The sequence below is a fragment of the Sciurus carolinensis genome, chromosome 16 (assembly GCF_902686445.1).
Source record: "Sciurus carolinensis chromosome 16, mSciCar1.2, whole genome shotgun sequence".
NCBI lineage: Eukaryota > Metazoa > Chordata > Mammalia > Rodentia > Sciuridae > Sciurus > Sciurus carolinensis.
In genome coordinates, this window is record NC_062228.1 from 67455648 (window position 1) to 67590479 (window position 134832).

The 134832-nt window shown below is 43.5% G+C and overlaps 6 protein-coding genes, 1 long non-coding RNA gene, 1 other non-coding gene and 1 pseudogene across 24 annotated transcripts in view; 3 read left to right on the forward strand and 6 right to left on the reverse strand.

The window, feature by feature from the left end:
- The window catches only part of LOC124966689 (uncharacterized), an 18384-nt gene extending 13211 nt beyond the window's left edge, over positions 1-5173 (forward strand). The window contains exons 2-3 of the long non-coding RNA XR_007105394.1: positions 3885-3998; positions 5000-5173. This is a non-coding gene — a long non-coding RNA (uncharacterized LOC124966689). The remainder of the gene's footprint in view (positions 1-3884; positions 3999-4999) is intronic.
- A 31-nt stretch (positions 5174-5204) lies between these two features.
- Positions 5205-7364, reverse strand: LOC124966257 (vomeronasal type-1 receptor 1). Its single transcript, XM_047527289.1, has 2 exons — positions 7345-7364; positions 5205-6219 (listed from the first exon to the last, which is right to left on the reverse strand). Exons 1-2 carry the CDS (start codon positions 7362-7364, stop codon positions 5205-5207), a joined length of 1035 nt encoding a protein of 344 aa, XP_047383245.1.
- A 255-nt stretch (positions 7365-7619) lies between these two features.
- On the reverse strand, positions 7620-9604 carry LOC124966682 (GTP-binding protein 4-like). Its single transcript, XM_047528231.1, is given in 2 exon segments — positions 7620-8552; positions 8555-9604. Coding segments are annotated over 2 exon segments (1902 nt in total). The 5' UTR covers positions 9588-9604; the 3' UTR covers positions 7620-7683.
- An 11408-nt stretch (positions 9605-21012) lies between these two features.
- On the forward strand, positions 21013-33797 carry LOC124966681 (zinc finger protein 549-like). Of its 7 annotated transcripts, XM_047528224.1 has the most exons (7): positions 21089-21321; positions 23588-23626; positions 24124-24233; positions 27396-27423; positions 30548-30631; positions 30711-30837; positions 32069-33797. In XM_047528224.1, the coding sequence occupies exons 3-7, from the start codon at positions 24163-24165 to the stop codon at positions 33790-33792; spliced, it is 2034 nt and encodes a 677-aa protein (XP_047384180.1). In that variant the 5' UTR covers positions 21089-21321; positions 23588-23626; positions 24124-24162; the 3' UTR covers positions 33793-33797. The 7 variants fall into 7 exon arrangements, with proteins under 7 accessions (XP_047384183.1, XP_047384184.1, XP_047384180.1 ...); XM_047528226.1 differs by lacking the exon at positions 30548-30631 and having other exon boundaries at positions 21090-21321; XM_047528225.1 differs by lacking the exon at positions 24124-24233 and having other exon boundaries at positions 21090-21321.
- Positions 33798-56395: 22598 nt separating this feature from the next.
- On the reverse strand, positions 56396-82079 carry Znf550 (zinc finger protein 550). Of its 9 annotated transcripts, none has more exons than XR_007105390.1 (7): positions 81958-82079; positions 81663-81764; positions 80650-80776; positions 78948-79037; positions 74382-75976; positions 57873-58419; positions 56396-57431 (listed from the first exon to the last, which is right to left on the reverse strand). XR_007105390.1 is itself a non-coding variant. In XM_047528246.1 (5 exons), the coding sequence occupies exons 1-5, from the start codon at positions 81967-81969 to the stop codon at positions 74976-74978; spliced, it is 1332 nt and encodes a 443-aa protein (XP_047384202.1). In that variant the 5' UTR covers positions 81970-82079; the 3' UTR covers positions 71952-74975. The 9 variants fall into 9 exon arrangements, 5 of the variants coding, with proteins under 5 accessions (XP_047384202.1, XP_047384206.1, XP_047384204.1 ...); XR_007105388.1 differs by having other exon boundaries at positions 56402-57431; positions 72176-75976; XR_007105387.1 differs by lacking the exon at positions 57873-58419 and having other exon boundaries at positions 56405-57431.
- On the forward strand, positions 57712-58747 carry LOC124966258 (vomeronasal type-1 receptor 1-like; annotated as a pseudogene).
- On the reverse strand, positions 61049-61150 carry LOC124967663 (U6 spliceosomal RNA). Its single transcript, XR_007105584.1, has one exon. It is a non-coding gene; the product is annotated as a U6 spliceosomal RNA (small nuclear RNA).
- Positions 82080-92573: 10494 nt separating the features above from the next.
- LOC124966687 (serine/threonine-protein kinase WNK4-like) lies at positions 92574-95189 on the reverse strand. The gene is made up of 3 exons (XM_047528252.1): positions 94089-95189; positions 93302-93436; positions 92574-92707 (listed from the first exon to the last, which is right to left on the reverse strand). The coding sequence occupies exons 1-2, from the start codon at positions 95187-95189 to the stop codon at positions 93407-93409; spliced, it is 1131 nt and encodes a 376-aa protein (XP_047384208.1). The 3' UTR covers positions 92574-92707; positions 93302-93406.
- Positions 95190-95605: 416 nt separating this feature from the next.
- LOC124966680 (zinc finger protein 416-like) lies at positions 95606-108682 on the reverse strand. 3 transcript variants are annotated; one of them, XM_047528221.1, is made up of 5 exons: positions 108570-108682; positions 108062-108100; positions 105717-105843; positions 100613-100996; positions 95606-95669 (listed from the first exon to the last, which is right to left on the reverse strand). In XM_047528221.1, exons 2-5 carry the CDS (start codon positions 108098-108100, stop codon positions 95629-95631), a joined length of 591 nt encoding a protein of 196 aa, XP_047384177.1. In that variant the 5' UTR covers positions 108570-108682; the 3' UTR covers positions 95606-95628. The 3 variants fall into 3 exon arrangements, with proteins under 3 accessions (XP_047384177.1, XP_047384178.1, XP_047384176.1); XM_047528222.1 differs by lacking the exon at positions 95606-95669 and adding an exon at positions 98282-99005; XM_047528220.1 differs by lacking the exon at positions 95606-95669 and having other exon boundaries at positions 98293-100996.
- Positions 108683-134832: the final 26150 nt, after the last annotated feature.

Consider the following 134832-nt stretch of genomic DNA (forward strand, 5'->3'; position numbering starts at 1 on the left):
CACTGTCATCAACTCCTGAACTGCTTTCTGGGCACTTAGAGCCTCCACTGGGACCTTGGCAGCTCTCCCCACTCTCTTCCTTGCTGTGGTTGTGATGGCCATTGCTGTCCCATGCTGAACATGATCCCTGAACCTCCTGAAGGCCTGGACACATCAGCTGGGTAACCATGTGCCACCAGGCTCCTCTGTGGGCCCTGGCATCCTCCACATGGCAGCAGCCAACACAGGGCTTTTAAAAGAGTAATACAAGGAATGGGATCCAAATATCAGCAAGTATAATTAATTAGTGTACACCAGTGTCCTTGAGAGGGTCATTGCTCTGGTTGCTCCCAGGCTTGGCATTTCTTTATTCTTGTGGACAGTGACATTCTTCTGGGCAGTGAAGGACATAATAGCTTAGCCTGGAACTGGAAAAATGTTAGTCTGGTTTCCCCTATTGTGAGGGAGAGGAGTAAAGGGAAGAAGAAATGGGGAAAGAGAAAAGAAAATCTTGTCAGTTTTAAAGTAAGTCATTTGAGGTTGAGCAGCGAAGTTTACACTTGAAGCATAAAGTGGACCTCTATTACAATAGGACTAATTAGCAGGGGGGATGGCATATTTTTGTTCATTGGTGAATTGATGTTTAGAATGGTCACAACTATGCCATCTGGATTTCCCAACAGGAGAAAAATTAATTTTCAGAAATAACACAAAAATGTCCCACATTTGGATTTCTGAAGTTGCAGGTAAGTCCAACATTTTTGAAAAAAATGCAGGGAGTTTTGAAATATCTAGAGACTGACTTCATGACCTGGAGTAGAAGAAGGGTCACTCCTTTGTCTTGAGGTATGACTGGCAGTGTGGCAGCCCTTTTTAATATTTTGTTAGAGACAGGGTCTTGCTGAGTTGCTTAGGGCCTTGCTATATTGCTGAGGCTGGCTCTGAACTCAATATCCTCCTACCTCTGTGCTTCAGGGCTCCCTTTTGGAGCAGGCAGGGGCTAATTCTGGGGCGGTGCTCACTCTGTTTCAGTTTCCTCTGGAAATCTACCCCCAGTGAACCTCCTGCTGTTGAGCCTTCTGTCAGGTTCTGCTTTTGCAATACCCAACTTTCAACCGGACACATTTGGTTAAAATGTAAAATATCAGTCATGTTAAATATGTCAGACTTGTCAAAATTTCTCCCACTGGAGCATGTGCAGAAGAGATTACTCTACTTAAAAGTGTCCAGTTGTGACCCAGGATTTAACATTTTAAAGGAGAGTAAGACTGATAAGATCATAAGATCCTGAGTCATTTTTCTTTTTTCCTTTCCTTTTCTTTCTTTTTTCTTTTTCTTTTTTTTTTCTTTCTTTCTTTTTTTTTTTTTGTACCATGGTTTGAAACCAGGTTCATCCTCAGCCCTTTTTAATATTTTGTTAGAGACAGGGTCTTGCTGAGTTGCTTAGGGCCTTGCTATATTGCTGAGGCTGGCTCTGAACTCAATATCCTCCTACCTCAGTCTCTTCAGTCATTGGGATTACAGGCAGGTGCCACTGTGCCCACCTCATTTTGATTTTTGAGCTGAGTAGTGATGCACTTGTCTCCCTGACTGGTTCCTGGTCAGCATGGGACACTATGTTTTGTAATTATGTGGCTATATATCTGGGAAGGATCTCAAATCCTTAGTAAAATTAAAGCTTTTCCCTTTGTAAAAGCAAAGGATTAGGTAAGAAGAAAATACTCCATAGTTTCTAAAATCTGAATAGATGGAACACAAACTGAAAAGTTAGTACTCTCTGAAATGATACTTCATTATAGCAGATGATTTTATTATTATTATATCCACATAATTAAAATTAAGTCATTTTAAAAATAAAAATTCCAACTAAAATTACACCAAACCAGCAAAGGGCTCTTTTTGCCTTACTTTATGATATCAGATCTTGATTTCTTCTCAGTAGTAATAACTAATGAAGAGTTGAACATGTAGCTTTTTTTTTAATGTGTTGATTAGCAATTTATTTAATTATTTGCTGGCAGTTTTTTTTAATATTAAGCATTTATAGTCTTTAATGAAATACCTGTCAACTCTATATCCAGTCATCATTTAATCAAATGGGATATATATTATATAAATGTATAATATAGTCTTATAATAAAGCATTCTTTTTTTCTTTTTTTATTGTAAACAAATGGGATACGTGTTGTTTCTCTGTTTGTACATGGCGTAAAGGCATACCATTTGTGTAATCATAAATTTACATAGGGTAATGTTGTTTGATTCATTCTGTTATTTTTTCCCTTCCCCCCTACCCCTCCCACCCCTCTTTTCCCTCTATACAGTCCTTCCTTCCTCCATTCTTGTCCCCCTCCCTAACCCTAACCATAACCCTAACACTAATCCCTCCCACCCCCCATTATGTGTCATCATCCACTGAACATGTAACTTTTTAAACATATTTTTATATTTAAAGTTTTCACCTTGGTTTTAGAGCATACTTATTATTTTTAAGCCTTTAAATATTTTTGATATGTAAGTGAAATTATATTTCAAGTTATTTACAATATATAGACAGTATGTAAAAAGTGCAAATTCTTTTATGGTAATATCAATGCCGAAATGACAATTATTTCACTCATTTTTATTTAGATTATTTCATTATCTCACAACAGCATACAAGAAAATAGTTAATCCATATATATTTGAAATGTGTATGTTTTTTTTTTTTAATTTGACAAGTCATTAGGTTATTTGGTTTCAATGCTGTTCAGTCTGCTGGATGGACAGGTTTCTGCTCAAGAGCAGCTTACTCTCCTTTTGGTATTATCTTTCTTCTTAGCAGAATTACCAGATCTTAAATTGTTGTGTCTTACACTGGATATTTCCTTAATTTTGGCACTTCTTTCTATTGCATCAGAATGTTCTCAGACTTTGGAGGTGCATCAGAATCACTGGAGAAACAAGACCACCAGGGCCTCACATTACTTCAGTGGGACAGGGCCCAAGCATTTTTTTTTTTTTTTTTGTGTGTGTGTGTGTGTATGTGTGTGTGTGGCACTGGGAATCAAACCCAGGGACTCTCTACCACTGAGATACTTCCAGAGCTCTCTCTTTTTTTAAATTTTGTGATAACTTATTTTGTTTGTTTATTTTGTGAGAACTTTCTAAGTTGCTCAGGCTGACTTGAACTTGCAATCCTTCTGCCTCAGCCTCCCGAGTTGCTGGAATTACAGGTATGTGCCTCTGTATCCAGATTCTTGGGTGATTCTGAAATGATGGTTGAGTTATCATTGGTGTCAGAAATCACACAGTCAGAATAATAATTAAATGAGTGAAGATAAAAAATGGTATGTCTTAAGTAGAAACTGGATCATAGGGAAGGCTTTAAATTTGTCAGTTGTTGTTAGTGCAGTAGTGTGAGGCCATGATTCTGGTTAGAAGTAGAAGAGCATTCTGCATATTAGAAACATGCTGCTGCTTCCTGGGAGGATCCTTGAAACCCACAATAGGGAGGAAAAACCCTCCCATTGAGGAACCCAGAGGAAAAAAAATCTTATTTTCAAGCAGCAGGACTTGAATCTAAACAGATGCCTCATGTGAATGGGGAAATTCTTGTATATGGTGAAGTTCCAAACAAGCAGGATGAATCCACATCTAGTCATAACCTCCTAGACAGTGATTAACTCCATTTGATATGTGAGATCTCAGCATTAGGTAATGTGCCAAATGGGAGAGAACTGGGTTTCCCAGGCTTGACAAGGACCTCCAAGGTCAGAATAAAATGATTTCAATCAGCCGAATCAAGTATGCATTGCCAATATCTCTTTGCTGAATGGATACCCGATTACAGTCTTCAATTGTGAAGCACTAGAAATGAACCTCAGCTCTGACTGTATGATCCCTTCCTCCTCCTTCCCACATAGTTCTCCATCTGCTGCTTTCCCTTCTGAATGGTCCAGCACCATGTTCAAGAAGCACAATAATTCCCAAACTCATGATCCCATGGAGGCCACAACACAATATGCAGATATCTGAAGGTAACTAATTTCACAATCTGAAGTGAGTTAGTTATGATCAGGCTAAAATGTTCCAACTGAATGTTATAAGAACAAAAAAATAATGATTGATACTATTTCACCCTTTTAGGTGCTAATAGGTACAATTACATGTGTCAAAGCTAATATAAATTCTGATGACTATGTAAACACATGCAAAGGTCACAGTAATGTGAGTGCTATGAGATTATTGGGGTGCCATTCTAATATTCAAAAGAAAATATGGCAAACTAAGTGATAAAGAGAGATGAGATCCCTTCTGGAATATCAACTAAGGCTCCAAGAAATTTTTTTTAAAAATAAGAGAAAGGTCAATGTGAAAAGATAGGTCAATATCAATAACCCACCAGACTAATTTTTAATGTAGATATTTGTTTAGTTTTTAGATGGAATGTGCAAAGAACCCATTGCTGGAAATTAATAGAACTAAAGACCATTATGTTAAGCCAAATATGTCAAACTCAGAAGATCAGGGTCACATGTTTTCTCTCATATGTGGAAGCTAAAGAGGAAAAGTGAAAGAAACATGGTTGTCCTAAGGGTTCACCTGGAACTTTCTATCACCTTCCTTGTTCTGTTCTTAACTCTGATGCTCTCCCCATTGCTATAAACTCTGAGCATAAAGGATTTCACTCAACTACTTGAGCCAATGTTGGATAACTAAAAGTAATTTCCCCTCTGTAAGAAAGAACTGGACCCAAGTTGGGCATGGTAGTGCAAACCGTTATTCCAGTGACTAAAGAGGTAGAGACAGGAGAACCACAAGTTCAAGGCTAGCCTCAGTAACTTAGTGTGGCCCTGTTTCAAACAAAAAAAAAATAAAGAAGGAATGTAGCTCAGTAGTAGAGAGCCCCTGGGATCAATCCCCAGTACCACAGAAAATGAAAAAAAAATTGAATCAAATTATGACTCAAAAATATTTTTAAAAAACATCTTCCATCTATCTTAAGACACAAATTGAGAGATTTTTATTCTATTCACAGTGTTTAAGAATTTCCTGAACATCTCCTCTGAAGATCCTCACAGAGGTATATTTACTAATCTTGGTAAAATTCACTGTGTGACAGGTTCACTTGAACGGGAACAATACTGCTCTTATTTGTTCCGGTATCACAAATTCTAGCATGTTGCAAGATGTTAAAAAATATTTAAATGAATGATTTACCAAGAAAACAGATTCATACCTCACTAACCAGAACACAAAAAACAATTTGTCCTCACCCTACAGCAAAACTGAGAGACACGTGTGTCACTGACGAGGAGCACAAAGGGGCTGAGTGCTGGGAAACATGAGGCCACCAGCACAGAACTGCTCACGATCCACTGGCCTCTGTTTGCAGCTAGGGTCATCCACATGGTCAGTACAGTGTAGACTGAGTAAAAGGAAACAAAGGAGCTCACCAGGATCAGGATGGTGCGTGTGGCCCTGACTTCATGGGAAGGTCTGGGGCTGCGGACATGGCTGTGAATGTGCTGGACTCGTTGCTTGTGCCTGTGCAGGACCAGGACCATGGAGCCACTGGCCCAGGCCATGAGGACCAGACTCATCAAGTCAGGGGAAAAGTATAAGACAGTATATAATGGGCTACCACTTTCTTGCATTGTCCAGGAACAATACCCATGATTCCTATCTGTACTGAGATTTTCCTTATTCAATGGTCCATTTACTACTAAAGGTAAAAATGAATTTATCAAGATATGCATGGTCCAAGAGAGGAAACAGCAGAAGCTGATGAACTTTGGGGATTGAATCTTGAGCGTGATCCACCTACAAAGATGTGAGTTGAGCTTAATGGCCTGGAAGCCATTGAGGAGGCAGAGAGTGCTGAAGGACACCCCTGTGGACATTCTGTGAAAATAGAAGACAACTTTACATCCAGCATCACCCAGGAAATATTTCCATCCAAAAGCCACTATTGTTTGAGGGATCCCTTTGAATAACAGGACCAAGCAGTTGGCTATGGCCAGTTGACTGAGAATTAGGTCTGTGGGTCTTGCCTTGTTTCCAGTGAGCAAGGAGAAGCTGTATAAACAAAGGAGGGAGGAATTTCCAAGGATCCCAACTCCAGTCTGAGTGAGGAAGATAAATCCCAGTTCCAAATTTCCAGCATCCATTTTTATATCAGCATCTAGAGGGTGTTGATTTTGACAGAAGTCAGAGGAATCAGTGAGAAAGAAGCAGAATGTCTCACACAGTGCTTTTCTGTGTCTTCACTCACACATCCTTACTTTAAGTGGGCATAGACTCTGCATGCTTATTTGTGCAGACGTGACTCACTGAAGAACTGCAGTGGAAATCGCTTGGGCTCTGCCTGCAAGGGGAGAAGGACTGAGAGCATGAGGTGGCCACAGACCTCTGCAGTGGCTGAGGGGAGTGGAGCTCTCTGCACAGATCCATCAGTGTGGCCTCAGAATCCTTCCACCATGACTGAGGAGTCAGGAAAGTCTTTGAGTGTATCGCAAATTTTGTTCATTGATGAGTATTTTGTCTGCAAGAAAGACCAGATGAGTGCCGAAAACTTCACTCAGCAGAAACAAGTTGGATGGGTATAAAAGTTGTCACACAGGACATAATTTAAATCCCTACTGTTCACCTTTACCTTATGGTATGAGCCAGACTCCTCTGTATTAGTGTTACAACTCCCGATCTGATTTTATGTAACCCTCTCTTCACGATTTCTCAGTAATTCATAAGCTACAACTCTCTGACACTTGCTTCTGGAGGTATATTCCAGGAACTTAAAGGTAAGTGCTATATTTGTTTATTACATATTTATTAAATATTCCATATGGGGCTGGGGATATAGCTCAGTTGGTAGAGTGCTTGCCTTGCAAGCACAAGGCCCTGGATTCAATCCCCAGCACTGCAAAAAAAAAAAAAAATGATATGCACAAGATTCATTTATTTTTTGTCTTTATCTTCTTTTTTTGTTTCACTGATTTTTTTTAATTTTCTTCTGAAGGTTTATTATTTTAGGTAAAATAGTTGAAGACAGACTACAATGATATATTGTACAAAAAGACTAGAAAATAATTTAAGAGAGTATTTTAAGCACAGGGTTCTAACACACTTGTAAGTGGATCTGCTTCCCATCTTGCAGGGGAAGGCTGGTAGCCCTGTCTATGCCCACCAAGTGGAGGCCTTTCTTCAAAAAAGGGCACCTCAGGAATGGTGATCCAAATCTCCCTCTTGCAAAAAAGTGTTTTCTTCATCAAAACAACCTAATGACACCAGTAAATCCTTCCACTTCTGCAAATCTTTCCCAGCAGTTTGTTTAAAGTCTATTATCTACTAAGTCGGCTATGAGGGATGGCTTTATCAATTTACTTTTTTACTTTAATGGCCATGCTGTGTTACTTTGTATGTCTTGTGATTTTTTGTTGTTGAAAACTTGACATCTGAAGTTTATGTGGTGACTCTGAAGCAGACACTCCATTAAATGCAAAAACACCATCCACTCAAAAACTTTATAGTATTACAAAGTGATAAAAATTTCCCACACCTCTATATAGTTATCCAGTTTTCAGGAAAGAAACAACCACTTTAGTTATTTCCACTGTCTTTTCAGTTACTAGATCATGATTTCAATTTCATGAAAACCAACCCATCCTAAACCAAGAAATAAACAGCAGCATTCTAGCCAAACCACATCAACTGAAAAGGATGCTATCTCCTGTCCTTTTTACCAGCTTTCCTCTTTCCAGAGAGTAAGTGCTTAGGTTTCATATCAAACACATGCCTATCCGCCTCCCCTTTCTTCCCCAAGCGATTCATCTTCTTCTGAGCATTCTTCATCATGGTCTTGGCTTTCTTCACCATCTTGACATCCCGGAGCCCAGAAACATCACGTGGAGTTCGAGAGCAACTCCGACTCCGGGCTATAGAAGAGGGAGGAACAGATTCTTCCCGCTTTCTCTTCCTAGTAACACTCCGAGATCTTCTTGCCTGGACTGCATAGTGGGCGTTGTCTTTATCGTCCATGTCAACACCAAGGCTACGCATCTCATTCTCCAAATCTGTCCGCTGAACCTTCTTAGCAGTTCGAGGCATCCTGGGTCCCTGTGTATCCTTTTCCTTGGATTGTAGGATTTTCAACTTCTTTTTCTCTCTAATTTGTTTTGCCAGCTGTCTGATTTCCACCATTTCCTCATCTTCACTTTCAGATTCACTATCATATTCCCCAGCAGTTGTTCTTAGCTCTTCTTCTTTTTCTAATTCTTCCAATTTCTTCATCTTGGCAGGATCAATATAATCAGCTACATTATGGCCTTCCCAGATCTCTGGTATCTTATCATATTTTTCAGATGAATTCATTAAATCCCAGTATTTTTGAAGATCCAAAATATAATCATCTCCCATTTCCAGTTCAAGATCTCGTTCCCTTTTTTTCCTGGGCTCCCCAATTTCCATTCTCTTCCTGCGTGCCACTACTCCTTCTGGGATGAAAGGGGGCCTCTCCTTATCATCTATCTTGTTTGGTACAGCTAAATGCAATCTGTTCAGCACCTCATTCACTTTATTTCCTTTCATTTTTTTTCCACTCGGTGAGCCAAAAGCCTATCACAAGCCTCTGTTTTAACTTTAATAACACCTTCCTCAGTCAGGGTGCTGGTCTTTATTACAGGGAATCCTTTGGCCTGCAGGTCTACAAATATTTTCTGATCATCTTCAGGAAGTTCAGCTATGCGTTTCACATCACATTTGTTTGCTACAATTATAAGAGGCTTATTGATAAAGAGAGGTCTGATATTCTGGAAGAGTTATAATTGTTCTTTCAGCCCGTGTCCACACTGTTCAGACAAGTCCATGACATATAGAACCGCAGCTCGAAGGTGGGCCAGGGCTGTGATAGCCTGCATCTCGATGGTGTTCCGATCCTCCAAAGGATGATCCAAGATCCCTGGAGTATCTACAACCTGCCAACGCAGATACTTATAATCCATGTGCCCAACAAACAGAGACTTGGTGGTAAATGCATAGGGCTGAACATCCACATCTGCTCTTGTCACCTTATTGATGAAGCTGGATTTCCCAACATTTGGGTACCCACAGAAAAGCAGAGTCCTTGTATTTGGGTCAATGGTTGGCAAACGGGATAAATGTTGACGCACTTGTTCCAAATACTCCAAACTCTGCCTCTGTCGCTTGATAATGGTGCACATGCGCCCGAGGGCAGCACGCTTCAGCTGCTTACAGCGGTAGAGAGAATCGCCGTATTTCATAAGCCGTACGTAATCTTTAGCAACATTGTCCACTAGATTTTTGGCTATATTAATCTGTCCTAGAGCCAACTTGTAATGATCCTTGTCATAGAGAATATTCATCAAATCTGCATAAAATGGATGGATATCATCCAATTTGGGAAAATCTGTTACAATCTGTGAGAGTCTGTCATGGTAATTCTGCTGAGTAAATTTGACTTTTCTCATATAAAAATGTCTAATGCGATGAATTTGGTAATGTTTATGAATCACTGTTGGAGTCTTTCGCTGAGTCTTCGATAATGTCAGGTCAATGAAGTCCTTGGCGGACGGCACCACCGTAATCTTCTTGAAGTTATAGTGCGCCATGCTGACCGCGAGTTGCACGAGGAGACCCGGCGAGACAGACCGGACTTCCGCCGTCGGGAGCAGGCGGGACTTCCGCCATCATCTGCGCACTGCATTTCCGCCCTCACTGATATTTTTAGTGTGTCAGTAAGCTCTGTGATTCAAGTTTGCATTGTTCAGAGTTTTTCAGAAATGCATATGTTTCTAAATATCAGAACCGATTTCTATGGATTTTTCTTCAGGATAGATTCCTAATTGAAAAATTCAAGTCCAGAGCAGTATACAAAGCATGCCATATATTTTTAATCAAATAGAAAACATATAAGTAAACAGATAGAATGTTATCACAGTAGGAAAGGGGTGAAAGTTTGTGAATTTTTGTTATAGTTTTGTAATTTTTTTGTTATAGCTTTGTCTTTGTACGAGTGTAAATATTTTATATATTTTTAAACTGTTAAAATAAGATCTTAAAAATCCATAAAATGAAATATGAAGTGAACAAAAAGTGAGATTATTGTGTGTCAGTCTGGTGGTTTATTCAGACCAAAAAATAAAACTAAAATCCTGCCTGTGTCTTTAACACACACACACACACACACACACACACACACACACACAGCTGAACATAAGTAAAAGTAGTTAAGTCTGAATAACAGAACAACATCATTGTCACCATCCGTTTTTAATATTATAGTGTAGTCTTGGAAAACGTTACCACTGGGTAAAACACACATGAGATCTATCTGTGTTATTTCTTACAAAGCATGTGGATTGCTAATTATGTGTATAAAAGTTTCAATTAGAAATATCCAATGAGGGAAGTGGTAGAGCACTTGGTTAGCATGCACAATGCCCTGGTTTCCATCTCGACAACCAAATGTACATTTGCCAAAAAAAAAAAAAAAAAAAAAAAAAAATCTGAGGAGTACGTTTAAAGCAGAAATACTTGAGAAAATATCTAAAGTTCTCTCCATTATCAAGTATCGGCAAAATATCTCTTGGTCAGATATTTGGAAAAAAAAAGTATTACTTAAAATCTGGCAATACTACACTAAAATTAGGTGATTGAAGGAAAAATAAAAGCGAAATTTAAAACTTTTAAAATGTGAGAATCAGAACTAAGTAATAGCAGTGATAATCTTTAGTCCAAGACAAAAGTCATAAAGATATTTTTACAATGTAGGTATATTATTTAGTGAGTAAATGGTAACATGTCTAATCTAAATGGTAACATTTCTAACATTTCTCAATTGTATATAAAAATTATATGAATAAATGACAAATTGGAATCAAGAAAATGGATATTGCCTGATAATTTATGCCAAAAAGGGAAAGGAAGCAGAGAAGCAGTGACACAGAACAAGAAACAAGCACACACACTGTGTATACATACCTATGTTCTTCTGGGTAAATATGCATCTCTCGAGAAATTATCTATTTACGACATTATTGGAGGCCAAAATCGAGTCACCTATTATAGAAATGTCATGTTTCAGTTCTTAATAGGAATGCCTCTATTTTCATCTCACAATTAGAATAAATAACACAGTGGATTTTGAATATAAAGAATGACAAATCTCAGGGCTGTTGTGACTCAGTGGTGGAGTGCTTGCCTAGCACCTGTGAGGCACCTGATTCAATCCTCAGCACCACATAAAAATAATAAAAAAAAAATAAAGGTATTGTTTTCATCTAAACTAAAAAAAAAAAAAAGAAAAAAAATGACAAATCTCCTGGGGAATATATTGGACTGTATTTTTAAAATTTTGGCTCTGGAAGTTATCATTATCCATGATCCAAACTAGCAGCCTTGTAATTTTATGGCTATTAAATAGAAATGAACAAAGACATCATATTAAAGAAATTAAAATTAAATGATAAAATATTAAATCAGAACATAGAAGAGGATGCTGTCAACAATAACCACAGGAGTGATATTCATTAGATGATTAAAAGACCAAAAGCAAAAACTGTCAAGGAACATGAATGGGTAGTACTTAAGCAACACATTCATGCACTTGAAAGAAAGTCTGCTTCGCAAATGAGCATAAAAAGATGAATAAAATCAAAAGCACATTCTATCATTTTCAACACTCAAATATATTAATTTGAAAAAATATCATGGGTCATATTTCTGATACAAAATTTAATTTTTCATGTGCTATCACCAACCACAATTAATCAAATATGATCTAAAAATTCATTAGAGTGGCATGATTTTAGAAGGCCTTCTGAACGTTTTTGGGTGTGGGAATGCACGAATTGACACATCATTTCTGACTCTGTTTACTCACACCTTATACCTGAATAGCATTTAAAGTATGATCCAGAAGCTGGGATTTCTATAGAACTGTTTATTTTGGATTAAGAGAAGATGTATGTCTGGGTGTGGTGGCACACACCCATAATATCAGCAGCTTGGGAGGCTGAGGCAGGAGGATGGAGAGTTCAAAGCCAGTCTCAGCAACAGTGAGATGCTAAGCACTCACTGAGAACCTGATTCCAAATAAAATGCAAAATAGGGCTGGGGACATGACTCAGTCACTGAGTGTCCCTGAATTCAATCCCCCATACCAAGAAAAAATGGGAAAGAGGGAAAGAGAAGATGTGTTCTTTTTTGCAACCGAGAGACCAATGAAGATTTCACTGATCTAAACAAGGGATGTGGTTAATGGTATCCCTTGGATGATAGAAAATTAGAGGCCCTGCATAGAAACAATCACAAATCATTATAGATACATTGTATATTTCAGGTCATTAATGTTCAGTGGAAGAAAATTGAACCAACATTTACATCCCTAGCTAGAGGGATTGAGTGTGGGGAGTACTGGACTCACTGTGACCCTGTGCACGTGGTGGACTGGCAGGACCTTGGACAGACGTGCACAGCAGGGTGTCACTGAGCCCTGGGCTAAGCAGAGGGAATCTCAGAGCTCCTACTGGACACATGCAAGGAAGGGAGATCTCTCTGGAGATATCCTCACCAATTGCCAGCAGTGTTTTTTTCTGAAGGCTGGGAAGCAGGAGAGGAAAGAGGAAGGGAGTGTGTCCAAGTGAACACTGACCTTGGCTTTATACATCGTGGGCTCAAAGGTTTCTATAACACAATTTAAAATTGAAATAGGAAAATAGGAAACCAGTATTTTATTGAAAAATGGGACACAAAAGAAAGATGATGAAGCAAAATAAGATAAAGGATAAAGGAAAGGACTCAGCATCAACTTCAAGAGGATTCATAAATTTAAGTGAAGCAACAGAGAGATGCATCAATATAATTTACCTGGGAATTTATAACATTTCCACAAACCATGGGTCAGAGAGACTTGCTCCTGCTGAGGGTGTTGACCTGGCCCCCGAGACCTGCAGTGAGTCACAGGAAATGGGGACTCATCATGCCTCTGATCTGGGGTTCTGCAGAGACACTGGAGGAGCCACATTTAGAACCTCATATTCTCAGAGTGGAGGGTGGACCTGATTCTCTAACGAGTAACTGGTAAGAACTTTCATTTTCTCATTTGAAAAATAATTATCATTTTACATTCTGGACATGAGGTTGGGATGGGGGATGTGGGTGAGAGACAAGAGGGAGATGAAGATGCAGAGAGACAGAGGCACTTGATGCAGGAGAGGGTCAACCCAGAAGGGCAGAGCCCTTGCCGGGCAGACACAAATGCTCAGATTAGGGTGAGAGTAAAATAAACAGGGGGCTTAAAAATCTTGCTAGATATCTGAGTGACCTTTGTATTTTGAGATTTATGGTCCTCATCATTCTTTTTTCCTTATGTCCACAATATTTTCCCATTCTGTATTTACATAAGGTTTTCACTTTACAAGTGAGAGACCAATGAGGCTTTCACTGGTCTAAACAGGGGATGTGGTTAATGGCATCCCATGGATGATAGAAATTTAGAGGCCCTGCACAGAAACAATCACAAAACAGAAAAGAGCACAGGCACATCCACACCTGCAGCTGCTCCATGTCTGCCCTAGTGGGAGCTCAGCCTCCTTATCTCCTTGTTTGAAGCATGCCTGTATCCTGAGGTCTTCAGCCTGAGCCCTGTTGTGGGCCATGTGTTTAGTGAGAGAAAAGTGAGGAGTTTCTGAAAGAACCTAACTGAGAGGAGAGAGGAGAGCTCGCCAGAGTGGCCACATGCCTCTGCTTCCCCTAGTGTTTGCTCCTTGAATGTGTTTGGGTATTTGTCAATCCTTTATCTACAAATCTGTGTGTCATCTATCATCTGTGTGTCATCTATCAATCATCTGTGTGTCATCTATCATGTGTGTCATCTATGATCATCTATGTATCATTTATCACCTATCATCTATCATCCGTCATTTATGTAATAACATCTATCATCTATGTATCATCCACCACCCGTGTATCACCTACCACTTACCTGTCACCTGTCTTCCTATTATCTACCTAAGGTTTTTGTTTCCAATCCCAGAAAGCCAAAACATTTTTAAGACTACTTAATCTTGGGTTTCCTGAGGTAAATACTTCCTAAGAACCTCATACTTCCCCAAAGAGAAAAGCTACTTACCATGTGTGGATTTCCTCCCAGGACAGGGATGCAGAGGTGGCATGTGTCCGGAGTGTGGGTGAGACACTGGAGCCTCAGATAAAGGTCTGGGAATGCATGACCTCACCTCCTTGCTGGGAGTGATCACCATGTCACCTGGAAGTGCAGTGACAGTGTCCTCAAAGGGGCCTGCAGATGATCTCTGAGGAGAATTTTGGATTGTGCAGAGCACTGACAGATATTAAAAGCAATTAAAAAAGATATCCAATAGGAATTTTAAAAACAATTAAGGAAAGCATACTTTTTTATAATGCATTTTTTTTTGTAAACCAATGGGATACATCTTGTTTCTCTGTACATGAAGCAGAGGCATTCCATTTGTGTGATCATACATTTACCTAGGTAATAGTTTTTGATTCATTCTGTTATTTTTTCTCCCCCCCACCCCTCCCACCCCTCTTATCCCTCTATACAGTCCCTCCTTCCTCTATTCTAGCCCCTCTCCCACCCCCCATTATGTGTCATCATCCCCTTATCAGCAAAATCATTCATACTTTTAAATCAACAAAATCCACTTTGAAGGTGAGAAGAGAGCCCTGAAATCTAGTAAGTGAGAGATGGATGCCAAAAACAGGTTTATCATGGTTTCTTAGCTGATCTGAAGGCTGTATTTCCATGGAAATTCTTCCTTGAGGGCAGGGAAAGACAATGGGATTAGAGTTATTCTGCATCCAAAGTTGTATAAATGAACAGGATACCCATGCTATCATATTTGTTCAATATTTTGACTAATATTTATTGGGTAGTTTATGGATTTCAGGCTTGTTTCTAGGCACATGGATTATACCAATATACAAAATATAAATATTAGTCTACTCTTCTGGAAGTCACTGTGCAGCTGTGGAAAAGGCAATAAACAGTGCACTGTTCAAACAAATCCATTGTAGATTGGAAGGCGATCTGTCCTAAGGGAATTTGAGGAGCAAGGTACAAGTGCTGCAAAGTCCAGGCCTTCAGATGGGCTGAAGTTGCAATGGCTGTCCATGTTTGGACTCAAAACAAAAATAGTTTTAAGGAAATATTTCATATGGTGCAGGAGGACATACCTCCTTCTTTCTTTGCAATTCTTGTATGCTTATTTTCTTTCGTTAATATCTCAAGTACCATCTCAGGTTTAGCCCTGAGTATAGCACCATGTGCAGCCACCCTATGTTCACTTTGATCTTATGGGGATATTTTAACCATGTACTGTGGGTTATGATACCTGCCAAAGCACCTCTGTAGATGTTATTTACAAGATTACAGAATATACCTTCTCTTGTATCCTTAGATGCATACATGTTTTTGTGCATTTATGTTTTTGTCTTTCTGCAAGTTATTAATTTCATATATAGTATGATGAGTATGTCTTATTTTCATAACAGGCCAACTTTTTTCTATTATGTATGCATAGAATATATTATTTTTGATCATTTGTACTATCTTTTGAGCATCTTTATGGTATGTTGGGAACATTGTACACTTTGGCAATGAATAACTTGTTATACATTTTAAAAATGAATGGGCATTCTTCTACATGTCCTGAGTATGGTATTCAAATTTAGGAAATTCAACATTGATACAATAGAATTAATTTACAGACTATATTCACATTTAAAAATTATTTTTATCAATGTCTTTCATAGTTATTTTAGCCAGAAGCAAAAACACAGGATTGGGAATTGCATCAATTTCTCATTTATGTCCATTCTTCAGTGATGGGAAGCAGTTTCTTACTCTTTCCTGGAGTCCGATTTTTTCTTGCTGTTATTTAGAAACACGGACCAATAGTTCGTAAAAATTTCCCCTCAGTTGGTGTGTCATGGGATTCCCTCATGATGAGTTAATGTTTTACATTTTGTTTTTGGCAAAACACTGCAGAAGGCACTGACCAGCATGTGGACAGCCAGAGAGATGGAGGTAGACCTGGGGACTGAGGCCTTTACTTTGGTCCAGGGTGTAACCTGAGCGGACCTCCTGTGGAGGGCTTTAGCTGGAGACTTAGAGCCAGCAGACGTGAGTCCTGTGGGGTCAGACTGTGGCTGAGTGGCCATCAGTGCTGTGAGTGCTCTGTATGTGTGTCAGCAGGGCGAATTGAGGAAGTCACACCATGTGTTCCATAATGTGGGGGTAACCAAGTGATTCACCAATTTTTCAGATGATGCACTTGTTACGGTTTGGATTTGAGGTGTCCCCCAAAAGTTCCTAAATTAACAGAGAAATTTTAAGAGGTAAAAGTATTGGATTCTGTGAGCTGTAACCTAATCAGTCCATCTACTTTGAATGGAGTGACTGAGTGATAATGAAGCGGGTGGGCTGAAGTTGGGTCACTGTGGGCGTGCTCCGGAAGTGTTGGTTGTCCCTGCAGCCTCCTCCACCTTTCTTCTTCTGCTTGGCACGCCCTTTCTGTGGCAGTTTGCCTTACCTTGGGCAATGGAGTAATGGAGTTGACCCACCATAGACTAAACGTTTAAAACTGTTGGCCAAAATAAACTTTTCCTCCTCTATGTTGTTCTTGTCAGGTATTTTGGTCACAGTGACCAAAAGCTGAATAAAGCACTAAAACTAAGTTTTGATCATTTATTTTCTTCTATTACGATTCTTTAATTTTATATGTATTTTAAATGAACACCTTCTTTCAATTAATACTTCTTCCTCATTGATACCAGTTCAAAATTGCCTCTAACATATTGACATCTGTGACATATTGACATCATCTCAACTTTCTATATCAGTAATATGAGACACCATTAAAAAGTGTCTATATACTATAATGGCGATATTCTTCCAAAATTATTTTTGTAAAGTTTTGCTCAAATTGGCATTAGATTTTTAACAATATTTTGTCATTAAATTACCATAAAGCCTTTAAATTATTATAATTACAAAGCATCATGCTTTTTTGTCTTCCTGTTGTTTAGTCTTCATTTCATGTATAACATGATGAGTATATCTTCCTTATTTTCATAATAGACCAACTTCTTATGTCTATTTTTATTATTTATTTACCCCTAAATTTTGAAAAATGACATGTATACAGAGAACAATACAAAAATTACCTGGCCAGCTTAATAACTATTTCTAAAATTAGCATCTGTTTAACTTTTTTTAAATTTTTAAAATTATTTTTTAACGTTTTACAGACTACATTTTGATTCATTGTACACAAATGGGGTACATAATTTCATTTCCATGGTTGTACATGATGTAGATTCACACCATTTGTGTAATCACACATGTACACAGGGTAATGATGTCTGTCTCATTCCACCATTTTTCATACTCCTCTCCCTCTCGTTTTCTTCTATATAATCTAAAGTTCCTCCATTCTTTTCTCACTCTCCACAGCCCCCCTTGCTCAGGTGCATAAGTACAATATTCATAGCATGCTAGAGTCTTTTGTGCATTTTTTTCAATTCATTTACACAAACCAAAATTGATTTTATGATATTCCAAGTAAGCATTTTCTTGTTATTATTGTGAGTTTTAACATTAATGTATTAAATCTGTATCTATGTGGTTTAGTTTTCTCTGTTTGGAAACTTCATACAAATGTAATCAAATAATAAGGATTATTACATGTCTATATCATTTGCCCAACATGTTAGTAACTTCACCTTTGTTTCTGTATGTTTGAGTTAACTTTTCAGTTTAGTATAACATTCAGATATAAATACCCAAATAAAATACATTTCTGTATTCTCCTTTTGGAGACTTTTGTTTGTCTGCTTTCCATGTTTTTGGCAGTTAGGTATCATTACTATACAAACACCTGCCATGTGTATTTGAATGCACTTGTGTATCTGGAGTATGCAATGATGACAATAAATTTGTTTTGCACAAGGCTGAGTTTAAATTATTACATAATGCCATTTACTTTGGGCTGCCATTAAAAAGCACCAGAGGGCTGGGGATACAGCTCAGTTGGTAGAGTGCTTGCCTTACGTGCCCAAGGCCCTGGGTTTAATCCCCAGCACCACAAAACAAAAAAACAAAACAAAAACAAACAAACAAAAAAAGACATCAGAGACAGGGAGCCTTAAATGACAAAATTTTATTTTCTCATAGCTGCAGACCTAGGATGTCTAAGATCAGCCTGCCCACAGACATGGTTTCTCTTGAGGCCTCTCTCCTTGCCTGCTAGGAGGCTACTTTCTTGTTGTGTCCTCATACAGCCTTCCCTCTGTGTGGGTGCATGCGGAGGGTCTCGTATGCTGAGGAGGTTGGTGGTTGTGTTGGGACTCATGCTCATGGCCCCACTTAACCTTCAGTGCCTCCTTACACGTTCCTTATCACCCAACAGAGTCACATTGTGGATTATGACTTCAACATCTGAATTTTGTGGAGACATAACAAGTGCCAAACTACTCCAGAATACTTTTGCCAGTCTTCACACCCACTGGAATTTTTTACTATTTAGTAATTTCTTCAGTGTTAACCACACTGAAAATATCAGACTTTCACCAAATTTTCAAGTTTATTTTAATCTGCAGTTTTCTTATTGCTCAAAGATTAAGTGGGTTTTTTTTTTCTTTTCATCTTTGTCATTTATCTTCTACAATTCAAATCTAAAGTGAGTATATACAAGAGCTTTATCAACTTTTGATAGGAACTCTTTCCTTAATTTGCAGAAGCCCTTAAATTCATCGTCTACGTTCTCACTCACAGCAGCCCCAGCATCTCGCACACATGCCATCTTTCGGGACGTGAGTGCCAGCAGAAGCCCGCCGTGACATCGCTGGTGCACGGACGGGATGCTCAGTGCTGGCTCAGAAGCCTCGCTCTGTGCTGTGGCAGACACGTAGTATCCACTGCCTCCTGACTCTTCCTCCCACACAGGCACCACACACTGGACTCCGGCCTTCCTGCACCTTTAGGAGAGGTGCGGACGGACGCCGGCTAACTGAGAGGTGCGGGTGGACGCCGGCTAGCTGAGAGGTGCAGATGGACGCCGGCTAACAGAGAGCTGTGGGTGGACGCTGGCTAACAGAGGTGTGGATGGACGCCGACTGACTGAGAGGTGCGGGTGGACGCCGGCTAGCTGAGAGGTGCAGATGGATGCCGGCTAACAGAGGTGCGGGTGGACGCCGGCTAACTGAGAGGTGGGGATGGACGCCGGCTAACAGAGGTGCAGATGGACTCCGGCTAACTGAGAGGTGCGGATGGAGACCGGCTAGCTGAGAGGTGCGGGTGGACGTGGGCTAGCTAAGAGGTGCAGATGGATGCCAGCTAACAGAGGGGCAGATGGACGCAGGCTAACTGAGAGGTGCGGATAGACGCCGGCTAACTGAGAGGTGCGGATGGACGCCGGCTAACTGAGAGGTGCGGATGGACGTCGGCTGACTGAGAGGTGCAGATGGACGCGGCTGACTGAGAGGTGCTGGTGGACGCCGGCTGACTGAGAGGTGCGGGTGGACGCCAGCTGACTGAGAGGTGCGGATGGACGTCGGCTGACTGAGAGGTGCAGATGGACGCCGGCTGACTGAGAGGTGCGGGTGGACGCCGGGCTAGCTGAGAGGTGCGGGTGGACGCCGGCTAGTTGAGAGGTGCAGATGGACGCCGGCTGACTGAGAGGTGCGGGTGGACACCGCCTAGCTGAGAGGTGCAGGTGGACGCCCGCTAACTGAGAGGTGCAGGTGGACGCCCGCTGACTGAGAGGTGCAGGTGGACGCCGGCTGACTGAGAGGTGCGGGTGGACACCGGCTGACTGAGAGGTGCGGGTGGACGTCGGCTGACTGAGAGGTGCGGGTGGACGCCGGCTAGTTGAGAGGTGCAGATGGACGCCGGCTGACTGAGAGGTGCGGGTGGACGCCGGGCTAGCTGAGAGGTGCGGGTGGACGCCGGCTGACTGAGAGGTGCGGGTGGACGCCGGCTAGTTGAGAGGTGCAGATGGACGCCGGCTGACTGAGAGGTGCGGGTGGACACCTGCTAGCTGAGAGGTGCAGGTGGACGCCCGCTAACTGAGAGGTGCAGGTGGACGCCCGCTAACTGAGAGGTGCAGGTGGACGCCGGCTGACTGAGAGGTGCAGATGGACGCCGGCTGACTGATTGCCCATTGGCCCGGGCCTTGTTCCGCGTTCCAGTGGAGGCCACCGAGCCCACGGCCACACACCAGGAACCAATGGAGCAGGGCCGCTCACGGAGTTCGGTCCCGTCTCGGAGGCGTCGCGAGACCACCCCAGGCCAGAGTAGGGGAAGGTCATTCTGCGGACAGAGAAAGGGAGCAGGCTGCGCGTAGGCCCAGTACTCCGGCGGGGCAGCGGCCGGGTCCGCGGCCAGCCGGTGTCTAACGCGAAACTGCCGGGCGTTGACGACGGGGCCTCCTCCTTCCTCGCCCAGGGAGGCGGGCGCCGGATCGCGCGTGTCAGAATGCGGGCCGCGGACGGGAACCGGCGAGGCACACGGCCCACCCCGGCGACTCCGTCCCCGGACCGACCTCGCTCCGCACAACTCGGAGGCCTTGCTGCGCCCAGGCTGGTTTGTTCAGGCTTCTCGGACGGAGGCCGCCCGCTCACGGGCGCTTCCGGCCTCACTGGGCTGGGACCGCGGGTGCCACCCGGCGGGTGCCAGCGCGCAGCTCCAGCGTCTCCCTCTCATTTAAGCCAAGAGTGAAGCGAAGCTCTTCCACCAAGATTTCTCATCTTCATTCTGAGATCTTATTAAGTGGTTTCTCATTTGAAAATCGCCTCCGAGGTTTTCCTCTCGGTCGCCTCTGCACAGATAAGAAACCGCCGGGAAGCAAATCAGGGGGCCTGGCGACCCGAGGCACGGCCGACGTCTCGCCGGGATCTGCGCGGCTTCCAAGCAGACGCCCCTCCCACGCCCGCCGGCCGGTGCTCCGGGTCCTGCCGGGATCTCCGTCCGGCCCTGCCCGGTTCCTCGGGTTCCGCCCTGCGCTCCGCCCGGGCCGGTCGGCCTGGGCACTGACTACCCAGAACACCGCGCGCGGCTGGGCCAGTCCGCCTGGGAGGCGCTTCCGCCAGCGCGCAGGAGCCGGGAGGGACTTCCGGCGCCGCGGCGGAGCTCTGGGGCGTTCTCCGCCCGCGCTCGCAGCCTTCCCGGTGACCGGGGGGGCGCGGAGGAGGCGTCCCCGGCGGGGGGCCGCGGCCCGGACCTCAGCGACGCTCCGCCGCGCGCTTGGCCGTCCCGTCCGCCGCGGGCCCATGTCGGCGGCCGAGCGGACGCGCCCCGCGGTGAGTGTGCGACGCCGCCGCCCGCGCCCCGGAGCCCGGCGGGTCGCCGCGCAGGCCTGCAGCCCGAGCGGCCCGGCCCTGGGGGTGGCGAACGGGAGGCTGCGACCCGTGTGAGGCTGTCGCGCTCCTCGGAGGCCGCGCGGAGGCCGCAGCCCCGGAGAGCCGGCGAAGGTGGGCGGAGGGGCCGGGCAGAGTCTCCGTAGACCTGGACGGGAGCGCGGGACTCGGTGCAGCGGGTGCGCGGCCGTCGCAGCAGGCGGGCGGGCGGGCGGTGCGGGGGCTTCTCTAGAAAAGGTGGTCCTAGTTGAAGACGGACGCGCCCTTGTGTCTGTTTTAACTCGGGCTGAGGGCAGAACCCAGCGCCTCGCACCTGCCGGGCAGGGCAGGGCAGGCGCTCTGCCCCCGAGTCCCGGCCCCTGCCCAGACCCGGCCCTTGCCCCAGACCCAGCCCCTGCCCAGCACCCGGCCCCTGCCCGGCCCCGGCCCCGGCCCCAGACCCAGACCCAGACCCAGCCCCAGCCCAGCCCCAGCCCAGCCCCAGCCCCTGCCCGGCCCCAGCTCGGCCCCAGCTCGGCCCCAGCCCGGCCCCGGCCCCTGCCCCTGCCCAGCCTCGAGACTGCCTTTCGTCCAAACACCGGGGAGAGTTGAGGGAGGAGAAGGTTTCAGGGAGGACTCAGGAACTGGACTTCGGATGCGGTGGCTCTGGAACGCCCGGGGTGTGTGCTGCGTGGACAGCGGGAATCCCAAGTCGGGAGGGCGGCAGCGGGAACTGCTTTGTGAAGTCCAAGTGGTGACCGTCCGGAGTGACTCAGGCCTGGGGTCAAGTTTAGAGGGGAAATCTAGGGATTGCACGTTGAGGTGAACCCTAAGGTGAAGAGAGAGCTTGTGCTGGAGGGGGGGAGGCCTGGGTGGACCGTGCTGGCAGCCTCCAGAGCGGGGTCCCCGGTTCCAGGGGCTGTGGCAGGACCAAGGAGCCCTGCCGAGGATGATGGGTTTAAGGAAGGAAGTCTGTGGTTCGCGGTTCTGAAGACTCGGCTCACTCTTGTGCAGCCAGAGAAAAGTCAGCCTGGCTAGTGGAGCAGGACAGGCCCAACAAGTGCAGAGGTGTCTCTGCCTCTCCTCGGAAACGCAAACCAGCTGTCCAGACTTAAGAAATCCTTTCAAGCAACTTGAAATTTATTGAAATGACATGTCGCTCTGCTCTTACAAACATCTGGTCTGTGTGATCCATTGGTAGGAAGGAACCACCCTTCTAGTTTCTTCAGTGAAGTGTCTTGTTACTCGTTACAAGTCCCTTCTCTTAATACCTAAGTTTTATGAAATGGCTTAGGGTGACAGACTTACAGTGAGGTCCCTAAAGAGCCTTGAAGTGGGGCTGGTCACCCCGCAGTGATCATAGGATTTGAATTTTCACTCCCTCCTCAGGCTTCCAGGGAGGAAAGGTGAACTGGGAATTAGGTTATGTAAAATCTTGAACAGTGTGATTAGAAAGCTCTCAAGTTGTGAACGCTTGGAAGTGCTGGGCGTGTCTCACATGTGGAGGGGACCTGGAAGCACACCCTCCCCCCAGTACCTTGACATAGGAACCTATACATTTCATTGTTTCTGTGATACATCTTTAATTATAAACCAGTAAATTGTGTTTTCCTGAATTCTGTGAGTGGTTCTAACTAATTGTCAAACTTAAGGAACGGGTAATGTTACTCCCAAATTTGTACCCAAACTGAATAGAATTAAGGGTGGCCTGAGCATAAAAGTAATAGCATCCGAAGTAAGGGCAGTTTGGTATGCCTGAGTCTTTAAACCTGTGGTGCAGGTGCTAATTCCAGCTAGTTAGCTGCAGAATGAAATTGAGGAGTAGAACACCCAATTGGTATCAACTAGAGAACTGGTATTGGAAAAGAAACCACATATTTGGTACCAGACAACACAAACTCCTAATTATTTGATAAAATATCACATTTGTATGAGATCTTAAGTGGTAAAAACACCCAAATTTTCAAAAACATTTATAGAAGTGTTGTGGTCACTAACAACTAAACTTCAGCACTGGACATGCACAACAGTACTAGGAGGTAGCCACTATGAATGTTGTCATGTTATCTGTGAGGGCAGCCTCAGGGAGGTTAGGTCTTTGTTCAGTGGGCTGAGATCTGATGTCATAGGTCAGCCTGAGAAAACTCTTCGGAGCAAGGCAGGGAGGGAGTAACTCAGCCTCTGTAAATTCCACCATGATCACCTTCTCATAGATCCCCTCTGTCCACAGAGTCCCATGGCAGCAGCAGGGCCCATGGAACCATCACAGGTGGGTAAAGAAGTCCCAGACCCTCACTGACCCTGGTCCCCACACCTGTGGTCCTAGTACACAGATTCAGGTGATAGTGGTGTCCTGGGACATCATGTCCTGAATCCTTGGAACCTGGGGTCTCCTCAGGTCCAGGATTCTTAATCATGGTCAGAAATTATAGGGGTTCTGGAAGGTTTCCTGGGCAAAGGAACCAACGGCATGTCCAAATGTTTGGAGATGAGAATGGCTTGGGTGTGTTGAAGTTACAAGTCTGTATTGTGTCTTCTGGGAACAGAGGAGGGGTAGAAGTTAGGCCTCCACCAAGGGTGGCGGGAAACATGGAAGATTTGGAGCTAAGGAGGGAATTTTATTACTCTGATTTAAGGGGAACAGTATATAGGGGTGGGTGCTAGGGCTGTTTTAACACACCAGGTGAGGGCCAATAGGAGCCTAACATACCTGTGAAGCTGAAGTTGGGAGAGGAGGAGATGGTTTTCTCAGTCTTTTGTCAACAGAATTGATTTTCTGCTGGATATGGTAAGAGAGCAATCGGAATGACCTCAGGATTCTTGGCATCAACAAATGAAAGTGTGGAAGTGCCAGTTACTGAGGTGGAACATAAATGGTAGGATCATGTAACAAGTACTATCATGATATTTCTCTTTTTACTTAGATATTTTTAGTAAAGTCTATTTTTGTTTTTACAGCACTTTTAAACTCATAGTAAAATTGACAGTAAAGTACAGAGATTTCCCAAATACCCCTGTTGCTGCACATGAATGCTGTTTTTAGTCAGCTTTTTATTGCTGTGACCAAAAGACCTGACAGGAACAATTTTAGAGGAGAAAAAGTATATTTAAGCATCATGGTTTCAAAGGTCTTAGTCCATAGACAGCTGACTCCATTGCTTTGGGCCCAAGGTGAAGCAGCATGGTGGAAGAATGAAAGAGGAAAGTGGACCAGGATATGACAGGAATCAGAGAGAGCTCTTGCTCACCAGGGACAAAATATAAACCCAAAGGCATGCCCCAGTGACCTACCTCCAGCCATACCCTACCTACCTACAGTTATCACCCAATTAATACCTATTGGAATTAATGCAGTTATTAGGTTAAAACTGATAATCCAGTCATTTTGCCTCTGAATTTTTTTGCATTGTCTCACACATTAACTTTTGGGGGGACACCTAACAGCTGAAGTATAATACATGTTCTCCCTCATTATCAATATTTCTCACCAAAGGGGTATGATTACTGCCAATAAATTTATATTTGCACATGATAATTTCCCCAAATCCACAGTTTATCTTAGTGTTTACTCTTGGTGTTGTACATAACAGACTGGACAAACATATAGTGACACGTATTCATCAAGAGAATATTGTGCAGAGTGTTTCTGTTGCTGTAAAAGTCCTCTACTTGTCCTTTCCACTCCCAGCCCCTAAAGACCACTGATCTTTTCACTGTTTTCATGATTTTGTTCTTTCCAAAGTGTCACATAGTTGGAATCATTCAATGTGCAGCACATTGGATGTGCCACAGCGTGTGCATTCACCTACTTAAGGATCTCTTGGTTGCTTTCCAAGCTTTTGCAGTTTTGACTGTAGCTGCTGTAAACACCCATGTCCAGGGTTTTGTTTGAACAGGTGTTGATGCCTTTGGGTAAGTACTAAGGATCTGTATTATTAGTTCCTATGACAGGCATATTTGACTTTGTAAGAAACTGCCAAACTGCCATCCATGGTGTCCATGTCATTTTTTATTCTCACCAGCAGGGAGTCCTCTTTTGCTCCACATTTTCACGAGCATGTGGTGGTGTCTGTTCTGTGCAGAAGCGTCTTGTTTCAATTTACATTTCCCTAATGACAGAATACAAAGCATCTTTTCATGTGTTTATTTTCCATCTGTATATCTTGAGTGTTCTATCTTTGACCCCGTTTTAAATTATGTTGGTTGTTTACTTCTTGACTTTTAAGAGTTCTTGTATATTTTAGACAGCAGTTCTTCATCAGTTGTTTCTTTTGCATATATTCTGGTCTGTGGCTTTTCATTCTTAGGACAATGTCTTTGAGCAGAAATTTTTAAATTTTAAGTAAGTTCAGCTTATCATTTATTTCATGGATTTCATTTTTTGATGTTCTATATAAAAAGTCAGCAAACCCAAAGTCATCCATATTTTCTCCTGTGTTATCTTCTAGGAATTCTATAGTTTTGTGTTTGACATTTAGGTCTTTGGTACATTTTCAGTTAATTTATGTGAAAGGTATAAGATTTCTATCTTGCTTTGTTTTAGTGTGCAGATATCCAGATGTTCATTTCTGTTGAAAAAATTGTTTTAACTCCATTGCCTTCACTGCTTTTTCAAAGATAGCTTGACTTTTTTGACTTTTTCTTCTTCCTCCTCTTCTTCTTCTTTCTTCTTCTTCTTTTTTTTTTCTTCTTTTTTTCTGGTACTGGGGATTGAACCCAGGGGTGTTTAACTACTGAGTCACATCCACAACCTTTTTTTTTTTCATTTTGAGATGGGATCTCTGTAAATTGCTAAGGGCCTTGCTAAGGTGATACTGGCCTCAAATTTGTGATCCTCCTGCCTCAGCCTTCCAAGTTGCTGGGAACACACCTGGCAGATCAGTTGACTTCTATGTGAGTCTTTTTATGTACTTGTCTTCTGTTCCCCTGATCTGTTTATTCATTCTTTCACCAACTCCTCATTGTCTTCATTACTGTAGCTTAATAGTGAATCTTGAGTTGTTCAGTGTGAGGGTCTGCGGCCCTTGTTATGCTTCAGTAGTGTTCGGGCTGTTGTCAGTCTTGTGCTTCTCCATACAAGCTGTGAAATCAGCTGGTTCTTTTCTGCAAAGTAACTTGCTGGGGTTTTGACTGGGATTGCTTTGAATCTATAGGTCACGTGGGGAAGAACTGGCATTTAAAAACACCAGCTCTTCCTGTTGAGGAACATAGAATGTCTCTCTTTTTTAAGTTTTCTATTTCTTTTATCAGAGTTTTGTACTGTTCCTCATATAGATCTTGCACATCATTTAGGATTATCCTAAGTATTTAATTGTTTGTGCCAATGTAAATGGTATCGTGTTGTAACTTCAAGTTGTTTGTTGTTGATACATAGGAAAGTAATTGACTTTATATAGTAACCTTTTATCCTGTAACCTTTCTATAATTTTTAAATTAGTTTTACAGTTTTTTTGGTCATTTCTTTCAGGTTTTTCTATGTAGATGGTCATGTCATTCATGAAAAAATACAATTTTCTTTCCTTCTCAATATGGATACCTTTTTTCATTTTCTTGTCTTACTGTATTAGCGAGGAATTTCAGTGTGGTGTTGAAATGCAGTGGTGGAGGGGACATCCTTGCCTTGTTGTTCCTGGTTTTGGTGGGAAGCTTTGAATTTCTCATCATTAAATATATCTTCTGCAGGTTTTTTATAGATAACTTCTATCAAGTTGAGGAAGTTCTCTTCCTGGTTTATTACATTTTTATCATGAACAAGTATCAGATTTTGTCAAATGCTTTTTCTGTATCAGTTGATATGATCATGTGTTGTTTCTTATTTAACCTATTTATGTCATGGGTTACATTAATTGATTTTTGAATATTGAATCAACCTTACACACCTGAGATGAGTCCTACTTGATTGTAGTGTATAATTCTTTTTTTTTTTACATTATTGAATTCCATTTGCTAATATTTTATTGAGTATTTTGCATCTGTGGTAATGAGAGATATTGTCTGTAGTTTTCTTTCTTATATTGTCTTTTTGATTTTGATACTAGGACAATGCTGGCCAGAAAGAATGAACTGGTAAGTATTTCCTCTAATTTTATCCTCTGAAAGAGATTGTAGAGAGTTGGTATAATTTGTTTTGTGTAAATTGTGTCAGATTGTATTTCAAGGAGTTGGTCCATTTCATTGGGTCAGGAACTTTATGGGCATAGAGTTGTTGGTAGTATTTCTATTACTATCCTTGTAATTTGCATGGGATCCTTAGTGGTGTCTCCTCTTTCATATCTGATATTAGTAATTTGTGTTCTCTTAAATTCTTAGCCTGGCTAAATAGAAGCTTATCAATATATTGAGTTCCCCCACCAAAGAACCAGTTATTAGTTTCATTGATTTCCTCTTTTCATTTTTGACTTGTGTTCAAGTTCTTTCTTTCTAATTACTTCAGATTTAAACTGCTGTTACTTTTTTCTAGTTTTTTTTTTTTCCAAGTTTAGATGATGGATTTAAGGTCTTTTCTCCTTTTTAATGTTAGCATTGAGTCCTATAAATGTCCCGCTAAGCACCCCTTTCACTTTAACACATAGGTTTGGTACGTTCTGTTTTCATTTTCATTTAAATTTCTCCTGAATATTTCTACTTTGATCCATGTGTCATTTAGAAGTGTTGTTTAATCTACATCTTTGGGGGATTTTTCCATCTCTTTCTGTTATTGCTTTCTAGGTTAATTCCATTGTGATGTGGTAATGGACTTTGTATAATCTCTGGCTTTGTGATCTGGATGGGGGAGTAAGTGCTCTGTGGTTTTCAGTACACCTTTGCAACTAATTCAAGTCTACATCCAAATAGCACTGTCCTGTTTTGTTGGCACTTAAAATAGTCCTTAAATTAATAATTTTGCCTTCCTGTCCCTCATATGATTTCTGTCATTTTGCCTTGTTCTCTCGTATCATTCTGTCATTCACTTTATTTATACATAAACATACACACAAGCATATTTTTGTTGGGATCATAATTTTGAATAAACTACGATCTGTTAGGTTATGAATAATAACAGTACAATTTTTTATTTTACTTTCACCCATTTCTTCTTTAATGTTCTTTCTTTACGGAGATTTATGTTTCTGGCCTATATCATTTTTCTGATCTCTGAAGAGTTGTTCTAAGCTGGACCTGGTGGTATACACCTGTAATCCCAGCTATTAGTGAGGCTGAGGCAGGTTGATTCCAAGTTTGAGGCTAGCCTGGGGAATTTAGTGAACATGTCTCAAAAAAATAAAAAAGAACTGGGAATGTAACTTAGCTATAAAGCTCAATTTGGGTTTACTCCCCAGTACCCGCCTTCCCACTACACACATGCACACACATACAATTTCTTTTAGTATTTTTTAAAGTCAGTTTTACTAGCTACAAAAACCTTTGATTTAGGTTTATTCAAGAAAGTCTCTGATTTTTTTCTTTACTTCTCAAGGATACTTTCACAGGGTATGCAATTTTAGGTTGGTGGATTTTTTTTTTATTACACTTTCTTACTTTCCTCATGTTTGCATGATTTGTGAGGAGAAGTCAGATATAGTTCTTATCTTTGCTCTTACGTAAAATGTTTTTCCTTGCAGCTTTTTTTTAGGACTCTATCTTTGATCATCTATAGTTGAAGCTTGATAACGCTTAGCTGTAGTTTTTTGGGGGTCCTACTTAGTGATCACTGAACTTTCTGGATCTGTGGTTTGGTGTCTGACATGAATTTGGAAAAAAATTCTAGTGATTATTATTTCAAATATTTCTTCTATTCCTCTTTTTCTTCTTGTGTCCTAGTATGTTACACATTTTCTCATCGTCATAGGATATCCTGGTTTTTTTGTTCTATTTTGTTTGTTGGAGGTTTTGTATCTATGCACTTTTCTTTTCAAAACTTTTTTTCTTTTTTTTTTTTTTCTTTTCAAAACTTTTCTGTTTTGAAGTTTATATTTATCCTCAAGCTTGTGGGCTCTCCTCTAAGCCTTGTCTAGACTGCTTGTAAGCCCATCAGAGGTTGTCTTCATCTCTGATGTGGAGTTTTTTAATCTAGCATTTCTTTCTGGTTCTTTCTTAAGGTTTCTGTCTCTGCTTAACATTGCCCATTCTTACATATTCTCTCCTTTATTCATTAGAGCCCTCAGCATCATAATTACAGGGTTCATAATTCTGACATTCATGTCTGGCTTTGATGTTTGCTCTTGTTCTGATTGTGGGTTTTTTTTGTTGTTGTTGTTTTGGTTTTGTTTTGTTTTTGCCTTTTGATATGCTTTATAATTTTTTTCTTGTTAGCCAGATGTGATATATCTGGTAAAAGGATCTGTCATAAATAGGCCTTTAGTAATGTGGTAATGTGTTGGGGGAGAGGAAGCATTCTAATTCTTGCTATTAGGTTTCAGTTTCTTAGTGAGCCTGTGCCTCTGGACTGTGAAATTCACAAATGTTTCTCAGGTTTACAAGGTTATAATTCGAGATAATTACCAGAGTGAGGTGTAGTTGTATTTTTCCCTTCCCCTCACTCTGTTAAACCTTGCAGATTAAGTTCAGGTTGACTCATGGATCCTGAGGGAGTGCTTTGTTTAGAAGAATGAATGCTGTGGGACTCCATATCACTTCCTCCAGTTCTCCTAGAGATTTTAGCTTTCAAAATTCTTCACCTCGAACCTCCGGAAGATCATAGTTAGCTTTCCTAACCCAGCTTCTGTGGGGGTTTCCTTTCATGAATCAACTCCTGAAGACTCTACTCCTTTTATTTGTTAGTCTGTTTTTCTAGTTAGGGGGACAGCAGTTTGTCCTGCGTCTTCCAACTGCAAGAGTTGTTTTTTTTCCAAACTGTTAACTATTTGCTGTTGTGATAGTGGTGATAGGTTTTCACAATGTGGAGTCCCATTTTGGGGCTGGAGAGTGCAAGTGTCAAGGGTGCAGCAGGTGGCAGAGCTCAGGAAAGACCTTCTAGTGGAGGCTCCCGTTGACTAGTTGCTGGCATCTGCAGATGAAGGAACTTCAGTCCCCAGAGCAATGAGCAGATGGAGAGGGAGTGTGAATGGATATATTCAGGGTTTAAACCCAGGAGATTGGCACAGGTCCATGCATATGGTATGGTCTGAGATTCCAGGGAAATGGGCAGGAGCATGACCAGGATTCTACATGCCAGGCCCAGAGCTCAAATGGTGCTCCATTTCACCTTCAGGTCATGACAGCTGGAGATGGTGATCCCTGGGCATGTGGGGTGGCAAGGAACGGTAGCATCAGGGCCTATATCTCCTCTATATTGGTGAGCTAGGGTGGAGGGTGAGGTACCAGGGACCCAGGTGTTGAGGCTGCTCATGAACTCACCTGCCCCATCGTGACAGGGCCATGTGACCTTTGAGGATATCGCTGTGTACTTCTCCCAGGAGGAGTGGGGGCTCCTCGATGACGCTCAGAGGCACCTGTATCATGATGTGATGCTGGAGAACTTTGAACTCATGGCCTCAGTGGGTAAGGTCCCTCACAGCCACATTGCTGGCTCTTTACTTCCCCTTCCTTCAAGGCTTGCCCTGTCCTTCCCAGAGCAGGACCATGACTTCTGCCCACTCCCAGATCTCCTGACACTGGTCATCCATCCTGGGCTTTTTGCAGCACCAGCCTCTGCCGTTCTGAAGCCTTGTAGTTAGTATTTGGGTTCGTAGACTTGCAGCCTGTCCAACCAGTGCCACTTGGCTTTGTCACTCTGCTAAGGTGACTAGCCAGGCTTCCCTGGACTTTAGTGGGCTTTTCTTTGGGCCTGCCTATCTAGGAATCACAGGCAGTCATGTGCCACCATATGTTGGGAACACTAGGCTGTGACAGTAAGACCCCTCACCCCCTTCAAGTTTTTTTATAGTAAGTTTATCTCCTGTCATCTGTCTTGGGTTAGGATGATCTGCACCAGTGTTAGTCACTCAGCTGCCTGTTTTTCCCTTAGGGCTTTACCTTCAGGCCCCAGATGTTCTCCCAACTTGAGCTGGAAGTAGAGGAGAACAGTATTCCTGACAGGGTGGAGACATTTCCAGTCTTAGCAAGAGGGGTTTATGGGTCCTGGGGCTGTGAGTTGGAACAGTGGGAGGGTTTACATTCAGAGCTGAGCTCAAATCATACCAGGCACGTGTTTTGTGCTCACCACTGTTTTGATGCCAAGGCTTAAGGCCAAATCTTGTTCCTATATTTTCTCCACCTACTTGCTATTTTGCCTACTTGTCATTTCTGCTGACGTTGATCCCTGGCTGTCCCCTATGTACACTGCATCTCTCCAGTTCTTCTGCTTCTCTAGTTTCTCCAACATTAGCCCACACCTCACGTGCTGTGAGATGTTTCAGTATTTAAGTAGTCCTAGAACACCAGCTGCCTTGTTGCCGCTGTGCTTTCCTGGGATAGAACACACATTCTATGCACTTCTCACCTGTCTCCAGCAGACAGGTCACCTGAGAACCACTGACATGGGAAGGAGGGGTAGACCCTGCCTGCCTTCCCACAACTACACCTATTCCTTGTTTTCTTGATGGTCATAGGGCCTCTCCCACATTGTAACCCCTGGAGGCCCACTGCCAAGCCACCTTGTCTTCCTTGACCTGACCTATCTTTTTGTCCTAGAAACAAACCTAGGGATTCTCCTGCTAGTTCATGCAAATATTGATAATGGGTTGTCCCCTCCTACTAGAGTTACCCTTCACCTGCATTCTTGTACTTTCAGGTTGTTGGCATGGAGTAGATAAAGAGGCCCATTCTGAACAGAGACTTTCCATAGGAGTGTCACAGGCCAGGACTCCAGCACCAAGTCCATGCATCTCAAATGCTCATCCCTGTGAGATGTGTATGCAGTCCATAAAAGACAATTTGCACCTGATTGGACACCAGGGAATACTTCCCGGGAAGAAACCATACCTGTGTGTGACATGTGGGAAACAGTTCTCATTAAGTTTGAAACTACAACAGAAGCAGCAGCATAGTGGAGAGAAACACATCATAAAGGGAGAGAATAGAGCCTTGCTTAGTTGCAGAGTCTCTGTGTCAGGAAGCCTTTTCATATGCAAAGATGTAGAGAAGGACTTCCCAGCCAGTCTAGACCTTCTGCAGCATCAGACTGCCCTTGGCAGAGGATGTTCTCTGTTGAGAAGCAGGGAGACCTTTCATACTCATTCAAAACATTACAAACATAGTAGATGTGAGCAGATTTTTAATGAGAGGGTTCACACCATTGAACTTCAGAGAGTTCACACTGGAGAAAAAGCTAATGAACATAGTGAATGTGGAAAATCTCTGAGCTCCAAACACTTACTTGTAGAGCAACAGAGAACCCATGATGGAGAAAAGCCTTATGTGTGCAACACATGTGGGAAATCATTTCGCCACAAACAAACCCTCATTGGGCATCAGCAGAGAATCCATACTGGAGAAAGGTCTTACGTGTGTGTGGAATGTGGGAAATCCCTGAGCTCCAAATACTCACTTGTTGAGCATCAGAGAACCCATAATGGAGAAAAGCCATATGTGTGCAACACATGTGGGAAATCATTCCGTCACAAACAAACATTTGTTGGGCACCAGCAGAGAATCCATGCTGGAAAAAGACCTTATGTGTGCAGTGAGTGTGGAAAATCTTTTATTCAGTCTTCTGACCACATTCGACATCAGAGAATTCATAGTGGAGAAAGGGCTTATGAGTGTAGTGAATGTGGGAAATCCTTCATCTACAAACAGTCACTTCTTGATCATCAGAGAATCCACACTGGAGAAAGGCCCTATGGGTGCAGTGAATGTGGGAAGGCCTTCATCCACAAGAAAAGACTTCTTGAGCATCAGAGAATTCACACTGGAGAAAAGCCTTATGTGTGCATTAAGTGTGGGAAGTCCTTTATTCGGTCTTCTGACTACATTCGGCATCAGAGAATTCACACAGGAGAACGGGCTTATGAGTGCAGTGAGTGTGGGAAAGCCTTCATCTGCAAACAAACACTTCTTAAGCACCATAGAATCCACACTAGAGAAAAGCCTTACCAATGCAGAGAATGTGGGAAAGGCTTCTACACTGAAGATAAACTTCTTCAGCACCAGAGAATCCACACCAGAGAACAAACATACAAGTGCAGTGAGTGTGGGAAAACCTTCAGCCACAAAAAAAGGCTTCTTGAGCACCAGAGGACCCACGCTGGAGAGAAACCCTGTGAGTGCTGTGAATGTGGGAAATGCTTTCGACATCGCACCAGCCTCATTCAGCATCAGAAAGTTCACAGTGGAGAGAGGCCTTTCATCTGTACTGCTTGTGAAAAGTCCTTCATCTACAAAAACAAACTCATTGAGCACCAGAGAATACACACTGGAGAAAAACCCTATGAGTGCACTGAATGTGGGAAAGCCTTCAACAAGAGATACTCCCTTGTCAGGCACCAAAATATTCATGCAAGAGAAAGGCCCTAGCCTTTCACGGATTGAACCCAGGGGTACTTAACTACTGATCCATATTCCCAGTCCCTGCCCCTTTTTTTATATTTTAGAGACAGGGTCTTGCTAAGTTGCTTAGGGCCTCGCTAAATTGCTGAAGCTGGCTTTGAACTCAGGATCTTACTGCCTCATCCTCCAGAGTTGCTGGGATTACAGGTACACGCCACTGTGCCCAGCTATTCCTGTAATCTTGACATGCTTTTATCAAGTATTATAAACACATGCCTGTGTCTTCTCCCAGTTTCTTTCCATTCACTTTATTTCATTTGGTTTTCCAAAAAGAAAAAAAAAAAAGTTCTTAATTATGATGAGATCTAATTTGTCCATTTTTTCCTTTACTCATTATTCTTTTGGTGAAGAGATGTACACCTGATTTAATATTAGGCAACTCTGGAAGTGCAGTACCCCCTTGGATCAAAGCCTCAAATACCAGAGCATTTGGTAATATAGAAAATAAGAAAATGTAATCAATACAGAAACATCAGATATAGAAAATTCTTGGGTATGAGATTTGCAAGACATATACACAGAAAATTAAAATACCCCAGACAAAAATTAAGACTTAAATAAGGAGAAATACGTGCAGGGATTGAGCACTCATTGTGTCCTAAATTGATCATAGGTTGAATGTAATACCAGTCAAAATCCTATGTCCCAACCCGCAGGACTACAACGGGAACCTGGAAGGGGGAGCGGGGATTGGGAGAGACAAGAGACATGAGAAATAGAGACAAGACAAAAGTCTGATCAAGTCTCATTTATTAAGGAAGTGAGTCCAGTTTATATTAAGTACAAAAGGCAATCACAGGAAAGTAAGGAAGCTTACTTGGCCAATCATAAAGCACCACGCAATCTAGCTTGATACACACATAATATTGTCTGAGAGTTACATGTGCAGGAGAGGCATGCCCCGCCAGTGTTTGGCAGGCGCCATCTTAGCTCAACATGTGGCAAGGCGGGGGCATGGCCTGCCGGCTCCGGACAGGTCCCCCTTTTTTATTTTATAGAGCTGGAGTGACAATCCCTCGGGAACTGCGCCTGTCTTAGGTTGTCCGTGACAGAACAACATCCTTACCCGTCATTGGATAATGAGGCTCTAGCCCTCATTTCCTGTCTTAGGTATGAGCTCTCATGAATCTTACCTGTCATTGGCTGTTCAGTTCAGCTCACAGTGGTGATGGTTTATTAAGATCTAATATTGATCAGATGTTGCACCATCACGATCCATCATCTCCAGTCGATGGTAATGAACCTGAATAGGTTTTGCCTGCATAGCCTCAATTTGAGCTTTAATGAAAGCCATGATCTTGTTGAATATCACAGGACCTATAGATACGATGAGCAGCAAGCAAAGAAGGGGACCTAAGAAGGGAAGGAGATAGGGAAGGAGTCCACTGAATCCAGTCCATAGTGGATTATCAGCCAATGCTCGTCGGCGTTTTTCTAGGTCTTCTTGCAGCTGCTTGATCTTGTTCTTAATGATTCCTGACTTGTTAGCATAGAAACAGCATTTCTCCTGTAAAGCCAAACAAATGCCTCCCTGTTCAGCAGTTAGAAGGTCTAAACCTCTCCTATTTTGTAGGACCACTTCTGCTAAGGAATCTACCTGATCTTGAAGATCTTGTATGGTGCTTGAGAGTATCTGTACGTCAGAAATCAATTGTCTGGATAATTTAGTATATTGAGTAAGAGAGACCCCCAAACCAGCAGTACCTGAGGCCACTGCTATAGTTATTCCAAGTCCTGCAAGTAGAGGAATGAAAGTGACAGTGCGTTTAGCTCGCCCTGCAATGTGATCAATTGTTGGTATAGGGACAGGCTCATCTCCTGGAATGATGTCTACATCTGGGAGCAAGGCAGCTAAGACACATAGTCCAGTCCAGTTGATAGGCAATTGAGTAAAATCCTTATTACCTCCACAAACAAATACAGTGCAATTAGGGGGGCACAAAGGCTGTGAAAAATTGAATGTCTTGAAGCAATCACTAAGTGTTATAGTCCCTACATCTAAATCCCAGGTATTATTATAGCCAGGTGAGAAAAAGCAAGTAGTATTGGAAAACATGAATGGTTGTACCAAAAATGGTGGAGTCGGTAGACAATTTTTACTGGTGAAATTGGACCACAGTGTATTAGGATAGGTTATATTTTCAGCAATTTTTCTAGTGCGGTTAGTAGCTGAGCCATTTCTATAATCAATTGGAATAGCTAGTGGAACGGAATATCCTAGCTGCAGGCAAAGCCAACAATCTGCAGTCAAGGGAGAATTGGACCGATTAAGCAAGGCGTAAGTGGCCTCAAGAATATTGTTAGTGGCAGGGTCTATTTCAGAAGGCCTGTGTTTAGGTAATGCTAGTAGGTTATATAAGAGACTGGGATGGAGTTCTTCGTACATTCATTGAATTTTTTTATGGACTTGTTTGGCTCTATTAGAGTCTTGGGGACCTCCTCTGTCAGATACATGTAGAGGGGCCATAGTAAACCAGCAAACTGCTTTCCCTACTAAGTCTGCAGGACATGAGGCAACACTTAATTTTCCAGGGTTATTAGACCAATCTCCTCCAGCTGATCCTGGATGGGACCTTAATAAGGTGGTAGTAAAATAGATTTTATTCCCTGAGGAACAAGTTTGAGCTAAGGAATAATAGGAGCTATGGAAGGAAGTGTAAAAGGTTGTGCAAGGACAGGGTACAGGTTTGCCATTAACTGCGGGATTAATTTGTGGTTTTTCTTATACAGTACCACAGAGTATGTTTCTCCCAAAACGCGATGTAACTGCCACAATCTACGCATAAGCGTTGCGGGTGATTGGGGCCTGCTGGCTTGTTATTTAACATATATCCTCCCTCACACTTACATGGTTTGTTTTTGAGCTCCAGTAAATACAAGCCTTAGCATGGTCCCCAAACCCTGCATGGCTGTAGGAGAGCAGTGAACAAGCAGCCGTTATCCAGAGAAGCAATGTTTTGTTCATACCTGTGGAAGGAGAAGAAAAGACTCTCAGGGATGATTTTTATCCCTGGAGGAGGTAACTTCATTAACTTGGCACACAAGGCACTCTGGCAGCCATCTGGCTGCATCAGCTTTTTGAGAGAAGATGCAGACTGAGCCTCGACCCCAGATCAAGACTGGGTCTGGACCATGCCATGAACCATCCAATGGATCTTTCCATTTTACCATGGCAAAATGCTTTTGAGATTCCGGGTGCCAGAAACAATCAGCAGCAGATTTCCCATGATCATCCATTTTTAAAAAATTGAGAATGAGTAAAGCATGACTGAGTATATTACGGGGAGAATGCTTGATTGGGTACCATTCCCCCTTTTTAATTTTATCAATAGTAGTTTTAAGGGAAAGATGTGCTCTTTTGACTATTCCTTGGCCTTGAGGACTATAAGGAATTCTGGTGACATGTTGAATTTGTAATTTGTCACAAAATTTGTGGAGGGTTTTGGCTGTATATCCAGGTCCGTTATCTGTTTTAATTTGTTTAGGTATGCCCAAGACTGAGAAGCAATGTAATAAATGGGCAATTACGTGTTTTGTTGTTTCTCCAGCCTGAAGAGTAGCCATTATAAATCCACTAAACGTATCTATGCAAACATGAATATACTTTAGATTGCCAAATTTTGAGAAGTGAGTAACATCCATTTGCCATATCATGTTAGGAACAGGCTTTTAGGATTAACTCCTAGATGTGGAACTGTAGATGAGTAGCACACGTGGTACAGCCTTTTACTATTTGCCTTGCTTGTTCCCTAGTGATCTTATAGAGTAACCTAAGAGAGCGGGCATTTAAATGATGAAGGTTATGAGTGTCTTGAGCTTGTCTAATATTATCTGAGAAGGCTACTGCAACCACTTTGGTGGCTGTGTCAGCAATTTTATTGCCTTTGACCAATGGCCCTGGAAGGCCAGAGTGAGCTCTGATGTGTCCAATAAATAAAGGCTCCCCTCTGTTATGGATTAGGGTCTGGCATTGAAGGAATAGTGATGCTGTTTTAGAAACATGTCCGATCTGAGGGACAGTTTCAAGGAGTGGCACCGAGTGTGCTAGGTAGGTACTGTCTGTGTAGATATTAAGGGGTTGATTGTGAAAAGCAGATAAAGCTGCAATAATAGCCTGTAATTCGACAAGTTGGGCAGATGTGCATTTTGTCTGGAAAGTGACAGTTTTATCAAGGAAAGTGTAAGCAGCTGTTCCTGTGGATGACCCATCAGTGAAGACTACAAGAGCATTGTATAAGGGCTCCCTTCTGATAATACAAGGGAACACAAAAGGATGTAGTTTGCAAAATTGAACCAATTTATTTGGTGGATAATGATTATATCACCTGTGAATGAGGCACAAGCTATAGGCCACCTGTCAGTATTTTGTAGTAGCCAATTGACCTGAGGTCGGGTGTAGGGTTGAATAATTTTATATGGTTCTATTCCAAAATACTTTCTAGAATCTTTTCTCCCCATGATAATCAGGTCAGCTAGTGCATCATAATAAGGCAATAGCATCTTTTTGGGTGAGGAAGGAAGATGGATTCACATAATAGGGTTATCTTGCCAGAAAAGACCCGTTGGGGTGATAAAAGTATTAAATATGATGAGTGTTAAGGGGTGAGAATAATCAATATTGGTAACAAATTGACCTGCAATAGTGTCCTCCACCTTTTTAAGAGCGACTAATGCATCAGGAGATATAGTCCTGGATGATTGTGGGTTAGGGTCCCCTTTTAATATCTCGAACAATGGTTTTAACTCCCCTGTGGTTAATTTAAGATATGGTCGAAGCCAATTTACATCACCAAGAAGTTTTTGAAAGTCATTAAGGGTCTTTAAATGATATCTCCTGATGGTTGCCTTTTGATTAATGATCCTAGGACCATTGAGCAAAAAGCCTAGGTAAGTATAAGGGTCTTGTAGCTGAACATTTTCTGGAGCAATTTGTAACCCTGCTGCAGTCAACTGCTGTTTAAGCTCTGTGAGACATAGCAATACCTGTTTTCCTGATTGTCCTGCTATGAGTATATCATCCATATGATGAATAATATACATCTGTTTCCAAGAATCTCTAATAGGTTGTAAGGCACGAGCAACAAATTTTTGGCACAAGGTCAGACTGTTAGCCATCCCTTGTGGCAATACTTTCCACTGATATCTTTTCACAGGTTCCCTAAAATTTATTGATGGTCGACTAAAAGCAAATCTTTTTTGATCATCTACATGTAGAGGGATGGTGTAAAAACAATCTTTGAGGTCAATAACTGCCTTAAAATATCCTTGAGGGATGGCTACTGCAGATGGCAGCCCTGGTTGTAGGGCTCCCATGAGCACCATAGTGACATTGACAGCCCTTAAGTCCTGTAGTAATCTCCATTTACCAGATTTTTTCTTAATTACAAATATAGGAGTATTCCAAGGAGTTACTCTCTATGATATGTCCAGCTGTTAGTTGTTCCCGTACTAACATTCGAGCAACTTCAAGTTTTTCAGAAGTTAGCGGCCACTGATCAACCCAAACTGGTTCATTTGATATCCAAGTTATTGGATCTGCACACAGTTGGGGTACAGGCATGTCAATGGCCGAAATCAAAGATTTCCCAAGCTTTTTCTTTCTATCTGTCCCACATTGGGAATGGGATGTAAAATACCATTTTCGGCCTTTCCTAACCCTTTGCCTGGTGTATATCCCTGAGATAGCATTTGAACAGCAACTGTTTCATTGGGGTTGCACATGATTACTTTCATCTGAGAGAGTAGGTCTCTTCCTCACAAATTAACTGGTAAATGAGGTATGATATAAGGCTTAATGAGACCTGTATTATTTTCTTTGTCTCTCCAAGTGAGGTATTTAGAACTTTGCTTGGGATTTGTACTTTGGCCAATACCCGAAGATTGGTCATAGTTTCTGTGGTAGGCCAAGAAGAAGGCCAATCCTCTTGTTTTAAATTATAGTTACATCTGCTCCAGTATCTATCAGACCTTTAAATGATTTGCCATCTAGCCATAAGGTCAAAGAAGGTTTTTGATCAGTTATGTGTTGTACCCAATATACATTAGAGGATCCAAAACCTTTATTTCCCCTCCTAGGATTTTGAACTGGGTGTTTAGTTGGAACTAAAGGTAACAATATCAATTGTGCTATTCTTTCTCCCTGAGTAACAGTAACAATGTTGTTCTCTGTTTTATCCATGATCATAATTTCTCCCAGAAAATCTTGATCTACAACTCCTGGGAGTACTTGCAAACCTTTCATAGTGGAACTACTTCTTCCTAAAATTAGGCCAAAATAACCTGGGGCAATGGGCCAAGAATTCCAGTACTTAAGACTCAAGGGCCCATTTCAGGGGTTAATATGACATAGGAGGTGGAACTGAGCTCCAATCCTGCGCTTCCTGGGGTTGCTCTACTGAGGTCTGAAATGGATTGCTTTTGTTGCTATTGCTGCTGGCTGGAACAAAGCTGATTACCCCACATGCTTGTTTCGGGGCCTGAGGCTGGCCCCTCCTCCCATTTCCCTGCTGTGGTGGGAGGGGATTTCCCTGATTGTCTCTTTTGGACTTGCACTCATTAGCCCAATGTTTTCCTCTTTTGCATCTAGGGCAGAGACCAGGTGTCTTGGTCTTAAGAGTTTTTTGTAAGTCCGATCTGCAATCTTTGGCAAAGTGCCCCTCCTTACCACATTTAAAGCAGGCCCTCTTGTCTTTATCTTCATTATTAAGAAAGTCTCTCACTGTTTGCCCACTAAAAGCAGCCACCATTGCTAAGCCCTGTTGGTATGAAGGTCCTATATCTGAACACAAATGAATATATCTGGTTAAATCAGTTTTCTTTCTGTATGGTCTTATAGCGGCTTGGCATGCGGGATTGGCATTTTCATAAGCAAGTTGCTGCTATATCAGAATCATTTGTTGTGTGCTCTAAAAGATCCTTTATGAGGCTCCAGTAAGCAAAAATTGTAACAGGAATCTTATCTGGACCGAATGTTCTATGAAAGTCCTTCAAGGCAGCTCCCACTCTATCCCAGCTTCTTAGATTAATGTTTCCTTCTTGTGGGAACCATGGGCAGGTGTCCTTGATAAGTTCAAAAAACTTAAAAAGCTCATTACTTTTAACCCTTACTCCCTGTGTCTTTAAGGCTTCTTTTAATTGCTTAACAAAAACTTTATGCTTGTCCCATAATTTGGCGTTACTGTACCTTTTAAGAGTGATGCGGCAGGTTCACGCGGCGATCTTTGTTGAACTGACTTCTGCTGTGTTCGACCGAACTATCAAATGCCTCTTCCCTTGCGATTTCCCCCGTGTCCACACCCCACATTGGGCGCCAATTTGTCCTGAACCGCAGGACTACAACGGGAACCTGGAAGGGGGAGCGGGGATTGGGAGAGACAAGAGACACAAGAAGTGGAGACAAGACAAAAGTCTGATCAAGTCTCATTTATTAAGGAGTGAGTCCAGTTTATATTAAGTACAAAAGCCAATCAGAGGAAAGTAAGGAAGCATACTTGGCCAATCATAAAGCACCACGCAATCTAGCCTGATACACACATAGTATTGTCTGACAGTTACATGTGCAGGAGAGGCACGCCCTGCCAGTATTTGGCAGGCGCCATCTTAGCTCAACATGTGGCAAGGCGGGGGCATGGCCTGCCGGCTCCAGACAATCCTAGTAGTCTCTTTGTGTAGAAATTAACAACTGGATCTCAAATTGGTAAGGAAATGCAGAGAACTAAGGATAGTTCAAACAACTTTGGGGAAAAAGGAAGTTGGAGTGTATGACTTTAACTCAAGACTTGCTATGAATACATCACTCAGGACATGAAGATGCTGGCAAAAACACAGAAATATAAATGTAGTGGTTAGAAAGTACAGGTGGGGTTGTACATAAATGATCAGGTGCTGTTAATGAAGGCACAAAGGCAACTCAGTGAAAAGAATAATCCTAAGTCAGTGTTCCTGCAGCAGATTGGTATCTGTATTTTTTAAAACTTAGACTACAATCCTGGACATAAGTAGAAAACCTAAAGTGTAAAACAAGGACCCATCTGATATTTGGATCAATTTAGGACATATTGAATGTTCAGTTCATAATGCGATACCTCTTCTCATATTTTCTGCAAAGGTTTAGTTATCAGTGTTAACTCCCTGTACAATAAATTATTATGTCTCTCCATGGAAGCACCTCCACTTGAACTAAGACCTCTAAACCAGGAGTACACAAAACTAAAGGGACAAGAAGGAAACATTTTACTTGTGGATCAGTAGGGAAAACGGTGAGTGATGGCACTCACATTTCCACCCCTTGATTCCTGGACCATTGAGTCCTGGCTTTGGAACAAATATCCCCATTTCTCAGACACCAATTCAGGGCATTACATACATCCACTGATGGTAGTTTTGGCAGATGCATTATGTTGGAGGAAAGTAAATCTATATCCACAGTGCTTATTCCAGTAAGACTGAAATATCCCTTCCATGACAGAGGTAGTCCAACATAATCACCTGCCAAGTGCTGACTGATCACCCCAGGGAACATCTGATCTGCATAAGCCCCCATCTAACTGGGAATCAGTTCAGGACCATTGTCTGGTAGTCCCAAGAGTCTCATGGTGAAAGACCATGAGACTGGGGGACATGTTAACTGTACATTTTTGGCAATGAAGTGAGTCCTTTATTAAGGGACTATGTCTCATTCAAGAGATTCCAGTTCTGTAGAGTGACTTGATTGGGGAATTGACAGAGGAGCTGTATTTTTGATTCAGGTTTGGCTGTTCACTTGAGAATTCATCTGCTTACACAGATCTGGTAAGAATTTAGTAGACTTCTGATCTTTTTTATGTCTTGGAATACCACGATTAACTGCCAACCATAGTCTCCAGGAATCAGAGCATTCTGGTTTCCTCTTTGACTCTGCTGTCCACTAATGTCACTAACTGCATCTTGCCTTTGACAGTTAAGTGCCACCAGCTGGTCCTTGCCAGCCTGCTTCCAGTTTCCTACATTGCATGTGGATTTCCCAGTCTGGAGGCAGGAGTTGCTGCTGTGAGTTTTGAACTATCAAGGACAAGCTCAAAGCTCTTCAAGAATGCTACTCCCTCTCACAGATTTATTTCTCACAGACTTGGTGAAAGGCATGTTCTCTTACCTCCCAGGGTGAGGGGAAGATCTGAAATGGTAAGTCCACTCTTAACATCCCCACAGTCATCATGCCCTGTTCTCCACAGTGCACACAAAGCAGACCTCACTTATTGTAGGCCCCCTGTGCTCCATGTTCCTGCCAGCTAACCAAATGGATCATGAGAGCCTTTTTTGGTCCCCCAAGCTGCAACATCAAATGTATCATCTTTGCTTAGTGGGAAAAGATAAAAGAATTCAGCCTGATTCATGTTCTACCCATCACTGTTCCATCCTTAAATATCTATCCCCATACATGTTCTCAGGATTTACATCTGTACAAATGAGGAAAATCTTTCTTTAGAATGTGATTCAACCCTCCACTGACACATTTGTCCCTCACCTTTCAAAGCCAGCTGGGACTTGCATCTAATTATAGATCTAGAAGTACAAAGGAATGTTGTGACTGAGATTGAGACAAACCAGTTGAATCTTGCAAGGTAGCTGCCTCAGTGGACACTACCACCATTTCCTCAGACACTTCTGTGGAAAATACCTTCATATCAACTAAGAAGACCCTATATAAAATTGATCAGCATCCTTCTGTAGTCTTTAGACCTCACGGTTCTCTTCTCAAGTGCCCCTAGTTTTCTGATTGTTTATTTCAAAAACCAGTTCTCCCCCATCCATTTCTGCCACTCCCAGTGGATAGTAAGCACTCTTAATATCTGTCAGTGCTCTGCACAATCCAAAATTCTGAGAGATCATCTGCAGTCCCCTTGAGGACACTCACTGCACTTCCAGGTGACATGGTGATCACTCCCAGCAAGGAGGTGAGGTCATGCATTCCCAGACCTTTATCTGAGGCTCCAGTGTCTCACCCACACTCCGGACACATGCCACCTCTGCATCCCTGTCCTGGGAGGAAATCCACACATGGTAAGTAGCTTTTCTCTTTGGGGAAGTATGAAGTTCTTAGGAAGTATTTACCTCAGGAAACCCAAGATTAAGTAGTCTTAAAAATGTTTTGGCTTTCTGGGATTAGAAACAAAAACCTTAGGTAGATAATAGGAAGACAGGTGACAGGTAAGTGGTAGGTGATACACGGGTGGTGGATGATACATAGATGATAGATGTTATTACATAAATGACGGATGATAGATGATAGGTGATAAATGATACATAGATGATCATAGATGACACACGATAGATGACACACAGATGATTGATAGATGACACACAGATGATAGATGACACACAGATTTGTAGATAAAGGATTGACAGATGCCCAAACACATTCAAGGAGCAAACACTAAGGGAAGCAGAGGCATGTGGCCACTCTGGCAAGCTCTCCTCTCTCCTCTCAGTTAGGTTCTTTCAGAAACTCCTCACTTTTCTCTCACTAAACACATGGCCCACAACAGGGCTCAGGCTGAAGACCTCAGGATACAGGCATGCTTCAAACAAGGAGATAAGGAGGCTGAACTCCCACTCGGGCAGACATGGAGCAGCTGCAGGTGTGGATGTGCCTGTGCTCTTTTCTGTTTTGTGATTGTTTCTGTGCAGGGCCTCTAAATTTCTATCATCCATGGGATGCCATTAACCACATCCCCTGTTTAGACCAGTGAAAGCCTCATTGGTCTCTCACTTGTAAAGAGAAAACCTTATGTAAATACAGAATGGGAAAATATTGTGGGCATAAGGAAAAAAGAATGATGAGGACCTTCAACATGAAAATATAAAATACCCTGGCATTTAGCTACATTCTAAAGGGGCCAAGCTCTTCTCATTCTCACACTAATCCACACTCTCTACCCTCCAAGGGCCTCCACTGCTACAAGAACCGATCCATTCCTGTCATCTATTTGTCAAATGTCTCAACTGTCCAGTGGTTTCACCTCAACAATGCATCCCATTTAGAAGATGGCTCTTTTATACAAAAAACAAAATCTGAGTGGAAATCCTGTTGAGGACCAGGTCTAGTCTCCACTGTGAGACAGGAAGCTCTGAATGTGGCTCCTGTTGTGTCTGCACAGAACCCCAAATCAGAGACATGAAGAGTTCCTATGTCCCGTGATTCAGTGCAGGTCTCAGGGTCCAGAGCAATCAGCACCCTTAGCAGTGCCAAGACTGCCGGTCTCCGGGCTCACAGACGCAAAGTTCCCATCACAAGTCTGCAGACCTGCATTTCTCTTACTTCACTTCACTTTGTAAGGCTTCTTGATGATGCTGCCCCATACTTTCTTTGATCCCATCTCCTATTTTGTTGGTGGTTGTAGTTCTCTAACTATTTTCATTATACTAGTGATTTTCTATTTTCTCACTTCATCCTTAAATAGTGTTGTAAAATTATGATTGTTTTATGGGTATTTTGAAAGAGCTGACAGGCGTACACAGATGAGTAATCATACTGGTGAGGTGCTCCTTTTTTCCCTTAACAAGTCCCCTGTTCAGAGAAGGGACACTTCACAGCCTTGAAGTGTTCTTCCGGGCTGATTTTCTTCCCTGCACAAGTAGTTTGTGAACTCTGAGCCTCGCTCTGCAGGACCCATTGTGAGTGACTCTGTGATTCACCTGCTGCCCGAGGTCCTGCTGGACATCCACCAGCTGCATGAGCTCCAGTTGGACCAGCTCTTCCCCACCAGGACTCCTGTGCCCCAGACTGATCTGTGTTCCTCCTAGTCCTGTTTTCTTCCTTCAGATTTTAATGACATGAGTTATGTAACCTATCACAATGAAAATAACTAAGATTGCAGAAAACTGTGGATATTATTTGTCCTATTCCATAATTAACTACCTTGAAAAAATCATATTTAAATTATTTTAAAAAATGACTTATTTTAGAATAAAGAGTGTGAATCAAACCAGTTAAGTTTAAAGACAAATATGATACAGGCTTGTGTATATTCTGTACTCAAAAAAGAACAGAATATTTTCTAGTTTTAAGACCATCTTAATGAACCCTATCTTCTCAATAATATTAATTGTGGTTTGTGATTAGAAAGAAAAAAAGTATGAGAGTATTGTGATCCACAATAATATTTTGCCAAGTAAATATATTAGAGTTGCAACAGTACAACTCTATTTTCAATTTTAGTGGAATTTTTATGTTAATTTCTGAGACAACCATAAAATTCTAAGCACACAAGCCTGTGTCAGGTCCTTGGTCATATATGTCCATCCCCCTCCTTTGTGACTGAGTTAGCATTGTGGCTGAGGTTATGGATCCTCTTACATGCCTCATCTGGTGAAATCTCAGAGGTTTAGTTTTAACTTGTGCAGTAAAATTTCTGCATGTAATTCTGTTTCATTGTTATAAAATAACATGGCCTCTGGTTTGTTCCACATGTAGTGGTGGTTTTCTCAACCCCAAATGAAGAAAACACACTCCATTATTTTCAATTAGGAGATCTGATGTCTTTCACGTTTTAGATAGCATTTCTTGTTTAGTTCTAATCATCCAATGAAATTTATCTCCACTTTATGGAACTATATATCCCAATAAACTGAGCACTCACAGATGTCCATGTGCATGTGCAAGATGGTTGTGGGTGCTTCCTGTTCTATGCTCTTGACCTTACTTTTTCCTTCTTTTTTGGTATAAAACACTTGTACTCATTGTCTTCATTTTCTTTGTTTTGTTTGAGTTCTATAATTTTGTATTATATAATTATTTGGGGAATTTTAGAAATACTACTATATGGATTGTAATTATATAAAATACTTCTATTGGAAAAACATATCTACATATACTATCTTGAGATACTGTTTGCCTCTACTATTATTTATTTCTGACCTTTGCTTTCTTTTTTGACATGGGGTTTTGCTTTGTTAGTTGCTGAGACTGGCCTTGAATGCAGGATCTTCCTGTCTCAGCCTACTGAGTAACTTGTATTACAGGTGTGTTCTACCACACCTAGCCCCTGATCTTCATATGGTAATAGTAATAGTTTTAAAGCTTGCTTTTAGTTTCCCTAAAATGATCTAATTTAGTGTCACTTTTGCCAAATTTTAATTAATAACTTTTAGTTTTTATTCTTTCTAGATATACATGAAAATAGAGTATATATTGACATACAGATATAGAATAAATATAACTTATTCAAATTAGGATCCCATTATTGTGCTTGTATATGATGTGGAGTTACATTGGTAGTATGTATATATAAGGATAGGAAAGATAAGTCTAATCCATTTTACTGTCTTTCTATTCCCGTCTCCCCATCCTTTCCTTTCATTCCCCATTGTCTAATCCAGTGAACTTTTAATCTCCTCTTTTGTTGTGGGATAGCATCCACATATCAGAGAGAACATTCTGCCTTTGGTTTCTTGGGATTGGCTTATTTCACTTAGCCTGATATTCTCTAGTTCCATCCATTTACTTGCAAATGCCATAATTTCATTCTTCTTTGTGACTGAGTAATATTCTATGTGTATCTGTGCCACATTTTCTTTATCCATTTATTTGTTGTAGGGCACATAGGTTGGTTCCACATCTTGGCTTTGTGAATTGAGCTGCTGTAAACATTGAAGTGACTGCATCACTGTCATATGCTGATTTTAAGTCCTTTGGGTATAAACTGAGGAATGGGATAACTGGGTTAAATGGTGATTCCATTCCAAATTTTCTTAGAAATCTCCATACTGCTTTCCAGAGTGGTTGCACCAATTTGCAGTCCCATCAAAAATGTATGAGTGTACCTTTTACTCACATCCTCATCAACACTTATTGTTACTTGTATTTTTGATAATTGCCATTCTGACTGGAGCAAGATGGAATCTCAGTGTAGTTTTGATTTGCATTTCTCTAATTGCTAGAGATGCTGAATTTATTTTTCATATATTTTTTGACTATTCATTTCTCTTCTTTGAAATACCTGCTAAGTTCCTTTGCCCATTTATTGATTGGGATTTGGGGGATTTTTTGGTGGTTTTTATTGTTTTCTTTGCATATCCTGGATATTAATGCTCATCTGAGGTGCTGATGGTAAAGATTTTTTCCCATTCTGTGGGCTCTCTCATCACATTCTTGTTTCCCTTGCTGTGAAGAAGCTTTTTTAGTTTGATACCAACCCATTTATTGATTCTTGATTTTACTTCTTGCGCTTTAGGAATCTTATTGAGGAAGTCAGTTCCTAAGCCAAAATGGTAGAGATTTGGACCTACTTTTTCTTCTAGTAGGTGCAGAGTCTAGTCTAATGCCTAGGTCATTGATCCACTTTAAGTTGATTTTTGTGCAGGGTGAGAGACAGAGGTTCAATTTCATTCTACTACATAAGGATTTATGGTTTTCCCAGCACCGTAATTTGAAGAAGCTCTTTTTTCTTCAATGTATGTTTGTGGTGCCTTTGTCTAGTATGAGATAACTGAATTTATGTGGCTTTGTCTCTGTGTCTTCTCTTCTGTTCCTTTGGTCTTCATGTCTGTTTTTGTGCCAATGCCATTTTTGTTACTGTAGCTCTGTAATATAATTTAAGGTCTGGTATTGTAATGCCTCTGGAACCACTTTTCTATTTTTCTAAATGAATTTCATGACTGATTTTTCTATTTCTATGAAGAACATCATTGCAATTTTAGTAGGAATTGCATTAAATCTTCATAATGCTTTTAGTAGTGTGGTCATTTTTACAATATTAATTCTGCCTATCCAAGAATATGGGAGATCTTTCTTCTAAGATCTTTTTTGATTTCTTTCTTTAGTGTTCTCGTGCAACACATTGTTTTGTTAGATTGATTCCCAAATATTTTATTTTTTGAGGCTATTGTGAATGGGATAGTTTCCCTGATTTCTCTCAGTTGATCCATAATTTGCCGTATAAGAGCACAATGGATTTATGGATGTTAATTCCATATCCTGTTACTTTGCTGAATTCATTTGAGGTTTAGAAGCTTTCTGGTGGAGTTTTTTGGGTCTTTTAAGTATAGAATCATGTCAACAGCAAATAAGGATAGTTTGTGCTCTTTTCATATTTTTTACCTTTAATTTCTTTCTTTTGCCTAATTACTCTGGCTAGGGTTTCAAAGAACTACGTTGAATAGGAGTGATGAAAGAGGGCATCCCTGTCTTATTCCAGTATTTAGAGGGAATGCTTTCAATTTTTCTCCATTTAGAATGATGTTGGTCTTGGTTTTAACATATATAACTATTACAATGTTGAGTTATTTTCCTACTATCCCTAGTTTTTCTAGTGCTTTGAGCATGAGTGGATGCTGTATTTTTGTGAAATGCTTTTCCTGCATGTATTGAGATAATCATGTGATTCCTTAAGTCTATTGATGTGATGAATTACATGTATACATTTCTTTATATTGAACCAGCCTTGCATCCCTGGAATGAACCCCACTTGATCATGGTGCACTATCTTTTTAATATGTTTTTGTATGTGATTTGCCAGAATTTTATTAAGAATTTTTGAGTCTATGTTCATCAGGGATATTGGTCTGAAGTTTTCTTTGTCTATTTCATTGTTTGAAATTGATCTGTTTAAATTTTCTATGTCACCCTGATTCAATTTGGATAGGTCATATGTCTCTAGAAATTTGTCAATGTCTTCATGATTTTCTATTTTATTGGATTGTGGATTTTCAAAGTAGTTTCTAATTATCATTTGTATGTAAGTGGTGTCTGTGGTGATAATTTCTTTTTCATCGTGAATTTTAGTAATTTGAGATTTCACTTTCTCTTCATTAGCCTGGGTAAGGGTAAGTCAATTTTATTTTTTTTCCAACAACTTTTTGTTTCATCTATTTTTTGTTTCAATTTCATTAATTTCAGCTCTGATTTTAATTATATCCTGTATTCTGCTTTTGGTATTGACTTTGTTATTTTTCTAGGGCTTTGAGATGTATAGTTAGGTTATTTGGTGACTTTCTATTCCTTTAGTGAATGAACTCAAATGCAATGAACTTTCCTGCCATTATAGTGTCCCAGTGATTTTGGTAAGTTGTGTCACTGTTCTCATTTACCTTTAAGAATTTTTTTACTTCAGCCCTGAGTTCTTCCACTATCCATTGGTCATTCAGTAGGTATTATTTAGTCTCCAGGTGTTAGAGTAGCTTCTATTTTTAATTTTATCATTGATTTATAATTTCATTCCATTATGATGTGATAAAATGCAAAGTATTATCTCTTTTTTTTTATATTTGCTAAGAGTTGCTTTGTGGCCTAAGATATGGTCTGTTTTAGAGAAGGATCCATGTACTGCTGAGTATAAAGTATATTTAGTTATTGATGGATGAAATATTCTATATATATCTGTTAAGTCTAAATTACTAAATGTATTTTTTAGTTCTGTAGCTTCTTCATTTAGTTTTTATTTTGAAGATCTACTGAGTGGTGAGAGAGGTATGTTAAAGTCACTGAGTATTATTGTGTTGTGGTCTGTTTGATTCTTGAATTTGTAAACAGTTTGTTTGATGTATGTAGATGTTCCATTGTTTGGGGCATAAGTACTTAAGATTGTTATGTCTTGTTCATGTATAGTTCCCTTCAGAAGTATGAAATTGCCTTCTTTGTCCCTTCTGATTAATTCTGACTTGAAGTCCACTTTATCTGATATGAGGATAGAAACCCCTGCATGTTTATGTGATCCATGTGAGTGATACTTTTTTTTCCCGTCTTTTTACCTTCAGTCTGTGGATGTCTTTGCTTATGAGGTGAGGATCTTGTAGACAGCATATTGTTGGGTCTTTTTTTTTTTTTTAATTCATCTGCCAGTCTATGTCTTTTGATTGAGGAGTCCAGGCCATTTACATTCAATGTTATTGTGGAATGGTTTTTATTTCCTGTTATTTTGGTTTATTTCCAGTTTTTAATTTGAATTATTTTCTCCATTGACTGACTATTCCTTGAATGTCGTTCCTCATTTTGCTGGCTTTCTCTTTTAGTTTTCATTTTTTCTTCATGAAATATTTTTGCTGAGAATGTTCTGTAGTGCAGGCTTTCTAGTTGTGCATTCTTTTAACTTGTTTATCATGGAAGGTTTTTATTTCATCATCAGACCTGAAGCTTATTTTTGCAGGGTATAGTATTCTTGGTGGCATCCATTTTCTTGCAGAGTTGGTATATATTATCTCATGATCTCCTAGTTTTAAGGGTCTAGGTTGAGAAATCAAGTGAGATCTGGATTGCTTTCTCTCTAAAAGTAACCTGCCAAATTTTCTATGGCAACCTTTAAAATTCTCTATGTTTCCCTGTTTCATAACAGTATCCTTGGTGTGGGTCTGTTGTAATTTTGTAATTTGGGGTCCTGTATGTCTCCTGTAGTTGATTTTCAATTTCATTCTTAAGGTTTAGGAAATTTTCATATATTATTTCATTGAAAATATGCATTCCTTTGGTTTGTGTCTTCAAGCCTTAGATATCTCCAAGCCTTAGATATTAAGTTTGGTCTTTTCGTGTTATCCCATATTTCTTGGAAGGTTTGTTCATGGTCTCTTAAGATCTTTTCTCCATGGTCAGTTTATTTTTTTATAGTATATAGTTTGTCTTCATTGCCTGAAACTCTGTTTTCCAAGTGGTCTAGTGTTCTGGTTATGACTTCCAATGAATTTTTAATTTGGTTTATTGATTCCTTCATTTTGATGATTTCTGATCTTTTTTTACAGAATCTCTCTTTATTGAAGTGATCCTTTGCCTCCAGTATTTTCTCCCTTTCATCGTCTTTTACCTCACAGACCAATTTAACCATAAACATTATAAACTCCTTCTCTGCCAAATCTTCCATTGTGGTGTCGCTGGATTGTTATTGAATTATATTGATTTGTTTGAGGCAATTTGTTCCCTTTTTCATGTTGTGTGTTTACCCATTTGACCCTATGGTTTTGAGGCAGTAGAGATTCTACCCTGTGGACTTATAGGGACTCTGAAGTTTTCCAGTACATCACAGTTTATGGGGAGACAGTAACAACAATCAATGCAAACAGTTTACAGCATCAAATCAACAGTTCCTGCTTTGGTATCTACTATATTAATTATCACAATAAACAGAGATGATATGATTAGTTATTGCCCACAGTCAAAACAATAAGTTTACATGTGGATATACAATTTTAAGGTGTGCACAGAGGTAGAAAAGAAATAGTGTAGGATGTGATGTTTATGTGGGAAGAGGAGAGAACATAGAATAAAAAATAAAGGGTGAGTAATAGAGATCAATAAATGTTGGTTGTTTGCAGAGGATCTAGGGAAAGAGATAAGTGAGAGAAAAAAGTGTATAGAATAAAAATTTAAAAATTAATAGTAAAAGTAAAAGTAACAGTAACAGAGTAAAAGTATAAAACATATTCTAATCAAACATCTTAGTTCTCAAATTACTGATCAATGAGAAATAACTCCCATAAGAATGCTAGAGATGATAAACAGAAAGCAAAACAAAACAAAACAAACCAAGTATAAATATTTATAAATGTTCATGAACAATTCAGGTCACAATTGAATAGTGAGTAGAAAAAAAAAACTAAAATAGAGAATATTGATGAAAAGTTCCAGAAGTGTTTGCATTGGAGTTCCAAATATTCTTCTCAGGTTTGTGAGGTGGAGTTACTGAAGTGATGGGAGGACTCCTGAGGGTGTGGGTTGGGCTTAGTTAATCTCCAACTCTTCCCTGAATTGGTGTGAAGATTTTAAATCAGTGCATCTCCCAGGTGGGGCAGTTGCTGGGCCATGCTGGGAGACTCTCCCCTAGGAAAACCTCATGGGCTTCATGCCTTCAGTGGAGGGGTCAATTCTTGTTCCCCTTAGACACATGAGAACTTCATGTGTTTTGGTCTCTTGGATTTAGTCTCTGAACTCACTCAATTCCTCCCCTGCCCTTTCAAGTTCTCATCCACGTCTGACATTCCCAGACAAACTTTCAAGCAGCCAATCTTACCAGTGGGTGCTCTGGAGGTGGAGGAGGGAAGCCAGGTGTTTTCCTGATGGGTTTCCCCCTGTATAAAACCTGCTCCATCTCTTGCTTTTTCTCTCCTACTCACTTGCTTTCTTTCTCCTCCTCGCTTTCCACTCTCTCTAGCCTGCGCCCTTTCTCTTTCCCTTTCTTTTCCTCTCATTTTCTCTCTTACCCTCTAGAATAGAAGACACTCTATTTGCTTAATAAACCCTCTTATGTGATTTCCTGTGTCCGGTGTGGTTTTCGTGGGATCTCTTACATTGGTGATGTGATTCAGATGAGTTCTTCCACTGTCTCTTAAGCAAATGGAACCCCATCTGTGCCCCAGTGCCCCCCGGACACAGCCTCACCTTCCATTCTGCCTGGATGCTCTGCTCTGCATCCATCACTGGACTTCAGATCGGTGAATCCTCTAGGCGAATCCCCCTAGGCCAGTTTATCCGGGACCCTCGAGGCGGCTGAGAGGTGGGGGTACCCCCAGCCACAACTTTTATAGATATGGCTGGCTCCTATAGTCCGTCTTAACTGCCGGGTGGATTCCTGATTTTATGGTGGGGATTCTCTCTCAGGGTTGAGGCTCATCTCACGCTCGCACACTCGCACTTGAAAACCCTGATATCAGGTCCTCAAGTCTTCTCGGCTTTTGCCTGGCCCCACATTGATGTTTGTATGATGACACCATCTATGTGCTGCCTTCTCATCTCCAGTCGACTACTCTGTGGCCTCGGGACGCCGGGGCACAGACTCGGCTGTATCAGTCTCCACCATGGGTTCTAGATCCTCCATTCTGGCAGATTCAACTCTTTGCCTGACTCCCTGCTTATATTTGGCCACAGCACCCTTTAGATAATCAATCCAAAATGGCTGCATATGCCCTGGCCACAGACTCGGCTGTATCAGTCTCCTCCATGGGACCTGGGTCCTCCAATCTGGCAGATTCAACCCTGGGAACCCTTTGCCTGACCCCTGGCTTAGAGTCATCAAAATTCCTTTGTGTAATGGCACACAGCTTCCGTGAGTGAGTGGGCAGATGGAAAGGGATTCCTTGTCTTCAAGTCTCTTCTTTCTTGTTTCTTGGCTCTTCCTGCAGGCTTGGGTGCCTCTGGCCCCTGCTTCTCCATCTCCTTTACCCCGTTCTGTTTCTGCTTCCATTCCCCGACCCAGCCCACCTAGTCCTCCTGCCACGAGGTCCCACATACGCCAGTGTGGAGGGAGTAACCAGCCCAACCATCAGTGGCATGTCCCAGTAAGGAGTATGATGTAGCCGCCCCATTCCCCACAAGTAGTGAGAGATAATGTTTCACAATTTTCTGCGTCCAAACCTGAATTGATTACTAACCAGGAAAAAGGGTTATCATTAAAATTAACACAAAATGTTCTTTCTCTTTTATTTCATATTTATGGGATATTGAGTGTTTCAAAATTATGGTTAATTTATTTTCTCACTCCTTAAAGTCACTACACCTTGATATAGTCTTACTAGTCACCATGATTCAACAGTCTACAAATCCCTTACAAATAAAATGTTGAGAGGCTTTATTACATTTTTTAGGGTACAAAAGAGGTGATATATTAAGTTGTAATTATTAGATTTATTTAGCCTGGTGATGAATGAATTAGCTATTCATGGAAGTCTAAGCAACATTTCACCTGTTAGTAACATGGATATTTATCAGGAGCATAATATATATTATAAGATTGAGGGACATCATAGTTTCAGCTTTCTTTTAGGTAAAAATTGAGTATATTTTCCTATTTTATATCAGGTAACTAAATTATGCTAGCTGTGGAAATTTTTGCAAAGATGCTTTGACAGATGCAATTCTTTTGGTGCTCCATCTAATCAAAGTTGAAAAGTTGATTTTTTTTCAAGAGACAAGCTTTATCATTGTCTCTAATTTCAGTAGAATAATGGTTTAATGTTAGTGATGTTTCTGCTTGGGTAAATCAAAAATAAAAAGTTACCATTACATGGTTAGATGCAGTTTCTGTCATCTAAACTTTATTATAGTTTCTACATAACTATAAGCCTGGCAGATGAATAGTTTTGGTTTGATTTTTGTTTAAAACTGAAGAGTATATCTTATTCTCTGTGTTCTAGACAAATAAGTAAAATGTAATTCTAGTGAGGTCCAAAGTAGAAATTAGTAGGGCAAAGATACCATGAATGAAAAAGTATTTTTAAGTGTCAAATGTTCTGCTTTGTGAATAATGTAGTATAGTATAAAGATTTCTTTCATCCAATTTATCCCCTTCCTTTAAAATAAACCATAGTTTACAATTGGTGAAAAAAAAACCAAAAAACCTGCTGCACTGGATTTTCTTCTGTTCTCTTAGACACACACAGTGCCAGCAGGCTTGGCACATTTGTCGTTGTTCAGATGCCCCAGCTGCTCTGCTTCCATGCTGGAGCTGCAGAATGGTTCCTTCCTCTGATTCCCCTGGTAGCTGGGAGAGAGGCAGTTTTTTTTTCTATCCCTCTGCACAATACTGTTGTGCAAGACACCTTTCAGGTTAGTTGTGCAGTGTTTTTGATCTCTGGTCTCTCTGTATCCACACACACTTCAGACCTCCTAAAACTGGGGATTCCTTCAATCGGCATATCACTCCACTATTTTGGCACAGGGGAGCTCCTACCTACTAGCACCACAAGTGACCCCAGCAGCACTAGGGATTTCTTAATTTTGTTATATCCAGTGTCCTGATTCCCTGATCTGTATTGAATATCCAGAGTTAATTCCCAGAAATGTTCCCCTCTTTCACCTTGCTCAGAAGCTGTGTGTCTAAATTCTTGGCTTCATGTCATGGAGTGACCAGGAAAGCAACCTTCTCTAATCCACCATTTTGAACGGTCCCTTCAAGCTTTTAAAATGTATCAATATCAGTGGACTTTGCCAAATTAGGATTACAGAAAGGACTTGAAGGCACATTTGCAGGGGTTTTTGTTTAGTGTGACTACTCTAAATGAAATGTCTATTGTGAAAATTGGTGACACACATTCATTTGTAAGAAGTATTACAGACAGATCCCGGGTAAGCATTAGCCACATTCTCCTACGGAAACATTTCTAAGATGACTGCATTTCACAAAAGGGTGGTTGATTGTGATGTTGTCCAGACCTCACTCAGATTCTCTAGGTTGTATTGCGGGAACATGTGTGGGCACAATTACCCTGCTTGGTGTTTTTTTTTTTTTTTTTTTTTTGTACTGGGGATTGGACTCAGGGGCACTTGACCACTGTGCCACATCCCCAGCGCTATTTTGTATTTTATTTAGAGACAGGGTCTCACTAAGTTGCTTATTAATACCTTGGTTTTTGCTGAGGCTGGTTTTGAACTCATAATCCTCCTGCCTCAGCCTCCGGATCTGCTGGGATTACAGGCATGTGCCACCATGCCCAGCTCCCCACTTGGTTGTAAAACCACTGAAGGGGTCTTTTTTTTTTTTTTTTTTTGCATAGGTCAGCAGGCTGACATCCAATTATTTTTACATTTTCACTTTGCGTTTGATTTTAGGACTTTAAAATAACATTGTGATTTAACATTGTTTAAACTTTATATAAAATGCTTAAATTTGTATCAAGCTAAAACTACCACACAAGGAAATTCTATAAAATTTCATTCTTGTCCTACCATCTTATCAGATTTCTGCCCCTATAAGTGTACTCCTCTACTTGCCCTAGAACAGCATATTTAGTAAGTGAGGACTATGGTTGTTCACTTAAGAATCTACCCCAAAGGAAATACCATAAAGCCAGTCATGCTATGCATCCTGAAACCTCAGAAGTAGGCGAAACTTCCACAAACAAACCACAGGGTTTACTGGGAAACTGCGGAATTTCATCAGTGAATTTATTTTAAAGTAGAGAGAAGTCTACTAAATACTGTAACATAGTTTCACATGTTTCATATTGGAGAAACACCTAAAAACTACCATTGAAAGTCTCATTTGCTTTTGGCAGTGGGTGTTGAAAGGGCTGTAGTTTGTGAGCTCATGTGAAGTGGTGACAGAGCCCACCTAAAACCAGACAGGAGCTGGTAACACAGATGTGAATGGCTTTAGACCATACCACTTGGTGAACTGGGATGGCCTGTAATGTCTGAGTTCTCTCCTCATATGCATTTTATACCCCAACATGACATTTCAGCTGAGTGCAGTTGTAAGCATTCATCTGGTCTCTCTTGCAAAACATCCACCAGCAAACAACATTTGCTATGCCCAAACCCTTTCCTGACTCCTCAGTCATGGTGGAAGGATTCTGAGCCCACACTGATGGATCTGTGCAGAGAGCTCCACTCCCCTCAGCCACTGCAGAGGTCTGTGGCCACCTCATGCTCTCAGTCCTTCTCCCCTTGCAAGCAGAGCCCAAGTGATTTCCACTGCAGTTCTTCAGTGAGTCACCTCTGCACAAATAAGCATGCAGAGTCTATGCCCACTTAAAGTAAGGATGTGTGAGTGAAGACACAGAAAAGCACTGTGTGAGACATTCTGCTTCTTTCTCACTGATTCCTCTGACTTCTGTCAAAATCAACACCCTCTAGATGCTGATATAAAAATGGATGCTGGAAATTTGGAATTGGGATTTATCTTCCTTGTGGGGGTCCTCTCTGCCATGTCCTGCAAGGATGAGAAAAGGGTTAACTTCAGGAGGAGGATGCTGGTGGTTTTATTTTTTTTATTTTTTATTTTTTTATCTATTACTCAAAAAACTTATCTATTCAATAAACAAGAGCCAATACTCTTTTTAAATGAGAGGGGGAATGACAGGTTTGGCCATACCAACTCTGGCCTCTTACTACATGGAGTAGCCCAACTCTTTTTTTATTTATAATATACAGGTAAATGTGGCAAGGACTGGGAGGAGCTTCTGTGATGGACAGAATAGGGTGGAGTTAAGGGAGCCATTCTCTTAGGAGGAAAATTCCAGAAGGAGACAGGGAACCACTCCCACGCAGGGCCACATGCTTCCCAGCAGATTCTAGAAGCCAGGCCTCTCCATCCTATGGCTCAATCTAGTCTAATTCTGCTAAATAAGGATGGCTTCCCACACTTCCTCACTCAGACTGGAGTTGGGATCCTTGGAAATTCCCCCCTCCTTTGTTTCTACAGCTTCTCCTTGCTCACTGGAAACAAGGTGAGACCCATAGACTTAAGTCTCAGTCAATTGGCCATAGCCAACTGCTTGGTCCTATTCTCCAAAGGATCCCTCAAACAATATATTTCCTGGATGATGCTTGATGTAAAGTTGTCTTCTGTTTTCACAGAGTGTCCACAGGGGTGTCCTTCAGCACTCTCTGCCTCCTCAATGGCTTCCAGGCCATTAAGCTCAACCCACATCTTGGTAGGTCATGCTCAAAATTCAATCCCAAAGTTCATCAGCTTCTGCAATTTCATTTGCTGGATCCTGCAGCTCTTGATAAATTCATGTTGCTGTATTAGTGAATGGCCAATTGAATAGCAAAATCTTTACTCTGAAAAACAATTATGGACACTGTTCCTGGTCAATGCCAGGGGAACACAGCTCATTATATTCAACTTATATTTTCCTCCTGAGTAGATGAGTCTGGTCCTCATGGCCTGGGCCAGTGGCTCCATGATCCTTGTTCTGCACAGGCACAAGCAGCAAGTTCAGCACATTCACAGTCACATCCTCTACCCCAGACCTTCCCACAAGGCCAGAACTACATGCACCATCCTGATCCTGGTGAGCTCCTTCATTTCCTTTTATTCAGTCTACACTGTTTTGACCATGTGGGTGACTCTAGCTGCAAACAGAGGCCACTGGGTTGTGAGCAGCTCTGTCCTGGTGGCCTCATGTTTCTCAGCACTCAGCCCCCTTGTGCTCCTCGTCAGTGACACCCGTGTCTCTCAGTTATGCTGTTACTATGAGCAAAGACATTGTTTTTTTTTTTAATATAGTCCAAGCACTGTGAGTTCATTTTCCTCCTCACATGCAGTTATTTCAATCTTTGATAACATTTCATTAACTATCCCATGGTAGGAATGTGTGAAATCAGGACACATAAAGACATCAACATCCCTTCCATGTGAATTTTCTAAGAGAACTGAAAACTAAACTAAAAACTAAACTAAAAACTGAACATTATATATTCAATTGCAGAAAGATTACTCAGTCTGTGTTGGGCTCAATGCAGATATTCAAGGAAATATCAGAGTGTACTAGAAGGAAATTCCAAAGTGTAGACAATTAAGGGAAATCTACCCCTAATTGGGTGTTATGAAGATTCTTGGAGGCATTTTGAGTTTAGAAATGTATCACTTAAGCATAACGGGGTCTTCCTCTTTTTGACAGAAATCCACCCAGAAAAACACTGTGTTAAGAAGACATGCAGCTCCTCATGGCTGGGAGAAATTGCTTCTGTTCAGAGTGTACAGAAATGGGAGAGCAGCAGAGTAAGAACAGAGCCAGGCAGGTGATGGAAAGTTGTGGGTGAGCTCTTAGGACAGGCCAAGAAATATGAACTTCTGATTGAAGAAAATGACAGGCCAGCGAAGGGTCCAAACTTCAGGGGAAATGTTTTTGTTTTAAATTATTTACGAAGTATTTAATTCAAATTTTACCTGCTTAATAATTTTATTTTCATACTTTAATTTTTATAGATGAATCTTAATCCAAAAGGAAAATACATTATCAATTTGTAATGTTTAGTATTGAGTCTAATATTCACAAAATATATTTTGTTTTCACCTAAATAACAATTTTTGAATGAAAAAAGCTGAGTTTTAAAAGATTCAAGTGTTTCCTTGTAGTAAATAAAGCCTACTTTGGGATTTTTCTTTAATGTTAATATCTAAGAAATTCCACATATTTTGTGCAAATTCCTTTTTCTGCATAAGCTCTGTAATTATATTCTTTTTCTTTTCTTTTCTTTTCTTTTTTTTTTTTTTTTTTTTTTTTTTTTTTTTTTTTTGTGGTGCTGGGGATCAAACCCAGGGCCTTGTGCATGCAAGGCAAGCACTCTACCAACTGAGCTACCCCTCCAGCCCTGTAATTATATTCTGAATCTCACATTGCCAAGTGTGGTTATTTATACCTTTATGAACTTTTTAATTGTTTTTGATTCCAAATTTGTTACTTCCTTGTATGTCTTTTCTTTCTTAGAAAATAATTCCACATACTCCATAAATATTTACAGCATTCATTAAAAATGTAGTCTGTGACTCAGCCTTTCCTTCACATTACTTTAATTCACACCACATTAAAAACCAATAGTCAAGGATATTTTGCATTTTTAAAGTATATTAAATATTAGTCTGAAGGGATATTGATGTTGAACTATTTTCCTGTCTTTAATTCTTACTCCGAGTTCCTTGTTTTTGTGGTGGTGCTGGGAATTGAACCCAGGGCTTTGTGCATGCTAGACAAGCTTGCACCAACTGAGCTACATCCCCAGCTTACTCAGAGTTCCTTCAAGTGTGTGCTCTTTCCAGATTCCACTGCTCTTGGTTCCTTGGTTTGCAGTGGTATTTTCCATGAGTATTTCGAGGGCCACCCTGAGGGCTGCATGTCAACAGTGTGACATCTCCTGCAGGTGGATCTGCAGCCATCGGAGTTCTAGGAGCTCACAGTGGCCTTGACATGTCATCATTCATGCCTGCATCTGGAGCAGTTCCACAGCCCACGGTGTTTTTGTTCATTTGGTCTTTGCCCTCCCTATACCATTTAATGGGCAAATTGTAGCCTGACCATAGATGTCACCTCAGACCCTGGAATCAACTGCCCTGGTCACATCCATATTGCAGTGCATGTGGCCACCACAAGGCTTTCTTGGTTACCCACCTCACTGAGGTCCAGCTCAGGAGATTGCTTCCTAAGTTGAGCAGTTGGGTCACCCAGGAGCCATCCCCAACTCTGCCCTGAATCCCCTCTTCTTTTTACTGCAGGAAGCAAAAGTCACTTCCTGCCATGGCCAGAAGGCAAGAGCTTCCAAGATTGGTTCCCACCTTTGGGCTGCTCACCAGGCACCTCCCAGGGCTCTCTGCCCCCAGAGCTCCTAGCTCACCTGAAGCTGGGAAGAGGCTCCCCCATTCTTCCACTGTTCCATGTCTCATAATTTGAGGAATTTTGTTGTCTCAAAATACATATGTGGAAATTTTAACCTAAAGGATCTCAGTATGTGGCTACATTTAGAGATAGACCTTTAAAAAGGTAAAGTAAAATTGAGGTGAAATGGGTGGACCCTAATTCAATCTAACTGGTGTCTTTTTTTAAAAAAAATATGGAATGCTTCACAAATTTGTGTGTAATCTTTGCACAGGGGCCATGCTAATCTTTCCTTTATCATTCCAATTTAATATATGCTGCCAAAGCAAGCACTAATTGGTATCTTTATAAGAAAAGATTACGATACAGAGAAGACACAAGGAAGGTGCCATCTACAAACCAAGGAGAGAGGTCTCCACAGAGCCGACCATGTTCACACCTGATTTGGCTTCCACCTTCAGACCTGGGAAAGAGTGCTTCTTTGTTATGGTGCCCTTGCTCTTCCAAGAGCCTTTTGTGAGCCTCTGAACTATTGGCCCCAGGAATGAAGGAAGGGGACACAACCAGGGGAAGGTCTCTGCTCTGCCAGAACTGCGGGTGCCAGCAGCTACACCTGCAGAAGCATCCTCAGGGTGGGCTGAGTGCCCCTTGATCTTTCCTGAAGAGCTGCCTGGTGATGATTTCTGGGCCTCAGGGGACCTGAGGAGGAGAGAGGAAACCCAATCCAGTCTAGCACAGTCTCCTGTGCAAGCCCAAGGAATAAGGAGAACGCCGAAGAAAAACATTTTCCATTCCCTGCGTCCAAATTGGGACCAGTGGCTATTCCACCACAGGTCTGCTGTTGCTCTTCCATTTGTTTCAAAGACATTTGGAAACGCCATCCTGGTCTCCATGTTTCCTTCCCTCCCCCCATGCACGCCAATGCTTAATTTGCTTGGCCCTTTCTAATTGCCCTTGGTGCCTGCTACCTCTGGCAGGTATTCCTTGGTGGTTTCAATATGAATTCGAGTCATATTTTGGAGCTGAAACTCAGAGGGCCGCCAAGTTCCTCACAGCCATGTGTTGGCTTCATTCTTACTGCTCGGTTTTCACCACAAACATGGTTTCACTTCACATTACAGATGCTTCCAGAGCTGCTTCCTGAGCTAGCTTTTAATAACAACATGCCCCTTGTTAGTAGCTTTCAGTGATATCCACACTCCACAGGTTTTAATCTTAACTCCTGGGGAGACCCTGCCCCTGCAACTATGGCTCCAGAAGGAAACACAGCCATGGAGTCCCAAACTTGCGCCTCAGGTCCAGGAGCCCCTTCTGCACCAGAGGGCTACCTGCACCCACTGTTCCAGCAGCAAATGACAACTGGGTAAGTGTAGTTACCACAGGGAAATTTCTTGTCATCCCAGGAATTCCAGCACACATGTCCTCTGTAACATATTAATGCTTTCTGGGCTTGGACACAAAGTATATTTACAGACATGGGAAGTTAGTTGCTCGGGAAACAGGCAGGTTGCAATCCTCATCCACCTGTGTGGGACCACCCACACCTCCTGTTCACCTCTGCCTGCAAGGGACAATGCACACATGCCTCCCTGTCATCCCCCCATTTGCCTGAGCCTCACAGCATCCACTCTGAGGCTTCAGGCTGCAGATGAGTTGGAATGTAAGACACTGAACCGGGTACCAGGTGCCTGGTGTGTGACCTTGCGTCTTTCCTGGGGAACATACCTTATGAAAGGGGATCTTTGATTTCTGCATTTGTTACAAGAGAATAGCACTCCTGGCCAGAGAGAGAAACAAGTCCTTTCCTCTCCCATGTAGAGACACTCAAATATGATGCAAAAATAAATACTCTTAAAAGACTGTAAGAGAAATTAAATAGTGGCTTTCAATTTCTCAAGATATACATGAACACTGGGCAAAGCACTCTACCACTGAGCTACACTGGATTTTTAAATCTGCAGCTAGATTCTTAAATGCCTTGTTCTCATTCCCTGTCCACCCAGGGTTAAATCTCTCATCTCCCTCCTGCCCCTCCAGCCACTTTGAGGCCCTCTGTGAGGGACAAGTTCACTTTTCCCTTTCTGGGAGCAGGAAGCATTTTAGATCCCCCCACTTCTACACAAAACTCATGTGCTCAGTTGAAACTGTGGTTATTGCCTGTGAGTCTCAGAACTCGTCTCCCACTGTCAGACAGATTGAGAGGCACACGCTAGCCCTGCTAGATCTTTGTTTTTTAAAACAGCATCTTTCCTACCCAGGGAATCTGTTATTTATGATGATCTGTCTAGCACTTTTCTGTATCCTGACAAGTCTAATATTTATGTGGTCATGTAGCACTTCTCAAGTAAACCACCATGTTGGTTTTTGAGCATGAACACAGAACATCTTAAATTATGCTGGACTGAACCAGGGAGAATCTAGTGGACCAATGTGGTGGTGTCTGCTGTGGCTGTCTTGCTCCTAATCAGGTTGGAAATGTCCCCATATTTCACCATCAAATATTGAGCATTTACTTCATTTCTGAAGGAAAAGTTCTTCTGTTGAGGGCTGTCTTAGAGAAGATGGTGCCTGGCAATGAGCCAAAGGGCACTGGATACCAAAATAAGGAAGTACCCATAAAGGTTGCTTGCCTACTAGTTCCTTGGAGACTTATGACGTGTTGATGCCAGGCTCAAGGATTGGCTATCTAATATCATGCCGCGTGTGGACAGCTTGTGATTCATATAGTGCTATGCTGACATTCCTCTGCATGCTCTCCTGTGTGAGAGAAAGCTTTGCTATAATTGGATGATAAGCTAGGAGCCTGGGGGAGGAGAGAGAGAGAGGGAAGAAGAAGGGAGATAGTAGCAGAACAAAGGAGACAGAAAAACAGGGAGGACGCAATAAATCTGGTCAACTAAAGATTGGTGGTGTCTCCTTTCTCCGCGCTGGTTCCGCTGGACGGAACAAGTGGTGGCCCGGACGGGGAGCTTCTTCCTCCTTCTGCGTCCTCCCACATAAGTAACTTAAGGTAAGCTATAGGAAAACTAAGTAACTTTAGGTAAGCTATAGGAAAACTAAGTAACTTTAGGTAAGCTATAGGAAAACTGCAGCATAGCCCCGGTAAAGGGAGGCCACATAACCCCGGTGAAGGGAGTCTGTAACACCCCGGTAAAGGGAGGCCACATAACCCCGGTAAAGGGAGGCCACATAACCCTGGTGAAGGGAGTCAGTATCACCCCGGTAAAGGGAGGCCACATAACCCCGGTAAAGGGAGTCAGTATAACCCCGGTAAAGGGAGGCCACATAACCCCAGTGAAGGGAGTCTGCACAGCCCCGGTAAAGGGAGGTCTCGTAACTCCAGGATGGGGTCACAAGTGTCTAGAAGTCAAATGATAGGAATCATACAAGATGTACTTAAGGCTAATGGAACTGCCATAAAACAATCTACTATAACAGTATATGTAACTACACTGGCCAAGGTTAGTCCTTGGTTTTTGGAAGAGGGAGTCCTAAATATTCCACAATGGGAACATGATAAAGAGGATCTTATTAAAGCAGAAAAGCAATCCCCATTACCTAGAGGTACTTTTCCCATGTGGCAGCTCATTAAGAAATGTCTAACATCTAAAAAAGGTAAAATAATAACTTTAGTTAAAAAAAGGAAATATGTGTCTGGAAAAGATAAAGAAACAACAAAGTGTAACTTCTCCTGAAGAGGAAGAAGAGGAGGAGGGGCTTACTGGGGAGGAATTAGAAAGAGCATCAAGGACACGGTCGCCCCCATTAGTTATATCGGGAAGGAATACCAATCCCTTCCTGGAGGCAGTCACTCCCCCTCAAGCAGCCTGCCCCCTATATCCTCCAAAGTATCCTTGGGAGGAGTAATCTCATGCTATAAATCAGATGGGTTTTTCACTGTGGGGAGAAGAAACCCCCCTTAAGGAAACCTCAGCAGTCTCACAATTCTTCCCTGTACTAGAGGACCAAAATAGACAAAGATTCCACCAACCTCTGGATTTCAAAACAGTAAAAAATTTTAAGGAGGCAGTGGCTACATACGGTCCACAGGCCCCATTTACAATTAGCATGTTGGAATCAGTAGTGGGGCTGAATCTAGTGCCGGAAGATTGGAAAAGGCTATGTAAAGCTGTGCTATCAGGGGGGCAGTACTTAGTGTGGAAAACTGCATGGCAGGAAGCCTCATTAGAAACGGCACGGCATAATGCTGCCGCAGACTTTCCCCAAAGAAATATAGAAATGCTAACAGGAGAAGGAAACTATGAAGGTATTCAACAGCAGATTATTTACGATCCTGGGGTGTATGCACAAATTGCTGCTGCTGCCACTAAAGCCTGGAAGTTAATTCAAGGGTCAGGAGATTTACAGGAACAGTTGTCTAAGGTGATTCAGGGGAGTAATGAACCATTTGCAGATTTTGTTGATAGACTAATCCAAACGGTTGCTAGAGTGTTTGGGGATTCAGAACAAGCTATGCCCTTAATAAAACAATTAGCTTATGAGCAAGCAAATAGATGGTGTAAAGAAGCTATAAGACCATGGAAAAATAAAGGTTTAAGTACATATATAAAGGTCTGCAAGGATATCAATGATGCAGTCATTACAGGATAAGTAATAGCTGCTGCTCTTCATGGGCCAAATCAGGGGCAATCAAGAGCTAAAGGAATAATATGCTTTAAGTGTGGGCAAGAAGGGCACTTCAGAAGAGACTGCCCTGAAGGACCCACAGGGTTAAAGCCCAGGGGAACACCTAAGACTAGAGAACAGCAAGGGACAAATCAACCTGCCCCAGGTCTATGTCCCCGGTGCCGGAAAGGAAGGCACTGGGCGAGATTTTGTACATCAAAATTTGACATAGAGAGAAATCCTCTTCCTACCCAGTCAAAAAATGGCCAGGGGGGCCCAACCCAGGGCCCTCAAATATACGGGGCCTTTCAGAATCCCATAGTCCAGATCCCCACTCACAATCCTTTCCGACTATCTCCTCGTTGTCCCGAGGAACATCAGGGAGCAGGAGATTGGACCTCTGTGCCTCCGCCCGACTTGTTCTAACCCCAGAGATGGGAGTACAAGTGGTCCCCACAGGCATACATGGACCACTCCCTGAGGGCACAGTAGGATTATTGTTGGGGCGGAGTTCCACAACTCTGTCAGGATTACAAGTATTTCCAGGAGTCATTGATTCTGATTATACTGGGGAAACAAAGATTATGTTATCCTCCCCTCAAGGGGTATCTGTTGTTTCTCCAGGAGACAAAATAGCCCAAATATTGATATTGCCTGGCACTTTTCCCAGTTCACAAAGGACTGGAGGAGACAATGGGTTTGGATCTGCAGGATCGGGTATCTTTTGGGCACAATCAACAAAAAATAGACCCATACTTAAATTGAAAGTTAATGGTACTCCCATAGAGGGTCTAATAGACACAGGTGCTGACATCTCTATTATAAGACAGAGGACTGGAACTAATCATGGCCTGTTACAGCATTCAGTACTACCTTACGGGGATTTGGATTTGCTCAAACCCCATTACAAAGTTCAGCTGTGTTATCTTGGGAGGACCCTGATGGGAAAAGGGGGACATTCCAACCTTATGTATTAGTTCACCTAACTGTCACTCTTTGGGGAAGAGACATTTTAACACAGATGGATGTTGTCATTTCTTCCTCAGTTGAACAAAATATTTCCTGTCTAAACCCAACCGTTTTACCAGTCATGGTGGGACAAGGTTATATCCCTGGAAAAGGACTAGGCAAAAATCTACAAGGTATGACCTGCCCCATTCAAGCCAAAGGACAAACAGGGACTAAAGGGCTGGGTTTTCTGGAGGGGCCACTGAACCATTAAAGATAACATGGAAATCCAATAATCCTATCTGGGTCCCCCAGTGGCCCCTTTCTAAAGAAAAAATAGAGGCGGCCCAGGAAATAGTTAATCAACAATTGAAGGAAAATCATATCATTCCTTCCACTTCCCCTTGGTATACACCCATTTTGTCATAAAAAAAAAAAATGGGGATTACATGTGGCCCCAGAAAAGGTGCAAACCCGCAGCCCTATTACCTTTCTAGGACATCAACTATTAGATACCTATGTTAGGCCACAAAAAATTAAATTAGCCACAGGAAAGCTTAAGACTCTATATGATTTCCAAAAATTATTAGGTGATATAAATTGGGTAATACCAAATTTGGGAATCACCACTGGTCAACTTAAGCCTCTGTTTGATATTCTCCAAGGATATTCAGACCCTACATCCCCCAGAATTTTAACTCCTGAAGATAGAAAAGCCTTAAGGTTAGTAAAATAAGCTTTAGAAAATGCTCATAGTGATAGAGTTGATCTATCCTTGCCTTTTAGCCTCATAGTGTTAGATTCTGAATATACTCCTACAGGTCTGGTATGGCAAACTGGACCCCTGATATGGATCCATTTGCCAGTATCCCCCAAATATGTTGTTTCCCCATATCCTGTGATGGTAGCAAATCTAGTTACATTAGGACTTAAGACAGCCCTTCGAGTTTTTGGAGTTCATCCTCAGACAGTTATTGTCCCGTTCTCGGCAAAACAGATTGAAATACTAGTTAACAGTAATGAAAATTGGGCAATTTATTGTTCCACCATGACCACCTTTGATAATCACTTGCCAAGTTCACCTATTGTCAGTTTCTTCAAAAAATATCCTGTTATTTTCCCTCAGGTTGTTAAGGCTCAACCTATCCCAGCAGCAAATACAATCTTTACAGATGGCTCCTCCTCCGGCACAGCTACAGTAGTTTCTGACATAATACAGACTATTATTACTTCTCATAAGTCTGCTCAAAAAACTGAACTAGAAGCAATTATATCTACCTTACAACAATGCTTTCATCAAGCATAAACTCTTCTGTGGGCTTGCAAAGAACCTTTATATAAAGGCCATATCAGAGCACATTCAGGCTTACCTGGTCCTTTAGCTCAAGGAAATTCTACTGCAGACTCAGCTACTCGAGATCCTCATGTGTTTAACATTGTACAAAAATCAATTAATTTCCATAAAGATTTTCATGTCTATGCTACTATTCTCAAAATAAAATATAACATTACAAAAGAGCAAGCCAGAAATATAGTAAAACAGTGTCCTGCCTGTGTGCCTCATTTATCTGTTCCTCATTTTGGAGTCAATCCTAGAGGACTCCTTCCAAATCATCTATGGCAGATGGATGTCACCCATATCCCTGAATTTGGTACTTTAAGATTTGTACTTATAACTGTAGATACCTACTCAGGATATATATTTGCTACCACCCATACAGGGGAAAAGACAAAAGATGTAATCAGTCATTGCCTTCAAGCCTTTGCTGCTATGGGAAGGCCAAAATCATTTAAAACAGATAATGGGCCTGCATATACTCCTTCTTCATTTCAACAGTTTTGCTCAAAGTTTAATATCTATCATTCTATAGGATTGCCCTACAATCCACAAGGGCAAGCTATTGTGGAAAGGGCTAATCAAACATTTGAAAGTCTGCTTAACTAAACAAAAAGGGGGAATAGGGGCATTAGCCCCTCCCAAGAACAGACTTAACCTTGCTTTATTCATCCTCAACTTTTTAACTTAACCTTGCTTTATTCATCCTCAACTTTTTAACTTTGGATGCTATGGGCTGTACTGCGGCTGATAGACATTTTAGTGAAAATTCTGGTGGCCATCCACAAGCAATGTGGAAAGACATCTTGACTGGGTCCTGGAAAGGACCTGACCCAATAGTAATTTGGGGGAGAGGATCTGTTTGTGTTTTTCCTCAGGACCAACAACAACCTATCTGTGTCCTGGGCGCTTGGTAAGAACTATCCATAAGAAAGAAAATGGCACCGAAACACAAAATGATGGTGGTGGTGGTAAGCCTGCTGTTGTTAGCTCTTCCTAAATCTTTTGGGGATATATCACTCATGGCACACAAATTTTCCCTCAATTATTTCCTAGTACAGAACTTCTAGGTATTCCTTACCTACCAGCTGGTTCCACTGTAGTCACTTATTACTAGTCTAAACTTCAAGTTAAGAGGTAGTCTTTGCTTCCTCTGGTTAGCCACCTCAGAAACTGCCATGATAGAGGGAGGCAATCTCTCTCTCATTCATTAAAGGTACAGTCTAAAGCAAACCTATATAAAGGGAAGTAATACACCTGTTTATAGTTATACAGGGTGCAAGGCCAATTACTCTTCCTTTTATCAGGTTTTCCCCCCTACTCCCGTATGTGTCACGTCTCCGTTTGTGTTCATTCTAAGAGTTCTAAGTTTGATATTAACATTACTAATAACAATGATAATGATACTGAGGTCCTTAACTGTGTTATGTGTTAAGAGTGTTATGTGTTATGTGTTAAGAGTATTATGTGTCTAGTTGTTGGGATGCTTCAATATTTCCTCTGGCTGTGATTGCCGGGATTCCAAAATTCATTCCAGTCCCAGTGACCTTAATACATGGTGAGTGGAATTTCCTACCCGTGAAAGCAAAAAGAGATTTTGGTATCTCAACCATTATAGCCATCACTGTTGCTGTGGCGGTTACTGTAGCTGCTGCCACTGCTGCTGGACTTGCCCTAGGAACTGCTATTCCTACTACTCACCGCTCAACAATCTGTCACAAGCCACTGCCGAAGCATTGACAGCGCAGGAAAACATCAATGTGCATCTCGCCACAGGAATCCTGATTCTAACCAAAGAGTGAACTTACTACAAGAACAAGTGGACATGTTGACTGTTACCACACAGATGGGCTGTCTAGTGCACGCCCAAGCACTATGCATTACCTGATACCCTATTCTAATGTTACTGCTGCTGCCAATCTGTCCAAACAGCTTGGTAGCATGCTTAATGGGACATGGACTAAAGAGTTTACTAATTTGACTACCGTATTGAGAAATTCTATATTTGTGGTAAATAGTACTCAGGTCAAGGTCCCGGGTATGCCAGAAGCCATTAGTTTCTTACAGTCAGCGTTACAATTTGGCAACAATGGATGGAAAGTTTTGCTATGATGGGATTGTTGTTCTTGCTGTTATTATTGCTGCTCAGATATCTGTTGTCTCTAAGAAGTCATCAAAGACAGCAAGCCTTAGTGGTGCAGCAAGCCCTTATGGCCATGGACCAAGGCTCTGATCCTCAGATTGGCTCTCCCAATTACAGGACTGGTAGTCAATGACAGGTAAGCACAGGGTGGACTTTATACCAACCTAAGACAGGGATCAAAGCATGCCAACAGCTCTTTGACTCCCAATGACGGGTAAGGATAAAGTCTGACTCTGGCACCTAAGACAGGCACAGTCACTGTCCTTTTCTAACAAAAAGGGGGAGCTGTTGAGGGCCGTCTTGGACAAGATGGTGCCTGGCAATGAGCCAAAGGGCACTGGGTACCAAAATAAGGAAGTACCCATAAAGGTTGCTTGCCTACTAGTTCCTTGGAGACTTATGACATGTTGATGCCAGGCTCAAGGATTGGCTATCTAATATCATGCCGCGCGTGGACAGCTCGTGATTCATATAGTGCTATGCTGACATTACTCTGCATGCTCTCCTGTGTGAGAGAAAGCTTTGCTATAATTGGCTGATAAGCTAGGAGCCTGGGGGAGGAGAGAGGGAGAGGGAAGAAGAAGGGAGATAGTAGCAGAACAAAGGAGGCAGAAAAACAGGAGGACGCAATAAATCTGGTCAACTAAAGATTGGTGGTGTCTCCTTTCTCCGCGCCGGTTCCGCTGGACAGAACATTCTTCCGAGCCTAAAAAGCTACTGGGTTTAATTGTTTCTGATTATTTTAGTTTGGATTTCTGCATCTGCATCCATGATTGAAAATGCTTATAAATATTGTAACACACTTAGAAATGCTCAGTTCTCATCTAATACAGGCCAATTCTGTGTGTTTGAATGAATTTTATTATACATTTTCCACATTTAAATATTGGGAGGTGTAATAGATTTCTGTTGCTCCTGCACAAAAATTTAGTGGCTTAAAACACCACCAGTTTACCACCGTACGGTGCTGTGGTCGGGTCTCCCTGGTCCGAGAGCGGAGCTAACAGGGCTGTGCTGGCTCTCGGTGTGCAAGGCTGCTTAAACCAACAGTAGCACCTGACCTGTGCTGGAGGTGACCAACACCCACACTTGCTTGACCCTTCCACACCCACTTGGGGACCTGGCCTAAGCAGTGAGCCACAGCTGCACCCACAGAACCAAAGTCAAATGTCCACCCAGAGGGTCTGCCTGTGGCCATTCTCCCCACAGGTGGGAGACAGATGCACCTCACCCCCACTCTTCCCTCTGGTTGGACCCTCCAGAGCAAGAGGCCCACATCAGAAGACGACTCTGCAGCCATGTTTTTCTAGTGGACTTAGGTGTTAGCAAACTTAACATTGAAAAAGGAAGGAAATATCATGTATATTTGTTTAAAGCAATGGAATCCACTAGAGGAGGTTACAGGAGGCCAGGCCTCCCAGCTTCTATTCCATCCAAGCCCTGAACAGAAAAACCATGCCCTGCACCAGATTTTTCATTCTTCTACTCTTCTACAGAAGAAAGGTTTCTGCAGAGAAACCATGCCGCCACTTTTCCCAGCTCCTGGAGCTTCCCAAATGCCTTCGCTGGTGTCCCCTCCTCCATCTTTTTTTTTTTTTTTTTTTTTTTTATGGTACTGGGGATTGAACCCAGGGGCACTTAAACACTCAGCCACACTCCCAGCCCTTTAATTTTTTTGAGATGGGGTCTTAATAAATTGCTTAGTGCCTCACTAAGTTGCTGAGGGTTGGTCTCAAACTTGTGATCCTCCTGCCTCAGCCTCCTAAACTGCTGGGATTACAGATTAGTACCACCATGCCCAGCTCCTCCTCATCTTCACACCACAGTGCAGATTCTCTTTTCTCATCTCCCAACACACCTCTATGAGCACACCTACCCATTCAGAATGTTCTGGACAATCCCCCAGTCCAAGATCTTAAGACCTGAACATTTCTGAAAGTCCCTTTTGCAGGTATAAACACATTCACAGGTTCTGGGGGTCAGATATGGACATGCTTGGATATCAGCAGTCTGTTGCTAGTATTTTACAATGGTCTTGATTCTTTGGTGGTTTTTAAAAAAGCACAATTGAATAAATAAGACATTTAAATACTGGTTTAGATTAGAAGAATCTATATATTAGGCAGTTTTTATCTTCTCCTGGCTTTTCTGGAGACAGAATTAATCTGGGGTTCCTGATGGCAAGACAACTGTAAGTAGTGTTTTAGGAATAAAAGATTTTTTTTAAAATGAATTACAAAGAGTTCAACAGATATTATCTTAAACTAAAACAAAAAAATATCAGATCAATGAAACAATCTCACAAAATGATGGAGAAGTTTTGAGAAGCTGCTATGTAATGGAAAATGTCCAGAATGTACAAAACTGAGAGAAGAACCTGGAGAGTGTGATGAAGGCCTGATGCTCTGGCTGCATCCTCCACACCACTCCCACCGCTCTGCAGCCTTCCTTCACTGTTCCAGCTCCATGACACGCCGTGCTCCTCAGTGATTTCTTAAAATTTTCAACATGAAGTCCACATGGTCAGTCTCCAGGGAAGAACACTGACAGCCCCAACCCTCTTTGCACCTCACACCCAGGGGCCAGCGGCTAGCTGCAGGAGGAGCCTTCGAGCACTTTCTCCTTCACCCACGAACAGTACCATTTCCAGTGTGTCTCTGCAGGCTTGCTAGGCTGGTTCCTCCTCTGCCTCTCTTTGTGGAGTCTACCAACTGGAGAGCAGTCAGGATGGCTGCCCGGAGGATGGTCACTGGTGGTGCCTCTCCCACCCCTCTCTTCCCACTGACTGCTCTGCAAGAGCAGCATTTGTGACCTGACCTGTCCATTAATGCAACACAATAAAAAGATTGAATTATAAGCATGAAAATGTATTTTAGCTAGATGCAGAACTGAATGCTCTGGAAAGCAGGCCTTAAAATTTTTGCTGAGTTAAAAATAGCTAATAAAACAAGATCAGGCTAACTTTTGGGAACTGTTTTTATCATGTGTTTCCTACACTAGACAGTAAGCTCCTTCCCTACTCAGGGGCAGGATCCGTGATGCAGTCACATGGGGATGCTTCTCTGGGGACCCACCAGTGAGTGGCTGTGATGCAAGATAATGTCTTCTGAGCCTCCTGCCCTCACCACAGCAAGCTTATGGGAGGTCTGTGTGCTGAACACACAGGAAGAGTCTATGGAGAGTTGGAATGTGAGAGAACAAACTCCAGGGTTTTCTTCATCCAGGGAAACACATCACTCCTGTTTAGGGGCAAACTGACGCCACGTCCCCAGGCCCGCAAAGACCCTTCCTCAAGCACCAAGATGTTTTTAGAGGGCTTTCCACAACTTGCTTGAACCCAGAAGCTCAGTGCATGCACAGACATGGCACAACACCTACAGCCTCCTAGAGCGAAGGGGGAGCTGTGGTCTGCCAGCATCAACTCTCTTCCCCAAAGAACAGAAAGTGATGCAACAGCCCCAAAAACAGAAACAGCTGTTAATTCACCGAACATGTGCATACAGCACCACGTGAAAGAATGTGCCCGCTATGGAAACGTGAAGCACTGATGTGCCTCTGAAAAGGCTGAGAGGCTCAAGGGAGGACATGAAGACCTTGTGCTTTTCATACAACACACTTAATAATCTAACACTGATTGTCTCATGTAGCTTGAAAACTAACTCAAAGAAAGTACCACAGGAGTGGTTTCAGGTTGTCATGCTTGGTGGTTAACTGTGGAACCCAGGAAAACCTGTGGGAAATGTCCTAGCTCACCTGCTAAAACACCAGGCATGTTATCCTGCGGCAAACTTCTCTGAGCATGTACAACAGGACAAGTCCCCTCTACAGGTGTACTCTCCTGGATGCACTGTGAAGTGCCTTAGCTGTGTTTTAGCTACGATTCAACCTCTAGACAACTGCTGGGTGGCCTGGCAAGTACCCACCCCCTGCACAGGGCTGAAAAGTCCCAGAAACAGCAGTGGGAAGAGTACGGCTGAACAGGTGCAAGGTGACCATCCTGCCACCCAGAAAATACAGAAAACCAGCGAGTTAAAACCACATGGATAAGGAGCTTGTTTTTAAGAGCCAAGGCCTCACAGTCTTTGGTGGTGGACATCATACTGTGGCTATCCACAACTCAAACCTTCCTATCACAAAGAACCAGTCACCAGTAGGGGCTGGAACAAGGGTTTCCAGTGAATGAAGGGCTGCCCTTACCACACAGCTCCCCTGCCACAGGACGGCTGTGAACAGTATAGAAAGCAAAGTGCAGAGCCTAAACCTCTAAACATTCCTGTACTGAGAAGAAAACTGAAGAAAACTCTGAGAGGCCTGGCAGGGAGTCTGAAGGAGGCTATGATGACACTCGCTTTTCCTCTCTCACCCTGTTCCCACCTGCTCCTATTTGTTCTTTTTTTTTCTTTTTTCTTTTTTCAGTGCTGGGGCTGGAACCCAGGGCCTTGGGCATGCTAGGCAAGTGCTCCACCACTGAGCTGTGTCCCAGTCCTTTTTATTTATTTACTTACTTACTTTTACTTTGAGACAGGGTCTACGTTGCTAAGGCTGGCCTCAAACTTGCATCCTCCTGCCTCGGCCTCCCAAGTAGCTGGGATCACAGGTGTGGGCCATTGTATCCAGCTTCATTTTTGAACCATACTAAGACATCTTCCTGGGGTTAAACATGGAGGCTTGAGACTGAAGCCTTTAATAGGTTCACAGAGCTAATCCCAAAGCAAGTCTGACTCCAGCATGACTTCACAGCACAAGCAAGTGATGCTCTGCCACGAGTCTCCTCACAGTGACCATTACATGGTCAGGGGCAATTCCTCACGAAGAACTCCAGGATGGCAATATGTTCCTTCTGGTTTGGGTCAACCTGAGCATGAGGTCCCAGGGTCCAGCCTCTGGTGAAGACCTTCCCCGCTTCTCTTTGGTTGGCATCTCTAACAAGGGGGGCTTCTCTCCAGGGCCACCGCTCACATGTTTAGTTAAGCAAGTGCTGGCCAAAGAACCAGGAGCAGCTTCCCACCCCCTTGCCACTGGAGGGGTTTTCGCTGCCTTGTGGGTCCACTATGAAAGGCAGGAGGCCCTGCACCAGGGCTCCTGACTGGGCCCCTGCGTCTCTCAGGAGTGGACCCGCTGGTGCTGTAGGAGGTGTGACCTGCGCTTGAAGGCCTTCCCGCACTCGAGGCACCTGTGGGGCAGCTCCCTGGAGTGGACGACCGCATGCTGCGCCAGGTACACGCTGCGGTGGAAGGCCTTGCCGCACTGTGCACACTCGTAGGGCCTCTCCCCGGTGTGCACCCGACGGTGCTGCGAGAGCTCCGAGCTGCAGCGGAAGGCCTTGCCGCACTGTGCGCACGCGTAGGGCTTCTCCCCGGTGTGCACGATGAAGTGCTGGACCAGGTACGCCTTGCTGCTGAAGGCCCGCTCACACTCTCTGCACTCAAAGGGTCTCTCCCCCGTGTGGGTCCTGCTATGGCGAATGAAGGTGGAGCGGTGGGCGAAGGCCCGCTGACACCGAGTGCACTCGTAGGGCCTCTCACCGGTGTGGACGGGGCGGTGCTGCGCCAGGTAGGCCCTGCGCTTGAAGGCCTTCCCACACTCCGCGCAGGTGTATGGCTTCTCCCCGGTGTGGATGAAGTAGTGGCGAATGAGGGTCGAGCTGTGACCGAAAGCCTTTCCACAAGCGCTGCATTCGTAGGGCTTCAGCCCCGTGTGCACCCGCTGGTGTCGAGCCAGGTACCACTTCCTGGTGAAGCCCTTCCCGCACTGCGTGCATTGGTGCAGCTTTGACCCGGCGTCAAGGGAGGCTTCCCTCCCCAGCTGCTGAGAGGCTCCCCCGTGGAGGACGTGTGCAGACGTGTGTTCGTGGGATGCCCTGGGGTGCAAGCCGCCCTCTAGGTCTTCAGGAGAGTCCTTCCCTGGCTGCGCTTGATCTTTCTGCAGTTCCAAGAGCCCTTCTGGATCCCAGGGGTGCCCTAATCTGGAGTCCCTTGGAGGTCCCCGAGTCCGGCCTTCCTGGAGCAAGGTTTCCTCCAAGACTGGCAGACGAGCAGCTGACACTCTGGTCTGCAACTGTGCTCTGCCAACGGAGGGGAACTGGGTACACAAAGGGGAGATGCCTGGTGAAACAGCAGAGGAGGAAAAAGACCAGCGTGAGTGGGAAAGTGAGAACCCGATGGCACAAACGCCGCTCTTCACAGCTCCACAACCCAGGTCTCCGATTGTTCTCCACGTGTCTTTGTACCTGTGAGATCATTGAAGGGAAGCCTGCAGGGCAGAATAGGCCAGGGACAGAGGGTCTGAGTGGAGACCCCTCTTACCTGCTCAGGGAGGGAAGGGAAGGCAGGGTCCTGATGCAGTCTGGGGCACATTTGGTCCACGACTTGATGTCTTGGTGTCATGACTGAACAGGAGAGTGGCACCTGACAAGACTGGGAAGACTCAGAGAAGTGGGCAGCAGGTGCCTTGGGAAGCCAACACAGAAGGAGAGGCCAGGGGCTGGAGTTGTGGCTCAGTGGTCCATGTGTTAGGCACTGGGTTCGATTCTCAGCACCATGTAATTAATAAATAAATAAAGACATTAAAAAAAAAAAAAAAGGAGAGGCCAGCATTAGAAGGAATGAAGAGCCCAGATTGGACAGAGGACACATGAGAACAAATGATAAAAATGACAGGGACAGTAACACTCCTGTTGTGCCAGCCACAATCATAGCATGGGGAAGGGTGCTGTGTTCAGACCTGCCCCTGCAGTGGGCTGACGGGTCTCCACCCAGACGGACGTCCTCCCCTAGAGGTCAGAGGTACCAGCCTCAGGTGGCCCTGAGGGACGAAGAGGAAAGGCAACAGAGCACTCAGCATACTCTGGATGCTGAACTGTGTGGGCTCTTGGTGCACTGGCAGGATGAGCAGCATCCTTGTTGTGGTCTGAGGAACCCAAGCACTGTGCCCGAGGAGTGAAGTGGCTGGTACCATGTTCAGGAGGACCCGGTGCGATGGTCCCTCTATAACTCCCCACAGAAACACGAAGAGTGCAGCAGTTCCAGGGAGACTTGGCAGTTCAGCTTAAGCCAGCACAGACCTCAGGACTCAGTTACTCCTCTCCTGGGTATATACGAAGGCAAAGGGAGCACTGCATCCACTGAATATTATGAAAAAGGGTATTTGTGGCCACATTCTCCACAAGGTCCTGACAAGGTTAACTTCACACAGGTCAGCAGAACTCCCTCTGATGCTTGTAGTGTCACGCACACAGGGTCAACACTGATCACAAAGGTGAAGATGAGAATAAAAGTTTTAATTTCCATTCACAGCCACTCAGAACTAATCCACAGGGGGAGCTGCTGATGGGAGGAGCAACAGGAGCCTACGAGGCACAGCAAGGGATCGAGCTCTCCAGCCAGGAGGGAGCATGCCAGTCTACGTGCACAGGAAAACTAAAACTGAACCCTTAAGACCTGTGCTCGTCATTGGCTACAACAGATTTTTAAAAACTGAAGAAATTTCAAACAAAAAATATGGAAGCCAAGTGTATACATATATCCCCCAAATGAGCCAACTCTTTGAAGGACCATGGTTTTGTATGTAGAATCACATTTTTTCCCTGATGGACAACACATTTTAAAGGATGAAGAAGTGTCTTGTGTTCATTTCCTCCATCTGTAAGCAACCTAGTGAACAGAGGAGGAAGACTAAGGCCCAGTGGGAGGCAGGAAGGAAGGTGAGTCCCCAAAGAGGACATGGAGGAGGAGGGAGACACAGAAGCAGCAGACAGCGAGGTGGGAAGCGAGTTCTTGAGAACACAGGTCTGATGTAGCATGGAGGACAGGGAATGAGGTGAGAGCGCACAGATGAATCCTGAAAAGGTCAAGAGTGGGAAATATAAGCATTAACTTACTTCTAACACGAAAGGGGATGTGCTGAGACACCATCTGCTGGGGAAGTGGTGCAGATCTGAACCTGAGCAGCTGTAGGAGCAGAGTAGGAAAGAGATGGTCAAGGCAGAGCAGATGTGGTGACCATAGCAGCCTCTCCACCACCAGGCAAAAGGCCATGAGACACGGGCTGGGTGCTGACCATGCAGCTGACAAAGGAGACGGAGGGGAATGTGGATGATGCAGGATGGTGTTGGATCTGCAGTGAGGAGGTGGGGCCTGTCTGGGTGTCAGGACCTCCTCACAGCAGGGGGGAGAGGGATGGGCATGATGTTGAGGGTCATGATGGGCTTGGGGTGACTTTGAGATTGAGATGGGGGAGAGGAAGGCCTCTGAACCACAACCAGGGAGACCACAACTTGGTGCTGATGCCAATCCACCAGGTGGCTGGCTCCAGCTACTTTCTTCAGCACAGATGTGGGCAGAAAAGGCCAAATGCCACCCCAGTATTTTTCAGGGCAAGAAAGGAAGAAAGAACGATGGTTTCAAGGGCTGCTTTTGTGTCTGATGGACAAATAGGAAGATGGATGGACGGGTGAAGGAGGAAGAGAGGGATGTAGTACAGTGTGGACAGTACCACCAAGGGAGGGAGGTCCTTTTCTCAGCAGTGCCATGCACTACCCACTTGTATCCTCAAGCAGTTCAATGACACAGAAGTAACTTTCACTATGGCTTTTTTTAAAAAAAAAAAACTTGTGAATGGTGCAGGGTATAGAACTCGGGCTCATAATGCCGAGCACACTGCCACTGGGCCACATCACCAGCACTTGCCCCCTCTGGTTTTTTTTTTTTTTTTTTAGCACAGCCTGAGGTAGTGCAAACCAGCCCATTCACTCTTCTCTGAGGATACAAAATCAAACCTATTTTGTGGCCTGAATACCCTGGTGTGGCCAAGTGCACAGTCAAGAGTGTGCAAGTGAGGCAGGTGTACCCCAGCATTACTTCTCCCTTTCCTCACACCTCCCCTCCCAGCTGGGTAACGTCAGAGCAAGCTGAAGCTGCCAGGTCACACTGGAAGGCACCTGGATCTCTTAACGACTGTGTGCTGCAGAGCTCACCTGCCGATGCGCAGGATCCCAGGAGGCCACAACATGTTCTACCCGGCAGCTCAGGGGCAGTGGTCCCTGCAACCCCTCCTGGCCAGCTCTTGGCTGCCTACCTGCACAGGGGCTACAGGAGAGGCCTCTCTTCACTGCCCACAGCTCCTGCCCGAGCTCCAGCAGGTAGAGCATCTCTGGAACCTGATGCCCTGTTGGTTGCAGAAGGAAGTGGGACAGGGTGATCCGATGAGAAGAATAAACCTCAACCTTCCTGACACGACGGGGGGAGACCTTGAGTGTAGCACCAAGGTAAGCAGAATGCTGCTTTGAAAACCAAGGGTCCTGCTGTGGAGTGAACCGTGCTCCCCGAAACGACACACTGCAGCCCTCACCCTTAGCATGACTGCAGCTGGAGACCAAGTCTTCTGAAGGTAACTAAGGTTAAAGGAGGTCATGAGGGTGGGCCCTGAGCTCACAGGACTGTGACCTATGAGGAGAACCTCTTTCTGCCATGTAAGGATACATGAGAAGGCAGCCATTTTTCAACTCAAAAGAGCTGTTGGCAGGAACCAAGGTGACTGGCAACTTGATTTCAGATTTTGGTCTCCATAACTGTGAGAAAACAAATTCTTGTCTTTAAGCCACTTCAGTATTTTATAACAACCAAGATGACAACAGGTGCAAACCCCAACCCTGGGCTACACTGCTCAAGGGGGCACTGCCGCCCACCCACACAATGCCCACTGCCCTGGGCCTCCACCTACAACAGTGAACACTGTCCAGCTGCACACGGCTCACCCTGCTCTCATACAGCCGTGCTGCTGAGCAGAGCCCTTGCCTCCCAAAGGTATTTTCCAATTGACCTTGCCATTGGTTTTCATATATCCTCTTCAGAATCAGCTGGGAATGCCCAACTCCAAACGGTAACCAACGGAAACAAAACTTCAGAGTGAAGCCTGGCAGCAATACTTCTGACACACCCCCAGAAGAACATGGGGTCCAGAGAGAGCTGAAAACCTCTGGCTGAAATACATGGGCAAATGCCATCCCTGATCATTAGCAATCTGAGGCCCACAGGCACCTAAGCTGGGCCCTCAGGGTAGAGAGCGCCTGTATTCCAATGTGGGAAGGGAGGGCTGAAGCAGGGGCTTGCTGCAGCACCTTGTATCCCTACAAGGACCTGGTCTGATGCAGGATAGAGATGGCCACCACACAAGAAAGAGAACAGGGACCCTGATACCCCTGAGGGCACCACAGTGCACACAGCCTGGAGTCAGCCATGCCACAGCATCACATAAGTGAGGTGGTAAATCATCCTCCAAGAGAAGCTGGTTTGATCCATTTTGTTACAAACAGTCAAATGCATTTAATAGCTCAGCTCAATCCAAAATAAAGTAAGATCTCCTGGACCCATGGAGGACTGAGGCCCAGCCTCAGGAGACCAGGACTACGCAGGTGTAGAGAGGACACCTGAGGACTGTCTGACTCACAGCCACCCTTAGGACACCTTGTCATCCACCACTGTGCCAACAGAACTGTGGGCACAGCTGACTCCTCCCAACTGGGTCAGGCAGCTTTCTTGGAATGAGGACCCTGGGCTAAGGACAGAGTGTGCCAGGCAGTGGGGTGAGTGTTTGTGTTTAGAAACTCATGTTTCTATCCCAACAATCCTTGATGCAGACACATGGAGACTAGGGCAGGAGGAAATGGACCCAAAAGTTGCAAGGGATGGGGGAGCGAGCAGGGGAGCACCTGTGACCTTCCTGCCCGGTGGAGAATCAAGGAGGCTAGAGTCCCAGGGGGTGAGCAGTGAGTCATTACCCAATGAGACCAGGATTGCAGAGGTCTCCAGCATCACCTCCCGGTACAGGGTCCTCTGGGCCAGGTCCAGCTGCCCCCACTCCTCTGGGGTGAAGGTCACAGCCACATCCTTGAAGGTCACCAACACCTGGAAAGTCAAACAGGAGAGTCATTAGCTTTGTGCTGGTAGATAGGATCAGAGTGAAGGTAGAGACCCAGGCCTGAATGCCAAGGCCTCCTGAGGGCTGAGCTCTGGCAGGGCTCAAGGTGGAAGTAGATGTAGCCTTTGGACATAATGCAATTGTGGCTGAGAGAGAAGCTTCCCATGAGAAAGCAATGGAAATGAGACAAGGGCAATCCTGTGAGGATGGTAGGAGGCAGACAGTAAGGGCTCTGGGACAACAGGAATGTAATAACAATTCCCCCAGTAATAGCAGCTGCAGAGTTGAGTCCTACTGGTCCTCACTGTGTGCCTGCCGGGGCTAAGAGCTTTACACACTGATAAAGCAAACAGAGGTTCCCAGCTCTGGAACCAGACTCAGGCCTCAAATCTGACATTTTCCAGCTGTGTGACCAATGAGGATGTCTTATTTTTTCTCTAAGCCTCAATTTCCAAGTCAATACAACAAACACCTCTATGCTACCAGGTTGTTCTGATCTAACGGGGAAAGTGGAATGTGCACCCTATGTAAGTACTTGATGTGTTGTGCCACTTTTATTAATTTTCCCACTACCCCAATAAATTCCATCACTTCCATGTCACTGCCAGCATGGTGGGGCTAAGGCAGCTTTGGACTCACCCCCAGACCCACATTTGAGAAGCAGAAGCAGGATTTTAACATCTGGCAAAAGACTTCGCAAAGTTGCCGGAAGATGGGCAAGTGGTGGAGGTGGTAGGGCAGCTCAGCTCGGCCAGAACTGAAACAGAACCGCGGAACCTCCCGGTGCTGAGAACACACCCACCCTCCACCTGGTCCTGGCGCGGCGCCGTGCTCTGCGCCGAGCACAGCCTCGCTGAGTCTGTATGTCTGTACCCTTTCTAGGTGCCTCGGATCCACGGAGTAGTTAAGACTTCTACTTTCCGCGCGAGGAACCGGGAGTCCAGGCCGGCGGGAGGATCTGCTCCAGGCGCGCCCCTAGAAGAGGCAGGCGGACGGCGGTGGGCGGTGTCCCGAGGCCGCTGCATCCCCGGCCCGCGGTGCCCGGCAAGGACAGCCCTGCCAGCCCCGCCCGCAGGCGGCCTTGGCGCGACGCACCTCAGGCCAGGACCCCCGGGCGAACGACGCAGCGAGGGTCGCCAGGGCCGCGGGCCAGGCCGCAGCCACTCACCCGCGCCGCCATCCGGCAGCAGGGCTCAGCTCCTGCGGCTCCGCTCCGCCAGGTTTCGGGGCCACCGCTCCCGTCCCACTGTCGCGCCAGAGCGGAGGCCGTCCCGCGACCCGGAACCCCGCCCCCAGCCTCGCGCTCGCTGCCTTCTGGGTAGTTCGGTACTGCTTCCGGCGGGGCGGGGCTCCCTTCCGGTTCCTCTGACGCGTAGTTCCCAGGGGCCGGGCGCCCGGGCCTTGGGTAATCTTAAAGGGGATGCGCCGAGTTTCGGCTCCACCCTTTCCTCCCGCCCTCTTCTGAGCCTTGCGCCGGTGGGAAGCTGGATTTATAGGCTGACGTTTCTGCTCCCAGTTGGGCGGAGAGACTCCCACACAGACGGCAGAGGATATTCGGCACTACTGTCTAGTGACAGAAAAGCTAAAACAAGGGGATGGTTGAGATTGCATATGAGATCAAATATAGAATAAAGTAATACTTTAAAAAGGGTGGTCAAACCCAGATTTCCTGGTTGTGTTTTCTGTATTGTTTTTTCCTTTTCTTTCCGGGTATTGGGGATTATACCCAGGGGTACTTTACTACTGAGTCATATCCCCAGCCCTCTTTATTTTGTTTTTTAAGTTTTAAGACAGGGTCTCAGTTGCTTACGGCCTCACTTAGTTGCTGAGGCCGGCATCAACTGTACTATTTCTCTCCCACAGTCTCCTGAGTCACTGGGATTACAGGCATGTGCCACCAAACCAGGCATCAGATGCTGTCGATGGAACAAGTGGGTAAATCACATTATAAACATTTAAAAGTTCATATTATTTGGACACCACAACATCCCCCACAAACAGTAGCTAAAAAATAAAAAAATATATTATGTTTTTGTTCTCCAACCACACATGGAACAAAACCGTGGAGTCTATTTAGTGGGTTTGGGGATATGCCATCAGGACACAAGGAAGGAAAGAGTTCATCCAGCACCAAGACGGGGGAGATAGGTGAGGGCTGTCAGGAGGCCCTGCAGCTGGTAAACTGGTGGCATTCTGCCTCTGCCCCCACCCCACAAATTCTTCCCTGCACAGATACATCTCATTTGTGTTCCAAACACAGTAAGCCCAACTATTTGTCCATGTAATACTTTGAGCAATTCCTTGATAGAGGTACTATTCATGTTGAAATATTTGGTTTCTCTGAAGAGGAGTGCATACCAAGTGATTTCTCCTGCCATGACGGTAGCTGCCCTGACCAGTCTGAGTGTATGTGCAAACAGCATCTTGTTCTTCTAAGGTAAGTATTTGAGATGCTGTGTGGCTTCCTTCTGGCTGGAAAGTGACAATCATTTCACCTGTGGGTGCAGTAATAGCATATTCAAGGGGAATTGGGACTACCACTGGGGGGAAACATTCATGAAAGGTGGAAATTACTAAAAAATACTAAAAATTAAGAGAGTGGAAAGGCATGTAGCATGCATTCAGGCTGGGACCTTGGCCACCAAGGATTTTGTCTTCAAAATGTGATTTTTAAATTTTTTTGAAATACCGGATGACATTTCTGGAAGAAAGAGGATGTTGAGAAACAGTTGCCAACAGGGCAGAAAGGAACAAGGAATTAGGACCTTCATGTCCATGCACTGCTCCAACAAATGTTTCTTAAGCACTCCCCAGATTTCAAGCACTGTTTCAGGTGCCTGGGACACACCAGAAAACAAGAAACACAAAGACTCCTGCTCTCACAGGGCTTTGCTTTGTCTTAGTTCAAGCTGATAAAACAAAAAGTCACAGACTGGATGGCTTAAAAAACAAGAACTTATTTTTCATGGTCTAGATGTTGGGAAGTTCAAGAATAAACACCAGCCATTTTGGTTCCTGGTGAGGTCCGTTAGGTAGTCAGCTCTCTGTTATTGAACCAAAATTCCTGAGATCATCAACTTATGAAGAGGAAATGTTTATTTTGAGTCATTTGCAGTTCCATTGCTTTTGCAAGGGACGTGATAGAGTGAAGCTGCTAAAGCAATATAGTGTGTGTGTGTGTGTGTGTGTGTGTGTGTGTGTGTTCCATAAAACAGGCCCTGGGGCATCCCTATCACATCTGTCACACTAACCTCTGTCCTGTTTTCGTGTGTTTGTGTGTCAAAATTGCTATGGTCTGTCAGCACCTCATCTGCCTCACATGGCAGGTGTGTATCCCATATCTGTCACTTTTGTTTCCTATTGTGGATGCATGTGCAAGTCCAGGCTATGTTAAGGTTTGTTGGTTTCACACACTGTCACACCCTGTGTCACACAGGGTCTCTGACACTGTATCTATAAGCTGTGCTGTGGCAAAATTATCACAAGCAGAACAGATACTTCAACTCTATTTGGAACCCTTGGATCATAGAGAACCTAAAGCATTTCTGTATTTCCATATGCGATATAGTGCACTGGCAAGACTCGTTCACACTGAGCGGCTGCTTGCTGGGTCATTGCCATACACCTACCACTAGGCCAGACTTCAGTGGTCCATTTCATTAACGTCTAGCATACAGGAAAACTGGAAGAAGGGTCAGGGTGTTAAAAAGCTTCATAGATGCAACAAACAAACCCAGAAAGTGGCAAATTTTGATGGACAAGTGCCTCAGCAACTTCAATGAATATAATAGTGTGGTACCTGTGGTACCTGGTAGAAATTGACCAGACATGACTGCTAAGTCACAGAGGTATATTTTGTATCTAAATGTCTTGAAAATCACCCTTTTTGTTTTGGTACCAGGGATTAAACCAGGGGCACTTAAAAACTGAGTCACATCCCTGGCCCTTATTATTTTTTTTTTTATTTTGAGACAGGTTCTTGCTAATTTGTTTAGGGCATTGCTAAGTTGTTGGGGCTGCCTTTGGACTTGTGATCCTTCTGCCTCAGACTACCAAGCCATGGAGATTACAGGCATGTCCCACCATGTTGGGCAAAAACACACTTTTGATAAAATTGAGAAAACTGAGCACTGGGTACATAATTTATGATACATAAAATATTTGTTGAAAAGTCATTAGGAAAAAAGGAGAATTATGTGTTAGAAATACTTTCTGAATTGAGTTAGGCATTGGGTCACAACATGTTGGGAGTATAATAATGCAGTAATGTTCATGGTGATAAGCAAAACAATAATAGGCATGAAATAATCAGTAATGATGGAATTTGGGAGAAGAGTTTCTGGACTGTATGACACATTCCTTTCCATTTGTGTACATACTTGAAAATATCCATTTTAAAGCATGGAATGTGTCATTGAATCAAATTTGTACAAAGAGGGAATGGATTCAAAAGAACAGGGAAGGTTAAGCAGGATGGCACACGTCTATAATCCCAATGACTGGGAGGCTGAGGTGGGAGATCACAAGGTCAAAGCCGACCTCAGTAACTTAGTGTTACTATGCTGCAAAGTAAAAAATAAAAAGGTTTGGAGATGTGGCTTACTTGTTAAGTGCCCCTGGGTTAAATCCCTGGTCCCAATAAATAATTAGGGAAGAACTTTTGGTTTTAAGTGTGTATCAAAACACCAATTACATACTTTGAATATGCAAAATTTGGGGCTACATTTAAGACTCAGTGGTAGAGCACTTGCCTGGCATGTGTGAGGCACTGGGTTCCATCCTCAGCACCACATAAAAATACATGAATAAATAAAGATATTGAGTCCATCTAAAACAAAATAAATAAATATGCAGAATTTACTGTAAAAATTAAACTTCAATACAGCTATTTTAAAGTTTACTTAATTTTGAGATGGAGTATCACAATAGTGCCATAGCTGCTCAAACTCCTGGGTTGGAGTGATCCTCCTGCTTAAGCCTTCTATGTGCTGGAACTAGAGGCATGTGCCAGCATGCCTGACAGTATTACCTTAAAAAGCAAAGGGAACACATACCAAAAACTCTTACTTTATAATTGTTTTGTTATATGCCGTTGACACCATTCTTGAGTATCCTATCAGTGTGGTGTAAATACAACCCAGTGATGCGCTCCTGCACATCTCTTCCCCATTTCATGTTCAGTGACCTCATCTTAGCAACTTGGAGTTGGGAATGGTGGGGATATTCACAGGGAAATGGATAAACAATAAAACAGAGGTTTATTTGTTTTATTGAATAAGTAGACTTAAGAACATTCTGAGAATATGTTAATAATAATGCAGATTAAGCTTGAAAATATAGAGTTCAGACTGTTACAGTATGAATAGTGTGGAAGAGTTGAAAAAATATTCTCCCAGGATTTAACGATAACCTTCATGCAGCAAAAAGTCACTCATATGACTGACTGGAGACCAAGTGAAGCTACAAAATATCTTTGTTATACATATTTATTTTTAATGAAAAGGAGAATATAATCAATATCCATTAAAAGTAGACTAAGGGCATTAACAAAGATTTTATGAAAAAAGGATATATAGGTGGCAAATAGCCAATGAAAAAAATGTCCAACATTACAAAATATTAGAGAAATGCAAACAACCAGAGAAATAACATTACATACTTATTAGCATGGCTAAAATTTAAAACATTGACCATATCAAGAAGGAGAAACTGTTGAGAATGAGGAATGCTCATACACTGCTATTGGGATCACAATGGATACACACAGTTTAGGTTAAAGTTTGGCAGGTATTTTTTTTTGTGTGTGTATGAGACTTTCACCTAATCTATTAGCAAAAGAGAATTAAAATGTTTTTCCTTATTAAAACTTGTATACCTATGTTGTCTGCAACTTTGTGAATTCCCCAAATTGGAAACAAATCACCTACCCACTGACAGATCAGTAAGCAAATAGTGGCATGTCCATAGAACAGAATACTATGTAGCAATAGAAAGGGTACCAATATTAATAAAACTAAAAGTAATTACACAGTATAAAAAATACCAGAAAAAGCCAATACTTTGATTCCTTTCATGTAAAATTGTAAAAAATGCAAACTGATTCATAGCTAATGAAAGTAAATCATTGAACAACTGAACGCCTGAGGAAGGTAGGGAGATTATACAAGAGTATGAGACAATTCTGGAAATGTTCATTATTCAGATCATGGGCTTATGTGTGTGATAAACCAGTTAAAAATTATGTCTCAAATGTATGCTGGTTATTGCATGTCAACTATACCTCAGTATGTATGTATTTGGGTGTGTAGACAGACAGATAAAGAGAGTAAACAGTTTTGATCGCCCACATTTTTAGAAACCTGGCTTGGCAACTGTACACTCATTCCAGTACCTCCTTCCTTCTGCCTAGGGAAGGGTAGCATTGTACTGCGCAGGAAAAAAAGGTGAGCAAGAAGGCTATTTTGAGACAGCAGCAGTTGCCTGAACCCCAAAAAAGACAAAAAAATCTCTACCTCTCCACTCACAGGAACTTCCTCCCGCCTCCCCTGCACATTCAGAAACTTCCCAACTCTGCCACATGTTTGGGACCTTCCTCTCCTCTCCCCCGCCTATTCAGGAACTTCCTCCATGATCCCTGGCATGTTCAGGAACTTCCTGCTTTCTCCCCTGCACATTTAGGACCTTCCTCCTCTCTCTCTCTCAACTCTCGCTGCATATAGGAACTTCCTCCTGCCTCCCCACATGTTCAGGACCTTCCTCCTGCCTCCCCACAGTTCAGGATCTTCCTCCTGCCTCCCCACGTGTCCAGGACCTTCCTCCTGCCTCCCCGATGAAAGACCCTCTGTCCCCCTGTCCAAGGAAGATCACGCAAAGACACTGGCTGCAAGAGCAAGAGGCTGTTTATCGATACACAGGCGCCTGCGGGTGCTCAGCAAAACCTCAGCCGGAGCTTCGGTGAACTGGCACACCGGGCTTTGGGGTACAAGTTTTTTATAGGGTAAAGGGGCAGGTTTCGCGTGCGCGGTAAGCAACAGGTTTCTTATTGGCTATTTTGAATCCAGCACATAGGTCACCTAAAGGGTAAGGTTGTTTTTCATACTATGTTCCCGGAAATTTTTGCTTGACATCTTCATGGTTCCTGCTTATCAGTTCCTGTTTGTTCAGACGATGATCTGTGCTTTCCCAACCGCCCTGTTCTTTCTCAACCTGTTTATCAGTTTAACGACCTCCGGGTAGGTCGTGCAACCTTCCCAGGGGGGTTGGGTGGAGTGACCTAGGTCATGGGTTTAAGACATGGAGCTGGGGCCTTTCATTCCCCCCTTTTTCTTTATCATGGATAGAATCCTATATCCATTTGTCCATCCTGCCTCGGTTATGGAGAGTATTTATCAGTTTGCTTAATCATTTGGTACTGTTGAGTAAGGACCATAGTTTGGATTGTGGAAAGTCGGTCCTTCATAAACTGTACTAGTCTGTTCAAGATCCAGGGCTCAAAGGTGAAAATTAGTATTAAAATTGTCAGAGGGCCAGCTATAGTAGATAGCAAGGTAGTCAACCAGGGGGACTTACTAAACCATTGTTCAAACCATCCTTGTTGTGCCTCAAATTCTTTCTGCCGTTTGGCTAATCTTTCTGTTACATTTTCCATGGTTTCTCTGACTACTCCTGTACGGTCAGCATAGAAACAGCACTGTTCCTTTAGGGCCACACAAAGACCACCTTCCTGTAGGAACAGTAGGTCTAATCCCCTTCGATTCTGCAACACAACTTCAGAAAGGGAAGTAAGAGATTTTTCTAGGGCTGTAATAGATTTTGCCATAGCAGCTAGGTCCTCATTCATGGTGGCCTGTAGATATAAGTATTGATTTCCCTGTACTATTGCAGCTGTTCCTGTACCGATTCCTGCAGCAATTCCCCCTACTCCTAGTAACAGAGCTATGGTCAGGCTAATGGGTTCCCGGGGGTACCTCTTTTTGCCTTCTAGGTGACCCAGAACATACTCTGATCTTAGGTAGGATATCCTAGGCTATAGCTGGACCAATACACAGAAATCGGTTGTGACATTTAGAATGGCAGTGGACACACAAGGGGTCAGTCCTGTGTTACATGCCCAGTAGGTCCCATTAGGTCCCCAGATATATTGGTGGCCGTCCTGAGTTGGGAGGGTCTGATTACAAAGGGAGTGATGTGACCTAGGTACCTTGCCTATACATAGGCCTTGCCCGCTGACTTCAGGGATTGTAAGTTTAGAGCTAGGTAGGGAGGAACACTTGCTATTAGGGGTACTACTATTTGTCCAACTAGCTGTAGTGGCAATTCCCTCACAATAAGGTGGGCTAGAGGCTAGACATAACCAACAGTCTAGGGTTTTGTCTGGACTAGTGGAATTAAGGGCTTGGAAAGCTCCTTGGACTAGGCGCAACAGCAGATCCCCAGTGCCTGGAGGAGGAGATTCAACAAAGGGGCTTCTAGGAAGGACGCTATCTGTTGGTGTGGATGCAGGGCTAGTAGGTGGGGGTACGGCCTTGGAGGGTTCTTTCTGTTCGGGGACTGAGGGAACCGCTGGTCTCCAAGAACCAAATTGGGGCCTACTGTTTCTTTTGCCTCTACCTGAATTCGGAATAGGAGCCCTGGATCGCCTTGCCGAGTGTATAGACGAACCCCCCATAAGTACCCTTGGAGCCATGCTATCTGTTTCCTTCCTTCCTGGGTAAATCTGATAGTTACATTAGATTCACCTGGGGTTGTCTCTGAAAATTGCATGTAGTCATTTCTAGGTTTTCCCTTGAGCCAATACCCATTTGAACTAGTCTCACAACCCCATGAGGCACAATAGTAGGCCTCTGGCCCCCCACATTGATAGGTACGGGTGCGCCCGGGGCAAAAATACCAAGATCGGAATCTGCAGGGTGGATAGGAGTCCCCTTTGGTTTTCTGAGTGTGTTCCCAAGATCCTTCAGCTAATTTACAAAGATCAAAAGTCAAGTCCGGCCACCAGGTATTTAGGGCATGATGCCCTTGAGCCAGGACCAGTTTCTTTCCAGTTTCAATATTATGAATAAACCAAACTAGATTTCTGGATACATGTGGACTGCCATAGGACATCATGGGAAACAAAGCTAAGATAATTAACAGTGTGAAAGTCTTATCTTTAGTGGGTTTTGGGTGCGTTGTAATCTCCATGTTGATTTCTGGGGTGCAGGGGTGGAGTCTTGTGGATGTGCAGCTTTTGCATGGGATGCGTGGACCCAAGCTGCAATGCCGTCTACCTTGATGGCGGTAGGGGTGGTCAGCAAGACGGTGTAAGGTCCTTTCCAGCGAGGTTCAAGGTTTTTGTTCTGATGCCTGCGGACCCAGACGGTGTCCCCTATCTTGAAGGAGTGTGGCACTGTTGGTTTCTCCAGTTGTTCCTTGTAGGCTGCCGCTAGGGGCTTCCAGACTTCATTTTGGACTAACTGTAATGCGCGTAAGTGGGTCTGCAGGGTAGGGGTAAATAGAGCAGAAATCTCAGTTTCATAGAAATTTACAGCAGGTGGTGGTGCGCCATACAGGATTTCAAAGGGGGTTAATCCCTGAGGACCAGGTGTGTTCCTGGCCTTGTACAAATGGCAGGAGTTGTACCCAGTCTCTAGTGCCAGTTTCAAGCGTTAATTTAGTTAAAGTCTCCTTAATGGTTCTATTCATTCTTTCTACCTGTCCTGAACTTTGGGGTCGATAAGCACAATGTAATTTCCAATTAATCCCCAATGTACTGGCCACTAATTGACTTACCTGAGAGGTGAAGGCAGGCCCGTTGTCTGATCCAATGGTCCCTGGGATACCATACCTCGGAAAAATTTCTTCCAACAGCTTCTTTGCCACAACTTTGGCCGTTTCATGTCAGGTAGGGTACGCTTCTACCCATCCAGAGAAGGTATCAACAAAAACCAAGAGGTACTTGTATCCATACATACCAGGCTTGATCTCCATAAAGTCCACTTCCCAATTGGTCCCAGGTTTATGTCCTTTGGCCCGTACCCTGGCTCCTGTGTTGATCTTGCCTGCATTCACCTGGGCACAGGCTTGGCAATTTTCTACTGCTTGCTTAATAAGAGAGTCTCTATGGGGCAAGTATAGATTTCCTTCCCCTCGATCCAAGAGGTTTTTCATTTTCTTTGTCCCTAAGTGTGTGAGCCTGTGCAGGGACTTAATCAATTCCTTGGCATTCCTGAGTGGCATTATTGTCTTCCCTTGGTATTCCCAGGTGTTCTCTGCTGAGTTATAGTTAGCCCCTAGGTTTTGTACAATGTCTAGGTCCTTGTCCTCGTACACCCATTGTTCATCAGGGTCAATGGAAATCTTTGTGGCCTTTTGGGGCAATAGAGTAGTCACCAGGAGCTGGGGGCCTAAAGCTGCATTCCTAGCAGTTTCGTCTGCCAGTCTGTTTCCTTTTGCCTCTAGATGGTCTCCCTTTTGGTGACCAGGGCAATGTATTATACTTAGTCTCTTTGGCAGAAAGAGGGCCTTTAATAAGGCTAAGATTTCAGTCTTATTCTTGATCTCTCTTCCCTCTGAGGTTAATAACCCTTGCCGCCGATATATTTCTCCATGGATATGGGCAGTAGCAAAGGCATACCGACTGTCTGTGTATACATTGAGTTTCTTCCCCTCAGCCGGTTTTAATGCTTGCGTCAGAGCTATCAGCTCTGCTCGCTGGGCTGATGTTCCTCCCGGTAACGCGCTCGCCCAGATTACCTGATTCAGTGGTGACGGCTGCTCCTGCTCGTCGTTCCCCATCTAGCAAATAGCTACTCCCGTCAGTGAACCAGACCAACTCCGCGTCTGTCATGGGTCGGTCTGACAGATCTGGTCGAGTTCCTTGGGTCTCTGCAAGAATCTGTTGGCAATTGAGGGGGACGGGTCCCCCGGGGAGGGGCAGAAGCATGGCTGGGTTTAGAGTTACTAAAGGACCGAACCGGATTCGGTCCGTGTCCAGCAATAAAGATTGGTAGTGGGCAAGCCGGGCATTGGAGATCCAGCGGTCAGGAGGTTGCCGGATTACTGCTTCAATGGCATGTGGAGTTAACAAGGTTAGTCGTTGTCCCAGAGTCAGTTTAGTAGCATCCTTAATCAAGATTGCTACTGCCGCTATCATCCGGAGGCAGGGAGGCCATCCTGAAGCCACAGGGTCCAACTTCTTTGACAAGTAGGCGATTGGGCGTCTCCATGGTCCCAATTTCTGGGTTAGGACCCCCTTTGCATATCCCTGCTTTTCGTCAACAAAGAGGTCAAAAGGCTTGGTGACGTCCGGTAAACCCAGGGCAGGGGCAGATAGGAGGGCCTGTTTGATGTGGTCAAATGCCCTCTGATGTTCATTTGTCCATGTGAAAGGGCTGTTCTGCTTTGTCAATAGGTACAGAGGGGCTGCTATCTCTGCAAACCCAGGAATCCATAGTCTACAAAAACCTGCTGTCCCCAGGAATTCCCGTAGTTGTTTGGGATTCTGGGGAGTGGGAATACTCGAGATAGTCTCTTTCCGGGCTGTGGTGAGCCATCTCTGACCATTATGAAGCTCATACCCGAGGTAAGTAACTTTCGTCTGACAGATTTGTGCCTTCTTTGCAGAGGCCAGGTACCCCAATTGCCCTAGAGCCTGCAGTAATGCTTTGGTCCCTTCAGTACATTCTTCTTTGGTAGGGGCCGCCATTAGAATGTCATCTATGTATTGGAGCATTATTAGGGAGGGGTTTCTTACCTGGAAATCAGCTAAGTCCTGATGTATGGCTTCACAAAAAGTGTTGGACTGTTCTTAAATCCTTGTGGTAACCGGGTCCAGGTCAATTGTCCTGAGAGTCCTTCCTCAGGATCCTTCCATTCAAATGCAAATAGGGCCTGGCTCTGGGGACTCAACCTCAAGCAGAAGAATGCATCCTTCAAATCTAGGACAGTATACCAGGTATGGGTGGGAGGCAAGGTACTGAGGAGGTTGTAAGGGTTGGGTACCGTGGGGTGGATGTCTTCCACTCTCTTGTTTATTTCCCTTAAGTCTTGGACCGGGCAATAGTCTTGAGTCCCTGGCTTTTTGACTGGGAGTAAGGGGGTGTTCCAGGGTGACCGGCAAGGTGTCAGTATGCCTTGATCTAGGAGCCGCTTGATATGCGGTTTAATGCATAGGTAAGCTTCCCTGGACATGGGGTATTGTTTAATATTGATAGGTATTGCAGTGGTCTTGAGTGAGATCACTATGGGGGCTTGGTGTATTGCCATTCCCATTCCCCCAGTTTCAGCCCAGGCCTCTGGGTAGGAGCTGAGCCAATAGTCCATATCTTTGCCAAGTTTGGGGAGTTTGTCAAATAGTCTATATTCATCTTCCAAGTTAAAAGTCAATATGTGGAGAGGCACCCCGTTGGGCCCACTTATAGAGGCCCTTCCATTCTCAAAACAAATCTGGGCTTTTAGTTTGGTTAGTAAGTCTCTTCCTAGTAATGGGTATGGACAGTCGGGCACATGCAGGAATGAGTGGGAGACCTTACCTGAGGCAAGGTGGACTTCTCTTTTAGTGGTCCATTGATACGGTTTGCATCCGGTGGCCCCCTGGACCCATGTTGTCCTTCCACTTAGGAGTCCGGGGTCCTGCGTCAGCACTGAATGTTGGGCTCCTGTGTCCACTAGGAAGGTTACCGGTTGCTCCCCCACTTGTAGAGTTATCCGGGGCTCAGGGGGGAGCTCCTGGCCCTGACATCCCTAATCTTCATCATCCAAAGTTAGTAGTTGAGGGGTTTTGTTGGGGTACCTCCTTGAGTCAGGGAGCCTTTTGGGATTTTTTGGACAGTCTTTTACCCAATGTCCTTTTTCCTTACAGTAGGCGCAGCATTGGTCGCGTTCCACTTGGGGCCTGCTTCGTCCCCTTTCTTTCCCTGGCCTAGTCTCTTGTGGCCCTGTCTGAGCTATTGCGGCCAGTACTTTACTCATTTCTTTATTACGCTTTCAATCCCTCTTATCTAATTCCTCTCGGTATCTCAAATCCCTTTCCTCCTGCACTTTCCTAATCCTCTCTTCTTTTTCTTCTGGAGTTTCCCTCTTATTGTAAATCTTTTCTGCTTCCTTTAACAAATCTGCTAGGGAGAAATCCTGCAGATTATCCAACCTTTGTAGCTTGCTTCTAATGTCAGGGGCAGATTGCCAAATGAATGCCATAGAGACATTGCCTTTCTGTTCCTCACTATCTGGATCGAAAGGAGTAAACCTTCGAAATGCCTCCTTCAATCTTTCTAGAAATGCAGTAGGGGTTTCGTCCGCCCTCTGAACAGTTTGTCTTACCTGAGCCAAATTGGTGGGCCTTCGTCCAGCCCCATGGAGACCTGCTATGAGTAACTGGCGATAGAGACGTAGGTGGTTCCTACCTTCATCAGTGTTGTAATCCCAGTCAGGCCGCGTCAAGGGAAAAGCCTCATTAATCAGATTGGGGAGCTGTGTGGGACGCCCATTGTCCCCAGGAACATTTTTACGGGCTTCTAATAAGACTTTTTGTCTCTCCTCGGAGGTGAGGAGAGTCTGGAGAAGCTGCTGGCAGTCATCCCAGGTCGGTTGGTGGGTCACTAGAATGGACTCAATCAAAGAGGTTAAGGCTACAGGGTCACTTGAGAAGGAAGGGTTATGGGTTTTCCAGTTATAAAGGTCGGAGGCAGAGAAAGGCCAGTACTGATATTGACCGTTGGGGCCTCCAGTCTGTCTCAAGGGGAAAGCCTTTGAGGTTTCCCCAGAAGTTGTAGGCTCCTTGCGCCCCCGGAGTCTTCCCACCATCGGAGAGGGGTCTGGGAGGGTCCCGGCAGTTGGGGGTTCCTCATCCTCCTCGGAGGAATCCGGATGAGGGTTGGGGTTGGGGAGAGGTTGAGGATGGTAAGGTGGGGGTTCCTCTGTTAGTAGGTCTATCAAAGTATTCTCCTCGGGCCGAAGGACAGTCCGAGGTTTTGACTTAGGAGGAACTGAGGGCTTGGATTTATCCAGTATAGGGTATAGTCTAGAGGTTTGGGTGGTCTGAGAAGGGACTGGAATAAGAGGAGCGGAAGGGGGAAGGGAGGGCTCATTAGGAAGGGAAGAGAGGAGGGGTTTTGGGGTAGAGAAGGGGGTGACCCATGGTGGTGGGTCAAAAACCAGGTCTTCCCAAGTCACGATGTATGGAACTTGGTCAGGATGTCCTCTAGGGCCTGGAATGAAGATGTGGGATTTGACCTGTGAAACAAGATCGGGATTAAAGGACCCTTCTTTGGGCCAGCCTACGTTGAAGGTTGGCCATTCAGAGGTGCAGAGGGTTACCCACTTCTTCTTTTTGACCTTGACCGACAAGTTGCTGGCACAGTTTCGGACGTCTTGCCAATGGTCGAGGGTGAGACTCAGGGGGGTTACCATGGATTGCCCCATTTCAGTCTCACTAGCGGAAAGGAAGTTAAGGAACAGGCACAAGAGAATAAAGACAAGATAACAGATCACAAACGCTGCACGTCTTCGGCACAAACCGAAAGTACCAAGTGGTGTCGGAGAGCGTAAGTCCCTCCGGCCAAAAAAACAAGGTGACGTATCCCTCGGATACGTGTGGAATCCCAAAGAATCGGGCACTTAGGTCCCCTGGGACCCCAGGGTGGCAGGGGAGAAGTCTGAGTTCGTCAACTCCTTCTCGGGCTGCCCAAAGTACAAAGTGACCACGCGTGATCAGACTAATGCTGCGCTCAAGAGTCGTGGAAACAGACATGCAGAGATTCAAGAAATATGACAACACGACAACGAGCTCGAGCTGGCCAGCTTACCTCCCAGTAGGTCTTCCAGAAGTTCCTCAGGCAGGGATCTGGGGCAGCAAGAACACCTATCTCGGTGGGACCTCCAGATGAAAGACCCTCCGTCCCCCTGTCCAAGGAAGATCACGCGAAGACACTGGCTGCAAGAGCAAGAGGCTGTTTATCGATACACAGGCGCCTGCGGGTGCTCAGCAAAACCTCAGCCGGAGCTTCGGTGAACTGGCACACCGGGCTTTGGGGTACAAGTTTTTTATAGGGTAAAGGGGCAGGTTTCACGCGCGCGGTAAGCAACAGGTTTCTTATTGGCTATTTTGAATCCAGCACATAGGTCACCTAAAGGGTAAGGTTGTTTTTCGTACTATGTTCCCGAAAATTTTTGCTTGACATCTTCATGGTTCCTGCTTATCAGTTCCTGTTTGTTCAGACGATGATCTGTGCTTTCCCAACCGCCCTGTTCTTTCTCAACCTGTTTATCAGTTTAACGACCTCCAGGTAGGTCGTGCAACCTTCCCAGGGGGGTTGGGTGGAGTGACCTAGGTCATGGGTTTAAGACATGGAGCTGAGGCCTTTCACCACGTGTCCAGGACCTTCCTCCTGCCTCCCCACGTGTCCAGGACCTTCCTCCTGCCTCCCCACGTGTCCAGGACCTTCCTCCTGCCTCCCCACATGTTGAGGACCTTCCTCTTGCCTCCCCACATATTCAGGACCTGCCTTGCCTCCCCACATGTTCAGGACCTTCCTCCTGCCTCCCCACATATTCAGGACCTGCCTTGCCTCCCCACGTGTCCAGGACCTTCCTCCTGCCTCCCCACGTGTTCAGGGTCTTCCTCCTGCCTCCTCACGTGTCCAGGACCTTCCTCCTGCCTCCCCACGTGTCCAGGACCTTCCTCCTGCCTCCCCACGTGTTCAGGGTCTTCCTCCTGCCTCCCCACATATTCAGGACCTGCCTTGCCTCCCCACATGTTCAGGACCTTCCTCCTGCCTCCCCACATATTCAGGACCCTCCTTGCCTCCCCACATGTTCAGGACCTTCCTCCTGCCTCCCCACATATTCAGGACCTGCCTTGCCTCCCCACATGTTCAGGACCTTCCTCCTGTCTCTCCCCACACATTCAGCCACTTTCGCCTGTCTTCCTTGAGTTCAGAACCTTCCTCCTCTCTCCCTGGCAATTTCAGGCACTTCCTCCTTTCTCACCCCCACCCCACTGCATACAGGAACTTTCTCCTCTCTCCTGTCCACCCCTGCTGCATACAGGAACATCCTCTTGTCTCCCCTGAGCATTCATGACTTTTTATCTCCCTGTATGTTCAGGACCTTCCTCCTGTCTCCCCTGCTTGATCAGTAACTTCCTCCAATTTCCCCCAACATATTCAGAAATTCCTAATGTCTCCACCCCTACGCCCACTGCATACAGGAACTTCCTCCTGTCTACCCTGCATATTCAGGACCTCCCTCCAGTCTGGCCACACATTCAAATACCTGCTGTCTTTTCTGCAAATTCAGGTCCTTCCTCCTGTCTCCTTCTCATTGCTGCCACATACAGGAACTTCCTCCTCTCTCCCATGAGTGTTCATATTCTTTGCATATTCAGACACACTTCCTCCTGTCTCACCCAGCATTCAGGAACTTCCTTATGTCTTCCCCATGCATCCAGAAACTTCTGTTTCCCCTGAACATCCAGGGACTTCCTCCTGTCTCTCTGAGGCTTTCAGAAACATCCTCTGTCTCCTCACATTTCCAGATATTTCTTCCTGTCTCCCCACCAGCCCCACTGCTTATAGGAACTTCCTCTCTTCTCCCCCCGTGTACTCAGGACCTTCCTCCTCTCTCGTCACACGGTCAGGACCATTCTCCTGTCTCCCCCCCGCCCCCTGACTGCATACAGGACCTTCCTCCTGTATCCCTGCACATTCAAGACATTCCTCCTGTGTCCCTGCACATTCAAGACATTTCTCCCTCCTCCTCTTCACCCCCATTGTACAAAGGAACTTCCTCCTGTCTCCCTGTGTATTCAGGACCTTCTTCCTGTCTCCCCACACATTCAGGACCTTCTTCCTGTCTCCCCTGCATATTCTGGAGCTTCCTCCCGTCTCTCCACAGGTTCAGGACCTTCCTTCTCTCCACCCCTGACCCCTGCTGCATACAGGAACTTGCTAATGTTTCCCCTGTGTGTTCAGGAACTTCCTGTCTCCCCATCACCCTCACCGCATATAGAAACTTCCTCCTCTCCCTGACATCACCATAGGTACAGGAACATTCTACTTTGTCCCAACTCCACTGCATTTCAAGGAACCTATTCCTTGTTGTTTTTGCCTCCCATTGCATTTGGACTTAAGTGAACACCCCAGAAAAGCGATGGTAACTTAACAAGGGTCTGAGTATCTCTTGAGAGTGGTCCTGACCACAGTGGGACATAATTTGGTAGTGTGATCTCTGCCTCTAGGATTCAAGGTGCACTTTTACAAGTAGCACATTCTGTCTGCCAGTCCCTCCGCTCCACTAATCACACTGTGTTTTTCTGTATCAGGTGGTGTTCATACCTGGTTCCTGTATTCTTATTAGTGACACCAACCTAAGGAATTATGGATATCAGACCACATGACTGTAGAACCCAATGATAAGTTTCCCCTCAACAATATTGAGTTTTATGGGAAGTCATGGGAATAATTAAATAAATTCAAAGTATTTCAGCAAGCATTGAACGTGGCCATGACAACTGACCCCCCTTCAAGGTGATCTCTGGTCTAAAACAAACTCAGGAGCATTGAGGCCTCAAACTAAGACACAAAGCCTTGACTGTTCCAATGGGGGTCTTGGGTAGTAATGCAAGTTAAACAAAATGGAATGAGAACTCTCTGCCATTAATTTCTTTACTGATTAAAAAAATGCAAGGGTCCCATAAAAGCTGTCCAACTTTTAATACAAACAGGACACATCCATATTCTATCCACCAAGGCTGTGAACAGAACCCAATTAAAAGTAGAACAAACAGTAAGGCCTTTATTAGTCCACAGATCAGAGCAATGCTCAACAGGAAGTTACTGGTTAGTAATTTGAAATTAGCAAACATCAACTGCTAGTTTCACATGAGATCAATAATTTAATGAAGGGGAAGCAAGTCTGCAGTTTGGGTCCTCTTAACCAAAACACAGAAACACAACAGTGAGGGGTCAGGTTATTGGAGATTCCTCTAGGAAATGGGGAGAACACAGGCATCTGGGTCTGTATGCAAAGGTGCCTGGGGCACACTGTGCAAGGGCTAGATGGGAGATAGCTTCTGTGAGAACGTGGCAATGATTTAACTTTGGTGAGGGCAGCAGCAATCTAAAATGTTCAGAGCAGCTCCTGTCCTCATGTGCTTGAACTCACAGGGTACTTCACCCCTCTGGATGCTTGCAAATACAAATGGTCCTTCTTTAAGTAGGTGGCCTCTTCATAAAAATTCTGTTACAGTGAGCAAAGACAGCACATTTATTTGCAGGTCTAAGGCCTTGTGTGGGCTTTCAGAAACTAAGCAACAGAAGACCTGGGGATGAGGGATTTCCCACATCTGCTGCCTCTGTGAAGCATTCCCATGGTGTGACATTTTTGGTGTTGAAAGAAGCTTGAGCGTTGGCTAAAAGATTTCCCACACTTGCTGCATTCATAAGGCCTTTCTCCAGTGTGAACTACCTGATGTTGAATTAGGACAGACTTCTGCCTAAAAGATTTCCCACACTGATCACACTCATATGGCCTTTCTCCAGTGTGGATTCTGCAGTGTTGAATAAGGCTAGTGCTCCGACTAAAGGTTTTCCCACATTCACCACACTTATACGGCCTTTCCCCAGTATGAACTCTCTGATGTTTTACCAGGGCAGCTCTTCGACTAAAAGATTTTGCACACTGGCCACACTCATAAGGTCTTGCTCTAGTGTGAACTCTCTGGTGTTCAACGAGGCTGTAGCTTTGCCTAAAGAACTTCCCACATTCAGCACACTCATAAGGTCTTTCTCCAGTGTGAGTTCTCTGGTGTCGATCAAGTTTGGATTTATACCCAAAAGACTTCCCACATTCCCCACATTCATAAGGCCTTTCTCCAGTGTGAACTCTTTGATGTCTAATAAGGGTGGCCCTTTGGCTAAAAGATTTCCCACACTGGCCACACTCATAGATCTTTGTTGTAGTGTGAATTCTACGGTGTTCAATGAGGCTAAAATTCTGTCTAAAGAATTTGCCACATTCCCTACACTCATAAGGCCTTTCTCCAGTGTGAATTCTCTGGTGTCTAATGAGGGTGGCTCTTTGACTAAAGGATTTTCCACATTCCCCACATTCATAAGGCCTCTCTCCAGTGTGAATTCTGCAGTGTTCAATAAGGTTGGAGCTTTGACTAAAGGATTTTCCACATTCCCCACACTTATATGGCCTTTCTCCAGTGTGAACTCTCTGATGTATAATGAGAGTAGCTTTCTGACTAAAGGATTTTTCACACTGGCTACACTCATAAGGCCTCGCTGCAGTATGAATGCTCTGATGTTCAACAAGGCTAAAGCTCTGTCTAAAGAATTTCCCACATTGGCCACATTCATATGGTTTTTCTCCTGTATGAGTTCTCTGATGTCGAACAAGGTTAGATTTGCACCCAAAGGCTTTCCCACATTCCTCACACTCATAAGGCCTTTCTCCAGTGTGAACTCTGCAGTGTTCAATGAGGTTTGAGCTTTGACTAAAAGATTTTCCACATTCGCCACACTTGTATGGTTTTTCTCCAGTATGAACTCTCTGATGTGTAATAAGAGTGGCTTTTTGGCTAAAAGATTTTCCACATTCACTGCATTCATAAGGCCTTTCTCCAGCATGGACTCTCTGGAATGGAACAAGTGAGTACTTCTCTTGGAAGGTTGCTCCACATTTGCTAGCATCATAAACCCCTTTTCCGGTACAAACTCCTGGGTGGTGAACAAGTGTGTGTTTGTGGCTGGAAGTTTGTCTGCATGCTCCTGACTTACAATGATTTTCTCCACAGTGAAAGGCCTCCTCACACTTTCTGACTGTGTTTGGCTTCTCACCTTTGGAAATGGCCTGGGATTGAAGAATACTCCACTTAGCAGGTAAGTTCTCTCCAGTCTTCCTACCGAGGAAGGGATTCCCTGACACATGGAATATGCATCTCTTCACAAATGAGGCACTATTCACTTCTCTTTTTAATGTATTCTCTGTACTGTGATACTTCTGGTCCTTGTGAAGGTTTTCACAGGTCCCAGTAAAGTATGGTTTCTGTCCAGGTAGATCATCCAGATGCAAAATGTTCTTGAGGACTAGAATGCAGATGTCACAGGGGTGAGTCTTTTGGGAGGACAGACTTGGTTTTGGAGTGCTGATGTATGATGCTGCTTCTACAGAAACCCTTGGCACAGGAGGTGTCTCTTCATCCTCTGTTTCATGCCAACACACTGAAAAGAGACATGCAGATGAAATGCATGTGGACTGTGGTGAGAGTACATTAACCATGATTTAATTTTTTATTTTTCTGTAGGATTTTTTGACATCGTATAGTGTTGCTGGCCAGGGATATTGCTCCCTCTCTATATGGCTATCTATTTCTCAGTAGACAGCAAAGGGCTCAACTGAAAGCATGCAGTTAATACACTAGCTATGCAATCCAGAGCCCATCCTGCAGACCACGTTTCCCTGGCTTGTACACTCCAGGAGGACACTCCTCAGTCCTAACTCCCCTGGAACCAAGTAGTGGATGACTAAGGCCAGTTCCCTTTCCCAAAGCCCACTGAAATTATTCCAACCCACCCATATGAGTCATTTACCTTTTGCTGAAAAACCAAGTAAAGGCTGTGACCTAATATTTCCCCTCTTGCTTCTGCCTCCTGACCACCTGCTGCTTACCCACTTCACCCTGCACAATGTAGTGCACCTCTCTCTCAGAAATGTTATAAATTCCCCTTTCAATGGCATTTACATCTCCCTGCTGGTCCTCAGTCACCTCTACTAATTAAAATTCACAGGTACACGTTAAGAAAATGGGTGCAGCAAGCAGGGTGGCCTGGGCCCCACAGCAGAGGCTCTTCTGTGCTTACTGCATGATTAGGCCACTGACCATGTGCTGCCTGAGTGGACACTGCTGACCACTGCTGTGCTTATGCTTTGACTGGAACATGCTAGGGCTAGGTCTTCCTTTTCTTGCTTCAGTTTTTTCAACCTAAATTGTTGCACTGACCCCACATCTTAGCACAGGGGCAGTTTTTGTGTTCCCAGAGTATCTCTGAGCCTAAGTGCTTTAAGGCAACCAGTGTCTCCAGGCCAGTGTGCTTCTGGGCATCTCATGGTAAGAACAGAATGAGCTCCCAGTGTAGTTCCAGGAAATCAGAGTCCACTGACTAGCCTACAGGGTGAGACGCCTCCAATAGAACAGGAAGAGGCTTCTCTAGAAATCACCAAAAACGATTGGATGAGTCTGATCCACTGTGCAGGCAGCAGATAACAGGGGAACCATGGAGGGCTGATGGCAGGAATGAGGCCAAGGGGATTCCACATTGACTGTACATCCTATTGTCTACCTTCACGAGAGGTCACTCTGGTCAAGTAAGTTCCTAGCTGATAGCCCACTGGAATCATGACTGAATGTCCAGGGCCTGGGACACTGCGTTCTTAGGGGGAAATGTGTTGATTTGGTTCTGAACAAATTAGAGGCCCATCCCTACATATCACCCACTGGGTGCAGGTGCAGGGCACCCTTCCCTTGGGAACCACATGACCCAGGAAGTGCAAATGTTCCAAAGGCAAATCTTGGCGGTTGCTTTAACCTGGTGCTATTACACCTTATGGAAGGACAGAGGGGTCCCATGCTTGGAAACATGCAGCTCAGTATCTAATGACAACATGGCAAAGGATAAGTGTCCTCCTAAGACACTTGATCAGACTGTAAATCTTCTGGTTAGTGTGCTTGGGCACAGGCTACCTACTTACATGCTAAGAATTTTCCTTCAAACTAAACTGTCACAAACAAAGAATTTGGAAAATAATCTGAGGATACCATTGTCAACCCAAGGTACTGTAAGGTTGACTGGAACACCCTAAGAAGGGAGACCTCCACTTGTAAGGTGCCATTCATGCCAACAGGAGATTTTCAGATAAGTATCCCACCTAACTATGGCAGGGTAGTGGGGGGTGTTGATTATGCTGCAGGCAGAGGCCATCCCAGGGAGAGGCTGCTGTTTATAGCCCCATTCTACCTATTTATCAAAAATGGAAACTATAAACCAAAGTTTCAGGGATCTAAAAGATCAAAGAAGAAAATGAATAAAGTATAAAAAGAGAGAAAAGAAAAAGTTTGCAACAAGAAGAAAAATCCAATCCTGTAGGGGTAGGGGAGAAGATAATTAAATAAATATGATAATGTACAAGTTTATATTTTAAATATAAATTGATAGCAGATAAATTGCATTTGTCACAAAATTAAAAACTAAGTTCCATAATTTTAACAAAACTATAAAGTCAAAACTTGCATACAAAAGAATGTAAACAAAAAGATTAGAAGGTTGAAGGTATACCCTCAGTGGTAGAGTGTTTGTATAGGATGCATAAGGTTCTGGGTTTAACCCCCAGCACTTGGCTGGGTGGGGTAAAGATTAGAAGGGTGTTGATGGGCTTTTGTGCTCTACAAATGATTCTGTATTAACTTCAATATTTACTAAAGGGTATCAATTTGACAAATTTCACAAACTCAATCATTACTGGGGTTCATATTGTACTTGGGAATTCCCCTTAATTTAAACACTGTATCCCCTACAATCTTAACAAAGTAACTAAATAAAAATAGGAAGATAGGTATACTTCACTTCAATTTTAATATTGTATAAAATTTCCTGATTTAGTATCCACTACTTGAAAATATCCCAAGTTGGACACAGATACTCTAACATATAAATAATAAATTTAAAGTAAATTTTTGACACAATCTAGCTTAGCAAAATGGTATCCAAATGGCTCTCCACTTAAAACAGTGAATATAGACTGGGGATGCAGCTCAGTGGCAGAGTGACTGTTTAACATGTGCAAAGCTCTGGGCTCAATCCTCAGCACCCTCCCACCAAAAATAGCCCAAAGTCCAAAGTAAGTTAAAACAAGTTTTTCAAGGACTAAAAATGTACTATATAAAATCTAACAAAAGGTGATTATCCAAACTGCTTCTGTATTTGACAGTCCAGTGTGTCTGTTCCTAAACCTGAAACTTCAGAATGATGAGTATCTTTTGTATGCTAATGAGATAACAAGTTGCAAGCGTCCCTGACAGCTTCAGATTGTGGGTCTCCCAAAAAACCAAGGCCTGACTCGAGGCTTGGAACTTCCAGCCTCATCTTTATTCACTAGGATAGGGAGAGGGGCTGGAGATTAAGCTAATCATCAATGGGCAATGAATTAATCAACCAGGCTAGGTAACAAGACCTAAATAACGAACCTCCACAGTTCAGAGAATCTCTGGGCCGAATGGATAGTAGCATGCCAGAAAGGGCATGAATATTCCCTCTGCTCATACCTTTTCCTGTGCATTTATTCCATTTAGCTATTCCTGAGTTGTATTCTTACAAATAATACTTTGCTATGTGAGTTATTGTAGGAACTTATCAAATCTGAGAGACTATGTGGGAACCCTTGAATTTATAGTGGATCAGCAGAAATGGAGTAGCTTGGGCACCACATTTGTGACTGGCATATGAAGGGGACAGTCTTTTGGGACTGCACCCTTAACTGTTACTCACTCCCTGTAGACAAAGTCAGAATTGAATTGAAATGCAGACCCCCAGCTGGTGCCTGGAGAGTTGAAATGCTGGTTGTAGGTGTAGTAAAAATAAAAATACCAGACTCTAAAACCATTCTCTGTTCTTGGTTAGACACAATGCCACCAGTCTTTATAAATACTCTACAAACAGATCAGTTCATGACCTCCAACAACACACCTGTTGCACCTGCCCCTGGACCAGAGCACATTTTCAACAAACTTTACATTTCCAGCAAGACACTACTGGAGAGCCCCACAAAAAATTCAGATTTTTGGCTAATGCCACATACAAAGAACAATTAGTTAAGCCCTCAGGCTCTGTATCCTTCTACCTGTACTCCTCCTTTCTTACTCCCATAATTAAGTATTTCTATTCAGGGAAATTTATGCCCTGCCACCAAGAATTCTCTACTACCATTACCCCCAGGTTTACTTAATGTCAAAATATCAGAGGACTAATTGATAATGTGCACAATATACATTAGGTGTGGGCCAGTTATGGAAAACATGGCAGAGGGGACCTTGCAGAGGCACAAGTAATACCCCAGTTATTCCCTAGATTGTACTTCCCACAGAGAACAGGAAGATTGGGGTGGCCATGGTCCAGAAATCACAGGTGAAATGGCAGGTGAGAAAAGTGGGGAAGAAAAGAGAAATGAGGCAATGGCCATAAGCACACGTAACAGAATACTACTAGACGCACTGCAGGTTCCTGGCATAATGTGGACCCAACTCTGACGTCATGCCCCACCCCAGCTGCCACTTATCAGGCCAAAAACCTTTCTGAGGCCATTTTGCCATGTCCACCTTGTAGAACAACTGGGACTCTCCCCAACCCCTGGCTATACAACTACATGGAAAGTGCATGATCTAAATGTTAATGAAAGAGGGACAGGAAAGTGATCAGAAGTGGCCTACAGCAGCTCAATATACAAAAGATCATAAGAAAAAAAAGATCAGTATCACAAAAAGTCTGGAAGGAGGCTCTGAGGACACAGTGCATGGTCCATATAAATAATGGTCATGACAAGGCCTACAAATCCTGAGACAGCTAAGAGGAAATATTGGCTAGAAGGGGACAGAACTAGAGCAAAAGGTCTCACGGATATGGACACAGTCATCTGGCCAAGGAAAGGGCAAGGTAAGTGAGATCCATGAAGCTGACGGCAGGGTGCCTGCCACTCAGCGCTCCCATGAATGCTTTGGGGCAGCAGGTAGTAGGCTACTCAGGTAGTGCAAATGGCTTGGCACTAGCACCCACAGCACACGTGCCAAGACACTGGGGAAGTCAGCAGAGCCTATGGTCTGGCAGAGCTGTCTCTGTAGGGAAAGAGGAGAGACAGAAACCTGGACAATGCGGGGTAGTACAAGGGTCTTACCCAGAGAGGTTACAAGTGCAAAGTTCTCCAGCATCACGTGAAGGTACAGCAGCCTCTGAGCCTCATCGAGGAGCCCCCACTCCTCCTGGGAGAAGTAAACGGCCACGTCCTCAAAGGTGACACAGCCCTGTCATGACAGGACAGATCATGCCATGATCAACTTCTCTCCTAGGAGTCCAAGATCGTCCGCCCACACACCTTCCCTGCTCATTCTCCTCCCTCTTGCACCTCTGCAGAGATGCCACACCAAGCACCACTCACTCTCACCTCATGGTCCCTCTGTCACTGTGTCTTGCCACAAGACCAACAGGCAGGTGAGCCAGGAGAAGCCATGTAACTCGACCTGGTAATTTGGAGTAGCACTCATTTTGCCAGGCAGTTGCCCCAGTCATTCCCTAGACTGTACTTCCCACAAGCACACATGGGCATACCTTCACCCTTGTGTCCTCCATGCCAGTGCCCATAGGTCACTCTCTGCATTCTCGTTCTCTCTCTCTCTCACTCACAGGTCACACTCCCTCTCCAAGTGCACATTCTCTCTCTCTCTCTCTCTCTCTCTCTCTCTCTCTCTCTCTCACACACACACACACACACACACACACACACACGCACAGTCTCAGCCCCAAGGCACCTCCACCCCAGTATCACACCAAAGGCCTCTCCTTGGTCTCCCCATGTGCTTGGCATCCAGAGACCTTGGCAAACTGAGACAGGATCCAGGACTACGTCAGAGGCAGTTCCACCTGCTTTGTGCTTCCCTGCCTGCCTATTGCTTGCTTCAGCCTCAGTCACCAGGAACCACCTGGACAGTTACCAGACACTGATGGCCTTCTCCCACTTGTGCTGCACTTGATGCCCCTCATTAGTCACAACCTTCTTCTCTCCTCAAACCATAATTCAAGACCTGACTCCAGAGGCCCTCTACTACAGGCCTGGTGATCTCCCAGATGACCACCTGTGGCCCTAAGCTAATCCACCAGTCTTACTGAAACCCCCAAGCACATCAAGGGTCACTCCTAAATCCCAGTGAGCCCAAAGCCTGATGAACAAACACAGTTATTGGCTACACCATCGTGTCACCTCAATTACTTTGAGTTTCTGCACGACTCATGTCTACTCTTTCCATGGGAGCCTAGACATCTGCCAGATCAGTCACCTCCTCACACAATTCCCTCAGTCACTTCATGTCCTCAGCTGTGTCTGTGATGACCACCAACTGTATTCAGATGCTCAAGCCTGAGAGCCAATCCTGGACCCTCACTTTCCAGGGCTGCTTCTGGCATTACCATCAAGCCCAGGATTCCCCTTTCTAATTGTAAGTCAAGGTATGCATCCCACAACAAACACACATCACCACTTTTTGGAATTATTCTTTCTTTTTTGCAGTACTACAGATTGAACTTAGGACCTCACACATGCTAGGCAAGTGCTCCACCTTAGAGCCACATAACCAGCCCGGTATATTTCCATTCTGAATCCTCCTAAGAGTTCCAGATTTATGCAGCCAGCTACTAACTAGACATCTCCACCATTGCTCTTTTAAACATCTCACTCTTAAGATAGCCCAAAACCAAACTTCTAATATCACACAATGAAAATCAACCCAACTATCAACTTTAACATTCTGGTTAGTGGAGATTCCATCCTTCCACCTGCTAAAACCAAAAACATTGAAATCACTCTTCTTCTACCTTTTTCTCACTCTTAAATATGAAACCCATGGAGATGCAGCTTAGTGATAAAGCATTTGCCCAGCATGTTTGAAGCCCGTGGTTCAAGACTCAGCACCACAAAACACAAAAGGAAACACCCCAGTGAAAACCCAGTCCAGAATCCAGACACGCCTTCTGCCTCTCTGGCCACCACAATGATCCAGCCACATCAATTCTCAGCCTCTTTCTTGGACTATCAGCTGGTTCACAGCCACAGCCTGTTCGTGCTGCAGCCACAGTAAGCCTCATATCCGGCCAAACGACCTTCTTCCTCTGCTGCACCCCACTGCTCCCATCACCCAGAGAGACACCGAACATTCCAGATTGACTCCTGCTCCTCTGCTCTGATTTTCCATAAAAATGAAAGGAGACCTATGGTCCCTGAACAAGCTCAGTCTCACATGCCAACACTTCCACACTCTGGGGCCTATTCCTGGGGTGCCCCTTCACCTTCCATCCCACTTCCACAGAAACCATTCCACAGAGCCCTTAACCTAGGTTTATGACCCTTGGTTTGGGGTTTCTTCAGAGCTCCCGGCCCCGGAGTGCGAGCGTGGCAGGCAGGACCTAGGACAGAGGGCCACGGACTAAGCGCGGGGTCACCAACCAACCCCTGGAGCATAGTCCACTTACCTGCGTACGGTCCATAAGCGCTTCTGTGGTCGTGGGCATCTGTGGGAAGAGAGTGGTGAGAGGCCAGTGACCGCGGCAGGGGCGGCGGGGTTCGGGGCTCCCGGTATCCCCGCGCAGCCCAGGAGTTTGGACGTCGGACTGCCCTGGCTCCGGGCCTCGGCGCTGCCTCGTCCTGGCGGCGGACACTGCACGAGGGCGCCTCGCTGGGCTGCAGGGCTGGCCCTCCCCGGCCGTGCTCGCCCTGCGCATCTCCCGGGCAGCTGACCTGACCGTCCCCTAATCGCGGCCTCCCGAGCTCCGCTAGCGCTGGCGACCCCGCGGCCCGGGCGCCAACGCCCGCGAGCCCCGCACTCCGCAGCCGCGCGCGTCACGCTCTCGGCTCCCGCACCCGCCGTCGGGGGCTCGGCCCGCCGCGCAGCCCCTTCGGGCAGGGACCGCGGGGCCGCGCCTCGAGCCGGCCACCGGGCACCGCGGGGTCGCCCTCCCCGTGCCTTCGCCACCGCCTCACCTCGATCCCGACTCCACGCCCCAAAAGTTCCGACGGCGACCGGCTCCGGGGCGCACCCACGACCACCGGGCGGCGGCGCCGGAAGTCGGCCGACTCCGCGGGAAACCGGAAGCGGCCTCCTCCGAGCGCTCATTGGCTCAGCTTTCCGCCACTCGGCGCCGGGCATTGTGGGTAACGTAGTCCCCTAGCTCCGCGGCCGCGCTCAGAGGTCTGTGCACCGGGTGGCCAGAGACCGTTAGTCCTGCCCACCGGGGTCCCCAGGTTGTCCCCGCAGGTGGCCGGGACCGGCGGGCGGCTCGATGTGCACAGGGGGCGCTGCCAGCCCCCCGGGTGCGGTCACGCGGCGTCGGGGCGGCCGCAGGGCGAGTCCCTCCTGCACCCCGTGGAGCAGAAAGTGTCACTGCGCGCAGCGCCGCGGGCCCTGGCTGAACTTGCACCCGGCCCAACTGTGCTTGAGTCTGAGGGCACCTGCGCAGGGGCGCGTGCTGAAACCTGGGCCATGTGAGAAGCTGCCAGAGCGGACGCCAACCTCCGCTCCCGAAATGAGAGACGCGAACGCCCTCCCCTCACCAGCCTCCCTCTCCCCGTTCCCACCCAGCCTCCGCGCGCCCCACGGGCGGGAGGCGCTTCTGCAAGCTGACCGCCCACTTCTTCTCCCCGCGCCTCGCCCCTTTCCTCCCCTTCCTCCCCTGCAGGGGATGAGAAGCCTAATGGTTTTCTCCCGCTTCCATATATTCTCTCTCTCTCTCTCTCACACACACACACACACACACACACAGAAAGACTCAAGGGAAGCTTCTCCAGGTTTAGTGGACATTAAAGATGGTGTTTGCTGGTAAATGGATGGAGCTGGAAAATATCATACTAAGCAAAATAAGCCAATCTCAAAACACCAAATGCTGAATGTTTTCTCTCTCATACGCGGATGCTAATTCACAGTGGAGGCGGCTAGGGAAGAATAGAGGTTCTTTAGATTAGGTGGAGGGGAGTGAAGGGAGGGCATGGCGGCAGGAAGGAGAGTAAAATGAATCAGACCTTATTACCCATTACATATATAACTATATGACTGGTGGGACTCTACATCATGTATAACCAGAAGAAGGAGAAATCATACTTCATTGTCTATGATGTCTCAAAGGGCATTCTACTCTCATGTATAACTAATTAAAACAAAATTTAAAAAAAATTTAAATGCTGTTTGCCCTACTCCCCTTGAACTGCATACTACATCTAATTAAAAAACAAATTTGATTAAAAGGGCTTATCAACCAGACGGTTTTCCAAAGTATAACTTCCTGATCCATTGTGCCAGGAATTTTCATTTATAAGACCATTTTCCTGTCCTGAGTGAGCTGTCATTAACATAAAAGAAGCATGTTTGTGTCTTTCCACAAAGTCATAATTTATCAAATAACAAAGTCACTGGCCACACCATTTTCATTGGTTAGTTCACAGAATAACTGTGGGTCACCTAGTAGTCATAAGCAATCACAGGCTCTTTTATTTCATCCAATCTTAATTTCTAATATCTGTAACACTCAAGTCACACACTATACTTTAAACAAATACACACAAAGACTAAGAAAGGGTTAAGCCAGTCACGGGAGTTCAGAAAGCTGAACTGGGAGCAAAGGCCTTAGCAGATACCAATGCAAAGAGTCACTGTGGTCATGAATAGATAGGACAGACAGGCAGGTAGGGCAGTGGGCACCATAAAGGCTTGGCTAAGACCAGTCACTAATGCCAGAGGGCAACCCCTGCTGTGAGTAGCTGCCACTGCGCACCAGCAACTACAGCAGCAGATGTGGAGAATTCAGTTTCAATCTGATGAAATTATGAACAAGCCCAAGAACCTCTGTTCTGAGCACAGATCTGCCAAAGCACAGAAGCTTATTCCAGACCCAGGTCTGGACGTGCGTAGTTTCAGTGTCAGCTTGCAGTGGGCAGTGTGTGGTGGTCATGAGCAGCAGGAACTTCACTCTGCTAACATCCAAGGATCTGCATTGTGGCAATTTTCCTGGGCAAGGCTTGTGACAAACAACCAGTTAACAGGTCAACGCTGCCCTGTCCAGTCTTGAGGGACTCCTCCTTTTATGGATGCCAAGTGAGGGGCTGCTTCATTCAGTGGTCTGGTGTACTTGATAAGCTTGGACTTGGTCTTTCTGATGTGGTTTGATGTGCTTCTGATTCATTCACTTAGTTCGTAGGTGGTCATTTTCATTGGCACAGTTTATCAATTTGGGCCTTCTGGTTGTGCCAGGCAGATGGTGGTTGTTTACTTGTACCAACAAGGCATACAGTCATCCACCTTGGCTTATGGAAAACCAGTGCTTTACAAAATGGAGTAACTCAGATTTAGGCACAGCCTGAAAACTTCAGGCTTTATGCATTATACATTATAATGTATAATACATTACACAGGTTTTACACTTTGTGGAGTACCTCAGAGCAGGCCTGCTGAACTAGAAAAATAGGGAAAGGTCTTAAAACCACATAACACACATCACATTTAAACCTATTGCTTTCCCTGGGCCTTCACCTACACCTTCTCAGTGATGTTTCCAGTTAACTTCTGTGTCTCTGAGATGTAAGTTTTGTACTTTGCTTCAAACAAAGTCACTTTTGGAAATGCAGATTTGGGATTTGAGGACTGTTCAGACTGTAGACTAACTCTTAAGCAATAATGCAAAGAATTTAAGCTATATTTTGATGAGAAAACTAAAAAGTCTGAAGTATTTTATCCTATTAAGAAAAAGAGTAATTTAGGGTTGGGGTGTAGCTCAGTAGTAAAGCCCTTATCTCATATGTACAAGACCCTGGGTTCAATCCCTAGTACCACAAAAAAGTAATTTTTTTGAATTCATAAATGTTGTAAGGATTGTTTCAAAATGCAAATTTTTAAAATGTTAACACAAACAGATACTAAATAAAAAGAGATGTAACAGCTGAGTGTGGTGGCACATGGCTGTAATCCCAGAGGCTCAGGAGGCTGAGGCAGGAGGATCACAAGTCTAAAGCCAGCCTCTGCAACAGCAAGGTGCTAAGCAACTCAGTGAGACCCTGTCTCTCAGTAAAATACAAATCCCTGGTACCCACCAATTCCCCCCAAAAAGATGTAACAAAGTTATAGGCATGATATATTTTGGTGAAAAAAGCTAAAAGGGAAAGGGAATATTTTTGGCTGAAAAAGGATTTTGTATGGTGAAATGAGGTTTTTGTCCTATAATAAAATGATTGGATTGTAACAAGATGGGAAAAATAAAGATAGGAAAAAACTAAGAATTTAAACAAGTTGTCTAAGTAAGTCATAGAAGGTTTGTAGAGGAGAAATCCTATACCTGTTTTTTTTTCTTTTTTTTAAATTGTAAACAAATGGGATACATGTTCTTTATGTTGTTTCTCTGTACATGGCATAAAGGCATACCATTTGTGTAATCATAAATTTACATAGGGTAATGTTGTTTGATTCATTCTGTTATTTTTTCCCTTCCCCCCCCACCCCTCCCACCACTCTTTTCCCTCTATACAGTCCTTCCTTCCTCCATTCTTGCCCCCCTCCCTAACCCTAACTCTAACCTTAACACTAACCCCTCCCACCCCCCATTACGTGTCATCATCTGCTTATCAGTGAGATCATTCGTCCTTTGGTTTTTTGAGATTGGCTTATCTCACTTAGCATGATATTCTCTAATTTCATCCATTTGTCTGCAAATGCCATAATTTTATCATTCTTTATGGTGGAGTAATATTCCATTGTATATATATACCACAGTTTCTTTATCCATTCATCAATTGAAGGACATCTAGGTTGGTTCCACAATCTGGCTACTGTGAATTGAGCAGCTATGAACATTGATGTGGCTGTATCTCTGTAGGATGCTGATTTTAAGTCCTTTGGGTATAGGCCAAGGAGTGGGATAGCTGGGTCAAATGCCTATACCTTTTTTGTATGTGTTTGTTACCAAAGCTTGAGTCAGCTGTGGAATGATTCTGTTACAGAGTGTCATACATCCATGTAGTCAAAGCAATCACAGTGCACTGTGACAATTGGTTTTTGCAGTCTTGCATGAAGAATTTCAAGTGAATCGTACATATTACTAGGCAGGAGTTTATCAGAAGGGAAAGGAAAAGGGAAAGGGGGACTCTCCAAGGATAAAGGGAGATGGTGGGTCCTCTCAGAAAAAAGGGGGACCATTTGCCCCTCCTGCTTTCCAGTCTTATTGGGAGTCCCAGGGAAGTTTCCACAGAGTCCTGTTCAGGTCTACCTTTTGACTTTTGATTGACAGTAGGATTTAAGTCTCCATTGTGCATGGTCTTGCCACACAGAGGGGAGATTTTGCTATTAAAATGACATGCGAAAGATTCAAAGGCAATTCTGGGTCAACTTGGCCCATGATGACCAGTTCTAATTGGAACATCTTACAGATTTATTTGTAAATAAATAAATAATTTATTTATTTATGCTGAAGATTGAACCCAGAGGTGCTTAACCACTGAGCCACATTCCCAACTCCCTCTTTTAAAATATATATTTTATTTAAAGACAGGGCCTTGCTGAGTTGCTTAGGGCCTTGCAAAGTTGCTGAGGCTGGCTTTGAACTCATGGTCCTCCTGTCTCAGCCTCCAAAGTCACTGGGATTACAGGCATGCAGCACCATGCTCAACTTCTTACAGATTTTATGATTGAGGGATTTCCTTCTAATTATCCTGTCTTCCTAGAACTGGGCTGTGTAAAAGTCACAAAAGTCCCCCTTTTAGGTTAACTTGGGTTCTTCTTATGAACAGAGAGAAATCTTTTGACCTGCCTTTAATCTGCAGATAACAGATTTTTTTCTGAAGAATATAGTTTATCAACTTAAACCAGGCAGGACCAGAGTGGCTTCAAGTAAATTTCTTTTTAAAATAAAGTATGGGATTTGCTTATTTCATTTAGTATGATACTCTCCACCTCCATCCATTTATTTGCAAATGCCATAATATTATTATTCTTTATGGCTGATTAATATTCCATTGTGTATATATACCATGGTTTCTTTATTCATTCATCTGTTTAAGGGCATCTATGTTGGTTACACAATCTACCTATTGTGAATTGAGCTGCTATAAACATTGATGTGGCCGCATTATTTTCCTGAGAAGTGGATGATGATATATAATGGGAGTGGGGGGGTGAGGAGTGACATAAGACTGGAGGAACTTTAGATTATGTAGAAGGAAATGAGGGGGGTATGAAAAATGGTGGAATGAGACCATGTCTATCATTACCCTTTGTACATGTATGATTACATGAATGGTATGAATCTACATTGTGTACAACCATAGAAATTAAATAATGTACACCATTTGTGTACAATGAATCAAAAAACAGTCTATAAAAAATAAAAAAATAAAAAAATAATGTAAAAAAATAAAATAAAGTATGTGTGTTGGGGGATCAGCCCAGTAGAGCAGTCTAAAGAATTACCTTCATAGCCTCATGTTCCCACTACTCATGTCCATTTGCTACCTGTCAGCCCTAGGTCCCTGGATGTCCTGACTACGACCAGGGCCATTGCCCCAGTGCAGAACAGAAGTACAGCCATGCAGTGATGATAATCAGAGCAGGTTTATTGCAAGGTAAGAGAAAGCAAGACACAATTTCAAAAGAGGAAGAGGCACATCAACTAGGGGCTGAAAATTGCTGAAGTGATTGAAGTTTAGAGGACTGGAGCTTGTCATGGAGCCAAACATTGGCATGACAGGTAGCCACACCCTTTTGGGCCTGGCACTCATGCAGCTGCCACCCATTTGGGGCAAGTCGTATACCTGCCCTGAAAGCTGAGGGCTTGTGCCAGTGTAATTGATACACCTTTCAGAGGCAGAGCACGTAGTCATAGTTATCCGAGGGAGCCATGGATCATGAATTTCACTTCTGTTCAACTCCAGGGCTGCAAACACCCAAAGCATACTGTTCACCAATCCCAAAGAAAGAACTTAGAGGACTCAATCAAGTTGTTTTGGGCATTTTATTACTGACTCCTTAGCAGCCAGGATACAAAAGAAAGTGACCCGTGCCTAAAGGCAGGGGTGTATATAGGGTAGGGTGCATGCCCACTGCATAGGTGACTGTCTTCAGGTGTTTCATGAGTACATTCCTAATTTACAACCAGAGTCACTCTGTTTAAATCCTCCCCCAAGGAATAGAGATAAGGGAAGTGGCCAGTTGCCCTCTCCTTTTCTTTTATTATTACATTCATTAGAGACCTTCTTATCTCACTGCAAGATTTCCTAGGCATTGATAGTGTTTAACTGAACAACTTCACAATAAAAAGCTAAGTTAATATATACAAGGGACTTCTGTGAAGCTGTGACCCTAATGTTACTGGCTTTTTTCTAACCATATGTATCTATGTTTCCCAAGTATACATGCTTTCTACCTTAGGAAGACACTTTACCAAGATGTTGTCCTCCAGATTTTTTTGTAAGGATAACCCTTTTCAGGTTTATGCTATGTGCTCCTAATTGTATCATGCCTATCATCTTTGAGCAAAGATAATTAGATGTACCCAAACACTTGGCATTCCAAACCATGCTACTCTGATAATTAAGAGGGTGGGCATTGGCCACCTAGTGAGTACATCTATAAACAAGTACATTTTCCCTGGAGAACTACATCAAAAATTTTTAAAAGTATTACATTTATTTTAACACATGAAAGTAAGATAAACCCAGAAATTTTAGATGGATATTTATTTGTCTTTTAATATTTTATAATTATGTAAAAGAAACATATTTTTTGGGGGTACTTGGGATTGAAATCAGGGGCACTCCACTACTGAGCCATCTCCCCAACCCTATTTTGTGTTTTAGTTAGAGACAGGGTCTCACTGAGTTGCTTAGCACCTCCCCACTGAAGATGCTGGCTTTGAACTTGCGATATCCCTGCTATAGCCTCCAGAATCACTGGGATTAGAGGCATGCACTACTGCACCTGGCTAGGTAAAAGAAACATAGTACTGTTAATTTATGTTAAAGTGTTACCCTTCATATTGGGATGGGAAATTGAATGTATTTATGGGAAGATAATAGAGTCTAAATGGTTTTTAAGTTGGTTAACTAATCCTCAAAAGTAGACTCATGAAACAATATATGAAAACTTTATTTTCTTATACTTCTAAATAGAATGGTTTTTAGAAAGGGGGCAAAGATAAGCTTCACATGTAAAAACTTTATTTATTTTGTACTGGGGGTTGAACGCAGGGGCACTTTATCACTGAGCTACATTCCTAGCCCTTTTTATTTTATTTTTAATTTTGATACAGGAACTCACTAAGTTTCCCAGACTGGGCTTGAACTTGTGATCCTCCTGCCTCAGCCTCCTGAGTTGCCAGGATTATAAATGTGTACCACTGCACCAAGCTCAAATGTAAAAACATTAACTAGGATTTATCAAAAGGCTGGTCTCCCCTGGGATAAGACTTTGCCTCTCGCCCTGATACATGAGAGGGATGATACCCAAAGTGGGCTAAAATTAAGCCCATTTAAAATTTTGTCAAAAGGATAAATTTTTGTCCTAAGCATTACTGTGGTCCCGAAATAGAAAGAGAGATATAGTACAAATTAAGGGTTTAGACAAATTGTAGTAGGTTTTAAAAAATAATAAAGGGTTTTCAAAGGAATGAATTCAATATAAGGAACTACTGACATCCAGTCTCAATTTATTTCTCAATGTTCCCCAATAACCAAAGAAAATTAGACATTAGAATTGAGACCAACTACTTCCACTTCAACATTGATGAAACTGGCCTTCTGGGTGTTCAACTACTAAGACTTTGAGACCAAAGCCAAGTAAGATTTAAGGGCTAAGAGGACAGCGCTTTCTCCCCAAGGTCAGCCAGGACCTGGGGGATGACAGGACCTCTCTAAAAGGGCCCCAAAACCTTAGTGAATCACCCTACCTCCACTCAGATGGACCATGAGAACTCTAGAGGCAGGAGCCAAACAATACAGTTTTCAAATATGAGGGTCATCAGAAAGGGAAATGTCCCCAGTACTTCCAAGGAAAGCCGTGTGGTCAGAAATATCCTGATCTATTCTAACAACTGGCACAACTAACACAGCAAAAGACTGAGAAGACTTGGATGACCTTAACAGTTCCAAGAAAAGGGGTTAGTTTTGGGCCAACATGGGGTCACCTACTTTGTCTCGAACCCCCAGCAGGGAATTATAACCAAAAACATATATACTAAAATAGGGATAGAAAGTAAAAATCAACAGTCATGCCTAGACAATTAAGGAAAAGACAGTAACCCTTTTAAAAGCAGTTTGTAAAGAAAGTGTCCAAAGAACGAGTCCTTATACACGATTGCCTGATCATGACCATCAAAAAGGACTGTGCCAGGTCACAAATTTGCAAAGAGGCCACCATGATTTTATATGCAAAGGATTTCTGTAAGGACATCTGTATGGTAACTGTTCAACCTCAGGCTGAGGCCACCTTTATTTTTAATCACTGTGGCTACGGATCATTGTTATTTTGATAACTTGGAAGATTAAAAAATATTTTTCATTATATCTTATTACTATTCTTATTTAATGGTCTTAATTAACAGGTAATATATGTCTTGTTTTTAAGTCTCATTCCTTTCCACACCGTTCATCATTTTCAGGAAAGAACCCCCTCTCAAAGGATGGAGGAGTTGATGGTAATAAAAAGCAGAGAAAAAGAAAGGTAGAGATTTTAGGATCTTCAGTGAGAAGGAAACAGAGCTAGACCAGATCTGAGAAGGTGCTCTGAATATTGCACCACACATGCAGGAAAAGTCACCAGGAGCCACAATGTTCAAGGATAAAAACAGATTAGATCTAGCAGTCTCCAGTCATGCCTGTGGTGTCTGAGTCTGCAGAGTACAGCAAGTCTGTCAGAGTGGCACGGGCTCCTCTGGGTCAGGCCCTTCTGTGCCTTCAGGACCCACTAGGCACTGTGGGTATAATGTGACTCCCAGAAGATCCTTGTCTTCAGTGAGAGAAGGCATTAAATATACTCATGTAGACTTATTAATTAAAAGGCTTACTATCAATAAAGTGAGTTCCCTGGTCCACTCCTCTATGCCACATTTGGAAACTTAATAAAATGATTGCTATCTGTCTTGCCCTATTTGTAGAGAAACAGAGCAGAGTCATACAAAATGAGAGGGGCTTTGAGGCACCATGCAATGTGGGCACTGACTCTTCCAGGAATGTCTCATTTGGCCGGTTCTTTGAATACTGCCAATCTGCCCATGGGCGCAGTCCACCATCAAGCCAGGAGGCTCTAGATGATAGAATTAGCTGAACCTCAATCCTCAATGCTCTTACTGTGTATGATGTTCTGCAAGAATTCAACTTCCTAGTGCCTAGTCTGGGTTTTAGGCTGTTTTGTGAGTAACTTTTGGAAAACTTTGAAAAAACTTAGATCATGGACCTCCTCTGTCCACAACACACAGTGGTTCATGGTGCCCTGAAAATAAACAGAAAATGCCTCACTGGTGTGCACACTCCAAACTCAGTCAACAAGACGTCACACACTGGTCTCTACCTGTCACACTGCAACACCTCATTAGACTTGGGCTCAAAGGAGTCCTGAAACATGAGGTCCTCGCTGTTTTGAACACAGGTACCTGAAACAGGATGACATGCAGAGTCCCTCTTGGGCTCGAGTACTTGGTGTGGAGGAGGATGGCAGCTGCAACAGCCACTGTGGCAGGGCCTCCTGCTTTCCTCACTTCTGACTGGACAAAGCACTCCTGAAGACCTATCTTGTGGACCCACCACATGACTGCTGATATGATGCCAACCGCATGCAGCTGAAGTTCCAAGCAGAGCAAGCTTTCAGAAAAGAAGTCCTCCTGCTGAATGCACACTGGATCAGCAGTGTCCCAAATGGGTAGAGAATTCAGGGTGTGGGTGGCACAGACAAAACCACAACGAGGTCCTGGGCTTTAGACATTGTGGTCAAGAGAAAGGGGGTGGTTCTTAGTGGGGCTGAGATGGGATTCCTGGGTGGGGTCTCTGCTGAGCACTCAAGCATTTAGAGATACAGCATCCCTACTCAGCAAGACCCCAGAAGCAAAATCTATTTTTTGCCTCTTCAGAGGCTGTTGGTCCAAACAGTCACACTAGGCAGACTCCAGAGACACAGTGCAAGAAGTGGGCAACATCTGTGCTCTCTATGCTGGGGTGGAGCATCTGAGTGACCTTGTCATCTCTGGGTGGGTTCAGAACAGGCAAGAAGGCCCCTCCAGGTGACCATGTGTTCCAGGCCACCTTGAGATGTCCGTTGGGCCACAGTTGCTGGGATCCACAGTTGCCATTCTCACCTTGAGACTCTTCAACTTGAAAGGGAGGGAAGGGGTCATCATTGCAGCAACTACCATACTGCCCTGTGTAGACCAGGTCATGGAAACCGGGGTCTGCTGCCTAACATGTCTGAGTCACCTCCACTTGCTGGCCCTCCCATGGCTGCCTTGTTTGGATTTCTCGTGGTTGCTTGGAGAGATGAGTTAGCCTGTAAGAAAAGCCAAGAGCCTGCCTGGATGCAGCATGTGGGGAATCTCTTTGGGCAGGAAGGTGCAAGATTTCTTCTCTAGAGTGAAAGACAAGGACTTAAATTGTGTGTTTGAAATATAGTACCACGGAGCTAGGTGTATTAACCACGTTTTCTTATTATCTTTATTCTTGATGCTTTAGTGTCGATGGCCTCACTGACTCGGGGCAGACAGCCATTTCAAGGGTATTAAAGTGCCCCCCAAAGCTCTTGTTAATGTAGGAATGTTTGAAGATGAAATGATTAGATCATGAGAGCTATAACCTAGTTTGAATGGACTGATTAGGTGGTTACTGTAGGCAAGTGTGACATGGTTGGAGGAGGTAGGTCACTGCGGGTGTGCCACCCCCTTCCACTTTCTCTCTCTTTGCTTTCCAACTGCCATGAGATGAGTAGTTTTCTCTGCTGTATCCTTCAGCCATGATGCTCAGTCTCACCTCTGGCCCAGAGCTGTGGATGTGGCTAACACACAGGGCTAGTCCAGGAGCATACCTGTGTTAGTCAGCTTTTTGTTGCTGTGACCAAAAATACCTGACAAGAAAAAGTTAGATGAGGAAAAGTTCAATTTGTGATCATAGTTTCAGAGGTTCAGTTCATGGTTAGCTGGTTCTATCACTCTGGACTAAAGGTGAAGCAGAACATCATGGCAGAAAGGCATAGCAGAGGAAAGCTACTCAGTTCCTGGCTGCCATGAAGCAGAGAGCAATCAAAGGCACCAGGAACAAAATATAAACTCCATTGTCATTCCCCCAATGACCTACTTCCTTCAGTCACATCCTACATGCCTCTACTTACCACTCAGTCCATTCAAATTATTAATCCATTAAATGTATTAATCCACTGATTAGGTTACAGCTCTCATAATCTCATCATTTTGCTGCTGAACTTTCCTATATTAACACAGGAGCTTGAGTGGGGACATCTCAAACAATAACAATACATTTCAAATATCAAATAAGCAATGCAGAACCTACACACTTAACCAGCTGCTTGATTAATCTGTCACACAGGAAGCTAAGATTACCCTTGTCCTAAATCACCTTAAGGTTACATACTGAACAACTGAGAACTGCCCCATACCCCAGAATTGTCTGCTTCAAGAGAGAAATGGAAAAATGGCATGGTGGTGTTGCCTGAAATTCCAGGAATTTGGGAGACTGAGGAAGGAGGATCACTAATTCAAGGCCAGCCTGGGAAATTTAGACTTTGTCTCAAAATAAAAAATTAAAAAGGGGCAGTGGGATCTAGCTCAGTGATATAGCCCTTACTTACCATGGGTAAGGAGGTGGGTGCAAACCCTAATACCACAAAAAGAAAGAGAAGAGGCAGAAAAAAAACTGTACATAATGTAATTGAGGCTCAGAGAAAAGTCTCCCATGTGGAAGGTCATTTCTGAGTCAAGGCTTCTACCAGACTCCAGCTACTTATCTCCTACTGAACTCACAATCATTCTGTTACACTCAGGTGGTTTCAAGGTGTGAACACCCCTCCCTGTTCTAATCAGCAGCACATCAGGCTGTGCCTGCACTCTCACACTCAGTCCTTGGAACCATTATTGCTGGACCCAGCCCCAGCAACTTGAGGGTTCCCTGAAGGATGGGTGGAGTCAGGGCAGAGAAAGGACACGAACCTCTGGAGCAACTTGAAGCAAGTTCTGCTCAGGTTTATTTTAGCTCTTCTTTTATAGTATTAAGTGAAGCAGGATTAAACACGATACAAGTTATAGAAATATTACCACAAGATTTGTCATTAACCGCACTCTCCAGCAGGTGTCTAACAGAGTGGGTACATTAAGGTCACCTTCCTATATTTACTTAGTTACTCACATAAGCATTATAGTGAAAGATATTTTCCTCTTTTCATCCTACTGGTCTTTGTTTGCCATTTGTTATCAGACCTATTTTCAGCATAATAACTCTATTTTGTTTTAAGCTAATTTTACTGAACTGCTAAGCAAAACATGTACTTAAACTTTAGCTCATATCATTATGTTTTTGATTTAACCTTAACGGTCTACTCTATTACCTAAACAAGCTCAGTGAAAACTAAGTTAGATTATTTACTGCCAAACAATCAGTGTGAGTGCTTCATTTTTATCCTAATATTCTTTTTTTATTATCATTTATTTTTTTTTATTATTGTAAACGAATGGGATACATGTTGTTTCTCTGTTTGTACATGGAGTAAAGGCATACCATTTGTGTAATCATAAATTTACACAGGTTAATGTTGTTTGATTCATTCTGTTATTTTTTCCCTTCCCCCACCCCTCCCATCCCTCTTTTCCCTCTATACAGTCCTTCCTTCCTCCATTCTTGTCCCCCTCCCTAACCCTAACTCTAACCCTAACACTAACCCCTCCCGTCCCCCATTATGTGTCATCACCCACTTATTAGAGATATCATTCGTCCTTTGGTTTTTTGAGATTGGCTATCTCACTTAGCATGATATTCTCCAATTTCATCCATTTGCATGCAAATGCCATAATTTTATCATTCTTTATGGTGGAGTAATATTCCATTATATATATATACCACAGTTTCTTTATCCATTCATCAATTGAAGGACATCTAGGTTGGTTCCACAATCTGGCTATTGTGAACTGAGCAGCTATGAACATTGATGTGGCTGTATCTCTGTAATATGCTGATTTTAAGTCCTTTGGGTATAGGCCAAGGAGTGGGATAGCTGGGTCAAATGGTGGTTCCATTCCAAGTTTTCTAAGGAGTCTCCACACTGCTTTCCAGAGTGGCTGCACTAATTTGCAGCCCCACCAGCAATGTATGAGTGTACCTTTTCCCCCACACCCACACCAACATCTATTATTGTTTGTATTCTTGATAATAGCCATTCTAATTGGAGTAAGATGAAATCTTAGAGTTGCTTTAATTTGAATCTCTCACCCTACACAGAATTCATCCACTTTCAAAATAGACATCCTACAATCCAAGAGAGTCAATCCACATCTGATTCCTGAACTTCTGCTCTTAGTTCCTATAAGAAAGAAAGGAGAACTCTGGTTCCATAAAACAGAACAACCTCATTTCCATACACTTGCTTGCTTTAGTACCTATATCTGAAAGGGACATACCTTTCATGCTTTATTCACTGGCTGCAAACAATACAAAACACTCCACATAAGCCCAATCCTTGATGGTTGACCTTGGGTTTGGATACTTTTTTCAAAAACATACTCAGGTTCAAGGACTGGAAGGCTTAGAAGAGCTCCAGAGCACAATCTTAGGTGCAGGGGCACATGCCTTTAACCCCAGCTACCTGTGAAGTAGAGGCTGGAAGATCACTGTCTTAAAATAAAAAATAAAGATAAGCTGGAGATATGGTTTGGGGTAGGGAGTCCATGGGTTATATGCCCAGGACCTCAAAAGAGGATAAAACAGAAACACAACATAGAGGGAAAGGATATGGTCACCTCCCCTGATGGTGACAGGTCTACAGGAACTTCTGCAGTCACTGGAATCTGTGGGAAAGGCGAGGTAGTGAGAGGCAGGCAACCATGAGGGGATGGGGCTAAGGCTTCCCTGTTTCCTGTTCAACCCAGGAGCCTGGGGACTCTGAATCCCACTCCTCAGTGCTGGCTTATCTACTGTGCTAACTTGTACAAGGATGCAACTTCCCTGATCCTCAGCATTATCACCCTCCTCCCAAACTTAGCAGCTTTTTTAAAATTAAAAAGTGTTTTATCTGTACAGACCGCATTTTGATTCATTGTACACCAATGGGCCGCGTCATTTCGTTTCTACTGTTGAGCAGCTTTTGGGAAACTGAAATGCCTCACTCAGACATGCTCCCCTCCGTTCAGTTCCCTCTGCGGTTCCCAACGATCTGAAAATGAAGATAAGACTCCATTCTCCCTACAGCACAAATGTCCCAGGTTCCGTTCTGAGTCTTGACGAAGGCGCCCCTATGCTTTAAAGCCCCGGCTGCCCTGCGAGCCCTGTGACCTCCCAGTGTCCTGACACAAAAACGCAGCCCACGGGACATCTGGGGGCAGCGCGAGGACGCCAGGCTCACACGGCCGCCCCGAGCAAGGCAGCCGTAATCGCATCAACCTCCTCTGGGCAACGGGGTGGTCCTCCAGGTGTGGCGCCTCCTCACCCTACCCGGACTCCCAAAGCCTCAACCGCAGTTGCCACTCAAGACCCGCCACAAGGAGTTGCACAGGAAGTGAGGCCAGAAGTCCCACCCCATAGGCAAGGCCAAATCCAGAATCTGCTCCACTCTGAACGTTCATTGGCTCACGGGCTTTGGGATGGAGCATTCTGGGTAAGCAGTGTTCAACTTCCAGGCAGCAGTGTTCAGCTTCCGGTTGGGGCTCAAGAGCTCAGTGCTGCTCCATCTTGGGAGAGGCGGTGTTATTCTTCCTGTAATACATACGTACTTTGGATAGAGCGTAACTCTCTGCATGCAATGGTACACTAACACTACCACCTGGGAACATAGAGAATGTCTTGTCCATGGTCAAGGTACTCTGCACAGCATTGTTTCTGATCATGAATGTAAGGAAATTTCCACGGAACCACGCCGGACACGGGAAATCACATAAGGGAATTTATTAAGCAAACAGAATGTCTCCCTGCAGGGTAAGAGAGAAAATGAGAGGAAAACGGAAAGGAAAAGAAAGGGCGTGCGCTAGAGAGAAAGTGGAAAGTGAGGAGGATAGAGAAAAGCGAGGAGGGCAGACAGAAGGAAGGGAAAAGATGCTGGGGAAGCTACAGTAAAACAGTTGAATTCCGCCGGGTTAACAGGGGACCAATATCAGAGAAGGATACTTGCAAGCCGACTGATGAACCAATAGCTAGCCAGGATGTTCACAGACTGACAAGTGGTTGGGAGGCAGGGAAAATGGCTTCAATGGAAAGGGCGGGGAGCAGCTTTGTACATTACATTCCCCCATTTCATTTTTTATAAGAAAATATTTTGCTCTCCTGTTCTTTCTGAAGCCCTCTCTCTCCTTCCTGCCTAAGTGACTGGGGCTGGTTTTGCAGGTGAGATAAAAAGTCCATTCTCCTTCCAGACTTCCAAAGGCAGATGGTTTTCATGGACTTCATTTCCTCAATTTGACTGATCCCCTATTTCTACACTAACTGCCTGTCCCCAATTCTGATTTCATTCACCCCTCTAATTCTAGGAACTCCTTCACTGTTTTAGGGAAAGGGGGTGATGACTGATCTGGTTTCTTCCAACTGGAAGGGGGCAGCGTGGGGCAAGCAGTTTGGAGTTCCCTTTTTAGAAATCAGGTTAATTGAGGGGTCCATGGTAGAAGTCTGGTTGGGAAGAGCAGGTTGTATAGGCATCTGGGGATGGGTGCTTCTATGAGAGAAGAACAAAAAGACATGAGTACTGAAATGAGATTGATACAACATAAATGTTGCAGAATCTGGAATATGCCAATGAATATCATAAAGATGACAGAAGCCAATAATTCCTCACCAGAGGGTGGAAGAACTGAGAAGTTGTTCCCATAACAAGGCCTAGCAAAGGCTGGAGGGGACAAGGCCTTTATTCGGGAACTTCAACATTGTCTAGGTTATCAGGAATGTAAATGTAACATTTAGTAGAGATACTAGCAAACATAGATTAAGCCGACCTGTGTCTGTAGGCCTTAAACTGACTAAAATTTCTGACTCTGGCAGTTTCTCTTGATAGTTATCAGGCACATTTGCCTAAGAATCTCTTTTTTGTAGCTTTTAGTCTTTATTCTAGTGGACTAACACAAGTGTACATAAGTTATATTTAACTATTATTTCTTTTAAATGCCTAAGAATGGCTATATTTTGGTTTTAACTGTTTTTGCTGGGTGTCTAAGATCAAGCTGGTCAAAGTGACCTGTTCCTGTCTGTTAAAGAGTCAGCTGAGTTCCCACAGGGGTCACTCATAGAGAACTTAAGAGCAGCTTCTTAGCTCCATTAGTGCCATTGGTTAGGCAGGATCTCCTCCATGAGGTGGCTTTCCTTGAAAGCACCAGGGATGTCTCCCTTTTTCCTTGACCCTCCTCTGCAGCAGGTGCACTGAGTGGCTTTTCCTCTAGTGGCCTCATCAATCTCCTTGCTCAGGAGATTGTGTGACCCAGAGTTGCAAACCTCCTTAGAGAAGTCCTCTTGTACCCTGTGTTCAGGCTGACTTTGAGGGCTAGACCCAAATATGGACTTGTCTTGACCTCTGTATTTAATCTCAATCTCTAAGTTTGATCTTAGCTATCAAGCAAGTCAGTCTCATCAGTCATAAAGCAAGAGTACTGGGCTTTAACTTCAGTGTCTATGACTTTACAGTTATTTACCCCCTTTTATCTAATTGGGGTTTACATTATCTGTCCTATAGGTGATGGCTTACTATTCCAAGTTAATTTACAGTGTTCACTCTTGAAGCAGTACTTCTGCAAAATATTGATCAGGCAACAATTAGAGTTTACAAGGAAAATACAAAATGGAATCACCAACAGTAAAACATTCAGTTTGTGCAATAGCTATCTTGAAATTTGGCTGAGTTACCATTTGAGATCACAGTAATCTTTACAACAAACATCAAACTTTTGAACACAACTTTAAATGAGTTAAAGTCAGGTTTACATTGGAGCCATTGTAATGTGTAGCAGGGTTGTGAGGCAGAGTCTTATCTCAGGTAACGTGGGGCTTTTCAGTGAGGAGCAAAGGAATATTAGAAAATAAAGGGTTATAAACACAGATTTTCAAAATTAAGCTGAGATCAGATGGAGCTCTGTTCTCTGATGGAAATGTGGATCTAAAGAATTATGTCAGCAATCTTTATATATGTCCAATGTTAGGTTCCAAAGTTACTGTAAGGTGGGCAGGAACCAGAGAAGGGAGCTGATGAAACACTGGCAAACGAATTCCTTCCTGCCCAAGAGCTGTGTGCCTGAAATCAATGTACTGCCACAGCAGTTAGGCATCTTGTGCCCCTGCACAGCAGCACTCCCAGGCACCAGGCACGCCACAGCTATGAGGTCATCAGAGACCCCAATTTCAGTCACTGTTGTCCCATTTTTGCTACTGTGCATTACACTCTTTCTTAAATATCATTTTAAGAAGTTTACATATATTGACTCCTGAGTCTATATGAACATTAATTAACACAATTTAATATTATATCCTTTTGTGTGGCAAAGTGGTAAAATGCTTTCATGCTTAAGCTTTAAACAAATCAGCCTCTCAATAACTTTAACAAATTTTACATATACCCTTTTGATGACAGGTCCTATTAATAGAACATTAAATGATAGGTTTACCATTACAGACAAGTTTAATTTGTAGAATAGCAGCTTGATAAATTTTCTGCTTTAAAAGCTTGAATACCTGGAAGATATGAACACATTTAATATACAAAGAATAATGTTTTTAAGTATGTTACTCCATGAAATAACTTTATAAATTAGTCAGATGTCTCTAAAAAACACATTTGAGTAATCTCATACATGTCAACTCTAATTCACTCATCTTATTGTAGAAAAACCAAGATCAAGTGTATCAACAGCATTTGCCATCTCTTTCCTGTTGAAGAAAAGTCCTAGAAAAATTCATGTTAGACATTATTTTATTAGTGTGACCACCTAGAGACTTGTGAGTTAATTTTAAGTACATTTTACTTCTATTAGTTTACCCAATTTAAATTGAACCTCTTTAAATCATGTGAATTAAAAATATTTGGATCCATTTTTTAAAATTTTAATTTTTATGTGCACTTATATTTAACACAAAGCAAAGGCCTTGTAGTATTTATCTCCATTGCAATGTAACAGATGTTCAAAAATAACTCTAGAGTTGGATAAAAAGAACTGATCAAAAATCATTAACCTAGGTATGTAGGATCAAAATTGTGAGCTCAAAAATAAGCATTTAAGAAAAACAAAAGTCCTAGAAGAAAAGTGATAATGGTTATTAATTAAAGCATGAGAAAATGAGAAGGAAAGAAAAGGTGAAAGGGAGAAAAGTATTCCGAGTTGTAGCCCAGGAGAAATTTAAAATGGACACTTTTTTCCTTTGGGTTTGACACTGATCTCCCACTGCGCCTTCCTCCATTTACATTTCAATGTAGGCCTTGACTGAGATCTGAATCTGAAAGGGGCTAATATGTTCTAGGTCCTTTTAACTTTTTTTCCTGGTTAGTAATCAATTTAGGTTTGGACGCAGAAAATTGTCAAACAATTATCTCCCACTACTTGTGGGGAATGGGGCTGCTTATATTACAAGGGGAAGCAGGGGAAGACAGAGAAGCAGGGTCTGGAATCACCTGAGTCTGCAGGAAGAGCCAAGAAGCAAGAAAGAAGAGACCTGAAGATAAGGAATCCCTTTCCATCTGCCCGCTCACTCACGGAAGCTGTGTGCCATTACACAAACAGATTTTGATGGCTTTAAGTACTGGGGGTCGGGCGAAGGGTTCCCCGGGTTGAGTCTGCCAGATTGGAGGACCCAGATTCCAGGATGGAGACTGATACAGCCGAGTCTGTGCCCCGGCATTCCGAGGCCACAGAGTAGTCAACTGGAGAAGGCCGCACATAGATGGTGTCATCACACAAACATCATTGTGTGTGCCAGGCAAAAGCCGAGAAGGACCTAATATCAGGGTTTTTGAGTGCGAGTGTGCGGGCGTGAGATGAGCCTCAACCTTGAGAGAGAATCTCCACCATAAAATCAGGAATCCACCCGGCTGATAAGACCGACTATAGGGGCCAGCCATAACTATAAAAGTTGTGGCTGGGGTACCCCCACCCCTCAGCCGCCTCGAGGGTATAAATCAGTCTAGGGGAACCGGCCTATTCACCAATCTGATGTTCGGTGATGAATGCAGAGCAGAGCACCCAGGCAGAATGGAAGGTGGCGCTGTATCCAGGGGGCACTGGGGCTTAGATGAGGTTCCACTTGTGACAGTGGAAAGACCCATCCCAAGGCATGGCACCAGATGTAAGGAAATTTCCATGGAACCATGCCCGACACAGGAAATCACATAAGGGAATTTATTAAGCAAATAGAGTGTCTCCCTGCAGGGTAAGAGAGAAAATGAGAGGAAAACAGGCTAACAGGGGACCAATATCAGAGAAGGACACTTGCAAGCTGACTGATGAACCAATAGCTAGCTAGGATGTTCACAGATTGACAAGTGTTTGGGAGGCAGGGAAAATGGCTGCACCTGATGGGCAGGAGAGCAGTTTTATACATTACAATGAAAACCCCTGAAACCAAATTTAGAGATGATCAGATTCTCCATTTCTGTTACTGCAACTTTTTACCTCAATGGTGCCCACCAGCCACGGTGATGGTCTCAATGGCAGGTTCGGATTTTTTGGCAGAGGTTCCCAGAATTGAATTGGTTTGCAGCTCTCTAGTGTTGCAGCCACAATCATTGACTTCTTTCCAGGTTCTTGTCTCACAAATTTGAAAAGAAAATCCACAGACAGCATAAAGCAATTTTAAAGAGTAGGATTTATTCAAGTGAGATGAAAATAAATTGAACAGGTTGCCCCCTAAGTGTACTAGTCTAGTGGCTAATAGAGATACTGCATGGGGACCTTGATCAATAACTGTGTTAATCAGTTATTGGGAAAATGCCAAGGCTTCCGGTTTGGCCTCTGACCTTCTCATTGATTGTGGCCTCATAGCCCTTGAGCCTGTAGCCCTCACTCAGATCCGTCCTGCTTCCATTTTTCCACTGCTCCAGCACAAAGTCATTGGCTGACATGTTCGGAATGTTTCTACAGGTTAATTTCATGGAGTGGCCTTTACATTTAGAGAAGCCTTTGTGGGGCCATGGTCCTAACTGCCTGTTCCACTGTCCGTCTACCCTATCCATTCACTACATCACAGCAGGTGGTTATGGCAGTGTGTCCACGTGCATGGAGTCCACCTGTCTTACCATGTTTATCACCAGCCTGATGTAACTGTAGAGATAGAATGGTGGAGTGACCTTTCAAAGGGCAACACCTTACAGGGCCAGGGAAACCTTTTCCAGAATATTCTACAGGCTCGTATTCAGCATCTAACACATGATGTGGTTTCCCCATAACTGGGCCTCACAAATCCAGGAATTGAGAGGTACAAACAAAGGTGATACCACTCTCTAGAATCCTAGTGATTCACTAGCAAATGTTTTGCTTTCTCTTCCTGCATGTTTACATTCTGCTGGCCTAGTGGTCTTCATCCCAAAGGGAGAAATATCTCCAGAGGAGACACAGCAATGATTGATTATTCCATTAATTTGATATTATGACTCCAAACTGGTCACTTTGTTTTTTTTACATTTTTTTGGTGTCTTATAGTTATACATAATGGTGGGATTTGTTGTTACGCATTCATTCATATGCACAATATAAACATAATTGGTCAATACCATTCCACAGTATTTCCCCTTTCCCTCACCTACCCCTCCCTCTGGTCCCTTTTCTGTACTGGTCTCCTTTAAATTTTCATTAGATCCTCCCCACACACATATATTTCTTCCCCTTATTTCTCTCTAGTTTGCATGTATGAGAGAAAACATATGGCCCTTGACTTTCTGACTTTGGCTTATTTCACTTAATATAACGCTCTCAAATTCCATTAATTTCCTGAAAGTGACATAATTTCATTCTTCATCACTGGAAAAACAGCCTTGTTTATGTGTACCACATGTTCTTATCCATTCTTCCATGGACATCTAGTCTGACTCCATAGTTTGGCTATTGTGAATCATCCTGCTACAAACACAGCTATGCATGTTTCACTGTAGTGCGATGACTTTAACTCTTCAGGATAAATACCAAAGAGTGGCATAGCTGGGTGATATGGTGGTTACATGCCTTGTCTTTTGAGGAACCTCCATACTGCTTTCCATAGTGTTGTGCTCATTTAGAATCCTACCGACAGAGTAAGAGTTTTCCTTTTCTCCACATCCTCTCCAGCATTTATTATTGGTTATATTCTTTGATGGTTGTCATTCTAATTGGAGTTAGATAAAATGTCAGTGTATTTTGATTTGCATTTCCCTAGTAGCTAATGACATTGAACATTTTTTCATATAAGTGTTACTCATTTTTATTTCTTCTTTTGATCAGCATCTGTTGAGTTCATTTGTCCATTTAATAATTGGGTTAAGTTTTTGGTGTTTTTTAACTTCTTTGTATATTTTGTGCATTAATTTTGTCAGAAGAGGAGCAAGGAAGATTTTCTTTCATTCTGTACACTCACTCTTCACATTCTTAATTGCTTCATTTGCTGTGCAGAAGCTTTTAAATTTTATGCCAATCCATTTATTAACTCTTGGAATTGTTTCCTGTGTCTATTCAGAAAATTGTTTTCTGCATCTCTTTGGTGGAGTGTTGACCCTATTTTCCTTCTAGGACTTTCATCATTTCTGGTCTAATTCTTAGCTCTTTGATACATTTTGTGTTGACTTTTGTGCAGGCTGAGAGATGATCATCTAGTCTCATTCTCCTAGGCATGGATGAACAAGCATGTGTGAACAAAGGTCCGTCTTTTTCCCATTGTGTGTTCGTGGCACCCTTGTCAAGAGCTGGATGACTATGTGCAGTCTTGAATTTGTGTCTTCTATTCTGTACTATTATTCTATTTGTGTGTTTTAATGCCAATACAATACACAATATAGTTTGGGTTTCTATGGCTCTATGATTACTATTTTAGTTATGGTTACTGTTACTATGAAACAACCCCAATGGCTTCCTTGCAGATGGCAGGTCATTGGAATTGGCACCCTTCATAGTTGCATGAGCCAGTTCCTTATAATAAATAAACTTTCACAAACATACACAGGGTCTCACACATGATTGGCTCTGTTTCCCTTGGGAATGCTGACTGATATGTATGCCTTTTCACTTGCTCCTCCCATTGTCTTTTTCCCCCCAAGTTAAAGCACAGCCTCTGGAACTATTAATCATGGTGTATGAATAGTGTGCATTTCCCAGTGACACGTCCTATTGAAATAAGCAAAGCAGAAACTTTAGAGTGGATCAACCCAGTAAATACCAGCTGAAGCAAGTGACCAAGGTAACGTCAGCAGTCCTACATATCAGCACCTTGTCTTTCCAAGATGGTCCACTGGGAAAGGTACATTTCTTCTAGGGCATTCTGGAAAAATGTGCACAACATCAATATATCTGTAAGAAAGTGTCATGTATCCCAACTTGAAGGACCTTCTACAAATTACTGAACCAATTTGCTTCAAAAGCATGAGAAGTGAAAGTGTCTTAAATTCAATGAAAATCAACAAACTGTCACAGACTTGAGACTAAGGAGTATGGCAACAAACACAGAGTAGCATCCTGGTTGGATTCTGGACCAGAAAAAGGACATTAGAGGAAACCTGGGGAACTCCAAAGAGAGTTTAGAGTTTATGTCAAGTATTGTATCAAGACTAATTGCCTACTGCTGATGATCGTGTTATAGCACATAAAATATTATCTTTAGGGCAAACTGGTGACGTGCATACAAAGACTCTGCACTGTATCTTGCAACTTTTCTATGTCTAAAATTCTTTCAAATTGTAACAAATACCATAAAAAATGAGAGATAAGTAGGTGATGGATATAATAGTTTGTTTTAAACATTACGTATGATATACATATATAGCAACAAATCATGTTGTAACCCATAAGTGTGTACAACTGATTAGCCAATCAGTAGTGTCAATGATAAGATTTGTTTTCAAAATTCTAATTAATTTGAAAATGAGATATTATAACATATAATGATCAACATGCAGGTCATGGCAATAACATAGACAGTCCAGAAATAGATCAGATCCATGCACACATGAACTCATGGATTATTAAGATGTCAGCATAATTTATGTAAAAATGTGCTGAGGTAATCTGAAATCCACAAGTGAAAACTGGACTTTTCCTTTAAAAATGAGAAGTATTCTAGACTTATTGTAAGAGCTATACTGTATGATAGTCAAAGAAAAACGAGGAGAAACTTTCTCATATCTTGGGTTAGTGATTCTTTCCTAGACAGAACTAGGAATGGCACTATAAAATAATATTTATATACATTAAATTTTATGAACAATTAAAATTTGCTCTTCCTGAGAGTTTCAACACAATGATAAATTTAACCAATTTGGGGAGAAAATTTTTTTCAAATCATACTACTGACAATTTAGTTGTCTAAAGAATATATAAAGAGCATGTGCACACACAGTTAACTTAAAAATGGCAAAAGACACAGATGCTCAGGAGGCTGAAGCAGGAGGATTCCAAGTTTCAGTCCAGTCTTGGCAATTTAGTGAGAACTTGTCTGAAGAAAAAATTTTTTATAAAAGTGCTAGTGCTCAGTGGTAGAGTTCAATCCCCACCAAATAGTAAAAGTTCAGGAGATAGGAACATATTCATATATTCACATCCAAGTATGTTCTTAAATTTCCAAATGGCAAATAGCACAAGAATATATACTCAACATCATTATTTAAGAATTCACATTAAAGCCACAGCAGGATACTATGATGTGCTCACCAGCACATGCAAAATGAGGGAAAAGACTGACAATCCTAACTGGTGCAGATGTGGGGAACTAAAGCAGTCAAACATTGCTGACTGAAGAAAGAATCTATGCATCCAATTTACAAAAGGACCTGTGCCTTCCTTGCATAGGCAAATACATAACTACCATATGATGCTGCCGTTTCACCACTAGACTCTTACCCTTAAGAAATAACAATCATTAGTCAAGGCAAGTTGGTCCCAAGGTATTTCCTCAATTTTTGTAGAGAACCATATTTAATATTAATTGCTTTTGGTGCTTTGCACAATGTTGTTTTCCAAAGATGATCTCAAGTCCCTCTGCAGAAGTTTATTACCATTGCAGTCACAGGTGAAATGCTAATTGCTTTTTTGGTAAGCAGAGATCATGGAGTCTCAGTTACTTATTACAGATTCAGAAGCCCCTCTCCACTCCTTCAGGGACGCTGCACTGGCACCCTCTGCCTAAACCTCCAATGCCATTCGGTAAGTATCTGTATTTTTTTCAGGTGTTTAATTTACAGGAGAATTATATCACAGGAAATCCCCAGGAATAAAGAACAAGTGTATGTGTGTGGTGTGGTGTGTATAGTGTGGTTTGTGGTTTGTTCATTGTGTGGCTTGGGCATTGGTGTGTGTGTATAGTGTGTAGTGTGAGGTGTGTATATGATAACTATGTGTATAGTGTGTAGTTTGTGTATGCTCTGTTTTGTGGTGTGTGTCATGTGAGTTGTTCTGTGAGAGGACACAGGCATATTTCTGTAAACAGTGAGAAAACTCTTTCCGAGGGTAGCTGGTGCTTACCGGTCTCCCATCTCCTCACTATCACTGCTTCTGAGTCTCAGTGCCCCTAATAAAGAAGCTAGACCTCAACCCTGACTCTGAAGACCCCACACTGCAGACATTTGCTCAGCTGTTCAGTGCTGCTGCGAGCTCCCAGTTGGAAAGAGCTGCATGGGGTGTGTGAGCTGCTCCTGTGCACATGTGGCTGCACTGCACTCCCTGAACCTGTGACGCTAAGGCGCATCTGTGATGGTACCTCTGGAATCCCTGTCATCGGCAGAGGTGTGCCAAGATTGGCATCCTATTCAGAGAACAGATGGGTTCCTCTCATCCCCATCTCAGGACAAGTCCTTATTAAAGTACAGCATGGTGAAGGAGGGTTAAGGAAGGAATGTTCAGGGACATCATAGCCTTAAGGTATTGGTATGGGTATGTTATTACCCAGGTATGTAATCAGATCCAAACTGCCTTGCCATTCTCATTCTCCTATGAATCTCCTGCTCTTTCTCCTCTCATCCCAAAAGACATTTAAAAAAATCAAACTAAAAGGGTAAAGATTAAAAACAATAAAAATTCTGATTGGAGAACTTATTTGATGGATGTCACATTTCTCTCTGTGAAAGTAGAGTCACTTAATTTAAATCATCCCTGTTTCCAAATATTCTATGATAAAGGAGATATGAGCCTTAATCTACATTGTATTTCAAGCGGTACTATGCTCATGCAATTCACAGATTTGCAGGTTGCTAAGTGTTTTAACCCTGAGAAACATGAATTTCCACACCAGGCCTTCATACTTGAGCAGACTTAAATTCATTTCATGAAGTCTTTTTCACATTACTCCTATAGTTTACCTTTTACCCTTTTCTTAGTTTACTTTACTGTTCTAATTTCATTACCTATTTTTAATTCCATTTATTATGTCCCAAATCTCTTTTCAATATGCACTTGAATTTCAAATATTTTACAAAATGTTAAATTTGAATCTGCAAGCTAAGATTTTACTGTAAAATTTTTGAGAAATCAACACAGGTATGAATGTGAGGTGCATGTTCATTTAAATACCCTTTCCCACCTCTGTACCTCTTGCTGGTCAGAGAGGTCACACTGCTTTTTTGTTGGGGACCTTCCCCACAACTTCACTTTCACCATGAAGTCTGTTGTAACTCACATCTCCCTAGATGAATTTGGCAGACTGAATTTGGCTCTGTCTTCTCTTGTGATGCTAATCACTGTCCAGGGAGTATGAGAGATGATCACTCAAAGACATGTTCTCTCACTACCCATGCCTCCCCTGGTCCTATTATCACTAGTGTAGTCCTTGACCAAAAATGATGTCTCCCTGACACTCACCCATAAACTCTACTCTCTATTCCAATTGTTGAGATGTGATTGTGGTATTTTTGCAAAGGATTTAAATTTCTCAATTTTAA

Excerpts from the sequence above, each read along its gene's own strand:
- LOC124966257 (XM_047527289.1), bottom strand. The coding sequence starts at position 7,364 with ATGGCCATTAAAGTAAAAAA. Across the intron at positions 6,220-7,344 it reads ATGGCCATTAAAGTAAAAAA|AAAAGCACTGTGTGAGACAT; the intron begins GTAAATTGATAA and ends GTGAAGACACAG.
- LOC124966681 (XM_047528224.1), top strand. The coding sequence starts at position 24,163 with ATGACCTCAGGATTCTTGGCATCAACAAATGAAAGTGTGGAAGTGCCA. Across the intron at positions 24,234-27,395 it reads ACTGAGGTGGAACATAAATG|GACAATGCTGGCCAGAAAGA; the intron begins GTAGGATCATGT and ends TTTTGATACTAG. Across the intron at positions 30,632-30,710 it reads CCTATATCTCCTCTATATTG|GGCCATGTGACCTTTGAGGA; the intron begins GTGAGCTAGGGT and ends CCATCGTGACAG.
- Znf550 (XM_047528246.1), bottom strand. Across the intron at positions 79,038-80,649 it reads TGCAATCCTGGTCTCATTGG|GGCATCAGGTTCCAGAGATG; the intron begins GTAATGACTCAC and ends TGCAACCAACAG. Across the intron at positions 75,977-78,947 it reads CTCCTGTAGCCCCTGTGCAG|GCATCTCCCCTTTGTGTACC; the intron begins GTAGGCAGCCAA and ends CTGTTTCACCAG.
- LOC124966687 (XM_047528252.1), bottom strand. The coding sequence starts at position 95,189 with ATGGGGCAATCCATGGTAACCCCCCTGAGTCTCACCCTCGACCATTGG. Across the intron at positions 93,437-94,088 it reads GGCCCACCAATTTGGCTCAG|TGGACACAGGAGCCCAACAT; the intron begins GTAAGACAAACT and ends TAACCTTCCTAG.
- LOC124966680 (XM_047528220.1), bottom strand. The coding sequence starts at position 108,100 with ATGCCCACGACCACAGAAGCGCTTATGGACCGTACGCAG. Across the intron at positions 105,844-108,061 it reads CGCTTATGGACCGTACGCAG|GGCTGTGTCACCTTTGAGGA; the intron begins GTAAGTGGACTA and ends CTGTCATGACAG. Across the intron at positions 100,997-105,716 it reads TGCACTTGTAACCTCTCTGG|TGTGTTGGCATGAAACAGAG; the intron begins GTAAGACCCTTG and ends GTCTCTTTTCAG.